At 34.8% G+C, this 144,179-nt stretch overlaps 3 protein-coding genes across 3 annotated transcripts in view; 1 reads left to right on the forward strand and 2 right to left on the reverse strand.

Annotated features, from left to right (window-relative positions):
* LOC124634593 (transmembrane protein 135-like) overlaps positions 1-11,521 on the forward strand; it is a 20,938-nt gene extending 9,417 nt beyond the window's left edge. The window contains exons 2-10 of the mRNA XM_047170218.1: positions 4,745-4,935; positions 5,230-5,363; positions 5,783-5,909; positions 6,861-7,012; positions 8,369-8,459; positions 8,846-8,998; positions 9,443-9,583; positions 9,973-10,139; positions 10,749-11,521. Of these exons, the coding sequence (XP_047026174.1) occupies positions 4,777-4,935; positions 5,230-5,363; positions 5,783-5,909; positions 6,861-7,012; positions 8,369-8,459; positions 8,846-8,998; positions 9,443-9,583; positions 9,973-10,139; positions 10,749-10,800 (1,176 nt within the window). The 5' untranslated portion in view covers positions 4,745-4,776 and the 3' untranslated portion in view covers positions 10,801-11,521. The remainder of the gene's footprint in view (positions 1-4,744; positions 4,936-5,229; positions 5,364-5,782; positions 5,910-6,860; positions 7,013-8,368; positions 8,460-8,845; positions 8,999-9,442; positions 9,584-9,972; positions 10,140-10,748) is intronic.
* A 497-nt stretch (positions 11,522-12,018) lies between these two features.
* On the reverse strand, positions 12,019-13,668 carry LOC124634667 (kunitz-type serine protease inhibitor bitisilin-3-like). The gene is made up of 4 exons (XM_047170329.1): positions 13,626-13,668; positions 13,337-13,519; positions 12,611-12,765; positions 12,019-12,192 (listed from the first exon to the last, which is right to left on the reverse strand). The coding sequence occupies exons 1-4, from the start codon at positions 13,666-13,668 to the stop codon at positions 12,019-12,021; spliced, it is 555 nt and encodes a 184-aa protein (XP_047026285.1).
* A 7,904-nt stretch (positions 13,669-21,572) lies between these two features.
* On the reverse strand, positions 21,573-118,279 carry LOC124634633. Its single transcript, XM_047170287.1, has 6 exons — positions 118,057-118,279; positions 34,693-34,901; positions 32,283-32,418; positions 25,726-25,859; positions 24,131-24,332; positions 21,573-23,480 (listed from the first exon to the last, which is right to left on the reverse strand). Exons 1-6 carry the CDS (start codon positions 118,121-118,123, stop codon positions 23,314-23,316), a joined length of 915 nt encoding a protein of 304 aa, XP_047026243.1. The 5' UTR covers positions 118,124-118,279; the 3' UTR covers positions 21,573-23,313.
* Positions 118,280-144,179: the final 25,900 nt, after the last annotated feature.

Genomic DNA, 144,179 nt, shown 5'->3' on the forward strand with positions numbered 1-144,179 from the left:
AGAGGGGCTCGTGTCTAAGTACCAGCCAAACGGATCAATTGATCATCAAAGTTAAGCAATGGAGTGGATGGATGACTATCAATTCCATAACGAATTCCTCCGTATTTCCATTGTGCTAGCTGATGTTTTGACATTGTTTGGCAGTCGGTACAGACCATCCATGGGTGATCAGAAGTCTAATAACCAGTCTTACCTTACAATCCTTGCTTACTCAGTCACTAGTTCTTCCTTGTAAGTGAAGTCCACTTAGTAACAAAATGATGGTAGCCACTCATGTGACGTAAATTGTAATGAGCATCTTTAGTGACACAATGCAACTGAATGGAAGTGCGTCACTTGCACTAATGTATGATGCAAATGACGTTTTAAACTGTTAAGACAGAATCGTAGAAGGAGGTATAATTTACAAGACATATTATTTTGAGAATATATCTTTACTAGAATAGAAAACAAATCACTGGCTATTAGGCTATAGACTGTCTTTTGTTTGTATTGATGAAGTGTGTTTAGTCTACGCTTATTAAAGGATACATAGGATACCTATTAACATGAACAAAATGCAACAGCATAAAAATTGTTTGTCTACAATTTATCAATACATCATATTAGCTTCATTTACATTGTATAACTTTTTCATAGTCTTTTAAAAGCCTATTTTAAATAAAAAAATGTACTTCGAGTTAAATAAACAAATTCACAATTTGACTCAGGTCATTCACCTTTTATCATCTTTTACGAAATACGTTTCAAGGTAAACCTTTGTTTTGTTATTGGTTTAAGTTAAGAATTTCCTGTTTCTTTATGAAGTTATATTAATTAAGATGGTTGGAACATTTAACGGCTATGTTTTTTCTTTATAATTAAGTTCTTTTATTCCGTTGATTTACCAGATTTATGAGTTGACTTGTGAAAAATACCAAGCCTACACTCAAACGAGAAGTTTGTTGCGCCACTTCTTCTTCCCAGCAAAAACACATAAGAAGTGGTAAAGGGTGGGTGTTTTGGTTGCTGTCTTTTGTAAAGTCCTGACGTTCAAAAAGTGCTGTTTCGCAGCCAAGTGTGAATAAACGATTTTTGATTTTGATATTTTGGAGATGAATGGTAGGGAACAAATTACAGCGATCAAGTATCTGACTGGTATCGGACTACAAAAAGGTTTGACTAGATTCACGATTACCTCCAAAATTACCTGAAATCAAACCACTTTGTTTTTTAACGACGTCAAAAATACACCGCTGCTAACCCACAGCGGGAGGGAGTGTCAGACTCTTACTGACTAAAACCGTCGTGTTCCGTCGTGGGCCTTTTATGTACCAGGCCCGCGGTATCTCTTTCGAACAACCCGCAGCCCCGGCAGGCCTTGGCCCTACTGGGCTCCGCTGAAATCAAACCATTTTTTTTTCCGACGTCAAAAATCATCATATGACCCCTCCCGTTGTGGGTTAGCAGCGGTGAGGGAGTGTCAGACTCTTACTGACTAAAAACCGTCGTGTTCCGTCATAGGCGTTTTATGTACCAGGGCCGCGGTATCTCTTTCGAACAACCCGCAGCCCCGGCAGGCCTTGGCCCTGCTGGGCCCCGCTGGGGTTACTGACATCTCTTTGAGGAGCGCGTGGAACAACGCGCGCCGTCGACACGGGTCTGTCGTCTAAGCAGACAGAGGGACGATGAGCCACCCGAACTCACCGCCCACAGACTCATGCCTACGGTGGCCGGGAATCATCACGCGACACCCGGCGCCCATGGTGTCTACCTGGTCCAGCGCGGCGGCCGGGATGAGAGGTGCGAACTCTCTGGCGTTCCGCCTCCTCCTTCTCGAGCATGACCGCTTCGCAGAAGGAGGCGACGGCATCCCATTCCCTCTCGTCCCGGACCATGGCCTGAACCAGGGCCGGACGTGAGAGGTCGCCGCCGCCCAAAGCCTCGACGAGGACCCGGCGGTGCCCTTCCCATGCGGGGCACACCTGGACTGTGTGGTCCACCGTGTCCTCGGGGCTGTCCGCACAATGGTGATACCCGGGCGCCTCCTCACGACCGATTCGGTGCAGGTACCTCCCGAAACAACTGTGTCCGGTGAGGACCTGCGTCATGTGGTACGTGAGGGCGCCATGACTCCTCCCGAGCCACTCCTCAAAGAGGGGACTTACCGCCACGATGGTGGCGTGCCCTAAATCAAACCATCGTGTCAACTTTCTGTCGACAGTTTAGTCTCCAGTGTGCTCTCAATATAATTTGACGTAAATCGTAGTTCGAATAACATGTTATTTCAGTAAAGCAAAATTGTTTAACAATTCTCAGCGTACAACTGTAATATTACTTAAGTGTATTCTAAGCCACATTATAACCACAAGTTCACGTTCTTGACCGACGGGTGTAGAGGTTAACTTAGAGTACTCGCACACTGCAAACATTTTGTTTATGCTCATAAATCAGTATGAAAATGAATGGCAGTACGCACATTACAAAGATCGGGTATTTAGCCGGTATCAGACCGATTTTCAGAGAGATTTTATATAAAAAAAAGTTTTGTCAACTATCGGGTCAACTGTCGGCCGACTTCAAAGTTTTTAGTCGGTTTGATACCGAATAAAGGCGCGGCTCCACCGCAGTGCACGCTGTGCACGGACACGCGGCGCATTTGAGCTGCGTGTATTCATTTGTTTGACAACGTGGGTCTACGTTTCCACTGAAGTACACGAATATGACCCACGACTATGTATAGCGTGGCACGGCGCACGGGTAGACCCACGCTGACAGCGTTGAGCTACGTAACCGCTTATTCGAGCAAGCTATGCGTGTGTCAATGATCATCAATCTCACTTTCGGATTCATCGTCAGAAGAACTGTCTAGCAAAGTCAGTACCAATGCCATTCTATGAGTATCTCGATACGATATATGTATACGAGAAACACGAAACGCGTCCGTTCCACAACGTGAATGACTGAAAACTGCTCTGCGATAACCGAGCTGTACATAGTCGTGGGTCTTATTCGTGTACTCCAGTGGAAACGTAGACCCACGTTGACAGCGTTGAGCTATGTAACCGCCTATTCGAGCAAGCCACGCGTGTATCAATGACGTCAATTCATGCGTAGCCTCTCCGTGGGTTGCAGTGGACACAACCACATACATTTTCTTACAAAGCGAAGCTTAATACACGTGCCTAGCCTCTCCGTGCACCGCGGTGGAGCCGCGCCTTCAATACCTGATCGTTGTTAAGTGCTTATTACATTTGACTAAATTCAGTCGTCTAATTAGGTTTGTCTAATTAGGTTTCTAAATGATTTAATGAAACCTACCTTCCTAAATGCGATTACATTTGACTGAATTTAGTGACTGAATCATTTAGACGACTGAATTTAGTCAAATATAATAAGCCCTTTACGCGTGTATTTCCATTCATCTTCATACTGATTAATGAGCCCAAACCAACTATCGGCCGACTAAAAGTAATTTGTAGTGTGCGAGTACCTACTGCTACTTGTAATGCAAACAGATCAATAAGACATAAAAACCGACTAATGTTACCTACTTCTAATATGAGCCTACATTCCAATAGTCCGTATGTAATGTCTATAAAAATATATAATAAGCTACCAGAAGCCCTAAAGGAAGAACCCAGAAATATAAAATTTACTAATAAATTAAAACAAATACTCATAAATAAAGCATATTATAATATTAAAGAATATATTAATGATAAAGATTTAAAATAAATACTGTAATTAAAAATTAAATATATGTACGACATATATAATATTAATGATTAAATCACCTATTACAATACACATATATAACGAACAAAATTATTAAAATAAATGTTTAATATATAAATATATAAACCTACATAGAATATATAAGTACATTTATAAACATTTTCATAAATAATACTAATAGCATTACAAAATAAGTTGAATAAAACAACTACTTATAACTAGTAATAAAAAATCTGTGATACATAATCTAAATAAAATTAGCGTCCTCCTCTCTTCTACGTTGCCGTGCCCTACAGGGTCCATACTGTACTATATTATTATGTAACACCTTTAAAACATATGGAGTGCAATAAACGTATTGAGTATTGAGTATATTGAGTATTGAGTAATATGAAACAAAGGTCACAGATTTGAGTCCCAGTTGAGTACTACATGAAATTTTATAGGTCTTGTTATGACTCCGCAGATCATTTAGTTCACGCAGAATATTAAGTTTGTTGGCTTGTAACTTTAATTGGTTAATTAAATCTTACATTGTGACCTCTGTAGTGGTTGTTCATGAAATTCTCAATTTTAGGTATTACCTAAATTTGTACGACCCATAACTGTTATACGACATAACGATATGTATAAATTATAATTATATTGGGTTCCCATGTGCAGAATAATTCTTAATCTGGACTGTGTTTAGTGAGGATTAGTTGCTCATAACATAATGATTTTCTTTTATTGAGGTAGAAAACCATCTGATGACTCCTCCCGATGCATCCACGGCAAATGTGAGACTTCTACTGACTAAACCCAGTTTCGTTCCTTCCTTTCCCCTTTGTATGCCAGGGCCGCGGTAACTCTTTCAAACCGACAGGCTTTAGCCCAAAGTGTGTTTACTGACTGCATTCCTAGCCTAAATTATTTTTCTTGATTTTAATCTGTCTTCATAATTAGTTCAACAGTGAAGGAAACCGTCTAACAGGTTTACAGTATACTTTTTATTTACCTACACATTATTTTTCCTACTCCAGCACCAACATCCATGAAGATTTGAAGAAATAATCTAAAATGGTGGCGGTGAGCAAACAGCTGTTTGACACGGCGTGTCGCGACGTGTCGTGCAATGTCATCATACATCCCTGGAACCAGAGCTGCTTCTGGGCTGCTCCGCATTTGTACAAACATGCACTCATTGGCAGTGCTAAGTTTTACTCCATTATTTATCTTGTAAGTACTCGGGTATTTTGCCAGTTATTAGGGTTAGTCAGAAGGCAGATACTCTGACAAACAGTCTATATAGAATACTGGGAAAGGCCGTTACTTGGGGTAGCCCAGGTAACCGGGCTTAAGACGTCAGTTATGCAGTCAACAGGTAATCAAAATGCATAAAATAGCTGGGTTATCGCGATTTTAATTAAATTTAGCCGATACATAATTCCAACTATGAAAAAATTGGTTCATAATTAAACCAGTTATGTAAAAATTGTTTACATCAATTCTAAAAAAAGTGTATTTTTTCAGGCACAAATCCTGATGCGTGGTAAGAAAATGTTGAGGAAAGACCAGTGGATGAAGATGGGAGAATACTACGTGAGGTCCACTCTGTTGGGACAACTAGTCACAGCCACAGCACCAAACATTAGTTGTTTAATTAGGTAAGGTATGTGCAAGTAGGTTAAATCTTCTATCATTTATTTCAATGTAAATGGAAACAATGAACCAGCTCATCATCAGCTTTTTTATTGGCCCACTGCTGGGCTAGGCCTCCTCTCTCACAGAGTAGGATTAATTACGCTACGTTAAAATTAAGGAACGTTAATTACGCTTGCTCAATGCGGGTTAGTCATTTCAGACATAACAAATTAGTTCAGGTTTCCTTGAGCTTTACTCGATGTTTTCATTAACCTTTAATCAGTCAGATATAATTGGAAAATATGTACAAACTGGCCTGAGCTAAGAGGTTCTTTCCAGGTTCTTCCCGCTTGTCGTGCACACGTGCCACGACAAGCAAGCTCATTTAGTTTTAATTCCATTGTAAACTGCTTCTAACTGTTTTTCTTCATATTATTTGCAGAAAAATGATGGGTGATAAGTTCAATTCTTCCACGTACCTGTTCATACCATTCACGCTGAACGGACTCTTTATTTACTTGGAGCCGCCCAGCAGGAGAGGGTTGGTCATCAACCTGTTTTGTAACTTAGTAAGTTTTTGTGTTATGTTTTTTTGGTAGAAGAAATTAAATAAGGAAAGTGTTAAGAGAAATGATCCATTTTGAAAAAAAAAATACATTTTTGTCATTGAAAGACTCTCAGACGCATAATAAAAGCGTAAATAGTAAATGCGGCTTTGAGCTCCAAATTCATAGAATTTAAATAAAACGAAATGCATCTAAATGTTATAACATAGACCTTTCTGTATCGTTAATGATTTAAATTAATATAATACATATGTATAACTATTGAGTTTAGATAAAAATACACTTACGCAAAAAGTGTCCAAAAATTTACCAGTGTGATCCCAATTTTGGATCAAGTGGCTCTAAATTTAGACATACATAACATTGTCAAAGAGTATCACACAAGTCACACACGAAGGGATCCAAAACTAAATGCCAAGAATACATGAGGAAATATTATGAATGGACACGAAAATTTCTCAAGGATAAAATATTTTATTTTCTCGATCGCTATGCTCTTATTTACGCTTGAACAAACATCAAGTCATGTATGTAAAAGCGTCAGAAGTTCGGAAGATGCCTTACATATACATGTCACATGTCCTTGGCATATAAGGAATACACATGTTTATTATTGAACCTTGCTCTTTGTACTGGTTTTGTTTTCTTGAAGGCATTTTTTAAAACTATCCCATATCTTCATAGGACCTTCACCTTCATAACTAGGACCACTGCAAGTTCAGTGTTATGAAAAAGTTTGTAACCTCGCAGGTTCTTTATCACCTTCCAAACTCAGTCAGACTTCACAAATAAACAGTGACGGAATCCTGGTCTTCAAATTTAGTTTTTTGAGTACCATACTCTTACCTACTGTTGACCTTATCAAGCATGTAGGTAAAAGATGGCCGCGAAAAACGGATATTTTTTACCATAAAATATTTACCCATCTTTTAAATGTTCAACTAAATGTTCCAGGTGATCGAGTACTACCTCAAAGTTCTGCAGAGAGCTGGATATCTGTCAGTGACGAAGGCACAGCAGACGCTGATGTTCATGTTAGGCAGCTCCTTGCTGTTCTACCTCATGAGGCTCGAAGGAGACAAGAAAGAGAGGACGCCTTTGTTCTGGTAAGGAAACTACACGACTTTCTTGGTAGATTTTGTGTCCAAAAAAAATTGCTAGTATCTGGTCTTACATACCCATGGTTTAGATTGAAAGCCATGTTCACTATAACACAATCATGCTCAAATGCCATAATTCAGTTTCCTCAAGAAACTGGTAAAAAAGCGCCATCTATCGAGATGCACTAAGCGTAAAATAATTTTATTTGATAAATTAAAAAAATAATGCATGTTTAACAGTACTTCTATAAACCATTTTTTTACAATTACAACATAACATAAATAATAATTTAACTTCAAATATAAATAAACTTTGACTATAAACAAATTAATGACAATATTGTACAAAAGTAAAATAACAATGAATGCACTGATATTAATTAATGCAGAATGATTTAACTCCACTATCTGTCACAGTTCATTGTAACTGTATTATCGCTCATGCACTCTGTATTGTTGACTACAAATATAAAACCCAACCTTTGTACTGTAAACTAAGTAGATAGACTTCTAGAAGTAGGTAAATATTATTGTGTTTTATTAAGGGTACTAACACACTGCAGACTAAACAGTCGGCTGACAGAAGGCCCGTATTTAAAAAAAAAAAAAAACGTGAATTGATTAAATCAAAGTTTTTATTGGCAAAATAATTCATCGTTGTTATGTGCGTCGTACCATATTTTTACATGCCGATTTATGGGCCCGAACAAAAAGCTGGTTACAGTTATATTACAGCCAGTTTTTTCATCAAAAGTTAAAGCCAAAGTAAAAGTCAAAGTAATGTCTAAAGTAAAAGTAACGGTCAAATTCAATTTTTCTATTAGTTTTGCTGTCACTTTAGCCTTGAAAAAACGTATTTGACCGTTACTTTTCCTTTTGGCATTACTTTAACTTTAACTTTTGATGAAGAAACTGGCCGTTAGTCAAAAATTTCGACAAGTGGAAAAAAAACTTTTAAGAGCACCAAATAAATACGCGTTGCGAGAATAGATTCATCACATAAAAAATGCACGAAGTTTTCTTCACCATTAAATAACTACCTTGAAAAAATAAAATACGGAATATCAACATTTTAATATTCTGGAAATCAATTATTAAGTTTCAGTGTAGCTTAAGTTTTCTTTTGGAAGTCAGCAACAAAAAGGTTCAAAGTAAATTCCAATACTAATTTGTGTACCGATGCTTTAATAAAAAACTTCAAAGTATTTTTCTGCATAACAAATTAAAAAATATCTGTAGCCTTTTTTATTTATTATCGACAAAAATCCAGGAGATGAAGTTTTGCAATAAACTAAAAATATGACTGAAATATGAACGAATCCCAAAATTATAGGCTAACATGCCTGGTATTTAAATTTTCAGGTTTTTCACTCCAGAAAAGGTTAGAAGAAAAACTGAAGATAGCAAGAAAGTTTGTCCACATGAAGGAAGATGTGAAAAATATGTGACAAAGGTAAGCACTCTTAACACAGCCTTCCGAGTCTGAAGGAGAGTTTAGATGAAGACTATTTTCAATCGCCAAAATAGCGCCTAAAACATCGGTGTTTAAATGAGTAATGCTTTTTTCTATGCGCCGTCACAGAAGACCGAAAAGTCTTCATCTATACGTTCATCACTCAACATACGTTCTTACAGTTCTGTCCAGAGATTATGGGAGCCATATTTGATTCATAATAATTTATATATTTTTTAGAACACAGGTATTCCCAGTAGGTACTTTTTTCCCTTTAGGTATACAAGTTAAAAAAAAAACTAGCGAAACCTGAAAATGAAATTTGTTTTCACCTAAATCATCACCATATGAAACAACAAATAATCCTTATTTCGTCACCTTTCCAGGGCTTCGCCACCTACTTCGGCGTAGGTCTCGGCATATCACTAGCGAGGGTCATTTTACCGAAGATCAAGTCTCCAGTCAAGGCCATATCCTCGATCAGAGGCAAACACTTCAAGCTGGCGCTGTTCTTCGGCAGTTATATCGGTATTTACAGAGTACGACTCGTTTGGTTTTGTGTTTTTAGTGCATTTTAATTAATTATTCATTAATTTTATTAAATTCTATCAGACTCTTCCACTTAGAATCTCGTCAAATAGGTATTTGGTAAAGAGCAGAGTTTTGTTCGTAATTCTGGCTATAGTAAACTAAGTCATATTTTACGAGACGTATTATTAAATCTTTACATTATTTATTATCCGGGGGCATGGTAGTGCCCCAGCTAAGTCACGGACAAAGAAGGAATCCTTTTCTCGAAGCTAAACAATTTTAAAGCTTCAGTTTTTTCTGAGATTACTCTTTGTGCCCTGAATTACTATATAAAAAAGATATTATTGCCACTTAGTATAGTCTATTTAACTTCGCCCATGTACACACTATTCTGTTATTTTCATACTTGCACAACATTCTTATTAATACAAACTTTTTGCTTTCCAATGCAGGCTGTGGTATGCTACTTGTGTCGTAAGCAAGGTGTCGACTCGGCATTGTACGCGCTCCCCGCTGGATATGCCGCCGGAATATCGTTCTTATTCAACCCGAGCTTAGGGTTGTCTATCGCATCGCTCACTGCTGCATTTAAGGTAAGAACAAATTAATTTGAAATTAGAATCAAGTTGGAACATCAATAATTTAATAATAATATTAAAAAAATTGTCAATTCGTATTTCGAGATCAGAGATCATTCATAAATATTTCAATAACAGACAGCTTAACAATTTGCTAATTTCTATTTTTAAATTAAAATCGACCAATCCGGTGTTACAAAATAGAAAGTTTTATTGTTCATCAAATGGCATTCTCATTTCAAAAACTGTCTGGTTATTATTTTTATGTTTTAAAAATAGAATGTTTTTTTTTGTCAATAAAAAAATTGTACGTTATGAGCTCAGGAATCGGTAGTAGGTAATAATATATAGCTCTCTTTTTTGTGAAAGAACTCCAATTCCAATAAAACTTGAAATATTTCCAGCTGTATTCAACCATTTTATACGAGAAGAAAGTGCTGCCATCCAACATACCGTTGCCGGAGATATTATACTGTTTCTGCCAAGGCACGCTGTTCAATGCGCGCCTGATGGATCCTGATGTATGCCCCAACTATGTGTTCAATCTCATGAAGTCTTGCAGTAACGGAATGTAAGCTATTTTTTTATTTATTTTTCAATTTTAAAGGAGTTGCTTTGGAGGAAAGTTTTTAGTAGTGCTTGTAATTATTGGAGGATTGATTGTGTTTGCTCTTAATCGATTTACAGACTAGATGGTGAAGTGATCAAAAGTTGAGTTTAGTACCCAATGATATAGGTACTAGTGCATCTTAAGCCAAGTGATATAGGTAAACTTCACTCTAGTTCATTAGTTTTGCCATGAAATCCCGATATACAGGCAGAGTTACTTTGGCATTCATAATTTTTAAATACATATGTAGATATTATTAAAAACATATTCTAGCACAAGCTAGAACCTGTATGTACAGTTTTGTGCCTTAGAAGCTAGGTAAACACACACGATAACCGTCTTAATTTTTGGTCATCAAAGTAAAAACTATCTATAAAAGTTACCAACACTTAAAATAACTACTAAAACACTTACAAGACATAGAAGCTATTTTTATTTTCAAAGAAAACTACTTTACATAGCCATCACTCTATGATTTATGATGACAACATAGAGAAAGCGGTTGGCAGAGAGCGATCACATTTTAATTTACTGATTATTTTCTTACTAATATTATATCTTTTGTTTCAGGTCTGAAGAAGTGTATAAAAGTTTCTCTGGAGTTGTTAGAAATGCTATGTGATAATTAGGTGACTAAGGCTATTACAAATTCTTGATTTTGAAGAGTATTGCCGATAAGTCTTTGAAAGTCGGCGATGACTTTGTAGATAGAAGCCACATTTTTATGACAGCTACAGTAACAATATGATATTGTTAAGGATAAGAGCACACTGCAAACTTTTTGTCAGCCGATAGTTTGATCGGAGTCATAAAATAGGTATGGAGATGAAAGTTAGTGCGCACATTACAATGGTCAGGTATCCGGCCGCATCTGGCCGACTAAAAAGTTTAGTTGCATTGATTACCATTTTTTTAACGTCGTCAAAAATCATCAAATGACCCCTCCCACTAAGGGTTAGCAGCTATGAGGGAGTGTCAGACTCTTTCTGACTAAAAACCGTCGTGTCCGTCGTAGGCCTTTGATGAACCTGGGCCGCAGTCCCGCATTGATTACCTTTAAAATAAACTGTCGACAATAGGTCAAATATAAACCGATAATTTAGTTTGTAGTGTGCTGTGCTCAAAACAAATATTTCAAAAAAAGAAGTCTTTAAAGTTACCTGTTTTTTTTAATTCGATCAATTGCTGACGTAAGCAAGCTGGACAATACATTGTAGGTTCTTATAACGGGTATACCAAATTGTTGGTAGGTGTATTATAATCTATGTTATTTATTCATAAAATTGGTGATTGATTTTGTTATATTTTTATGATTGAGATAAATAAATATGAAGTTATTACAATCTGCTTTATTATTATTTCTTTAAATACTTCTTGCACATACAGTACAATGGCGGACATAACGCCTTAGGCGTTCTCTACCAGTCTACCTTTGGGTGGCGGAGAGAAAGCGTTGGTAGGTGCAAACAAATCAGAAAACTAGTATGAAACATACCTACATACATATTAATTTTTTTTGAAGACTAATTGGCCAAAACTGAGGAGCAAATGGCAACTTAAATCCCATAGCCTGAGAAATCAATAAATTTCATATACAAACCATATCCTATTATTATGTTGTTATAGCGGCAACAGATATATATCATCTGTTATTTTTTTACTGTCTTATTAGCACGTTTAATGGAGATACAGCCTGGTGACAGAAAAACAGCTAGATAGCCGATTAAGTTACTTGAAACTAAACCTAAAAAATCATACACCTTTGATTTTCATTAAAATATTTAATCCACTTAACAATTTCACCTATAAAACCTAACCTTACATAGCTAAAACTGTAAGCTTATGGTGCCCCAGCGGTATCATTCTTCTTCGGCGCTTGGGACTGAGCTGCCCCTGAACGAGGAGTCGTATTGTAAGGGTTAATGATCAGCACCTTCCTGGTACCTCCGGCTTCCCCACCTATTACTGGGGCCCTGGTGAGTGCTGCATTACCGAAGCGGCATATTTGGTCACACTGCAATAGTCGCCAATATTATGTAGGTGAAAGTTTGTGAGTCTGTGTTTGTTTTTGAATTTTACACAGGAAAAAGTATTTATACATAAAAAGGGTGTAAAATATAGGTAGGTGTATTTGGAACTTCAAGATTACATGAGGCATATTTCAAAAACGCCCGCCCTTCACCACTTCCTATATTTTTTGGTTTTTAAAAGTCCTGGGGACTTTGCTGCGCCACTTCTTCATGAAATTTTTTAACTTCTCACAATAAATGTAACTTTTGAAGAAATTTACCTAAAATATAGCTTATTCATTTGAAGTCATAGACATCATAGACAGTCTTCATCGATAAATAGACATTATAACACCGAAATATTTTTTCAGATCTGACCAGAAGTTCCTTACATTAGCGTGTTTATATTTACAGCATACAGACCTGTTCTTTACTGTAGAAGTTATTTTTGTTCCCCCCACAGCCGGAGTAGATGGTACTCTTGCAGACTTTCCACTTAGAGTCGAAGTAATATCTTTCTACTGCCCCGAAACAGAACCCGTAGTCAAAAGTCAGACCGCAGTACCTTGGACGGTACTCTAAAATAAGCGAGGTTGAAATTACTTGAAGTGTTTTAGGGAACATTCATCTTTACCAAGAGTTCTAGTTACAGTATAAAGTGTAACTAGCTGTTCTCTGGGATTCGACTCAAGTTCTTAAGGAACTACTAGCCGCATCCACATAAAAGGAAATCATGTCCATAAATGAGATGAGAAGACAGGTCTAGAGACTAGACTTAGACTTTGTTTGCGTAATTTGTAAGAGGCCTATGCACGGATTAAGGAAAGATGAGATGCCATAATGAAGGTAGGTCAGGCTCTTTCTTGTAGGCCAAATACTTACGGTGGGTATTACCATCAGTTACAAGTGAATTAATGAGGTGTTCGGGTTCTGTGAGACATCTATCAACAGTATTTGGTATTACGAAAAATGGTCAGGTCCAAAAATGCGTATAAGGGCAAGAACAGTAACATTTCCCGGTCCCCGCACACCCAAATTTTGGCGCTCTGCTTTCTTAGGAGATTATTCGCCGTATATGGCGCCTCCACTAGTCATTTTGTTCTCCATGGGCCTATGATAAGCAAAATGGATGTGCTGACGAGTACTTACTTCCAGGCTTACTCATACAAGTGTCCCAGCATTCTTCAAACTCGTTGAACCTATTACCATTCCCCTGGCAGCCCCCCCAATCGAAGGTTGAGCAGTTATTGGATGAAGGATCGTAATACCACATACTGATCTTACTGCGACAAGGTCCCGATTGTGGTATTAGCATACATGTTTTGGATACCACTGTAAAGGAATCATGGATAAGTGTAAGGTACTGGTAATAGTGCTGCTCAATTCATTGAAGGAGTCGACAAAAAAAACTCCAGAAGTTTTAATCAACCAGCCTTACTGAGGGTTATTGGGTAATAAGGTTGAGGAGGGCAATCGCTCATTGCTCATTGCTGTGACATGTCACTGGTACTCATGGCATCCGGTTTGACTAGAAGCCGACCCAAAAATACTTGGGAAAAAGGCTTGGCTGATGATATGATGTAACTATCCTTTGGTCCGACTGCCTCACTAAAGATATGATTTGAACTTTTGAAAGAAAGTAATCAAACTATAAAATCTTACCCACTGGCTGGAATCTTGCAAACGAAATACTTGGCGGTGGTATCAGATTATCAAAAATCCGAACTGGCTCAGTTTTATGCACGAAACAAACAAAAAAGCAAAATCCCCATATTACGGATATCATTTTTTCAACAAACGCAACACATTTGCAATGGCCGACAAGCAATTGTAATAAATATTGAACAAATAAAATATTTACCGTATTTATTTTTATTGAAAACTGTCGTGGACTGTTTTTTTGAATTTATTTTATGTGTGTTTTATAGTTTGATCGCTTGTTTATAACTTTTTTCAGCTATAATTTTATATAGTAAGGTGATTTTCTGAGCTGCAGTCCTGAGACGCGTTTCGATATAACATGGTCCATTGCTGTGTCTTTGCATAAAAAATGTCATTTATAAAAATAATGAGATAATACAATGTACAATGTGGAACAAAATCCAAGGGATAATCCAAAGAAGAGGGTGTATTATTTTAACAGACAATCATGCATATGAAGCTGATGTAGCACCCAAATATATTTCAACCAGTTTGCATTATTTTTATTCTCCCATAACAAAATTTACTGCATCACAATAAACACCAGTTTCTAACGAAGTAAAAACTTTGTACAAATGAGACGCAGGCTTTTCTTGGAGGCTTAACGAGCTTGAGGGACCACGTTTTTCTCATGTTCAAACTGAATTACCATATGTATTCGCGGTATGAAATTCAGAACAGCCTTCACACTTCGTTCATTTGCATTGTTAATTGTAGATTCTGCTTGCTAACTTATATGTGTGTTTGTGTGTGTGTGTAAGTACGGAGGATGGAAATATAGTGGAGATGCGGGCAGGTAGGTCAGGCGCCTTCTTGTAGGTCAAGTAATGTAGGGTACGATCAGATTCTAGAACTAACGAGGCGTTCGTGTTCCTTGTCATATCTTTGACAGATTGGTCTTGATTAATTGGTGATTGGATTTAAAATAAATGGGCGAGTTCTAATGAAGGCATGTAAGTGAGAAGCTAGTAACGTTCCTAGACCTCAAACGATCTCATTTTAGCCCGCTACTTTCTGAAGAGATTTAGCAATATGACATCTCCGCTAGTCATTTTGTTCTCCATGACGCAGACTAGACGAATAACAGTGACTGTTGGTGGTTGGTGCATCTTAAAATTTTCCTTGTTACGCCTACGTTTATCTAAGAGTTGGTTTGTTTTATTTGTATGCAGTTTTGGATGTTCTTGTGTTCTTATGCAGATGAGGTGCACGTTCTAGGTTTGAATGTTAAATTCCGTGTTATTTCTTAGATACCAAAGTACAAATTCTTGAAGAGATATAACGCAATGTTTATTTTTTAGGTTATAAGAATTGAGATTGTTTAGCCATTAGCTATTCAGCCATTTTAGAGCGAAAAAGTAACAAACAAATAGGTTTTTTTCATATTCATAATAAATATATGTAGATCTCAAGAAACCGGCCAACCAATATATTCAATTATCACACTTAGGGCTGGAACGAAAAAAAAACATTCCTCACTTTACGTGAAAGGGGGATGAACAGGTTTTAGGATAATTCCTTCCTCCCAACCTTCTCCTCCCTATACTACTTCATGATACAAAACACCGAACACCAACTGCAAGACTCAATTCTATATTCAAACTGCGCATCTCTAGCGCCACCTATCGACCTAAAGCAAGCAACTTCAGTTCGAATCTAAACAATGGCCGGCCGGCATACGATTGATAGGTACAGGTACAAAGATATACGATTGATATGTACATATTTGTATCAAAATTCAAGCGTTAGCACTAGAGCACTGAAATTATGCGCGGACGAGCTGACGTGGCGAAACTATAAGGATTTCAATTTCAAATTTTTCTTTCGATAGTATTCTCATACATTCCTCATAATGTAGACACCAACCAAGAAATTGACATTAGGTACATAACATCGAAAGATATTGTAACTAAAAACCGATTCATATCTATTGCTCCTTCGTCTTTACGAAGATAAGCATCAGATATTACGCCAACTGCAATACTCCATAGTACGTTAGTTCTAAGCCTTGAGGATTTTGTGGTATTTGTCCGTGTTCAAAGCCTGGTAGCTGTGCCAAGAGTAAATTGATGTTCATAGTGAAAGGCACTCTTTTCATTTGATCGCTATCGAAGAGGATGTGTATTGATGATGAAGGGTTCTGGGAATACGTATATGAATGTAGAGAAGTTGGTATGATTGGATATGACGGCGGAATTATGAAAATTAATATTTTAGACTGGCTACTGGTCAGCGGTTCCGATTGCAAACAGTGGGAACTCATTCCAGATAAATAGTAGCATAGCTTTCCTCGACCAGTGGGGTTTCTAACACCAAAATATTTTTTCAAATAGGACTGATGGTTTGCGAAGTGCGCCCTAATGAACATAGCGGTTTAAATACTAATACAGGTTTAGGTACTTAAAACTAATAAAACCTAAATTCCTATAAAGAGAATTCAACATACAAACTCTCCAGAAAACCAATAGCAGTCCAACAAAATAACAAAGACGACACGCAAAGAGGATAATAATAAACAATTTCAATTCTGTCAATTGTAAATCCTTAGCCCGAGAAATACCGGGAAACTTACAGGTGCACTATGCAGAACGAAAACATTTTCTTGCCGACTTGATTCCCGGGGCAAATCCCGGCTCAATCCCGCCTCAATCCTAGCCTCCTCAATCACGGGAAAAACGGGATTCTTAGGTATACAAGAGAGCGATTTGCACTATAGTGTCGAGTTCGTGGATAAATTTATCTTCGTCCCGCGATTACTTCCTTATGTGGATGTTATGTTATATATATTTGATATATATTTGAGGGGGGAGTAAGTTGTTTTTAGATTGAATTTGATGCTGTTTGTGATAGGCTCAATTTGATGCTGTTTGTGATAGGCTCAATTTGGATAGTTTATTGGAGGTAGGTGGAGATGAAACAAGGATTTTCTGTTTTAGTTCAAAAGCAACATTATATAGGTATAGAGGTATATGTAGGTAGCTGAAATAAGTTAGATTTCTAAGTAACTAATGGCACATTCTAAACACATAGCAAACATATTTATTACAATGAAATACAAAATAAATAATAGGTCATGAATTGTCAAAATAATGAATTGTCCAATTAATATGTTTATTTGGGAACAGATTTCAAGGGAATAAGCAATTTTAATAATTATACGCCTACACAATTTTGAATCCTAATTGTTTCATTGGATTTAGGATATAAATTAAATGTTGTGATACTAACAGATCGTGCCTAATTGAAAACAAACCTGGTAAATAAACTGAAGGATATTATTTGTTTGACCGCGCTAATCTCAGGCTAAATTCAGTGACGCAATTCTAAAAATATGCGTACTAGATAGATGGCGGATCTAGCCAAGGTCCACAGGAAACCCTGGATGAGAATTTCTGAAGACCGAGCAACGTAGCGAATCTTGGAAAACCTCTGTCCAGCAATGGGCTTCTTTCGGTTGAAATGGTAATCTTTAAGCAGAAAAACAAATTGATTATTAATATTTCATAAAATATTATAATTTTACAAATAATACTGCACCTGAATCATTAGCATAACAAACAAAGGGAATCAATGCGCATCGCAGAGTAAATAATTGGCGCGAAGTTAAAGCTGAATAAAATTCTTGCGGCGCTTTGTGACGCTGCGGGCGCCCCTGGCGGAAGCCGCGGAGACTAACTATGTGATGGGGACATTCTGAATAATGCGCAGAGTAGGGAGTTCTAGAGAATTTTTTAAATTATTTTTCATGCACCTTAAAAAACTTGTTGTACACATAGTTCTCCTTTGGAAGGTGTCATCGGACACGTAAGATGCAAAAGATGTTGCGTATCCTAAACTCCTCCAAATAGTGTTCTCTTTAAATACTTTTTGCTGTTCAAAGCTGTCCAACTAAGTAGTATCTTATCTGTTACAATAAAAACGAAACAGAACACTTCTGTATATTCGCAAGGCAATAGCTAAGGCCCATGCTTAACAAAGTGCGTGGAGAAGTTTTTAAACATCGAATACAAATTCTCACTAGGATTATGATTCGTACAAGCTAAGGGGAAAACTACTCCCAATTTGAAAATGGAACTGAGTCTTTGTGTCAGCCAGTAGAATGAGAGTAGAATTTAAAAATCCTATTTAGGTAATATTTAAACTGCTTGCACTCTCTATTTCTGTAACTACTCTATGCTACTAGCCGGCAAGCCTCCCGCTATGTTTGTTCATTAGAGGTTTTAATTTGATTTTTCTAGCGCGTTCTAATTGCACTACGCTTATAATTCTCCACTCATTCATAGAAGACAATTAGAATGCACTGTGTGTGTTTTTAAATTGTTTATTTTTTAACTCTATGTTTCGACTGGTCTTTTGGTGTTCTGAGTGGTATTCAAGCATTGTGTCTTGTTACTAGTCATTACGACTTCCCAAAATCACGCTACACCTTGCATGTTCGCAAGATCCAAGAAACTACTAAAGTCAAGATAATTGTTCTTGTACTATTGAATGAAACTGTTACTAAGCCAATTTTTTTTTTAAGTATGTAGTACTTAAAAATACGTCCGACAGTCTATCCATAGTTAATAGTGACCGAATATAGCTCCTTGCACCAATCGCCGATTTGATCAATTGGCAGCAATTTGACGGCCGATTATGGCTTGGCTATCAATAGCTACACGATGCAACTCTTCCTTGATTCGCAAGAAAAAATAAAGACCAAAAACTACCCATGAACTTTGTATCGATCTTGAAAGACAAAGTAGGTCCCAATGGAAGAATTACGTTAAATCCAACAACGACATATTGGACTGAATCCAGCTTAATTGGATTTTAGATTGCACCTGAGATTGGATTAGATCAGAAGTAACTATTGTACTTTTTTATTCGGTGTCGGGTAAGGTCGATCTTTTTGTAGAGGACGCTGATAAAACTGGTTGTTTAATTACTGGTGTCTTTTTGAATAATGGTTGATTGTAGATTTAGGTGGAAAAAATGCTCTGATTTAGTAAGTTGATTGGTTTGCGCTCCCGCACTCTGTAAGTTGATACAGTTGACAGGCGGATAGTTTGATTGGGCTTATAAATCAGTATGGAGTTGAATGGTACTAAGCACATTATAACGATCAGGTAACCGGCCAAAATCAGACTGCCTTCGTACTGAACTGTTAGTCAACCATCAGACTGACTATTGGCCAACAGTTTAGTCTGCAGTATGTGGGAGCTATTGTAGATAGAAATAATGGTATATCATAGGAATAGGATAGAATCATATAGTACGAACACTACATCTATACTTATTTTATAAAGCTGAAGAGTTTGTTTGTTTGCTTGAACGCGCTAATCTCAGGAACTACTGGTCCGATTTCAAAAATTATTTTAGTGTTAGATAGTCAATTTATCGAGAAAGGCTATAGGTAAGCCGTATATTATCACGCTAAGACCAAAAGGAGCGGAGCACCAATGAAGAATGTTTCAAAATCGGGGGATATTTTCCTAAACGGTTAAAGTTTCGCAAAAAGCATGTATGACAGAATAGTTCCCCTTTAAAAGTTCTAAAAAAAAGTCCGCGACAGCACACGTCTATCTTTTAAGGTTAGCTCACTAAAACCTTTTTTATAGTTAAAGTCAGCGTTAGCCCAAAGTAACTATTCCACGCGGACGAAGTCGAGGGCGGAAGCTAGTATTTCATAACAGACCGCTCTTTAGTTTGACCATTACCGAAGCTTTTTTTAATTATGTAGGTACAGTTTTCACTTCTGTTATTTGTATACTCAAACATTAATAAGGATTCGGTATAATCATCATCTTCCGAGCCTTTCCCCAGAATTCACTTCTTCCCAGAAACTTTTAATCAATTTTTGAAATGATTACTAAGACACGTTAACATAAAAGGTCCCAGCTATCATTTGAGCGTCTTTCGCAGTTGTTATGGGTAGTTATAATTCAGAAAGCCTGAAAACCTAATATTAAGTGGTCTTGTTAACTGGTTGGAGCAGGTCAGACAGGTAGTCGGTCCTTGTAAAACACTGGTACATACCTAGCCGGATCGGCAAGACTGGAAGCTGACCTCAAAGTAGTTAAGAGGCCAGGTACATGCGATTTACCTCTTAAATTGTTTAGAAATAAAACTACATAAAATATTTTCAAAAATGTATCTTTATTTACAAATTTTCATTGATTTAATAATAAAACCTTTTGACAAATTATTATCAACAATTACAAATTAATAAACAATTAGTGCCTTGTGTTACATTATTATATTCAAATTATAATTAGGAATAGGAATTAGTAAAATTAATCAAAATATAGCTCATAATTAAAATTAAGCTTATGTGTGTGAGCATTTTATATGTATATTCTATGTAAAATAATGTGTACAGCAGCTGTGATAGAATTTCATAAAGTTACATTTTGGAAGCGAGCTGCGCACTGCAACTGCCGACCGCACTTGCAGCGACTGCCCGAATCGATGATCGATATCTGAGGGTGACAGCGTAGGCAGAATGCAGCAGAATATAAATAGCAGAATGGTAGAATTGTGATATTGGCCCATAAATACTAAAAGCCTAGCTCCTTTTCAGTCGTACAACACAGTATATTTCCACGATTTGACATGACTAAATTATACCATTAAACAATAGGTTAAACTTTCATTATGCTATTGATGCTGATAAGATTTTTTTCATGGTTTGCTTCACACCGAAATCTGGTGAACACACTAAGAGCTCACTGCACACTGTAAACTGATGGTCCGATAATAATTATTGATATATACCTAATTTATTTTGAAGGTAGGTAATCGTGAACTCGATCAAACCTTTTAGTCGATCTAATAATAACATTCAGCTCCATACTATTTTATGAGCTCGATGAATCTATCAGCCACCTAAAAGTTTACAGTGTGCCAAAGCTGTCATTTTGACTTTAATGTAGATTTTACGTCAGTTGCACAAAGGTTCATTAAAGTTAAAACTTCATTAAATCTATTGCTGTCACTTTTTATCTTGTTGACAAAGAAAGAGTTAGCATAACTTTAATGGAGCTTTGTGCAACTGAACTGACGGTATGTAGATTACATTATGAATTACATCTCGATGTTTGATTAAGCAATCCAGTGATATATCTATTATAAAACGATTTAATACGGCAGGTCAGGATACTTAGTTTTCGCATAAAAATAAATAAATAAAATATTACAAAACACCCAAATAATGACCACACATAGAGTTCTGAATACTATTTACATTATTTCTTTATCTTTTTACAAAAGATTTACTTCGACGTTAAGTTTAGGTATAGGTATTTTTGGATGTAGATAATCTTGTACAAATCAATGCCTTTTTGCTTTAATGGTCTATTTATGATATTTTTACAATATCAAATGATGCAAATGAGTTCCTTCGATCAAAAGTCTGTTTATTTAAAATTAAACTTAAATAAAATTAAAAAAATAATTAAGGTAAGATAATGTCAATGCAGTATTTTACAAATAGGTAATAGGACTATGCGTAAAATATCGGGAAGAGATTTTGCTGTTTTTTAAAATGCTGATGTGTACTTTACATTAGAAAGAATTTAGGTAACAAAATAGGTCGTGTTAACATTATGGGATTATCCAGTGAAAGGTTACAGAAATAGTTTTATAGTGATTAAATCTATTATTTAAACAGCGGACCAACCAAAGCGGAGTGGAGAAGATTTTAAACAACCAATGGGATTTTCAGTTTTATAAATAAAATTATGTGTTTGAATAAAGAAAGTCTTTTCGTTGTTGAAAAACTTCTCTGTTCTTCTCTGATTTGGTGGAGTCAGGACCTTAAGAGTATATTTTTTACAATCGTTATCTATTAAATTAACTGTTAATATTCCAAAATACAGAATTCTGACATCGAGTTTCAATATGTTCATTTAAGATGTTAAAGCCTAAAGCCAAATACATTTGAGTATTTCTTATTATCATTACAACTGTAAAGATTCTTTATACAATGAACATTTCCAATTCTATCTTATATCTTTGATACAATGATTACAGAAGTATAAAGTCGATCTGATTTTCTTTTCGAACACTTTGTCAATAGAAACTGACACTTTATTTAGGTATGTGTCAAGGTCAAAAAAAAAATATCGTGTTGACTAGTTTATTAGTCATGGTTATTTCATAAAGGTACCTCAGCAAGTTCAATGTTGCAAAGATATAAGTTTCTGTCTTTTTGCTAACTGTACATACATTAAGTACTATGAAAATTTAATTTTCATTTTCCATTTAATCTTATACCTATGGGACCGTGTTAATGATACATTGATACATCTTCATTGCATTATAATACGGCCTTGCAGGTTTGGTAAAACCTTTATGAATTATCACAATATTATATTTATAATTATATATTATAATATATTATAGCTGTGTACAATAGATTGACAGATGTATTTACAAGAAGACTTACATAAGTGTTATTTTATAATAGAAAGTGGAATGTACAAAATGGTGTGTTACACGTTAATATTTTTTATTTAAAATAAAAGCGGTATTAATTAGTCAATAAGGTGACAATATGCGCTTAGTAAATTAAAATTAAGAGAATATAAAAAAAATATAATCATAACATAAAGCATGGATAATGGTCACTCTCTTTATAAATCACTATTTTATTTCAGTGGTATATAGTACAGGTAGATACAAGTAAAGGAAATGCAATTTGGTAACATAGTAAATTATCACTTCATAATCTTTGTATTTATTTTGATTTAACACTAAGTTACATGAGAGAAATTCTCATATTTATCGAAAAACTGAAAACATAGTTGTTATTAGTTTAAGTTAATAAGTACCAAGCCTATTTAGATGGATCAGGCAATTCAAATTGGAAAAAATCCCCAGCATCTAGAGGTATAATCATATAATCATCTGCATCGTGTAATTTACATATCGCAAGTTCAGTAATATAAATTAACAAAGGCCTTAAATCAAATAGATTTGTAAATCATCTGTTAAGTTACTTCTACCCGAGGAACAAATATCGCAGTTTGACATATTTTCTGTAAAAAACCTGTCAAAACGTCAAAAATATTCTTGCATCCCAACTTTTGTTTGATTTAAAAATAAAGCTTTCTTTTTCATTCATATTAGTTTGGAGGGCCATGTTGTCATGCCTATAAAAAAACGATGGATTATTCCGTATTTCTATTAATAATTTAATAACTGATTTCTATTGATGATTAAATAAATAAAACTAAGACTTATTGGTTTAACTTAAAGGTTGATTATAAATAAACCTTTGAGTTAAACCAATAAGTCTTCAAATTGAACATACAACATCTAAACAGGCTTCCACAAAAACCAAACCAAAATCAAACTTCCAAAACATGTAGTGCTTAAATATCGTGTTTAAAATTAGGTATTTATCAGACTAAATTCGTATTTTTACACCTTAAATCCTCATTTTAACCGCCAACTAGCGAAGCGAAGGCTGCTGGGCCATACTTTTCCTCATAATCTTCGTAGTCGAGAATTGGCACCAAGTAGTCCTGGCCCATGACTACTGGCAGAAGAAATAGTAGGAGGAGTAGGATCCAGCTTTGGAAGCACTTGGATGCGCTGTTGAGGGTGACTGGAATTTGAAAAAGGAACTGTGTTAGTAAAGATGCAACAATATAATTTGTTATACAAAGCCATATTTGTACAAAAAAATAATTTGTTAAAGGCTACCTACAATTAAATACTATTAATCTGCTTTGATGAAGATATCAAAGCTTCAGAATGCCAACTTACAATATGTTCAGAATCATTCTAACCTATTTCATTGTACTATGTTCGATGGCATCGTAACACATCAGAGTGTGTACGGCTCCTGAACTGCCGATTGTAGCGTTACGCACGTAGCAAGATAGATGGCGTTACCAGGTTCATAAAGCGCTCTATATTATTCACACTTTATTTCCCTTATTTTCAGTAACTAACACAGAAAAGGATTGAGCGTTAATCACTAAGCTTGCTCAATGTTGGTTGGTGATTTCAGATATGGTATATAGTCCTGGTTTCTCTAGATTCTCCTTCACCTTAAATTAGTTACTGGTTTAAACAAACTTAGAAAAGTCGCATTAGAATTTGCTTATCTGGAATCGAACCCACACTCATACTTGAGATGTTGGTTCTTTACCCACTAGAGCACCACGACTTACAAACACTTTAATTAATAATTTTGCGACTATTTCCCTGCTCGTCTCCCATTACCTACAAAACAGATAAACGAATACTCACTCCTCTCAGGTCTCGGATCCGTATCAGGTGTAAAGAAGTCCAGGTTAGCCGAGTTCCTGTACACATCATACACTGTGGCTAGACACGCGACTCTCAGCCGGCCTCCTTGGAACATCTCGGGCGTGACTTTCACGTCTGCCTTTACGCTCGTCCAGAGTAGACCACTCTCTGTAGGATGGAGACTCGTTTCTGATGAGCGGAGCTGGAATCATATGAGAAGAAGTTATTTATTTATTTGAAAGACTATGTACGTAGTTGATGAGACAGGTCAATTACCTACAAAGGCACTACTTAGTTACAACGTAGTAAACCCGCAGTCATGTTAGTGAGAATGGAGATTAATTTTATTGTTTCGTGTTCGTGGTGTCATGAATCCGAAAAACTACATGGTGACGGGAATAAATAAATTAGCTATTTATTTCTATAAAGCACCTAGAGTTATTAATAAGTTTGGATTTAATAATTGGTGTTATTGTGGTTATATTCAAGGGCAACTAAGTTTGCGTTATTGTATTTTAAGATAACTTTCAGGGACTCATTAAGCTAAGCAAACAGTTCCTATTTGCAAATATCAAAATAGCTTTAATTAACCCAGAAAACTCTTCATGCTAAGTTCTCACCCCAAGCCCTTTAAACACCTTTTTATAATCCATTTTCGTATAACCTAGAAACTATGGCTATCTAAGAAGAATAACGACCAATTTATCATGTTAAAGTAGGCACCTGTTTTCACAAGCCCTGTTGAAATAAGTAACAAGTAGGTACCTAAGTTACAGGTCGCCTGTGAACTGATCTAATTACGAAACTTTTTCATTCACAAATTAGTACATTTAAAATATTGCAAGGTGAAACTTTTTCGTTGAAAGAAGATTACTTTATTTTGAATTTGTGAATAGATACTGTGGGAAAAATTACTGTTTTGGATAAGGAGCTTGCCTTTAATAAAATGTCTGTTCGGAACAAAACAGTTGCTATGGAACTATCATCACTGATATTCGTAGGTACTAAAAGATCTCTCTCTCTCTCTCTCTCTCTCTCTCTAAATATTATTTACATTTGAATTAGGCTGATTAAATCTGAGCTTTTCTGACGTCAAAACAAAACACAGCCTCCATAACGCCCACTCTTTACCAATATCTACGTTTCATTTCTTGGAAGAAGAAGTAGCAACGAACTCCCCAGCAACACACCTCCGTCAATTATGTTTGCTTGAAGACATTACCCAAAGCGATATTTATTTTATACAAAAATATAATACCCCGAGCATGGTTATAGACTTCATACGGATAGGTAAGTGAAAGGAGTTTTCAAGACATGGACAAAACATTCGCACATAATGTAGGATTCTTAATGAGAGGACTGAATTTTTATTTCCTAGATAATGTATTATAAAGAGGTAATCTTGTGTGTCGGAACTGCCATGTCAGATTTTCAAAAGTCTTTCACTGATAGCTTCAACAGCGTTCCTGGGTACCATAGGCTAAGTATATTTTATCCCGGTACATGCAGTAGTTCCCTCGATACGCGGGTGGAACCGCGGGAAAACGGCTAGTATTAGATAAATAGTAAAATAGTCTATACAGAAGAATACTTACAGGCTCCTCATTGATATATATAGTGAGGTTAGCACCAGGTCTCGCTGGCGAAGACGTGCAGTTCGCTTGTAACACCTCACCAGGCTGGTATCGATCCTTGTCTGCCTTCAACTGGGGCGGGTGGTGCGGTAATGCTGGAATTTGTTGAAGAAACATGTTAAAAAACAAATAAAGCGTTTAAAGTTCCAGTCTATCTATATGAGACAGGCTTGATTTTGCGTCAGTGTTCCATGTTGTTAATGAAATCTTCTTCTTCTTTCGTGTCGATGACATGTCATATTTTGGGACTACACTATGTCAGCCCAATATGCCGCCACAGCGAGAATGAATAGTAAGCGAGAGAAATATTGGTGGGTCAAAACCCACTGGGGATGCACAATTGTTTGGGACAGTTACCCCGGTACACAATAATGGTTCTAGAAGGAACATAGGTAGGTTTATTGGCGGAGACTTCCAAAAAATGCTAATTATAATGAACAACTTATAACATAGTCTGGAATTGGTTGAAAAATTTTCAAAACAAAATAATATACAAATAAATTATATTAAAATTGACTATCCACAAAATATTCAACTCTCTGATATATCTGAACACCAAAACAACATTAATCATTATTATTCTAAAACCTAGCCTAAAGGGATTTCGAAGAAACGCGTGGGCACTAAATTGAATCCTAACAAAATAAAATACTTATTCAAATGGAGATTGAAACCCTATAATACGTGTTCTCTAGGATTATTGCGGTCCTATGGGAGCCACAATATCAATTTTGTTTGTTTTACATGTAACGATATAAGTATATCATGTAAGTATATCTTGGACACAAATGGCTGATAAAAAGGTGAAGGAAAACATCTTGAGGAAACCTGGACTTTAAAGTCTGAAATCACCAACCCTCATTGAGCAAGCGTGGTGATTAACGCTCGATCCTTCTCCGTGTGAGAGGAGGCCTGTGCCCAGCAGTGGGACGATAAAAAGGCTGTAACAGTGACATGTACCGATGTCAATGATACACTGTCATGATATATGTAAACTAGATGTACATATGTGTCTATTGTGTTTGATACTCTTTCACGGCAAAACGATTGAATTATTCTTAATGAAACTTGACAGTAAAGTTAGCCTATATTACTAGAAGGTGAGATTTTCTCTACAGATAATGTATTTAGGCACTATATTAGTATTGAGTAGATAACTCTCAGTGTTCATGAGATAAAGCTTGGTGATAAAGGACAGACTGACCGACAGACGAACAGTGAAGTCTTAGTAATAGGATCCCGTTGAGTACGGAACACTAAAAATACAAAAAATTACCATCATTTAGTTACTTGGATAAAGTGAAATTAATATTATTATCAGTAAAACAATTAATTTTCCAGGTTCATTAGCGATAGCTAGAAGGTATTATTAGTTATTCAATTGCCTTGTAACTTAATACCTTATTATGTAACAAAATATCTTCAGAAATAGGTCTATTGAGTAACATGATTGCCTATTGTCTGTCGTTACGTCGATTTGTCCAAAATAAGGTAAATTATGTAACATTGTGTTACGTATTTTCTGATGAAGTGTTTTGTCATGACATGATAATCATAATATTCTGATATTCTATTTTTATAATATTATTATTTATTTTATTCGAGAACAAATTATGTTCATCAGAAAGTTATTAAAAGAAGAAGTTATAAGAAGTATGACGGCGGACCCGGTAACGTTCCTCGTCATCCAAACGCATGCATTTACTTTCTTAGGAGATTTTGCGTAAGGCCATCTGCGTTACTCATTTTGTTCTCCATGTGTAAAGTAGGTACTTAAAAATCTATGTTTTTAAAACTAGATGTGACCAGATTTCCAAAAGCTTTTTTACTCTCATTTTTTTCTAAATAATATTTAATTTTGTCTAAAAAGCACGTCACGTAAAATAATAATAATGTTCGAATAAAATTTTTCCTGTTTTATAGATGTAGTAGACCAAAATAAATATTTGTGCCGCACACTGTTCGAATCTTACCTTTATGTAATAAATCCTTCAGCCTATTTCACAAATCACATCACGACAGGCGATAAAATAAGAACAATATGAACACTCAAAATATGCAGAATAAACACAAGTAACTTTGTTTTATTTACTGTTTATATAGCATGATTTTATCTTCTAGTAAAACAAGATACACGATATATTTCCTCGTACTACATAATTTGAAAATAAACATGCTATGTCCTGTCGTAAAGTATAGCGAACACGGAGTCAAAATATTTTTGGTAATATATTGCATAGTCCTTTCTTACATTTTTAGAGAAGGCAGACTTTTTATTGTATCGCATAGAAAGAAAATAGCAGAAAAAAGAAGCTTCCATCCACAATTTCAGTATACTACTTTCTACCACGAAATCCAATAGAACTTCTTCATTTTGCTTCTCAATAATGAGACATCCACGGGTAAGCGCATTCCACCAGGCAAATAAGCATACCAAAACATTATAATATATCATATGTGATACTGTGTGACTTTTTTTTCATTTTTGACTAGAGCGTAAAATCTACACAATCTATCACATATGATATATTATAATGTTTTGGTAGATTTTACGCTCTAGTCAAAAATGAAAAAAAGTACAGATGTCAAAAATCACTATACTTATTTCCTTCCTGTATATTCCTATATTCCTTTTCTGTAGAAACCATTCTATGAGTTATGAAATACACAGTACAAACGGTTATAAATACCAATAAAAAAACTTTACAACAAAATTCACAAACCAAAACAAAATCAATCGCAAAAAAAGCCTTCCCCAACTTCAGAAAACCCCTAAAAACACTAAATTCAAAGATAAGCAGGAACACAACAACTATCAACAACTTTCCTATTACAAACTATAGAATAATCTGGAACTTAGCCTATCCAATCCCTAATAAATATGAGATCGGTCGCCGATTACGATACTGGTATCTGAAACTTTATGTCACATAAAATAACAATAGTGATTCCGTTATGGTCGTTCCAGGGAATGGAATTAGGACCTTCCGAAATTGTGTTGTTGTGGAGGTAATGAATTTTTATTATTTTATTTTGGCATAATTCGATACTATTTTCAAGCTATAAGCTTATAGCTTGAAAATAGCTATAAGCTTATAGCTTGAAAATAGTAAACATTACAAAAATCTTTTTGTTAGAAAAGCGATCCTATTCTCCCCCATTGGGCTGCACTTTTCTTAACCATATTTTCTAAGTGTTTTTTCTAAGTCCACCCTGACTTCTAGAAAGCCGCAGAGGTATAACATCACTGACAATTGGACTGTGGACTACTTTGTGAAGACCAACAACGTGATTTGAGGACCATGTTAAAATGATCCATGAGCTTTCAAAGCAGCATTTTTTACTCTTCGCATATTCAACCCATTATAAAACCTGACTCGAGTGGAAAATCCGATAGTGTAAATGCGCTTGATTTTATCTTACACCCACTAGACCTACGAGGAAATCATTTTTATCTATTACTTACTGTTACTGCCTTTTTATCGTCCCACTGCTGGGATGCGGCCTCCTCTCACACGGAGAAGGATATTACTTGCCCTTCTATTATGAAGTATAAACAGGAAAACTTTCATCATCAAGTCCAAGACTAGTTTTAAAATATACAGTCGAATACAAAATTAGTTATACAAAGTCATAGTCCTCTAAAGCTGCCCTGATTACTCAATTATGAATGAGCCAATAAAATTGTTATGACCCTGTTAAAATGTTACAGAATGATGTTAAATTGAGGACTGAAATATCTTCTACAAATTACGGATATAACTAATAGCTTTCATTTAATTAATAAAATCGTTTGATCACTCTCCTTAAGTGTAATGACAAAGCTATTTCGGAACCGTGTTGGTAATATAAAATTTAATCTGTTTTTCAACGTCTTAGACTCGGAAATGCAATTTGTATAGTTATCAGCACGAATCTTGAGCTCTGACCTACATCTGCGCAGAAGTGATTTATTAGCAATGAACCAATCCCGAGTGACGATTATGACACGATGCACTGCTGACAATCACCGCTTTAGCCCGTCCCCGCGTCTCACTTCATACCACAAAAGGGACCCAATAAATTACTTCTGCGCAGGTGAAGCTCAGAGCTCAAGATTCGTGCCGATAACTATACTTTTTTTTCAATTCGTTGCTGGGTAAAACATCGCAAAGCCCTGACCGTCTGTCATTTTTTCTCATAAAAAAACTCATTTATAAAAAAAAATATAGGTATCTACATTAAATATTGTATAACACTGTTACGTCACTTCTCATAGCTTAAAACCGCTATTCAACATGGCGACAAATAAAGAAAACGTCTGTATTGAAAGCAGGACATCGGAAAATGAAGTGAATGCATTTGTATGCATTCATTCATTCATTCTGAATAGTTTGAGGAAACTGTTTTGAAGCAATAGCGGGTTTCCACGAAAAGAGTTATTTTAAGAAGTATTATGTTTGCAAAACAAGTTATTTTAAGTTTTCATGAATGGTTTAGTTTTAAATAAATAGAAAAAGGTCACTTTTACGTAAGTATTCCAACATAAATATAACCTCATTTACACTAACGTAATTTAAGTGATATTTTTGTGCTGTTGTTAAAATCGGGACGTTTCTGAAACCGCTCGCAACAATATCTTAGCTTTTTCAACAGTATTTATTTTGCAAAAGATCAACAGATTTGATGCCTTTCTCATTATCAGCTAACAATGTACCCGCCATCACAAAGTTGGATCAACCTCCTTCATTGTCTCACGAGGCAGCAAACTGGCCACATAGACACAATTTAGATACTTTTCCCAGTTAATTAAAACTTTTTATTTTATCGTTCGGATATAATATTCAAACTGCGAATAAACTTCGTTCTAAAATTGAGTTAAAGTCGACGCAAGGTTTGTTTAAGACCAGAGACTATAAAATTATAACGGTCATAATTTAAATTTCGAAGGAGTAGATACTTAAGGCTGAATGTACCATTAAACTAATCTAGCTAAACTAAACTCAGTTAATGCAATACCATTATATTTTGAATTCATTTAAGATATACGTATCTTCTAATGGACTAATTAAATGAGGTATATTATGTACATGATGAATGTTCATAATATCCTTTTAATCTTGGTTTCGAAAGGTGAAATCATCCGTTAGTGTCCCGAAACTGCCAAGCTATTTTTTGATGCCAGTCATTTGTTTGAAATTGTTTTAAAAAGTTTGTTGATCTCAATCAATGTTCTTCAATGTTTTTTGAGAGATAATTGTATAATTTTATTATTCTATATTTTTAATAAAGCAAACTCAATTACACTGTATTTTAAAAGTGGATTCTGAAAACGAAATAATATTTTATTAAAAACAGATTCATTGTTATTGAGGCAACTTATGAATATTCATTTGCATAATTATTTTTTTTTATTTCATTAGATAAAAGTTTTTGCATATATTTTTAAAGTTATTTGTCTTTTAGTTTTCACACTGGCACTTACAACGTGTGCCTTAACATTCAACTCAACTTTTTTCTTCGATTCTAAGTCTCTTCTCATCTGCTAACCAAAAAAACGTTACAAAGTCCTGATATTAAAAATAGTACCTGTTACAGCCTTTTTATCGTCTCACTGCTGGGCACAGGCCTCCTCTCACACGGAGAAGGATTGAGCATTAATCACCACGCTTGCTCAATGCGGGTTGGTGATTTCAGTCTATATAGTCCAGGTTTCCTCAAGATGTTTTCCTTCACCTTTTTTATCAGCCATTGGTGTCTAAGATATACTGAGAAAGTACATACAAACTTAGAAAAGTTGCATTGGTACTTGCCTGACCTGGAATCAAACCCACACCCTCATACTCGAGAGGCTGGTTCTTTACCCACTAGGCCACCACGACTTCTTCTTAAAAATAGTAACAAGCAATAAACTACGTCATTTGAAAATAGCTACAAATTACTCCACCTGTTACCACGCCCATAAACTGGCATCCTATCTAACTGGGATAAATTGGGTGAGTACACCGTCAGTACATTTACTGCAAGCCGAGTGTATCTCTCTCGATGTAGTGTATACGAGCAAATTATGCCGAAAGACTAGCTCAGCAGTGCCTGCCTAGTGCGAATTTCATGGCTATGTAAATCTTTGCCCGGCTGTGTTTGAGAGTCATGTGTGTAGCTTGAAATTTGTTTGTAGGTCGCCTTTTAGTGATTTTGTTACAGTAAGAATAAGGTAGTTTTCCCGACACTTAATGGCGGTCTGCAACTTAATTCAAACGCAAGTATATAACAACACAAGTGTAATATGCCAATAATAAATAAAAAATAATTATACAAAAACTACTTGAAGATAGAGAAACAATTCGAAACAGAATATGGCTAGGTAATTACAAAAAAAAACACTTATGATAAAAGAACAGTACAAACTTATAAGAATCGCTTTTCGAAAAATAAAATCTTTTACAAAACAAATACGTAAGTTTCATGACAAAAATGGTGGAAACGTAAGAAAATACTTTTTAGAGAATCAAATGTAGGTAATATTACTTATTACTTACCAATAACATCAATGAATTTGGTAGCAATCTGCGTGGCGAAAGACGGAGAATCAGCCGTTACTTCGCAGCTGAAGTTGCCAGCCAATGACAGATCCAACCTCCGAAGAAGTACTTGTGTGCCGTTTGATCGGTTCATCTGGAATTTTGAGCAAAAATTGCTTCAAGAAACAAGTAAATATATGAGAGGCTTTGTGCCAAAAGTGTACCTAAATTAGTTTTGTCTGATTACCTTTCCAAATCGTTAATTAAACGTTTGTAAGCGCAAAACTATCCAAGTACGGAAATATGATGATGATTAAAGGTATAAGATAGCTAAGATTTCAAATTAAGTACATTACTCTCAATCTACAAGTCTTAATCAAGAAGAAAATTCAAGTGTAAAAATATCCAGCAATATCCAAGATTTCACAAATACTCTTCATCTTTGATGTTAGGTAGTAACATTTCATTTTTATTCATCGGCAAAAGTAGGCACAAAAATTTTCGTCAGGATAATTTGATTCCTTCACTCATTTGAACTCATTATACGAGGTCAGAGTTTGTTGTCAGGCAAAACGTTTAGTTATTATGATAATTTTTATTGTAAATTCTTGGTACTATGAATAATTTCTGACAAATTCTCTGGTCAAATACTTAATAAGCTTATAAAAAAGTAATCTAATATTTTTGGGTCTATCTATAGGTAGGTATGTCAACTAAGTTGCCAATGCAGAGATTTTCTGAAAGATAATGTGGCTGCAAAGACTGTTAATTGTGAGATGACATATAGAAAGGTATGGAAGAAGAGGGCATGCTACCCAACCACAAATATAAATGTGATGATGTAAAATTAACCTAAAAGTACTTCTCTAACACAACATTACGACATCGCCCTTGAAATTCACAAGCCATTGAAACTCATTGACAACCAAATACACAATTACTGCCACTCCATTAAACAAGAAGTACAACTAAAAAACACTGCCGAGATCCCAGACAGCTATTACGAACATCGATTTTGGTTGCCAAAAAAAGAGAAAAAGAAAATACCGAATACAATGCACCTCGTGCAGTAAATATCCAGAATGGATTTCAAAGTATCCACCAACAGATATTCAGACTAAACACGTGCAATAAAAGAGATCTGAAAAACCTCATTCCCGTATAATGAAAGGAAGACAGGACTATACATTCCCGGATCGCACCTCGAAAATCGTTTTCAGTCCCGATCCAGTCTTTATCGATTCAATCTAGCAAAGTGAGAGCATACTGGTGACGCTGCTAGCGAAATTCCGAATGTTTTCAAACAGGTACACAATATGTGTACTAAATTTTTGTCGCCTGACAGCCATTTTGTTTTTACCCTTTTTCGCTGACCGTATTCAAACGTGGAACTGGCAGACTTTGTTTAAATTTTGGAACGTTTGCTCACTAAATCTGGTACATTGCCTATAAAACTTTTTGGAGCTTCGTTTTACTTAATTTCGATTTAGTTTATTCTTATCCTTGTTAGCAAAAAAGTCGAAAGCAATTTAAAAAAGGTAAACCTTTTTCCTTTTTGTGGTGATTATACAAAATTTTTTATTTGATATAGGTCAATTGCCTTTTAAAAAAATACCACAATTACTTTATTTAAATAAACAGGATCATATAGCCAACAGAGCTTAGTCCCAAAAGCCCTTTCATACACAAATGGAGGCAGTAAAAACGTTGTACATATACCACTCTTTGTTTCTATTAACCTGATGACAAAGATCCCTTCTTAATTCATTAGACATCACTAAAGTCTTCAGAGAATACAAAGCACAGAATCACGACCAAAAACAAATACCCTCCCAAATAAACGTGTCGATCTACTGAGCTAATTGCATTAACAGTGCACCATTCTCCCGATCCAACCCAATCAACTGAGCAGGGTTCATTCCTTTGTTTATCGCAGGTGACTCGAAAGAATTAGGTAGCTCCGATCGAATCCTATCCATCCGTGTAATAGCATCTTTAATCTGTCCTGCAGGAACCAACCGATGGGGAAGGAAAAACATTATGCTGAAAGGTAAAGTCCCTAATTATCTTTATGTAGCTCTTGGGTGGGATAGCTGATATTGAGAAGATAAAAGATGGTACGAATCGAGATAAGATCGCATTGACTTAAGCATGGGGTCGGGCGTTTTTATGGAGTCTGGTTTTATATTCCAGATACGATTCTGGGCAAGTTTATGCCTGTTCTTCTTAATGGCTCATTGCACAATAATTGGATGTCGAAACTGCATTAAATAAATTACAATCATTAATTTTATGTTAACGATTGTACAATCTTTATGCACTTTATTCCGAACTAATTAAAATAAAATTACACTTCAAAGGTTCAAAGATAAACGCATAGAAGAATTACCAAAAACTATATGACAGTAACAAGAGAAAATAAACTTACATCTACATAGATCCCAGGCAATCCAAACACTCTCGTATCAGGCTCTTCCATGGGAGTATACCTGTAGAACTCGTGGTTTCCTCTGTACCACTTGACGGAGTACAAGGGAGCGCCCTGCATGTCCCGTGAACAGATGAGTGCGGCTGTACCACCCCTGATCACGTTGGTCGGTTGTACCAGGAGCATAACGTCACGAAGACTTGTTACACCTGAAATCAATAAAAAATATTGTTATAGTTTTTATTAGTTTGTTGTAGGGCAAAAAAAATAATTTAATTTTCTCTGAAGTTTCTGGAATTTAGTAACAATTTTTATAATAACAATGTTTACGCAGAACCGATTAAAAGGTCTTCGCAGAATCAAAGTTCATTAACGAAATCGATTTAAACAGTATTTCAAAAACTGAATTTTCATTTTTATAAACAAAGAAAATTTTCATAATGAAAATCCGAAAACTTTGAACGAAAATCTGTTTTATGGAGCACGTTCAGTGAACCGAATTTATAATCAGAAATTAATGTTACGTTTAGATGGAACGAAAACCAATAAGTGCAGACAATCAGTATTGTGAAAAAACATTATCGAACGTGTTCATGAAGGAATGCTTTCACGTTCACACCACAAAACAAAGCCACTTGAGCCAGCTCAATAAATCGTCAAACACATCCGACATCATAAGATATGGGCTTGCTCTTTCGGCTTGTATTCCAAAAAAGACATGACAAAGTATGATCACATTTCTCGGATATCTAATAGAGGGCCTTTACCAAAACTCAGATCGATTGTCCCATAACTCTTATGAGACATGTCACATATTGTACCACGTCCGAGACAATAAAATATAAAATATCCGACCTCTCCCGAATTTAGAGCTTCGGGAAAAAAATCTAAGCAAATATACTGAATGTTTTTTTCTGTCTGGACTAAAGCAAACTGTGCTGGATTTATATCGTGTTTTTATAGAAATCAGTTCGAAGGAAAAGTGAAGTGTTTGCTCCGAGTAAACTGGGGATAAATCATTTTATATTTATGGTTATATATATATATATATATATATATATTTGTATTATATATATATATATTTGTTATATATATAGATATATAGAGGTATAATAAAGTATCTTTTTTCATCGTTGACAGCAAATTAAATCCAATATTGACGCTCGAGTTGCATTATTTGACCTACTCACTGGTCAGCGCTGCAAATAAATTAAATAATGAAAATAAAGTAAATATTTCCTCCAAAATTCACCAATCGAAATCATGATAAAAGTATTAATTTTACTATGAAAGAATTTAATCTATGTGAACAATTTTTAATTTAGTTGCTGGAAAATGAAGTTTCGATTATATCTTGCACTAGCTTCTGCCAGCGATTTCACCCGCATCCCGTGGAAACCTCTGCACGAACCCGGATAAAAAGTAGCCTATAGCCTTTCTCGGTAAATGGGCTATCTAACACCGAAAGAATTGTTCAAATCGGACCAGTAGTTCCTGAGATTAGCACGTTCAAACAAACTCTTCAGCTTTGTAATATTACTATAGATTTTACAATAATATGTTGATTGTAGACTGAAAAATCAAGGCGGGGATTAACAATAGGTCGAATCATTCTTTTTTTTATAAAAATGTAATTATTGACGTATCAGCCATTATTTCTGTACCCAGTCACATATTTTTTTCCTATATTTCGATTGTATAGTGAAATTGTAAGGCTCACCTTACAATTTATTTTGAAGAGTACGTATCTAACACCATCCTCACCTCCCAATTTTGTACCTCTAGTTCCAAAATACCAGATACCTGATCTCCTAATTCACGCACGAAGTAAATCAAAACGTATCTATCTCCCTCTCAAAGAGCGTTCTATGTATCAAAGTCAAAGTCGAAGTAAAGTTAAGGAAATTAACAGCACCCCGTGGATTTCCACCTACCGCAATTTCAAATACATGGCGTGTTTGTGGCTGAACAATTTTCAGCTTACAAGTATACTCAGGTCAGTATACTAGGTCAGAATTGTTTAAAGAAAATCGTGAATTCAATAAAAGTTTTTAGTCGGTTTGATACCGGTCAAATACCTGGGGCCCGATTCTCCTAATTTTACTTAAGCAACATAAGATTCACGTTCGACTCGATTCGACTGAGATCCGATCCCTACTCGATTACGATTGAAGCGTATGTGGCATTCCGCTATTTTTTCTTTGAAATAAACGTTTTTATCCTTTTCTGTCATTCAATAATGAATCATTTTGTCTGCAAATGATTTACGATTGCAAAATGATTGTACAGCAAACTACCGTATAGACCAAAATTACCAAAATAGCAGACCAATCGCACACCAATCAAATGTCAATCGAATACGATTGGTCTTTTATTAGTAGCAGAATGACCGATATGGTTAAAACTGCTATTGCGATTCGATTTCTATTCGATTTTGACAGTATTAACTTAGGAGAATCGGGCCCCAGATGTACGTACTACCATTCATTAACATAAAGATTTATGAAAACCAACAAACTGTTGGCCGACTAAAAGTTTGCAGTATGCTATTAGAAGTTGCTACTTATTGATACATATCATGTTTCTATGATAGAGGTAAGTACAGGAAAATAATTATTTTCCTAAAATTCAGGTCTGTTTTTTTATGTGGCAACTGACTGCTATCTCGGATGTAATAATCAGGTGGTATGATAATTTATCTGAATTTGCGGTAAATCTTAGAATCTGTACATTTTTTTAAGTTTTTTTTTACATTTTCTGGTCTTTACATTAAAGATATATAATAGTGGAGTAAGTGAAATTTCGTGTATGTAATTTGCATTATTGGGATTGAAGGTTTTGACCTTTCTGAAAACTTTGAATGGTCAACGTGTTATCAAAGACAAAGTCATATTAGTTTCGAATGAATTACAAGTCTTTTTGAAGTTTAAATTATAAAGTACTTGAATTGCAATTTTGTTTTCACAGTCACAGCTGTTGTAAGTCTGTATTTTCTGATTGTAATTGAATTTTAAAGGTATTTTAGTTGACTATTGGTTTTGAATAATAGCTTTGCCAATTACCAGTTTTAAGCCACAGAATAAGAAGATGAGGAACTATCAGATTTATAATATTAGTCGGGGAAAACGGGTGGGAGGCCTAGCTAGGACAACAATGATCGTGTTCCGGGGTGATGTTATACTGTAGGTCCCGTTTGTCATTTTTGGCATTCGTTACGGGTGGTCAAGAAGCCAGTAAGTCTGATTGCCAGTGTCACCAAGGAGTATTGGGTTGCCCGGGTAACTGGGTTGAGAAGGTCAGACAAGCTTCTTGTAAAACTCTGTGCAGATGATGATGATATCCAATAATAGAAACCTTCAAGGCATAAGAAGATGACTGACTTTCACATTTATAATATTAGTCGTGGTAATACATAACTTAGGCAAGTCTAAACATCCATATAGCCTAGCAAAGACGGTATACAAATATCTATCTGAGAGATAAACCAAGGGTCTTGCTAATTCTGTTTGCATACGAAATGTAAACAGAGAACGCATCACTGCTGTGTAATGCCTACAAAATTGCGTCTTATGGTATGAGTTACAGAAAATTCAACCCTATTTGGCTATGCAAACGGTGCAATTTGCCTTTGATACTTTTGACTTATTTCTTGCAGTTATCGTACGTACTGGTATAGGATAGCAGAAAAAGAAATATTTGTGTTTTTGGCCTTACAATGGATGAGCGGTGACAAGCAAGCTTTCTTTGAGCTATTTAGTAGTCATCATCATCATCATCATCAGCCTATCGCAGTCCACTGCTGGACATAGGCCTCTCCAAGTGCACGCCACTGAGATCGATTTTCGGCTTCTCGCATCCAGCTCCTGCCAGCCGCCTTGCGCAAGTCATCACTCCACCGTGCCTGAGGACGTCCTACACTACGTTTGCCGAGGCGTGGTCTCCACTCCAGAACTCGTTTACCCCAACGGTTATCGGTTCTTCGGCTAATATGGCCAGCCCACTGCCACTTCAGCTTGCTGATTCGGTGGGCTATGTCGATGACCTTGGTTCTCTGACGGATTACCTCATTTCTGATGCGATCCCTCAGAGAAATGCCGAGCATAGCCCTTTCCATAGCCCGCTGAGCGACTTTAAACTTGTGAACCAGCCGCACCGACAGTGTCCACGTTTCGGCTCCGTAAGTCATGACAGGTAGGACGCACTGATTGAAGACTTTTGTCTTTAGGCACTGTGGGATCGACGATGTTAGGACTCGACGTAGCTTCCCAAATGCAGCCCAACCCAACTGAATTCTCCTATTCACCTCGTCCTCAAAGTTGTTTCTACCTAACTGCAATGTCTGCCCGAGGTAAACATATTTCCGAACAACTTCGAGAACGGCGCCGTGTATCGCTATCGGTTCCGGTAGAACATGTTCATTGAACATGACCTTGGTTTTGTCCAAGTTCATCCGTAGGCCGATGCGTAGAGAAGATTCAGCCAGGTCGTTCAGCATCTGTTGTAGGTCCTGCAGCGTTTCCGCCATGATGACGATATCGTCGGCAAATCGCAAGTGAGAGATGTGTTCGCCATTGATGTTGATGCCGCGTCCTTTCCAGTTCAGCGTCTTGAACATATCCTCCATTGCATTAGTGAACAGTTTCGGGGAAATAACATCCCCTTGTCTCACTCCTCGATGCAACGGTATGGGCCTTGTTTGCTGATTCTGTACTTGGACGGACATTGTAGCGGCTTCGTAGAGACATCTCATCACTTGGATGTATCGCCAATCTACTTGACAACGCTGCAGGGACTCCAGAACAGACCAGATTTCAACCGAGTCAAAGGCCTTCTCATAGTCCACAAATGCTAGACACAGGGGCTGATTATACTCTTCGGTCTTCTGTATAATCTGCCGCACTGTGTGGATGTGGTCTATGGTGCCGTATCCGCTCCGAAACCCAGCCTGCTCCGGTGGTTGGAATTCGTCGAGTCTTCGCGCAAGTCGGTTCGTGATCACTCTTGAGAACAGCTTATAGACGTGGCTTAGGAGGGAAATGGGTCGATAGTTCTTCAACTGGGTTTGGTCTCCCTTTTTGAAGAACAGGACGACAACACTCCTACTCCACGCCTCTGGAGTTCTCCCTTCAAACAGGACGGCATTAAAAAGCTTCTGGAGCTCCCCCAGTACGGGCTTTCCTCCTGCTTTTAGTAGCTCTGTTGTAATGCCATCCTCGCCAGGGGCTTTTCCATTTTTGAGCTGTCTCAGAGCGATCTCGATTTCGCCACTGCTGACTTCTGGCAGGTCTTCGGTGAAATGGCGTGTTAATGTGGCTCTAGAATCCTCATTTCCGGGATCAGGTCGGGATGCATGCGATGCGTATAACCGGCCATAGAAATTTTCCACTTCCGAAAGGACTGCCGGCACCGAAGAAACGACTTCTCCGCTTGCTGTGGTCAGCTTCGTCAAGTGGCTTCTTCCAAGAGATTGTACGAACACCTTTGACCCCCGATTCAGCTCAATTGCTCTTTCAATGGCAAGAGTATTGGAGCACCGGAGGTCGCGTCGTACGTGCTTGTTGATCTCTTGGTTTAGAGCTCGCTTAGCTGACGAAGTGACAGGCGGGTTTTCACGTCGTTTCTTCATAAGTCCTAATGTCTCTTCCGAAAGCTTTGATTTCTTGCCCTTACGCTGCATGTTACAGAATCTCGAACCTTCCTCCCTGAGGATCCGAACCACATATTCGTGGTTCTGGTTAACGTCTGTTGTGGTTTCCACGGCGGCAAATCGGTTCTCCAAATGTGACTGGAACGTTTCAGATCCTGTCATGGTTTGGAGCAGTGTTGGTCGGAGCCTGGCCTTTATCAGACGGAAACGTTCGGCCTTGAAGTTGATATTCAGAGAGCCTCGAACAAGTCGGTGATCGCTCCCGGTATTAAACCTATTGATCACGGAGACGTCTCTGAATATGTGCTTCTTGTTCGTCATGATGAAGTCAATCTCATTTTTAGTCATAGTGTCGGGGCTTTGCCACGTCCACTTCCTTTGGGGCCGCTTTTTGAAAAAGGAGTTCATCAAAAAGAGCCCCTCGCGTTCGAGGAAGTTGACGAGCATTTGCCCCCTATGATTCCTGCTTCCAAATCCATGGGATCCTACTGCCGATTCGCCGCAAATCTGTACTCCCACTTTAGCGTTAAAGTCCCCCATGACAACGGTGTAATGGGTCTTTGTAGTGAAGTGGAGGGCCCTTGATATATCATCAAACATATTCTCCACTTCATCGTCTGAATGTGTCGAGGTCGGTGCGTACACTTGCACTACCTTGAGGCTATACCTATCGGTGAGCTTTATGATAAGGTACGCTACCCTGTTCGACACACTAGACACCTCCACAACGTTATCAGCTAGGGACTTATTAACCAGAAACCCAACGCCACCTTGGGATTGTTGGTCTCCCTCTCGGAAGTACATTAGGTGACCTGATTCGAGGGTTATGGTGTCCTCCCCCTCTCTTCGAACTTCACATAACCCTAATATGTGCCACCTAATCTTCCCAAGTTCCACTTCGAGTTGCGCCAGATGCGAGTCAAGCCGTAGCGTGCGGCCGTTGTACGTCGCAAGAGTCAGTTTAGTTTGGTGGCCTCCCGTAACCCGGAGATTCTTCGCACCCCCTGTCCCACCGTAACCACGGTCGCCACCGTGACCGGGAATAGCGGGACTGCCGGGAACTAGGGGCCGTGGCTTTTTTGTGCTGCTCATGAAGGTATTTAGCCTACTGCTATCACGCTGGCCAGACGGGTTGATAGAGGGTTTTTTTCCGAGTTTTCCTTCTCTCACACTGGTGTTCGGTGCATTCTTTACTCCATTAGTCGACTTCTACGACACCCACTGGAAGAAGGGGTAGCGACATACGTATTCTAAAGCCGTCGCTACACGGCATGTTTAGTAGTCATATGGGAGTATAACTATTATAATGACAGTTTCTGGACTCAATATTATATAAATCAAAGAGCTTACCTGAAAGGCCTCTTCTTTCTGTTTATATCATAAAATATTATATAAACTATTTTATTGTGTTCAGTAGGAAAACATAAATTACACAAATCAAGCAACTCTCATAATTTTCCTCAATGTCAGTAGTTCAGGATAATGATAATAGATAACGCTAGCAGGCGCATTTCACTCTTGTAGAAAATTTAATAGCGAGATGTTTTCCTGTTGATAAATCTGTTATTTGTCTAAACATTACTTATAATGGGCGTATAATGAGATGTGTTGTTGGGTGCAAGATATTCAATACTGTTTGACCTGTAAAGCGACCAAAATAGTTTATGAAACATGCCCACAGTTTCGCCCGCCTCCCGAGCTTTAGCTGTCATCCGGGCACAGTGGAACCAACAAAATCGGTTCATTAGTTTTGGAGCTACAAAAGTACAAACAAAGAAAATAAGGTTTTCTCTTCATAATATTGGTATAAAAGTAGATATTTATACTGAAATACGATATTTCTGTCTAAATTAGGTATCATGAATTAGGTACTGTTGATATTTCTATCGAAAACAAGATGTTTTGCTATTGAAGTAATAAATAATTGGGTAATCTGAGAATTGCTTTTACGTTAATTAATAATTATTAGATCTTAATAATCCAGCAGGTTTTCCCTGACGGATAAAAATAGTCCAAAAATCCAGGTCATAATATAATGATTTATAGTTTTCTGTTATATAGGATATGATGTTACTAAACCTAGGTATATAAAATATGAGTGGCATAATGTTCGATAGTAAAAACAAACTACTTATACCTACTATGATGTTTCACAATTTGCTTAGAAAACTTATAATGCGCTTTCATATTCTTTGAATCCACTAATTAAAGGATTTTTACTAATTGAAATAACAGAAATAACAATAAATCTGCAAAATAAATGCCTCCCCCAGTAATAACACAAAAGACCTTGTAAAGAATGCGGTACGATCGCCTTTTGATATTTTTTTAGAGTAAAAATACAACTGTCTAAAATGTCTCATTATTCAATAGAAATGAGGTTCTGACTTACATTTATAACTTCTTTAAATACCTATAATAATATTGTTAGAGATAAATCCTCCTTGCAGCAACCTAGACTGACTGGGATGGTTTAAAATCAAAAGTTATGATGAACACTGAACATCAGTGTGTTTTTGATGTGTGTTTTTCGTATTCAAGTACCACTTCTGATCTGATTTTTAAGAATAATATTTACGAATCCTTACCATAAGTGGCAAAATAGTTAAGGCTCTCATAGCGAGCTACAATTCGGTCAAAAGAAAAATACCACAAAATTATTCAGACAAGGATAGCTGAAAAAGATACGGTCGCCTATTGTTGTCTATTTTTTTTTATAAAATAAGTAATGTTTCATGTCACTCAACCGACTAGTGTAAAAAAAATGGTACAAAAGATTAGTTTACATGACTGAATATACTTTTACGTACGTTACGTCTATCAAAATAAAAGGCGTATTTATGTAAATATCGCTTAGGCTGGCATAAAGTTTTACATTTTTATGTAGCGTTGTTCAGTATTCCCATTAGAAAATACTGTATAAGTATCTGATATAAACTTGAACAATTGACGCAGAAGAATCAATCGTTATTGCTAGGGAGTATGTTAACTTTGAAAAGTTATGTTTAAACTCGTAACTGAGCGCCAAAGGCCATAACTATGAGACCAAAATGACCGCCAAAAAACAATTATAAAAAAAAATATCATCATTCTGCATCACACTTCAATATCACTCTAAAATCCCCATACCCCCAATGATACCTCTCAAAAATAATATACAAGGAACGTCATAAAACACAGCATTTTGACATTCACTACAGCCTACCTGTGTCATCGGAATGACAGCAAATAAAACTGGCGAGTTACGTTTACGGCTGAACCTTTAAATGCGTGTGCCGACTATCGTAGTAGGTTTCAGTAAAGAGTCTTGATACTTGTGGAAAGTGGAGTGTTTTCTATGTTTGTTTTTGGAATTTACTGAAGTTGACTGTGTTTTAAACTTTTTCTTCTTCTACCTAACTCGAATATACCACGTTATCCGAGGTCGGCTTCCATTTTCGAAATTCTCTGCAGTTGAATCTTACGCATGGACTCTAATAGGCAGATTGCTTAAGTATCTGACCATCAATAGTCAGTTAATGAGCAAAATCAACGTTATGCTATCTCTCTATACTTTGTCCCCTTTTAAGAATATAAGGATCTGTGTCACGATTGGTGCAGATGATCTATGCGGTACAGTTTGCAATTATACACAGATATAATTGAAAACTAAGCGACGTAAAGGCTCTATCTATTTAAAATTATTTTAGCTAATGTGAATTTTGCGAAAACTTTTTACTTTGCGTATATTGCATTACAGAAGAAAAAAATGGTACATTGTCATTAAATAGATTGATAAAGATGAATTTGCGTGAAAATGACTTGTTAGTTTTTCTCCAAATTCACTAATACACAAATCAAGACCATGTATTCCTGAACTATATAGCCTCCAGTCTGTGCTCAGTTAATAGGTTCGCAGTCATTACGAGGGCACTGTGGGCGTACAATACAATTATATAGAACTACTGCCTAACCCTAAGGGGCAAACAAACGATTGTTACAGTTATGGTACTCAGTTTGTTTAGTTATTTTCTACTGAAAATCTAACTAACAATGTGGATATTTGTTACTCTTTCACGAAAAAAGTTGTAATGTCATTTTGACAGTAATTTGGCTTAATATATTGTAATATAAATTTTTATGTCGATGGTATCACCTCCTCGGTAGCCTCGGTATCACTCACAGCCCGAAGAAGCCCAAAAATTCAGTAACTAAAAAGTAGAATATCATTTGAGCAATTTTTATCCGGATGCGAGAAGTAGTTTCCTCCGAATGTGGGTAAAACCATAAAAATCGGCAAGATACAAAATAAATTGTTGTATTTCTTCGGAACAATAGTAAAGTATGTTCTTCTTGCAGTCGTGAAATAGTTGCGATGTAATAAATGGTCTCTTAGAGTTATGGCGTATGTTTGACGCAGTTTAGGATGTCCTGACCAGGCTGCGAACAATATTAATACTTCTACCACAGCTTGAACTTTTCTCAAGTTTCTGCTAATAAAAAATGCTAGGTTCTTCGGCTATTTTCTTAGATTTTTTTCAAAATATGGTAGCTTTAAAACACTAGGTCTATTTGGAGATAGAAACTTGGGATGCTGTATTTCAAGTTCTAAAACAAGAGTTACTCGTGTAAACCTATTTCAGTAAACAAAGTGTACATAAAATCCACAAGTAACATTCTCGCGGTAAGTCATTTAAGCGGGAAGCCGTCTACCGCGAAATCTCTACTATAGTTCGGCCATTCAGAGAATGCGTTCCTGACACGTCGCGATTGAACTGACGACGTAACTTTGCAATGGCGTTGCAGTTACGATAAAAATATTTTTGCTGGTTGTTTACCGTTTTAACAATTGAGGAGCATTAAAACAACATTATTATATCAATAATCAATGAATGTTATAATTTTGTGCCAAACTGAGTGTCAAATAACTTGGTAAACAATATTTTTCTAAATCTATACTGCGCTATTACAAGGTTATGTCAGCGGTTTATATTTTGTAGTGCTGTGCTAAAAATAACAGGCAAGTATCGTAATCTGTTCTTATACAGTTATAATATAAAATAATACGTTTTGATTTTCTTTTTAAGAATTGGAAAATAATGGACTATAAGACTTAATTATAACGTTTATGAAATATAAAAATAAAACTATGACCAAACCGCATTTTTATACTTAGATTAAAAATGGTAACCCCAAATGGCGTTATGGGCCGCCATTTTGTGACGCTAAAACAGTCGTCCGTTGTCGTTTCGTGCGCATAGACCACGTTTTTCAAGTGTTTTCGATCTGTTTTTATTTGATTACCCGGCTTTTGTTAGACCGAGATATCAGGATTGATTCTGTTATTGATAATAATATAATTATACATGTAGGCGAAGATGATGATGAAGACACCACCTCCTCAAGCAAATCGGAGTCTGATTAATATTCTGTTCGCACATTCAATTCAATGTACTTGTAACAAAGAATAAATAAAACAATTTTATTATATGAATATTACCTTTTTTTGGTTTCCACTTAAATAACTAAAATATAAAACAAATGATTCCGCCAATTTAAAACGAAAATAATCTTAAAATAATGCGGCGGTTCATTTTGAAGGAACGGTAACGAACTCAGTGTTATGTTGTGCCCATCACTAGTCGTGACTAACTGATAGGTGTCAGGAACGCATTCTCTGAACGGCCGAAGTATAATCCTGTTTCATACCTTCTAAAGATTTTAGAACTTAAACCGACACATTAATAGGTCGTTATAGAAAGAAATATACTCCAATCTGCATAATTTTAATGTTACTTTTCCGCTCCTCAAGTAAAATCACGTCGTTATTTAAATTTTCTCTTTGGAAAACAACCCGATCTTTATCTGAAAATGGCGTCCTAATCTATTTTGGCATCAGAAAGTGTTTTTGGGAAATAATAAAGATTTGACATCCATGTTCTTTAGGTTTTCGTAATACGACATTTATAATCCAAGGAGTTGTTAGTCGGCGCTTTTTTATTGCACGAAAGAAGAAAATTTCGTAAAACAGCCAGTAACATTTTGAATTTAGAAGCCTGTACGTTTTTTTTTAAGTGAATTTGGAACGCAGTCGGCGTAGCAAGACCATAAAGTTAACATAAATAAAGGTTTAATTTGAAAGCTTAAGTCCGTAAGAGTTCAATTAAAATAAATTTAAATTAACTGTACGTTCGCAATAAAATGGTTTTTATTTTCGCGTTAAAGATGATGTTATGGAGATAAACGTACGAATATTATTGTCCTATTTTAATAGCCATACTTAATGGAAAGAGCATAATTGAAGCTCTGCCTAAAATTACCAGATGTTTTAAAAAAAGTTAAGCCTAGAAAAGTCCAATTTCATTCATAAAAAAGAAAAATTACAGTGATAATATTCCACCAGAAGAAATGATTGGGAATAGATCACGAAGGCTTCATAACGAGGTTTTCTTTCGATGTCATCTCATTTCTATCTTAGCATTCCGTATTCCCTGACTTAGCTGAAATGTACCCAAGGAATTTTCAGTATCATTTGCCTTACGTAGAAGATTTGTGTAATTTTGATATTAACTTGAAATATACTCGTAAAGTTTGCTGATGGTGAAAAAGTATATTTAACTGCGAAAATACATATGTAAAAAATATTTAAGTATTTCGTAATTTTTTTTATAAGAAAATCGAAATAAAAATAGTTTTGGTATTATTTGAAACACATTAACAGAGTATGCGCATTTTTTTCCTTTTGACAAAGATCAAAGGCAATTTTTCACTTTAGTAGGTATTTTATTTCGAATTATACAAAGTAGAGCAATTATAAAAAAAAATGTTAGGTCCGTAATAGGACCTTGAGTCTTAGAACCCTTGAGCGAATACCAGAATATGTTTTATAAAGTACCTAATTATGTCTTTGAACCCGCGAATACATGTAGTACAGTAAAATATTGTAGTACATTATGTTTACTTTATTTAAGACCTAAACAGGTACTTCTCTCAGGCCTGAAAAATAAATCTCATAATCCACAGTTTAAATAGACAAACTCTCATTATGTGGCAATTTAAATAATATATGATAGTTCATTTAGGCTGCTACTTACCCTATTACCTACCTATAAATAGTCATATTTTCAAAAACACATTTACCCTATGAGTAGGTAAGTCATAATCAGAAAGTGATATGGATTTTTTTGCATTTATTTCAAAGGTTCTAGTTAATTACAAAGGTACATTTAATTTAAGGTATTTTTTCAAACCTTTTGGAACACTCACGCTCAGTTTTAGAAAAATAGTAATTGCAAAGTGACCAATGAAGATAAAAATATAACGTGTCAAAGTATTTTCTCAGTTATGTTTTTTAAGACATAAATAGTGACGTTTTAGCTTGTTTGAAAGACGTATTTTCAGCTAACTTGTCTACTATTTGTTTTATATATTCTTCATAAAATATTACATTTAAACCATTGCCAATATTATAGGATGATGTTCGATCAATCAAATGTTATGTCCGAGGCTGTCATTTGTTTTGTGGCCGCCATTTTATTTTAGTCAATTGCTTGTATTAAGAATACTGCTATATCATCAATCAAACATTTGTTTGGGGTAAATCGATCATTTTTATATTAAAACCACCTTCATCAAAGTTAAACTACCTATGTTTTTTGGTTTTACTTGCGTCCTGAAAGTAGTAATTTCGTCTAAAATTACTGATTAGAGGTCAAATTAGGTTCAGTTAGATGCTTCACCAGTGGAAACTATATCACATATATATAATATAAGAAATATATTTTTTATCAGTTTTGTGGTTTCGTAGATAACTGTGTGCAAGCAAACAAACAAACAAGCTTTTTAGTATTATAATGTAAGTAAAAATTGTGTAACTTTTCATAAGATTTTTTGACAGAGATATAAATCTAGTTAGCGAAATGCTGACTTTCGATTTTAATGTGTTTCAGCTGAAATGATAAACGTCAACTCAACAGATCATTAATTTCTGTTGAATCAACATCTCGTAATGCCATTTATGCTGGCATGAAGCTTATAATAACGATAATAATTTATTGAAAAGAGGTTAGGAGACATTTATACCTAATAGTAGAAATGTAAGTTCTACATATAATATAAAAATAGAGCTGGAGAGTTTGTTTGTCTATACACGCTAATCTTAGGAATATAATATTAGATAGCCCATTTATCGGAAGGCCGTGGGCTACTTTTTATCCGAATACGTGAAGAAGTTATGACAGGACGCGGGTGAAACCTCTGATGGAAGCTAGTGCAAAATACTGGTCATAAAGGTAAGCTGCCCAGTTTACACAAAATAAATCCAGTTGCTTTTGCGTGAAAGAGGAACAAACATTCATACTAATTCATACATACAGACTCTCGCGTTTATAATATTAGTAAGAAATATAGCGATATAAAGCGGAGGTCCCAATGGACCGCTTGAATAGACATCGCGTCAATATTATCCCATTATGACATACATTCTAACTCACAGAAATAATTAATTTGTTATTCTCATTATCTCCAGCAGATATTAATACGTTGTAAGTAAAATAATCTTCCTTTTAATCGTAACGAGAAATGTGTACGAAAATTGTCAGCATAATTATTATTATTTATTGTACTGTGAGTCCTCGGCCTTTTTTAGCTTTTAACAGATCTGGGGAATCGTTTATTTTAAAAAAAGCTTTTTCCTCAGCTTTAGGCATTTATTCTATGTGCCTACAATACGTTTTAGAAAAAATATGTCGGTTACATTGTCATTTAGTACAAAAAGATTAAAAATGGATGGGGTCTTTCTTTATATGGATATTATTCTGAGCCTAAACAACTATCGACTATTAGCGGACTAAAAGTTTGCAGTGTCTTGGTTAGTTTAACTGAGCCTTTCACACAACATTTAACCTTCTAATGAATGAAATAAAAGCCTCCTGTTTATCTAGGTAACCACTGCGTCGGCTCACTAACTCTTCAGGAATCCCGGTTTCGATTTTCCACGTCAGCTGACCTGTGATTGAGTTTTCCTTTTAGATAAAAATCCAACTACGGTTCATTTATAGGGTAAGATGAAGCGGTGAATGCAATTGAGTTGTTTGACTTATTATTTTTCCGTTAATTAATAGTTTTTTGTTATTCACGTTATTGATATGTGTGGTGTTTGTGCCTAATTTTTTTCTTTCTGACAACTAGTTACCACGTGTTTTCGAGTTGGCTGGTTAAATTATTTTGAGGAAGTCACATAAGCAGTCACTTCGTATTAAACACTGTTAAACTGGAAGCCGACCCCAGCATACTTGGGAAAAGAATAGGCAAATTTTTGTGTATTTTTTTTATTTGTCTGTTTTGTTCATGTGTATTGTGTTATTTTCTTAGTTTTTTATTGATGGCATGTATTATTTGTAACAAGTTCAAATAAGTTAATGATAAAACAAAAAATCTATAAAAGTAGGTATCACAAGGTAAACAACCCAATCTTATAAAAGTACCTGTAGGTTACATCAATTTGCAATTAACGTAATTAATTAAATCATAAAGCTATCATACTATACCAACGTACTTTGTGTGTTAGATCAAAGGTCCTGTTCGCTCATATTACCCAATTGACGCCCAAAATACGTATAAGCAAACACTTAAATGTCACGCATAATACCAAATTTGAGTACCCATTATCACAGTCACATGTTTCCCTTTCATCTGAATGTAAATTATAATAACAGTTATGAACATTAAATCAAACGCCGCTAACTAATTGAGTTTGATAAGTACCATAACTATGCGTTGTGGACATACTTAGTGTTGACACAAGCTGTATGATAGTTTCACTTAACTGTTGAACAAAAGTCCGACTTTGCTAAGCTGTTGCATAGCTTGTCGCTCGGTTGGACCAACAAGTGCTTTCATTTTTAACCTGCGGTGAGTTGGCTCTGGATTTTGCGTGTATCTAAAATGCTTTTTTGATAATAATCAAACTTTAAAGTCCAAATGGTCCATATTTGGGTCATCTTGGCACTACTACGCAACCTGACATAATTTTTAAACCAAATTACTTTTCAATCAGTCCAACACATACCTTTCATGCATAATCAAAAGACAACATTACTCTCGCATCAGTAAATACATATAAGCTGAAAATTGCAATTCCTTTTGGGAATTTCCGATCTTAATTTAAGATTAATTACGAAAATGTGTGTACAAAGAAAATTCTGTTTTAATATTAAAGTATGTTGTAGATGGTATCGTGAAATCTCATTATTGCGTAATGAGGAAGCAATCGGGTAACACGTCTCTAGAGTACGAAGACAGTGATATATTGTATTGTGGACCTGATAACGGCATAAATAATTCTATACGATTTTCGGCTTACCTACATCCAATTTAGATATTGGTGGGTTCTTTAATAATGTTCTTTATGTGTACCTAATATTATTTGCTGGGTAGCTTTGCGATCATGGCTAAGTTATATCCGCATGGCTTTTTCTATAAAGCTTTTTGTCCAATCCGATCCCAGGACAAAAAAAAAGGCCGTCAAATATTCGTAATTAATTCATGACTTTTAAGCGGAATTACTTTCTCTCAGCGGATAATCTCAAAGCCTATAAAATTCATTTTTAATAACTTCAAAGAAGTGTGGAAAATGGGAAGCAAAAAGCTCTGTGTTAAGCGGATCAGAAACATTGTGGATGGAACGAGGAAACGCAATATTTTCTGTAATAAAAAGAATTTAATAATACAATACAATATGGTCTGTAATTCAATTCTTTGAGGAATAAAACTGATAATAATTAAATATTCAGTCTTTGCCTTACTGATATTATAAAAGCAAAAGTACCTTTGTGTCTGTTACTGTTTTATCGTAAATTACTGAATTTATTTTAGTAGAATTTTGGTGTGAGGATAATTTATGAGTATATAAGCCACCTAGAAACATAAGCAATTTATTTAAGCCTTGAATAAGATCTGCAAAATACTATGGACAGCAAATTACTATGTATGTATTTTTTATGGCATACCAAAGAAGGTTAGCATATTTATATAAGGTGCTTTAATATTACCTGCCAGGACTTGAATGGAGCGTAGTATTGCGTTTATTGATTACAATAGTGAAGAAATTTCGCTCCCCGGAACAGTCAATTCAATTTGAGACAGTAAACAAGTTAAATTAACATTGGCTCTACTCTGCACAAATTACGCGCGCAGTGTCGCTTCGTCAATGAAAGCAACTGCTATCTCTTTCTATCTCTACTGCAAGAGTGGCAACGCGCAACTCTACTGGATGGTTTTAAACGAATAAATTAAGTCAAATTAATATGTTTTTTTTTTTATGAAAAAAAAAATGCAAATAATCAATAATTTATCTTTACTATTGTAATCTATAAACGCAATACTACCCTCCATTCAAGTCCTGGCAGGTAATTGTAATATAAATGAAAGTCCTTGATCTTGGGTTACTTGAGTTTTATTTCACAACACACATTCACTGTACCACAGTTACATAGTCGACCCATACAAAGGATATGGAAAAAGACAGATGACAGATCATAGCGGAAGTTATTATATTAGTGACGTACTAATTAGTATTACTAATTAGTGATGTTACAACAGTAATAATAAAGCACCTTATATATGTCTATAGTATAGAGGTAATAAATAGGAATGTGAAACGTTCGATCCCTAAAATACCAACTGACATCGTAAATAACAATAATAAACAAAAAAAAAATCCCGTGCAATATGTTTTTTAACAAAATGCGTTTTACACTGTAAACTACAGTTATGAATAAACTATCAACAAATAAAAAACATGGTGATAGGAACGCAATCTATGTCCTGAATAAATGACATCCCCTATGTTGTTTTTTTTTTTTTTAAATAAAACTAGTTTTTTTGTTTCAGTTCAAAACTGCGATCATGTGCTCATGAATCGTAGCATTTTTAGAATGTATGAATTTAAAGTTGTCAATTTCATGTCGTCTAAAAGACAGACTCGTAAATAAAAATATGTATAATACAAAGGTCAGGTATTTAGTTCTAGTATAACCATGACTGTATACATTGAATAGATTCAATATTTTCTTTTAAAAAAATCACAACCACCGGGTCAACTGTTGGCTGACTAGTCAGTAGTAGTCAGTCTACAGAACACGGGTACCTACTCTTATTCATCACATGGCTAATTCAGAAATTAACTCAAACTGTACAATTTACTGCAAAAAAAAAACACAATCCATAAACAAAAGCAAATCGCCAACCAAAAAACTATCAATTATGCATACATTTATGTTCTAAGCAGAGGAATTTCAAGCCACTACTAGATCGATCTACAGTCTACACCCATTGTGTGAGATGAACCAGCATCCAATTATAACTTGCTATATTGAAACATGAACTCCCACATATCACGTTAGTTCGCCATTTTGTGTTTTTGGGTCACAAAACGACTATTGAAGTTCCTCTAAGTTTCAGTAGACTATTACTTATCTCGCGGTTCGCGTGTATCTTTGCCTCTTTAACCGACGTCAAAAAAAGAATGGTCTCTGCTTGACCTGTGGTGTTTGTGTGTAGTTATCTCAAGTTTGGTTGAACCAATTTTGATGCGGTTTTCAGCATAGTATTTTTTCCATGGAAATAGACTCTTCGCGAATAACATAGGCTATATGTTATCACGGACGTGGGATGCGGGTGAAACCACAGGAAAACGGCTAGTATATATGCTTTTAATTCTAATTCCCTATTGACATTCATTAAACACTCAATATATTTACACAACTATTTGCGGTATTCACAATATTAATAAACTAATTTCATATTTGTTCTCACCACGTAAATTAAATTACGATTGTTTCGAACTATTCCAATTAAATATCGTATAGGTAATTTAATTAATCTTGACCTGATTACTGGCTGTTTCTATGAGGTTCTATGTGGATATTGAAAATATAAACTACCTAAATGTACCTTTTATTCCCATACCGAATTAATTTAAATCGTTTCGGCCTTGTAAACTTTATTCCATTTCTATACCAGGCTTTACAAGTATTCAATTGACAGTTGGGTTTGTGTGGTGCCGATAGTTTATTCAGGGGTCATAAATCAGTATGAAGGTGAATAATAGTATGTACATAATAAAGATGGGGTATTTAGTCGGTATCAGAGCGACTGAAAACTTTGATTGAAATTGAGATTATTCAGTCTGCAGTGTGCGGGTAATTTTAGTGTGTGAAGGGCTTTAAATACAAACAATTACAGAATAATAGACATATCCACATGCCCATAAATAATTTGAAATTACAATGTTTACTAATAGTTAGGCATAAATTCAAGATTTCATAGACAAATCTAGTTCAATCTATTTATCTTATATTCTGTCTAGACTATGTAGCCATATAATTTACTAGCTTTTGTATCGAAAATAATGTAGTCTTATAATAATCAAAAAACTGGCTTCAGAGCTTAGAAAATAAAGGCATTTGAAAGTTTTCGGTTATCAAAAGACGTTATAGTTATTTATAATCTGCTTTTTAATTATAAAATGTTTCCAATAATTCATCATCTGCCTAGCCTTTTCTCAACTTTATAGGGTCGACTTCCAGTTTAACCGAATGCAGCCGAGTACCAGTGTTTTACGAGTAGCAATAGCAACTGCCTATCTGACCTCCTCAACCCAGTTACCCGAGCAACCCAATACTCCTAGGTAAGACTGGTTGTCAGGCTTCTGACTACCCGTTACGACTACCAAAGATTTTCAAATAACATCCCGAACACCTACAGTTTATCGATTTTTAATAATTAATTAACAGAAATAAGTCAATGCAACAACCAAACAACTTTTTTATGAAAGTCGCCAAACTTGTCATAACAGTTCTGTTTTCTACGAGAAGCGAGTAAAACCACAGAAAATAGCTAGTTAAAATTAATTTACTCGTGGTGCTAATTATTTTCTGCACGTGGTTTCAGTAACTACATAACTTTGAAACTAGGAACTTAAACTTGGCGTTGTTTATTCCGTATAACTTCCAAGTTTGTTGTCATTTTGTTTCTCTCGACTGTTTTTTCCTTATACTTTATTGGAGGTGTTGCTTGTACAATACACGTTTCAAACATCTTGAGGTAATTTTGGTGTAACCTGTAACCCAAGCGACGTCGAAATAATCGAAAGTTAGAATCGAAATATCGGGATTAAGAAAGACACTTTTCCAGTTATTTAAAAATATTCTTATAATAATAGGTCATTACCAATATGTTACGTCAAAATCGCTATGTACAAATTGTACAAGACAACTAGGCTATGTCATCCTTTATCAAAAAAATATCCGGCTTTCCGACTAGTACATGGAACCATCAATATAGAGTATTCAAATATTTGATTCCCTACGGAAAACAAAACGGAATATAAAAGCCTACGGGAAAAATACTGGAATACCAAAAAATATTCAGACAACTAGCTTTTACTCACGGCGTTTTATGTTTTGTGTTCACATAAAACATGGGATAGAGAGTAGATGTCTTGAATCCTTAGCTGGTTTTAAAAGGAAAGGAGTAAAACATATTAAAATTACGCAGAATACAAAAATGAAATATTGTAGTAAAATCGTATTGTTAAAAAAACCTTTTAAATGACAATTTATGTTTTATTTAGATCCCATTAAACAGAGTATGAAATAAAAAGTACTATAATCTAGCTATAACAAGCTACCCTTTGAACACAGTATTTAACAATCCACACTAAATCCAAAACAAACATAAAAATCCAGCTTAGCACCCATAACCCACTTAATACTCTACAAGATTAACCTTTACTTTGAAATATTTACCAAAGACTTTCAAAAGAATCCATTTACAAAGTCTTTGGAAAAGAAAATTTCTTAACATTCTCGACCAATACCAGAATGGGGTTCAGATTGACCTGTGTAATGTACCAGAAAATGGAATTTGCGTGTGTTATCGATAAAATGGTTAGGAATTACGCACTTTTATTGTAAAATTTATGAGAGCAGAAGTGCCAGTTTGTACAGTGAGCGTTAACTATTATGGGCATAAACACATTAGATATAAAGCCAATGTCGTAATGTAATGTTGTTTATAAAACTAAAGAATCTCAGTTTTCATTGCTACCTTGCTATCATTCATCGCGGTATCTAAGTCTTTGTTCAATAATATTTATGGTTTCCTAAAAACCTATGACTTTTCAAACAAAGTAAATAGAATAAAAATTTGCGAGAATTAGAACACCATATAAGAGTAACTCACTAAACCCATCGTCTATACTGTACTGACAGCTGTCAACTGGTCAAAACATTCGATACTTCTAACTTTAACTCTGTTTCACACATGATGTTGTAAATAATGAAAACGAAAAATGACTCCTATGGCCAAACCACTGAATGGATTATGTTAATTTTTGTAGAATTCGCCATAGAATATCATGAAGTGATCATATGTGTTACGATTTAATGTGATTGTTGAATATATGCAATTTTATAAATATGTATAACTTTTTGTCATTTAATAAAAGCTAACCTTCTTTCTAATCTCTGTAGCTCGCGGCCCTATATTGAATAATGCGGTCCCATTGGCTGGTTTTCAAAGTAATTTTAGAACCTTTTCAGTACGGTTAGAAGGTTTCAATTAGATTTACAGATGTTACCGTGTTGGGTAATCATGTAATTTATTTTATGTGATACCTTATATGACGTCATTTTGGTAATCCCGTCAGTTGAGGAAAAGGAGGAAAGTTTAAGGTTTGATTTGCAAATTACTTAATAAGTATGATTTGTGTACATATAATATATTTAAATATAAGTTGAGATAGTGATGTGCCTATTTCAGTGGGTACAGAAGAATGTTTTAAAACGATTGTCCAGAGTGGTCTTACAAGAAAAATAAGTAACCACTCTAACGTCCACGGATAGTTCGGTATCCAAGAAAAAGAAGCAGGTACTTCAAGAAATGACATTTCATCAGTTTTTTTTTAAATACCCAATAAAAGCATTTCCTAACAAAACCAATCTTTCCAACACAAAATAATTTTACCACTTACACTTATCGGTAATTACCATGGAGACCAAATTTTCTCACATAATTTACCGAGTTGATAAACCCCGCAGGTATTAAGCATAAGCTGAAAATAACTTCGACTTCAATCCACGTAACTTGGCAATTTAAGTTTTCAAAACTATCCTGAAGTTGGTGCTAGTTAAACGCTGGTTGTAAGGCCCTAGAGGTTTCCTATTTAGTGTTGGTCTGAAGTTAGAAGAAACAGCGAGCTGATGTCATCTTTAAATCTTTATTGAATCATAAAAAATATTTGTTTACAATATCATATGACACTGGATCTCACACTAGGCTTCCCTGTGTCGCAAGATCCAGTCTCAGATCAAGATCTAAACTGATATTACCTAATGGCAACAAAAAAAAAATCGTGTTTTATGGTTTGTACCCTAAAGACTCTGAAGGTACTGAACCAAATGTTGGAAAACTACACTGGGTAAAATACAACTGCTCTGCATCAGGGTAACACATGCTATTTTATCCGGTATAGGAAAAGAAGCTTCCCTAAACATGGTTGCAACCAGCACGGTTAGAAACAGATAGTGATAGGTATTTAAATCCCAAGAATTTATAAAATAAAGTATACCGTCGAGTCTGTTTTTGCAGCCGAAAAATACTAAAAGTATGTTGGTGTGCGGTCTGCATCTTTTCATAGATTCATAAGAAAGGTATTATAAATACTAGTGATTGACTCTTATGATATCTATAAAAAAAAACTAATTCTAATTATATTGAAGTAATAATTATGTTCTCGATATTTTAGTCATTCTAACCTAATTCAGTATAATAGCAGGCACACTAATTAATTATCAGTAAATCTAATTTGTTTTCAACTAAAATTCTCTTTATAACTTGACTATCATAACATACTTCTAACAACTTCAAAAAATAATTAACAATAATAATTTAATTCATAAATTGTTAAATTCAGTCAGAAAATCTACATGAGTTATTTTTTAAATTATAATTAAAACAATTGACGATCGTGTTCGAATTTCAAGTGCATGTAACAATACATTATTGAAATGATTCATTTAAAATGTGCAATTTAAATGAATAAGTACATTATTGAAATAATTCATTCCATGTAATTAAAAATGACCTTTTGTTATTGGAGAAGCACTGGTAAACAATATTTTGTTTTAATTAATACAAGATTCGTACATGTGTGAATTTTAAACTACGTAGGCACAAAGGATTTTTGTAACATCAATAATTGTCTGTCCTTTATTTCATTTGCGTAGGCTCTGAGGCTTAAAGGGAGGTCATATTTATAGCAAAAAAGTAACACACCAAAACATAATCGGTAATTACCAAATTAACTTTTGAAAGTAGATAATACTCATAAAAATCAAGCCAAGTCATATGGTATTGGAACGTTGACTTTACAACTTTAAAATCGCTGAGATCGAGTGAACTGGGAAGGAAGCCTCTAAGAATAATGTTGTGGTACAATTTAGAAGATCCTTTGTATAGTCAGAATTGTTTGAGTCGCTGTATATAAAACAGATTTACAATGCCAGATGCCTGTATTGGCAAAGAATTTGATCGCGAAACGCCATTGAACTTTGTAAGAACTGTATCTAGGGGCTACGGCTACATCGGTTACCTTTATTGCCAAGAAAGTAAGCATTGCATATGAAGAACATATGATTACATAAGGTATCACCATCAAAACACAGCAAAAGTAGGCTCACATGTCAAGCACTGATTTTGGAGTAGGTAATTTAAATAACAATATTAGTGTGTGGCTGTGTTTCGGATGGCACGTTAAACTGTAGGTCCCGGCTGTCATTGAACATCCTCGGCAGTCGTTACGGGTAGTCAGAAGCCAGTAAGTCTGACACCAGTCTAACCAAGGGGTATCGGGTTGCCCGGGAAACTGGGTTGAGGAGGTCAGATAGGCAGTTGCTTCTTGTAAAGCACCGGTACTCAGCTGAATCCGGTTAGACTGGAAACCGACCCCAACATGATTGGGAAAAAGGCTCGGAGGATGATGAATTTAAATAACAATATTAGTTAATATTCTTTTTTAATTGACGTAAACGTTTAAATTAAATTTATGAGTTTTATAACTGTATAAGTCATAACGTATAAATAGAAATTAAAGGAAAAAAAAAAACAAACCGTTTTCTCCTTTAACTTGAACCAAACTATTAGTCGGTTGATGATGCTTTTAACAGTAATTTCAGCAATTTCTGTTCCCAGCCTGTTCAGCGTTGCGATGCGTGCACTCAAACTTTCTTCGTTCTTTTGTACATTATTGCGAAATTTACTCCGTACACTAGCTAAATTTAGTTTGGAAGTGTCGGAAAAGTTTCTTATGTGTTCTTAAACAATTTCCTCTATGCTCGTCTATGAAGTATTCGAATTGTAGATGCGATGAAAGCATAGTCTATATCTATTTTGTGTGTGGATATTTTTTGTAGTGAGTTTTATGGGTGCTTATCTGGAGGCACTGCCGTGCCTCGCCACCACGAGCCAAGCAAAGTGCAAGGGCTCTACCTGCCTTTTCTCGTAAATATTGTCTAACAGTGGATTCTCAGTAGTGGATTTTGTCGCGCGTAAACACTCGGTTTTTCTAGGACCCATTCCAGCAATAGACAATCTGACACGCGGTTTCAAGTGTAATCATTGTTTGCAGTCGCAACTTGTCCGGATAAAGAGAGAATTCATTGAATTGAAAGCTAATATGATTTTTGAAGTCGATATCTATGGTCTATGTCTAGAGTTTCTGTGGTGTACATATTTGAGATAGCTAAGCAATTGCCTAATTAATTAATTGTCTAGTAATTACATTGGCATTAAAGCTAAAGTGTTATACTACCATAGTCTTTGCAACAAAGCATTCGTTTGCAAGTTTATCAAAACGGAACCATCATCATTGAATCTATAACTATAATATCAGAGTAAAACTAACCAACAAAAAATATTTTTATCAGCAACAAATCTTTGCAATAAACACAAACAATTAGCAACAAAAACAAGAAAAAGAAGACAGACGGAAAAATTAATCACACATCAGAAAGCTTAAATAAAACCCACGCCGCGTTTTAACAAAATAAGAGGAAAAAAACCATATTCACATATACTTGGGAAAAAAAGTCTAATTTGTCTGTAGTACAACTGCAATGTTTTAAATTGAAATTTATTCGAACAAACGCTCCGGATTTTTTCATATTTTTTTGCAGCGTGCAGAAATAAAGGGCGCATATTATAAGCCTTTTTATTTTAATGAGTAGTTTCTCATGTTATGAATGTTGGGCATGCTTGCTATTTAAATTTTAATGAGCAGTGTGAGCAGGATTCACAGTAAAAAATAAACATTTGTATGGAAAGACATCGCTATTTATAATAATATGAGAAAATAACGGGAAAGAAAAAGTCTTGGGGTAACCAAATAACGTTGAACCGGCACTCCGATTTGATACGAAACTCGATGACATCATTTCATTGAAATTATGATACACGACATACTTCTCGACTTTTTCATGACACGAATTATGTTCAATATTTATCACCAGAAGCCTTTTATTTTTAATGTCTGGGCACATACCTCTTTACTTAAACAGGGAAGGATTGAGCGTTAATCACAATACCTTCTTACAGCAAATCAAATTAGTGATTTCGGATTTTGAATAAAGGTTTAAATTTTTTCTTCACAATACTAGTGTATGAGGTCTCAGATACACTTAGAACTTACGAGAAACTTAAAAAAAAATCTTCACTTGGAATTGAACCTGACCGCGATTATTCCCACCATCAATCAAATATTAAGATAATGAAATGATAATCTTGCAATAGGACAAGAAAAAGTAAATTTGTTTCTGAATAATACTACCTAGCTATAGTGCATCTTATACTACATAGGTTTATTCCCGAAGTCGATACAGAGAATTGGGTCAAATAGTCTGTAGGTGACGGAATGACAAGGTGGGGTGTCGTTGCAATGCCATCTACTAATGTAGGGGTGCCTGCATGAAGTACGTTAGCTACATGGGTGAGGGATTTTATAAGGGGTTAAAATTACTGAGATTATTGATTAAGAATTGATTTAAAGCTACATGTATTAGCAAACTATACTATTGCTGAACATATAATATATATGCGTATATAACGGTTTTTATTTTAAACCTCCATTCATGGAATTCGTTTGAACACGCTAATCTCTAGATTAACAGAACCAATTTTTATTTTATATTATTTTCCGTAGTTGTATTTTGTTAGATAGTCCATTTACCGAGGAAGACTTTTCCGGATGCGTGAAGAAGGGCGGGCATGCATGTGAAACCACTAGCGTAAGTAACCACCAGTCTTTAGAATAAATCTATGCTAATTAATCTACATAATTATTCTTTCATCACTCAAATCCAATTATCTAAGCCTTCAATATTCAGTTAGTTTGACATATACAATATACAGAGTCCCTAACAAATATATTGGTCTGCATCTCCGCAAATTGTATTAGGTGTATCTACGCCGGACTTGCAACTGACAATTTGATAGAAACCCGACGTATGTACCTTATGGCTTAGATTAGTTATCTGAATACAAAATCTATGGTGTAATGAAATATATTGAATCTGGATGGTACTGCGATTGTCTTTGCTTAAGCTTGATAAGGCAAAATATCCTAGAGTGAGTTTTTCTTTGTTTGGTTGTACCCTGAAGGCTCTAAAACTACAGGACTTTCACTGTTGAAAAGCTACGCTATTAACATAGGATGTATTTTATACCGGAATGGACAGTAGTACCCACGGGACGAGTGTGAAACCGCGGAAAATAGTTATCTACAAAATTTATTAAGAACCTGCTATTTATCCATCAACCGTATTAAAATATTGAATTTTACTGGACCATTCAAAAATTGTATTGAAATGTCTAGTCACCAATACCCCACACTGTCCAAACCCATCAACACTTTTGGACCGGTCCATTTATTTAGTTACAAATACTAATTACATACAAAACAATGGAAGTTCATTCTAGAAATATAGAAAGGGAAATTAGAACCTAAAGTTATAATAGGTTTGTTTCGGGAACAATAAGAATCTCTATCACAATTTATAATTCGCTATTGTACTAGTGAAAGCCGATTCGTGTTTTAATCCAGATCAAAACAAGTACAAAAGACTTATTTTTGTGCAAAATCATGTAGGGGTCACTCACTTTTTGGGAATCCTTACTAGTATCGTAAATATGTAGGTACCTATTAAATTTTTGTTACGTGCATAGTTACAGCAAAACTAATGTAGGTGAAACGGAATATCGTCGTCTCAGAGAGAGAATCCCGAAAATGCATTTTATTTTATTGCGTGTAAATAAGAACGACGAACTGATAACGCTGCAATGCGCATCCTATATGTCCCTCATTTATTTCACAGTCTAAAGCGTCTTTATGGAGATAGATATTACTCATAAGATGGTTTTAAGCTAATTTTGTCATATTAATATCAGCATATCAGCAGACCGAGCACTACTTAACATAGACTGCTCCTCTAATAAAAGCCAACCATCGCGTCTTGGATAGCCCATGATTCGGATGCATTATGATTTTGGTAAATAGCTACCAGTACCCAAAATTTTATATACTTCTGTATTGGCAATGTTCGGTAAATACAATAGGAATAATTACTACACACTACCGCAACTAAATTATTGCGGTTGTAAATTATCGGAATAGTTTTAGCAGTGACCACTAACTGTTAGGTCAAGGGTTTTAATAGATAGTTAGTGGTCCAAATAAAATGAGGTAAGTACGCAGGCAAATACATAGCATCGACACATGAGCTCTAAATAACATCCTCACCCAACTCACATCAGAGACCAGCAGAAATTGAATGTTTTTAATAGATACAGGGTAATTGCAAAGTACGTAGGGGAACACTAGATTATGTACATCGTGACAGTAACATGAGCTGTTTCAAAATGTTATTGGTACTCAATTTACATCCAATAGTGCATTCAGTCAATCTTTGTCAGTCGTTACGGGTAGTCAGAAGCCAGAAAGTCCGTCATCCAGTCTTTCCAAGGGGTATCAGGTAACCCGGGTAACTCAATTGAGGCGGTCCCTCCATGTAAAGCCTTGGTACGCTGATGCATACGGTTAGACTGAAAACCTACCCCAACATAGTCAGAAAAGGCTAGACAGATAATGATAAGTTTTTGCATGAAAGAGAAAACATCCGTACATCCATTGATCCATCCAGCCAAACTGTAGCGTGTGTAAGTGTACAACTACATTTTTTGAGCAAAAAAACTCAGAAATCCAGTCGAAAATAGCATCTATTGTACGCAAGATGTCACATAACAACAGAAGTTGAGAGCCCAGATCAAAACAGAATAATACACGTACAGGTTGCAAAAATATTGAAAAAGCTCTTTACTCAAAGGCGTGTTGGTTTGTGAACGAATAAAGTTCGCTGTAGGCGCTGCATGCCTAACGAAATCTGTCGCTTTGCAACTCAACGCGAATCTGAATAAGCGAAACAACTTCTGAACTGACTCCCGGACTATATGCTAGGGTTGTCACCGTAAAAATAATTGATAAGCCCCTTTTAATTATCGCGTTATTCTGTTCTTGTCAGTTGTTACTGTTACTGTTGCTTTTTATCGTCCCACTGCTGGGCACAGGCCTCCTCTCACACGGAGAAGGATATGTAATTCAAGATTACATGATTTAAGGGTCGCAAAAATAAGGGGGCATGGCAGTTGTCTAGCCAAGTCTTGAGTAAATGTTTATTTTAACATTAATTAACCTTCATAATTGTCTCTGAAAATTGCCAACAACACTTTATGACATTTTTATGGCTTCCACGTATTTAAAATATCTCACAATGAAAACGATTAAATTTTATAGCCTTTACTGTCTAGACACCCACTAGCGTCAGCTTAGTCAATCTTCTAAAGTTTACTTTTAGATTAAACTTTATGGTATTCAAAATAGAGTTAAAAATACCAAATCAGGTTTAGTGTGTCTCGTATTCCCCGATAAATGATTTGATACATCTTAAGGAAAGCTTGCAGTTGACACGCCACGCCTTCTGGCCTCGAGCTGTGCTTTATCCGAATAATATACTAGCTTATGCCTTCGGCGTTGTCTAATAGTTCATGTCAATGTATAGTGTGTAACGTTACTTCTTAATAGGAAAAAATATAATCAAATCAATCTACAAACAAGTGGACAAGATAAAAAGTCATACATTAAAAGGCTGAAATATTTTTTTGAAGGTCAAGGTCATAAAAAAAAACCCCAAAACGCCCACCCTTCAACACTTTCTATATGTTTTTGCTGGGGAGAAGAAGTGGTGGTAGAACTAACTCCCCAGCAACACATAGATTATTACTACAAAACCTTAATAAATAAAAAGTTCTAATTAATTCAGGTATATATTTGCATAAGTTACGTAAAATTGGATAGACAGACAAATGACAGATAAAACTAAAGTATTATTTAGAAAAGGACAAAATTAAATGTAAGAATCTATTACATCTAAAACTCACGTGAATCCTCAAACTACGCCTAGATTCGACAACAAAGTACAATCTAACAGCCTAGGTATTGCTTTAATCCAAACACAATTGTCACAATTATCAAAATTAGTTTATTACCCGCCCCGCAATTACAGACGCAATAAAAAGCTATTTCCCTCACTTTTATTGCTTCTCGGCTTGATAAGCTAGAAATTCATTATGTAGAAGAAAATATTATAATTCGTTTTCATTATAAAATGACCTTGAGTGTTATAGTAAAATTAAGTGTTATATAAGGGTGGAAACACACTTCCCCGGCTTAATAATTTTTGAGTAGGTACGTAGGGAATCACTAGATGACTCCTTTCTGCTGTGGCTGCAGCGTGAGGGGGTGTGAGACTCTTACTGACTAAAACCCGTCATGTTCCTTCTGTGCCTATTGTGTACCAGGACCGTGATTACTTTATCACAACAACCTCGCAGAATGGGGTCTTGGATATAATATAGCAATTGCGTATTCTTCATTTCGATGTCGAAAGGGTTAAGTTTTTATTTAAAGTGTCTATAGCGACTAAGTGCATACAGGTTGACTGAAATGTTTTTACATTCTTTAAACAGTGTGTCATAATCAAATATACATAGATGTTTTTACTGATCAATTAGATAGTACACACTCCGCTTATTAAACTGATACCGATCGCCCAATTGACCTAAAACACAAAATATCAACAGCAGTATTAATTTTCGTTCAATAATTCAGTTCTAGCACTTAATACTGTTGATGGACGGTACGGAAGCAAAGCCTATTTCAGTCTATTCAATTAAAAGCGCCCAGTATTTCAAGTGAAATTATTCTCCAAAAGGTAGGTGTAATTCAATAAGATGTCAATTTATGTGACAACCCTTAAACTAGAGGTCTGGATGGTTTTCGGAGTAAGGAAAGACGAGCGAAGATGCCGTAATGCAGATAGGTCAGGCGCCTTCTTCTAGGTCAAATTCGTACGAGCAAATCGATGAGTTACGAGTGAACTAACGAGGCGTTCGGGTTCTTTAAGACATCTTTCACCGATTTTTGGTATTACAAAAAAAGTGGTCGGGTCCAAAGAAGGGGAATAGGGGCAAAAACAATAACGTTCCTCGTCCCTCGCACACCCGCATTTTGGCGCGCTACTTTCTTAGGCCATTTTCCGTTATGGCACCTCCGCTAGTCATTTTGTTCTTCGTGGAATGGTGGAACAGTACGTTTGGTACGAGCTCTTTAATTGGGACTTGTCGAATGGCCAGGCCGTATGGATGTTCAGGTGTTAGGATACATGAATGAGGTGGTAGCCTAATTTCAATGTGTAGATACCAACGTGAGTAGCTTTTTTTCACGTAGAAAGAGTTTTCTTGTGAAGTTTTGAGTGTCCACTTAGGTTAAGATGCTTTAGATCTACCTTACATTTTAATGCAAAGAGTGTTATATAGATAACGTGTTGGAGTTCTTTGCTTTTGCAATTAGAGCACTAAAAAAAATATCGCTAGTAAACGCTATTTACTTTTTTTATTTAAGTAACCACAAAACGCATCTTTCTATACACATATAATTGGCAACTGATGTATTTTGCAAAAAATAAAAATATAAAATTGCTGTATAACATTATCATGTCTAATTTATCTTAAAACAATAGATAGACACACACACACACAAGCATGACTTCTCCAATAAATCGATAAGCCCACTAATTAAATAAATGACTTGCCAACCCTGAAACTTAGGTCGTGTTTGTACAGTCTGGGTAGTGCTACAAGTTCTAATTGGTACCAAGAGGACTTTCTTATTCGCAACTTCAAGTTAAAGTTGGGTTTCAGATCACTGTTAATGTTATGCTGATGTATGTTAAGTATTTAAGTAGTAAGTGATGGTGATCAAGTATGATAATAATAATAATGAAAATTAACGTTTTCAACCGACTTCCCGAAAAGGATAAGGTTATAATTCCAAGATGTTTTTAGAATTCGTTTTTTCTCAATTTTCGAATCCTATTATTGTTATACACTGGTCAAGTATCATAATAAAAATAGGAAAATTATGAAAATTAAAGTTTTCAACCGACTTCTTAAAAAGGAAAATGTCATCAATTCGGATTGTTTTTAGTATTATTTTTTTCTCAATTCGCGAACCCTATTTATTTTTCCATTTTTTTATTGACTTGATAAAATAGGTTCAAGTATATAATTAAGTTAATCATGTAATCACGCCTTTAAAAGCAGTAGTTTCATTTTATGAACCGTTAACAATAATTTCTGAACAAAAACAATATTTTCCCTTTTATTACTTTAGCGATAAGAACGCTATTTCCTGTCCATAACTAGGTAATAGATACTACATCAACGAACACTGCTTTTTCTTTATATTTTCTTTTATTTCTTAAGACCCCAAACAAACACATAAAAATAAAGGGTACCTAATATTTTGTGTTTTTTTTTTTAACAATATACCGTATATATCGAAGCCACTTTAAGCTGAAAAAATTACACAATGATTCAAAGTCAAAATCTTTTTATTTCACATAGGCCTTTGCAGGCACCTATGAAAAGTCACACTATTACTATGTTAACTCAATCATTGGTATTCAAGATATAGGCAGGAACTGAGAAAGTACAATATGACTTGGAAGAGTTCTTAATGAAATTAAAAAAATGAATTCTGCGTAAGTACAAATAAAGAAAATCTCCAATAATTTTGAGTAACAAAATAATCCAAAAATATAAAGCAAAGTTTTGAAATTTACATTCGTATATACTGATACTTTATTGACCATTCATCTGCTAATGCATGGATACAAGTATTATTTGTTTACAAACATAACATGCTCTGGAAAAATGTTTCAAATCATGAACATTTCGAACATTGTAGCAAACAGGTTTATGATTCAATTTTGCAATTTTATTTTTGTTGAATAACATAGGTTGGTATTTTGTGAGTATTAAATAAATGAAAAAAAAAAAATGTTTTTGCACATATTTCACGTAACATTTTGTACCTACTCACATTTTGTACACGAAGTATTTTATATTAAATCTGGGATTGCGATATAAGTGTAATAAGTATATAAGTTATTGACATATTAAATCGATGATAAGTTTTTTTTAACCTACACGAAACATTAAAAAAATACCTACTTAAAAAAGCACTGAAACGGAAAAAATCTACTTTAGAAGTCAGTGGCAAAATAAACAGAAGGTACCTTCTGTGCATTGGATGCATTAAGACTTTTATTTAAGGGACATCCTGTATTATACCTTCACACATACCTAAACTTAAAAATCCTAATCCCGGACTTCATGAGAAACAGTTAAATTATCCTACGAAAATGAACTGTGCTGTTTTGGAGCACCCGACATGCCAAAACTAAACACTTAATTTAAGCACTCTCAAGTCCAAATACACTCTAATGGCTAAAACTAAAACTAACTAAATTCCACTAAACGGAACATGAATGCATAATCTCCTGTCTAAAGTAACTCAAGCATAGTTAACTAGAAAGTACAGCAAAATCCGCCATTTCCGAACAAAGACAAATAAGCTCTTAAAAATACTTTTTTTCCTTTTCAATTCTATATAGTCTGTGGCCGCGATGCTTCATCTGAAGGCTCTTAATTAAAAACCAGAAACAATAGAGTTGCCAACGTAAAAATGGCTGCTTGGTGCATCGTATGAATATTATGCAGTCTGTGGTTAGCTTCCGGGATGTTTTTGTTCAAAAAATTTTACTTTGTTTATGGTTACTGAAAAGTATACTTTATCATCATCATATATTATCTTTATAAATGAAGAGTGATATGAATACATTTATATATTTTTAATTAAATAGATTAAATAAATGTAAAGTGAAAGTCTCAAACCTGAATCGTAAAAATGTCCTAAAACTTATCTGAACTCGAATTTTAAGAAACATTTTTTAAATCTCATTTCGGATTGCAATAAGCTCAACATAAAAATTCTAAAAGGTAGCTCCAAAATATGATAACTAACGATATTTTTTCTCTAAAACACGTTTAGGTATTTTAAAAATCTAAAAAAATGTCTTGGAATTTAAATAGCGAAATCCAATTAAATATTTTACGTTATATTATTTTTGAAGAGTGTTTAAACTTGAAGTATAATTAAATAAAAGTAGTTGAGCCGTTCTAGAATCAAAAAGCCAGTCTCCAGGTATTATTTTTTTCGTTGTAATATAAACTTACTAAGAATCACGGAAAATCGATTAACCCAACCCGATTCTTCCTATTAACCCAACGTACACGAATAAAGACCCTTCCAAAAAGGGCATTTATTAATGCTGTCATGACCGCCTATTAAATTTTTCACGACATTTTCAGCAGGCTTTATTTAATTTAATATTGGCCACAAACGTATGAGAATAATGTACTGTGCAGTTGCAATTTCAGGAACATACAAGTTGGCTTATTGCATGCCAAAAGCCATTTAAGAAAACACAGACTTTTAGGCTCATTGTTACTTTTAAGCACTATTGTCCAGTCTAGACGGTTGAGCTAATATTTTTTTATTGTTTCTGCTCTGTTTAATTCGGTCTAGATTTTGGACTGGGATCAAAAAGTCTGCTTAGGTCATTCCGTCTTGAAATTAGATGGAAAATGTGAGTTAATTGGTTTGGCTTGCCATCAGAGACGATTTTCTAAAGCAAGAAAAAATATTTAAAGTAGTAAAGAAAATATGCCACAAAGACCTACTTTTTCGGAGGTGATGCAAATTGTCACTATTTGTTGGATAAATTATCAACATGTAACATGTAGATACATATATGTAAATATACGAACACCTGCGTCTATCAACATCTTATTATATTATGTTTTTAATATCATACTCGAAGGCTTGTTAGTCCGATTCAATAAGCTTTGCCATTAAATTCTCAGATGTCGTGTATCCTTAGAAACGATATCAATGTACATATGAATTCAAAAAGTATCGCGTTCAAGTCCCGATATGATACGTAGGTACAAATCGCGAAAGTTTAAAAACCTTTATTTAAAAGACTTTTGCATGTGTCCTATACCTATACTATGTACCGTGAAGGACATAAACGAAGAATGAAGAAAGAGAAAGAGAATTTTCTATTATTGGTAACCGAAAAAAGAAATTTTTCTTTATAATCCTTTTAATTAATTTAAGTTAACCTTATAATAATATTTTGGCAAGAAATTGATTTATAGCTATAATTTTTCTTGTTATTTGTTAGCCATATTTCCTGAAGAAAATTAATTAGTTTCCGTGTACCACAATGTTCCTGATTGTTTACCATTAATTTGGGTGTTCTCTCTTCCTTGCTTCCTCAATACGTCAGAGGTTACTTACCGTTGGTAGATTAGTAGATATTTATGTAGTAAGTGTTTTAGGAAACCTACGCAAAAACCAATGAATCTGTGAAATACATTTATCATTATCAGCCTATAAAGTACCTAGTGCTTATCCAATAAATTATAGTATATACTTTTTAAAATTACATGCAATAATTTTTTTTTCAATAATCTGTGTATTGGCTATTTTAACGACTCACTCGACTGCTAGATGAGCTAAATTGTAATAGGTACTTACATTTTCAAAAAGCATTAACACTTTTACAATATTAATACTTAAAGAAATTTTTACAACGAATTTTCACAGACAAAATTGTAGTCAATGTAAGACATCGGATTGATAACATAGCTAACAAACTCAGTTTCTTGAATCGTATAATCTATTTAATACCTTCTTCGAAATATCTAGGTAAGAACAAAACCAATATTATCATTAATTCCATCTGTTTGACTTCAATAAGTCTAGACATCGAGATTTCTATTAATTACGTTATGAAATTATCAGGTGGTGTGCTAATTATAATTTTATTTTAGTTTGATATGAGAACGTTTTCAATAGCTTATATTTTGTTGTTAAAAAGTACAATAAATATTAAAATCTTTTGAAGTTTGAACGATCTTGTAAGATTCATTTTAATTATGTAATTAGTGCTAAATTAAGAAATAATTAAGAGCTCATAGCTAAGACTAAGTCAAAGCCGCGCGGATCGTTGAAAGCTAAAGTTAAGCAATGCTTGGAGCGGTCAGTCCGTGGATGGGTGACTATCTGTAGATCCCGGTTGACATTTATGCATCTCTGGCAGTCGTTACGGGTAGTCAGAAACCAGAAAGTCTGACAACCAGTATTAGCAAGGTGTATAGGATTAGGGATTAGGGCCCAGGTAACTGGGTTGTACATAGTTAATAAAAAGTACATAATGTAGTAAACACATTCAAACATAAACATATAAGTAAGTAATGCAGGTTAAAAGGACAACCTCCTTTTCTGAAGTCGGTTAAAAAACACTTATATTTACTTTAACATGGCCGTGACAGAAGCAATCCCGATATTGCGACGCGAATCCACTTTCTGAAAGTATAAGGTTCCCAATAACATAATGATACCTTTGAAAGGCCCGACATTATGCCGAAAACGTTCGAATATCTAGTGTATGCCTTATCCTTGCTATCTTTTTTATAACTCTGTATATTTACCTTTTTTCTGTGTGCGTAGTAATATGGCACCTTTAACAGGTAAAGTGATATGGTTATGCCAGATCTTGAATACTATATAAAAATACTTATTTCGATATTTTCTTAAAGTATCTGGTTTGTTTTTTTTTTCTTTATTTCAATGCAATAATAGATATTAAAATTAATAAAATCGCAGTACATCAAAATAAATGACTTGATAATAATCTAGGTACTAACTAAAAAATTGCTATTATTAGGACACACAAGCTACTTTTTATGCAGGTGTGGGAAGTGGTACTCCCGTGGATTTAACAGCGTAGAACAGCTAGTAAGACCCTAAAACAAAGTTAAGAATATCTCACCCACCTATAAGAAAAACGAACCAAAGGAGATGGCCAAATTTTCATAGAAAAAAAACCCAGAATCGACAGCAATGAAATGGTTACCAATAGATTCTTTATGATAGACCTTTGATGGTGCCAAAAAATCCAGACTGAAATCCATGGGGTATAGGAGCTATTTCATATTATCGCAAAAATAGATTATGTTGAATATATCTTGATTTTAAAGATTATTAACATCAAGGGACATAAAAAAGCAAAGTAAACTAACATTATACAAGCCACTAGTAATAACCCCATAGTTTCAGAGTTGGCCTGGTGATTAAAAGGTCTTGTATTTAACCACTCCAGATACGATTAAGCACCGACCTTACCTACTTGGAGAGGTTTCGCAGTTCCATGCAACCTTCACAACTGGCTATGAAATGTTTTTGGAGAAATTGTCTTTGAAAATCGCGCCATGTGACATTGTCAAATATAACAAATGACTTAGCAATGTAAAACGGTCCAATCACGAGTCTGCATTCAACTTCTAACGAACATCAAACAGTAAAAGTAAACTTTTTTGTGAACTAAAATCTTGATCGAAAAAACGTTATAAAAAGAGAACCCCATGGTTTTTAGATGATTTGAAATACTTTTTAAAATCCACAAATTATACTGAATCCAATCATACATATGAAGTTCCTGTCGACTCTGGGTGTTTTTTTGGCCATCTCCTTTTCAAATAGCCCAAAATACCTAGATGTACCTACATAGGTATTGGTAATTTTCCACAACAATTTCTTCAGTAGTACCAAAATAACACTAATAGGTTACACACTTAGAATACCCGCAAACTGCAGATTAAACAGTAAACAGTCGGCCGATAGTAGACCCGATAAAAGTCAATTTAAAAAAAAAATCCTGAATCTAATAAAAAAATTCAATCGGTCTGATATTGGTTAAATACCTGATCATTGTATAGTATTGAACTACCATAAGATAGATTTGCCCAAACGAACTATCGGCCGACTAAAAGTTTGCAGCGTCCGGGTACTCTTATGCCTTTATTTTCACGGCATTCCGTGTTTCCATTACCTTAGAATATTTCTCAGAAATACTTCCAAGGAGTAAGCTCTTTATCGGCCTGTCCTTTGATATAGAACACGACATTTTTATCATTTTATGTTGCTTCTGATCTAAGGTATGTTTAAGTTATTTTTTTACTGATACATTGCTTAGTAAGTGTTTCCTGTGGTTTTTCCTCCGTTCTGAAAGCACTTATTTTCGAATAAAAACTAGCCTATAGGATCTTCAGGGTTCCAATTATACCTAGCTAGGTCAAATGTCACACTAATCGGAAGGCCTGCAATGATCCACCACAAACGGCTAACCCGATTTCAATGTAGAGTAGGTATGAATTACTCCTGGTAAATGATACATGATTTTGTCCACGTCAATACTTATCGTTTGCTTACATGAAACCGCGGTAAACAGATTGTATGGTAGGTATGATTCATGTCACTTAGCTAAACACATAAGAAAGAAATAAAATTGCTACATATCAAGACCCAATTATAGTTAACCTAACATTCCAAGAAGTCATAATTACTTCAGTTACCTACATGACTTTGATGGAAATTTCCCATCGCAGGTACTTTATTAATATGGCAAACTTGCTAGCTCTCATGTCAATAAATTTGTAAGAGACCGAATTCCAGGAAATAATTATTAATTGCTTGAATAGTTCTCTATGATAAAGTGGTAATATCTTCACTAAAAGTCTAGGTACTACTTGTAACTTTAAGTTGTGGTTGAATACTGAAATTACTATCTATTTTAAAGACTGCTCAAATATTATTCTGTCTCTACAAATACTTTTAACAAGAACAAGTAACATTTGAGTATTTCGATTTGAAGATATTATCTTGTATCTGATCATTTAAGAAGTTTCATGTAGAAAATAATAGTATATAAAATATAAAATATAATAGTATATATAATAGGTACTTACTTAAAAGAGTTCGTTGTGGTCATATGGTTATAAGTAAATATTTAGAATACTTCGCAACTCATTTGTTTTAAAAATTGCATCCAGTCATTCCAGATTCAACTTTCTAAAGTAAGATTTGTTCACAAACACAAACTTGAAAATAAATATCACACCGGACAAGTTTCAAAGAAAGAGTCCAAAGGAACAAAATGTATAAATCTAATAACTACGAATAAATAAATTCAATTGGAAAAGTATTCAAGAGATGGAGGTGAACTAAAACAAATCTAGCCTCTATTGAATTCAAGATGGCCGACTTACATTGCGATGTATTGCAAGTCTTAAGGTTTATTGAAAACATGCTTTTAGTCTGACTTTTTGGGTAAAAATTGCTGCTTTTACTGGTTTTACTTGTATCTTGATGTAAAGTCTCCTTTCTCTAAGGATTAAGATTATTTCCATACTACAAAAGCTAGCGGTTAAGCCATATCAGATATTGACTCCTATCTATAGTTTCGCATGCGTCCCATGGGAATTACTTCTAAGGTACGCATCGGGATTAATGGGCTATCTAACGCTGCAAGAATTTTTCAAATCGCTGCTGGTTCGATTTCTGATATTTTCGCGTTCAAACAAATTCTTCAGCTTTAAACTATCAGTATACATTATTATTTATTTTCCTTAAGAATTACTCAATAACCACAATAACCCATTTATTCGCAATACAGACAAAAAAACAAACTAAACAATGCAAATAAATACAACGACGTCCGAAGCGAAGCGAGCGAAGTTAAAGGACCGTCGGAGCGAGCGAGCAAATGAAACGTGAAATAATCTGGATAGGGACTACTGTTTACTGCACGCTGCCATTTCAAGGAGCATTCTTTAGTTTCGCTTTGATATAGTAAGACAGGCAGTAACATAGTAGAAAAATAGTATAGGCCTGCCTGTGTACCTACTCAATAATGTAAAAGCTGAAAAGTTGTATGTGGGCGTTAATCTATGAAATTACTGGTCTGATTTAAAAAAAAAACTGTCATTGTTAGTTATCAGTGAGCAAGATTATATGTTAGTTTTTATCCGGCGTCGTCCTAATTGGCAGCGATCGCGCGATGGCGCGATGCGTTTTTCATCTCACGATCACACTTGCGAGGTTCCGAGGTTCAAATAGGACACTCTGATGAAATATGTGTGTTTAAACTCATCGAACGACGAGAACGCATCGTGTCATAGCACAATCGCTGTCAATTAGGACGACGTCTTAGATGAAAAACGCATCGCGCCATCGCGCGATCGCTGCCAATTAGGACGACGCCTCCGAGTGCACGAGAAGTTCCGACAGAACGCGGTGAAATGGCTGAAAACTGGTTTCATTATATGAGTACAAAATAAAATACATATCTCTACCACCACCTAATACGTAATTTCCATCTTTTAAGTACAAGAAATTCCAAAATGTCCCAAGATATACTTACTTCTGGTACAAATATTATTAAAATCAACATTACTTTGAGAATATTTTGGTACGGAATCGAAAGTAACAAGTATGGACAGTTTGTTTGCTAAAACAAAACCAATAATGTATTATTGGATTACTTACTCTAAAAAGGTTTTAGAGCAACGAACTTGAGGTCACTGAACTTAAGATATTGGTGTTACCAAGTATTTGGGTAGCAATCGAAATGTAGTCAATTTTGTAAATGAAATACTGATTTGGCTCAAATGAGGTCAGCAACCTCTTGAAAATCTACAGAGTAATAACTTCCCAAAATTGGTTAAAATGAGGTAAACCTCATAATTTGACTTTTTTCTCCCACATATTGAATAAATTAACTTTTTTTATAATTCTACTAGCTTTTTCCAGCGGTTTCACCGCCGTCCCGTGGACAACAACTCCGCGCTTCCGGGTAAAAAACAGCCTTCCTTGATAAAGCGGCTTTCTTACAGAGAAATATCTTAAAAATTGGTCCAGTAGATTCTGTTATTAACACGTACAAACAAAGAAATACAAACTTCAGCTTTATAATATTAGTAAGTATAGGTATTTATAATACACGGCTTAGGTTCCATTTAGTTTCTATAAGACGATATTGCTAACAGTACGACACACACGTGATTAATCCTACCTTTGTGCTATGCTGAATAGGAATTATCCACCGAAATAGATTTACATAATACTGATCATATTCCTAATTAATACTTAGCCTAATGACTTAGTATACTAAAGCTTAGGTACGTAATTAAATAAGGTCTACCTAAAAAGGAAATTTTCAAGATGGACCCCTGCCCGTCTTCAAAATCTAATTTTATTTGAAAGCTGTTAGAGGCTTCTTTTTATCCAGTGTTTAATTTGTGTCTAATAGCTAACATGTTTTGGTATAGTAAACACAAGTTAAAAACGTAGAGTAACAGGTAAGTAGACCATACAACATGATATAATGGGACCCGTAAAGCCGAAAGGAGGTTAAATGGTCCTTTATAAAGATTCAATTAACCTTATTTTTTTAATCATCATTATCATACAGAAGTAAACATCATAAACATGTCAAACATGAGGATCAAAGTGCAAACAGCAATAAATAAAATCGTCACACTCCCAATTCGCTCACTACCAATACTACTTAACTAAAAAGATTGCCAATCGAAAAACAACTGAGCCCTCACAATACAACTCAAAACAAAAGACGAACAGCAAATAAAATAAAACAAATGACCAATGGAATAACGACGTCATTCCAGGCGTTTATTTACAGGACCCTGTGAGTATCAGTAGACTGCCGACTAAAGAGTCGGCCGACAGTTTTCCCGATGGTTAGAAAAGAATCATCACCCGAGCCTGTTTCCCAACTGTTGGGGTCGGCTTTCAGTCTCACCAAATGTAGCTGAGTACTAGTGTTTAACAATGAGTGACTGACTATCTAAAATCCAATCCCAAAACAAATCAACCCAGTTAACCGGTCAACTCAATACCCCTTCCTAAGACTGGTTGTCAGACTTACTGCCTTCTGACTACTCGTAAAGACTTTCATGTTCAATGACAGCCGATGTATTTAGTTTTTAGCCCATCTTACACCAGCAAAATACCTGATAGATTTAATTTGTGCACCGCCATTCATCTCCATATTCTCCATACTGATTATGAGTCCAAACAAACTATCGGCCGACTAAAAATCAGCAGTGTACTCTAAAAAGGGACGAACAATGAACCTTGGATCCCGGTCAGTCATACCGAAGATGTCTGAAAATGACATGTAGAGGAATTCCCTATTTTACTGCCGAAGATCGAAGCATATTGGCGTAATAAATATGATGTAATATAGGTCGTTCTGGACAACGATGTGTTATGTAAGCACAAAAAATAAAAATAAGGATAAAAATAAAAGCCGGTAAGTTAATTAATTGAAATTAGTTACAAATACCAAGATTTCACACATTCAAAGTATTGTAGGTAAGAGAATTGCAAAAAATCACAAAATTTTAATATTATTTTACACTAATAATAAGATACCAATGAACTTAGAAAAATAGCTTGAATATTCTCCATTAATTTCTCAAAAAAATCATAATAATACAACACAGAGGCAATGCCGCGAGCTATGTCTGTCACCAAAATTTTTAAATCAACCTGTACCTTATATCTTTCATTAATTTTAACGTTAATCATTCATCATCAGGGTTGGCTTCCCGTCTAATTGGATGTAGCTGAGTACCAGTGCTTTACAAGGAGCGACTGCCATATTGACCCCCTTAACGTGAATCATTCAAGATCACATACATATACAAGGTATATAAAATCACATGTACACATTTTCGCAACTCTTGAGTGTCTTCGCAAAAATATGTCAAAAGGAGCACGGTAATGTGTAGTGCATGCAATAAATATGCAATGTACTTGTCTAGCATATGCCTCGGGAAAGCTTTTCTCGTAATGAAAGTACTATATAGTACTACTTAAAAATATAGTATTTATACAAGTGCTGCATATGTTTTCCGCAGGTTTACCTGTGACCGCAAATTTTTTAATCTCATTTCATTAGTGAAACAAGTTTTTGGGCAAATACATTAGGTGAATCTTTTTGCCCAAAAACATTCAAGTTCTCTTCAAGTGTAAAATATAATTGTTGCATGAAATTATACCAAAGGAAATTATTAAATTACATACACGCGTAAGAGTCTTACTTTTGAAGCCTTTTGTACATACATCAAAAGATGGTGAATTATCCTCGGGCTGTGACAAATTAATTTCAACCTTATTGCATTAAGTTAAGACTTAATTTTGTGTGATTGTTAATTGTAGAGTATTTGGTATATTTTATTATGGAAAATGAAGTAATTGGTGCAGTGAACGAGCAATAGGTTTCCACACTGTTTGATACGGTTTCATTACCAAATGTTTTTACTAAATCAAATAAAATTATGTATGTGTGTTGATAATATTATTGGGTTTTCCAGTTTTGAAACCCATATCCTTACTAACCGCAATTTATAGTTGGTTTCGGGGTCATAAGTATTAAAAAAATAAGAAGGACAAAAGAGAGAAGTCGAGTTGCACGACTTAGTTAAAAGTAGGTATTAAAAAATATGTATCTAGAATTTTACATAAGAGCTAGCTCTGGGCAGTCAGCTACACTATCCAATTTACTGGCTGGCTGATCTCTTCAACACTGTACATGCTACAATGTGATAGTTAACGTGTAACTATAGTGGTTTAGTTCAAGCTATTGCAATTCACACAAGATAGCAGGAAAAAGTTGAGGTTTTGAGGGAGTTGCAGCACGTCACTATACCCAATAATATGTACCTATATGTATACCCAATGATAAAAAAATAACATAAACAAACAGCCCTGAAATGCGATTTGAGCAATTGGTGACATTTCAAAGGCTGGTTATGGTTTGGTTATCATTACAGCGACATCGTGCCACCACTCATCAGCTTGAATAGGCATGATGACAAATTTTTAAATTCTTTTGTATGATGTAGGTATACGTCTATTTTATATGAAAAATTATTAATTTTAAGAAAATGCGAAGTTTTTTTTATCAAATAATTGCATTTTTCTCTGTCCACTTTGAATCCGGCGCGAAAACGCTTGTCAGTGTCATGTCGTCACTTGTGACGTCACGACTGAAATTACAAGACTCAAGTAAACAACGCTCGTGCAATAATTAAGTTTTTTATGTTATTAAATATGAATTCGAAAGTGCATAGGTGTTGTGGGGTCCCCCAGTGTAAGAACACATCCAAAACAACTCCTGATAAGTTATTGTGTACGTTCCTCACAATAAAAAAATACAAAACAAGTGGCTTATGTAAACTTGCAAGGCGAGATTCAAAAGCAATATTGCCCAGGGTACAACTTTATTTTTGTGAAGATCACTTTGATGTAAGTTATTACATAGTTCTCTAGATTCTAGCATAGAAGTTTTTTAAATTAAACTAATACACTTACATGGAAGTTTTAACATTTCTAAATTCAGCTGAACAAAAATCTTTATTTGATGCCAAAAACTCTCCCAGCATTATGATATCAATTCTAGGCAAATTAGCGCTGTTTGCCTTGATAAATCCGGGCTCCATAACTCGTGTTATAAACAATTAATTAATTAAAAACAAAGATCGCAGTGGAAGTTCACAATAACGAAATGTGACGTTCGCGCGCTTTCGCGGGAGTTGTTTTGAGAGATGACGTCACGAGCTCTGATTGGTGTTCAAGATATCATGGCGGATTGCCTTATTTCGTAATTTTATTTTATAAAAATACATATTAATCACATTATTAATAAAGAAAACAATGCGTGTTTTATATTCCAAGCTTCAAGTTTAATTTAATAAATATATTATTTTAATGATTTTTGATTACTGTCATCATGCCTATTATGCTCCCGTGATGCAAAGACTGTTTTGTGGGATGTTCGATATAATATTATTAACTTTGGAAGTAAGCTACAGTAAAACTCTCTATTATCTTTAAGCTGTGCACTACCGGGTCTATATTGTGTCCACCTTATAAAATGTACAACCTGTAAAATATATGAAATGCTAATAAAGAACTAAGTATTGAGATGTTTTGTCGAAGCTGCGAGCACGGGTATAGGTAACAATAATTTTAATCCGTTGTATATCGGAGCGCAGATACACGCGAAACACAATTGATTTTCAATTGTTTCATAATTAGCGACATACTTGAAGCGGATAAACAAAGGACGAACACACACAAAATTATATCATGAGGATGGCAGGTTATAGCAAAGCCGATTTTCTGGGAAAAATTGAGGAAGATGAAATCTTTAATTAATAGTCGTAATTAAAGCTGAGCCTGATGAAGGAAATCATAAGGAAAATACAAAAAAATCCGTTTACCGATTTCCAAATTCCAAAAAATCGATATTCCAAACCCGAAATCTTATCTTTTACAGTCAAGCTATATTGTCGAACGAGTGTCGTAATATTAACAATAGCAGACGATAGGCGAAGAGCTGGTAAGATTTTTGGGTAGGCACTTGAGTCAAGCTAAAACAAAATGTCTAATAACCAATATCACACAACTACAGACATGGTTAACGAAAAGTGAGTTTTTAAACCATTTTTCACCAAGGAAAAAAAGTTTTTTTTCAAAGTATACTGAAAGTCAGCACTTTTAGATGATACAGCAATTTTATAAAGGATGAAAATTTAATAAATTTCAAAGATTCTGAAAATTGTGTTGTAAGAAGTACAAGACAAGCTTTCAACTTGCTTCCAATACCTACACAAAAAAGCCAACCAGCTCCCCAACAACTATAAAAGCTCCATTTTCAAACATCCCATCTCAATAAATGAACATTGAAAAAAATAAACACGAAATAAAAATAAAATGATGTCGCCGTTAAGACCTCAGAAACAATTCGATGTTATTTGCTGTTGTGTCGGATAAAGTGGCTGTTAGCGTCGGCCATGTTGGATTTGTCATGACGTCACGTTCTCTATGACACTCCGGAACACTGGGAATGTAACACGGAGTAAGGAAAGTTGAGCAGAGGTGCCATAACGGAAAATCTCTTAAGCCGGCAATACACGGACCGCTTGAAGCAGTTGCAACTGCTCGAGCGGTTCGTGTATGCGCATTTGCAGTTCACTGTGCTGTCGACAGCTTGAAGCTGTCAAGCCGGACTACCTCAAGCGGTCCGTGTACAGCCCGCTTTAAGATAGTAGCACGCCACAATGCGAATGTGCGGGGGACGAGGAACGTCAAAACGAAAGTCGAACTGTCTTCGCCTCTATACGCCGGTTTTGTAATACCAAAAATTGTTGACAGATGTCTCAAAGAACCCATCAGTTATAAAGAAACAAGCGCCTCGTTAGTTCACTTGTAACTAATCGTTTTGGTCATGCCCACCGTACGTATTTGACCTAGAAGAAGGCGCCTGACCTGATTGCAATATGGCATCTCCGCCTTCTTTCTCCGTGCAATGTAACGACACCTCGTTCGTTGTCGAAATAAGTTTAGATCGCAATTGATGGCCGTATTATTGGGTACGAAAACGTATTGTTGCTCTCGCTGTGAAGAATAAAATGCTGCCTTTTTACAGTCTTAAATAAAAGGTCAAGTCTTAAATATAAGAACGTGACGAGTTTTTTAAGGTTCAAGCAATAATCCTTCTTGATGCTTCAAGCAGTAACATGTACATAATAATATATATAGTATACTCATTTTATGACTTATCTAACATATTCAAGCCCAAGTGTATGACTTTTATATCATTGACTTAATTTCACCTTCATATCAGTTTTCAAACGAAATGTCAATAGAAAATCTTTGAAACCGAAAAAGGAATTAAGAACACAAAAAACTAATTGGTCTCCCGATTGGAAAGACACCTAACTAAGCACTTATGCACAAGTTGAACAAGATATAGCAGATTTAACCAACCACTGCTATAACCCTAAAGTAAACAGAACAAATCAGAAAATTCCCCCAAAAAAATAAAGCCTAACATTTTTACCCAAAAATGTTTCATATTACTAAATACCAACGAAAGAATGTTTTAATACAGCATATACAAGTTGTGACGTCACTATGTGATATTCTAGTTCAAAACAGTTTCGGGCCACCTATAGCAAGAACAGTTTAATTAGTAGCAATTATTCGCTGCAATAATTTATGTAATTGCCTTGCAGTCTTGTCTCGTGCAGTTTGTTGGGTTCCCAGTAAATATATGGGTGTAGATACCGTTTTAAGTATAATGATAGTGTTTTTGTGAGTTTATTTCAGAAGAGGATGTTGATGTTAGAACAAAGACTTGGAGTAAGAGTAGGAGTTAATTGAAGATTGAATGATTCAACAGCAAAGATCAGAGAATAATTGTTGAAGAAGAAAAATAGTGAAACTATAAGGGCAGGCCTTGTTCTAGCAGTGGATAGCATGGGCTGTATAAGATAATCTAAGAGTTACGAAGCTGTTGGAAAAATTCTGCACTACACTATCCCCTGGAAGCATAGGTTATATGGTAGCATATTTTACACGGATACGGTAAGAAGTTCTTGCAAGACGTAGGTGGATGGTGGAATAACTACTGATACATTAAATCGCGATATTAAAATACTCATGTACGTGCTCAACAAATAATTGCTCTTCTGCAATACTGCTCGGTTCCCCAGCAATTTTGAACCACATAAGTACTTAATATTCAGAAACATGCCATCACTTTACAGGGAGGCACAACATAAGTAGCACCTCAAATTTTCAATTTTGATGTATAACTAGGTACAATCTAAAACGTTCTTCACGCAAAATAAATAGACGGTGACTAATTTCACACAAAACCTTTTAACAAAATTGTATCCACAATTAAGTTCTGAGCAAGGAGGCTTGACGGCAAATTTAATCTTGCATCTGGCTACATAAAGATACACGCCGCAATTTTTAATTAGGTCACAAGCTTTCAAACCGTGAAAACCCCATCAAAGTTCCTTCAGTGGTTTTGTGTGGCGCCTACGTTAACAAACAGTGAAAGAAAAAGAAAGTACTGAAAATAGGTTTGAAATTAGAGTTCTTTATCAGGAAAACTGTTGAGGTTGGTACGGGTTAAACGGTCTGGTTTTAAAACAAGATGGCGGTTTTATAATCAATTATTAAGAATTTTATTATTTGTTTTAATTAACGGCAAATAATGTCGCAAATAAGCGTGACAATTATATCGCATGAAGGTGCAATTAAGAGAAGTGGTTATTGGATATGAGATAAACTCTCTTCCTCTAAGACTTCTGTATATTATAAAAGCTAAAGCAAAATTCATGTCTCAGATAAAATGCAATACAAAGTTGCATATAAAAATACCATTAAATAACATTCAAGTACTCTAAAAGCGAATAAACGGCAGAAATAAATAATATACGTTTACGACTTTTACGGGAGTTTATTTGGTTAAAATGAGTTTACAAAGTATGAAAATGTACTTTGTATTAAATTTTGGGCGCTGCCCGTAGGTTGGAAATAAAGCCTGAACTTTACAGGCTATAGAAAGCTGAGCTTGGCTTTTCTATTGTAAAGTAAGGAATGAAGGAACTTTGGGAACGAATTTTTGTTGTGTTTGTATCATAACGAAACATGGCATGACAAAATAATTTAATTTTAATTAATGAGCATTTGTGTTGCAAAAGTCATAATACTTATGTACTTGCGTGCTATGGATAATAATATTACTCTATAACAACTTAAAGATAATCCACCTTCTGGCATAGTCGAGTAAAAACACGCATTAGCACAAATCTTAGCAGAATTTTAGTAGGTACTCATTTAGTATCATGAAGTCAGAATGAAACTAAAATGACACAGCTTTAAAAATTGATGACAACACCCACAGACCCACACCAAACTATAGCAAGACACAGCAAAATCCAAAATCATTATGAAAACTGCTCAAAGGACCAACAATTTAAATACCAAAACATAAACAATCTAAAAATACTTCATATTAACCTGTAGTAAAAGCAATTCTCATTGTCCCAACTTAAAGTCCACTTAGTACCACATAAAGGGTGTAATCTTGTACAATGTGTGAACAGGTGTACCAAATATTTAACAATAGTCCGTTTAGCGTTACGAACACATTGTACCACTGACCAGTATGAATAAAACAATGCCAGGTAACTGAGAAGTGTGCTCTTAATTGTTTTCTGGCTTTCTAAAATTCTTTTTAAAAGTTTACGGAGTGGAAAGTTGTGGTCAGCAATTGCAGTCTGGCTTCAGGTACCTAGATTTTTATGAAGCTGGTAACTTTTTTAAGACTTTGTTTTGATTATTATCCCTACACAATTGGTCGTTCTTAAGTCAAAGTATTCTATTTAGGAATAGGCCTATATACAGCAGTAGACGTCCTATGGCTGAGATGATGACGATGATGATTCTATATTTACCGATCATCATCGCCTGCCTGGCTTTTTTTCTATAATGTTGGGGTGGGCTTCCAGTATAACCAGATACAGCCGAGTACCAGTGTTTTACATGTATCGTCTGACTATCGGACCTCCACTTACATTGAAAACGATCGAAGGACCAACATCCTGATCTTTCGAGCAGAATATCACTTTGTAACAATTTGCAAGTAAACCAAGTTAAACAATAATTTATGAGGTACCGCGTGATTCATTGTTGTTTACTCTTCTGTGTGAGATGAATATTAAGTTGCAATTTATTTTTAAATAAATAATATTTGTATTGTAGTAGTGTAGTATTTGTAGTGTAGTGATTTGTATCTAATAGAAATCACATGACGAGCATCCTATCTAGTAAATTACTAGCTGTTATAGCTGACGGTACCACTTCCTGCACGGGGATAAAAATTGCCAAAGTAGGTATATCCTTTTACTAGCTATTGACTGTCTGTATCAATAAATTGGTTCAGCAGTTGACAGGGTTGCTTTTGCATTTATGATATTGGTAAAGATTAACTACCACCTGAGATATTTGACAATTTAGATCGTCATACCATCAATCTATCTTCAATTGTATTCCAAACTCAGCTCACTTTGTTCCAACATCCAACGCGTCAATAAAAAAATTGCCTAAGGTTATATTTTTCTTGAAGAAAATACAGCTCACTAGGGGCTCATCGATGTTCGTTCGCTGGCGTTAAAATACAAGCTGAATAATACTTGTGTATATTTACTGAAGAACACCCTTGAGGGTTCGGCAAACTATCTGTTGTTACTTATGCTCGCCTGGTAAGAGGTTGGTTGGAGATCAATCGTGGGTAAATAGTGAAATGGAATGAATACTTCAATGAAATAAAGTTCGGTGTGAGTTTTTGTTGTGGTAATTTTAAAACAGATTCGTGAGCTTGTAAGTAAATGAATAAAGACTATATTAAACACACACTTGTCTTAATAGAGGTCAAAAAATGAATGTCCATGGAGTGTCTTGCCGGTTCTTCTCCATGAGACCAACTTTTTGAAACCGTGCAACTAGTTTCACGTTTCGAATGAGCTTACATACGCCTATTTGCAATAAAAAAAATGACTTTGACTTTAGTCAAAGTTGAGAAGTTTAGATATTTATTTTTATGAAGTATAGGTACTATTATTTTATGAAGTGGATATTTGTTACTTTTTTTCCAATAAATCTACAGAATTTATTTTGTGCAGTAATCATTTTATCCTGGTGTGCCAGGAGCTTGGTATAGAAATAGAGCAAAACAGCTAATCCACGCCCCAAAATTGACACAACAGCAAGATCTATTACTGACCCGTTTATATTGCAAGCCCCAGTAAATAATGCTAGTGTAATCTCTGCAGTTAAGTACACAGTCGGGTGTTGAACCTTGTGTATCAAGTTACTCCTTTGTTGAACACTGATCTAAGCTTTGTTGAGTCCACACAATACTGGTACGTAGTGTTTTGTTTCCCAGTTATTTGAGATGGTAAAAATACGCGGTTGGATGTTCTTTTGTTATTTTTGTGTCAGTTTGTGGTTAAAAATAAAAGGTAGCTGTTACTATTTTTTGGAATATCTGTCTATAAGTAGGTAATTAAAAAGCTGAAGAGTTCGTATGTTTTGGTAAACGTGTTCATCTCAAGAACGAAATCTTATATGAAAAATTATATTAGTGTTAGCTAGTCTATTTATTGAAGGAGGATATGGGCTACTTTTAATCTATGTACGCGGAGTAGTTTCTACGTTACGCGGGTAAAAACCCTGGCGGAAGCTAATATAATATATTTACATGTACAATCTATAAATACCTACATAAATTCCAAGGTTTTAGTATCGAACTTCCGCAGCGTAACTTTCAAAATCCTCGAAGAAATTTCTCAAATAAATTCTAAAGGTTCCTAACTCTATTTGCCGTTGAATGTTTAATGCTCATTGTAGAAAATCGACTAATAATAGGTACTTAGCTCGGTGCAACCATTAGTTCTGTCTGGTTTTCTTCCTAGCTTTTATTTGTGTATAATTTATCTTCGTGTTCTGTCGCGCAAATTACTCCTAAATGAATTACTGTTGGTCTTTTTTCATTAGGCAAATGGTCTTTTTGGATGACGTGGCAGATTTGGATGGAGGATGAAAACAAGCGGGGATTTAGCTTTGCTACTATTTAAATGTTAAGCTCTAGATTTGTATGTTTTTTTAGGTACCCTTATTTTTTAAAACAGCAGTGTCTTTTATCAAATAACCTTCTAGCTATTACCTACACAATTCTTTATGTATAATTAAGAGCCTTTAGAGTACATAAAGCAATATTCTAGTCAGTCAATAGTTTTTTGGGGCTCATTAATCAGTATGAAGTAGAATGGTGGTAGTGGGATAAACATTTTAAAGATCAGACATTTAACCATTATCAAAACGACTTAAAAACTTTGATTGGAATCAAGATTTTTGTATTTAAATAAATTGCCAACTATCGAACCGATTGTTCAGTTCAGTGTGCTAGGTAGAATTCCGTGAGTCTCGGCTTTCGCAGCCGCGCGCGGCCTGCGACAGTCGTCGGCCGCGCGCGACAATAGTCAACATATGAAAATGTATGGCACCGCTGCCGAGGCCCGCGACAGTCGCGCGCGGCCGACGAATTTCGTAAACCGCGCGCGGCATTGTCTTGAAATTAGTAGATTTTGTTCGTCCGTTCCCTCTAGTCGAAGTGCTAATTGATATCCTTGAAGAAGAGGAGGATGACGTGCTGCTGTGGCTGTATAATGAAAATAGATTACCAATCGACACTATCTTTAAAAAGTAGAAATGAAGAAGGATTCTACCAAATACTGATTCAAAAAAAAGCATTTGTATTGTAATGAAAACAAAAGGAAGTTTTGCCGACTAAATAAAAAACAATTCAATTCTGGTTTTACTAAGATTCTATTGATGGTATTAAGCGCTAGACCAAGTTGAGATGCGTACGGCCGCGAGCGGCTCACGAAATTCGTCGGCCGCGCGTGTTAGATTTTGATACATAATAGAGCAATTTAATGTATTATTTAATTATTGAAATCCCAAGAATAAGTGTAGAAAGCAAGGAATAAAACATAAAGGTATAAAAAATAAATAAAACATTTTCTATGATCAAAATCAAATCGAAATGAAAAATCATTTATTCAAACTTGGCTGCAAAACAGCACTTTTAGAACGTCAAGAATTTACAATAGACAGCTCCCAAAACGCCCACCCTTCACCACTTCCTATGTGTTTTTGCTGGGAAGAAGAAGTGGTGGAACAAACTCCCCAGCAACACAATTCTGTCTGTATGGTTATAACCCATTAGAACATAAATCATATATATCATAAAGAAATAATTCCATATGGTACCCAATGTAATACACAGTACAGCATAAATATATCTTAAAGACATGTATAAAGCGATAGATCACTATACATTTTAAACATCAGCACAATAATACATAAAACAACAATTACAATAATCACATCACAGTAAGAAAATATAAATCAGGAAGAATACTTAACTTTCGTGTGTTGTCTACACCTCAACGTCCACCAGAAAAGTGCCATGACTATTTTAAAACATTATTTCGAACAGTCATACTATCCCGCTACAATTGACCAATCACAGACAAGTAAGCTTTATACACAAATAACTAAATTCACAATTGAAATAAAGTAATTTAAACACACCAAATCTTATTTAAAACTTATAACGATAATTTTAATATTTATTTTATCATTAAACATGTAAGATTTTAGATATAAAATTTAATGAACATAAAACAATTACATAAAGGTACCCTCGTTTTCATGTGCGTTTACAGAGACAGTAAAAATATTCAATCATTTGTCATTTAAAGTTCGTTTACAGAGTTAGTTTAAATCAAGAAATATACAATAATCTAACACGCGCGACTGTCGCGGACCTCGGCAGCGGCGCCATATATTTTCATACGTTGACTATTGTTGCGCGCGGCCGACGACTGTCGTAGGCCGCGCGCGGCTGCGTCAGCCGCGACCCACGGAATTCTACCTTTAGGCTATGTACGAGTACCTATAGCATACAACTATTGTAACAAAATCGTACAAAACACTGCATCTATCAAACCTGAAAACCTCAAATTAACATCCAACAATGCCCTATTTAGATTCCATTCAAATTAAGTACCCGCTTTCAGCAAAATTTGCTCTAAAAACTGTTTCGACTCAGTAAAGAATTTGGCAAAACTTAGTCTACTTTGAGAGTGGAGCCTGAAACACTAATGACTAGAACAGACTATCTGTCTTAAGTAAGAGAAAATTTAGAACAAACGTGTTTGCTTTAGAACATGTTTTAATATATTTTAGGAGGTGAAGTTAGGAGAAAAAGTCGGTGAAAGTGAAAGAAAACTTTTGGAGTTAATTAAAGTAGGTAAGTATTCTTAGAAGTTATTGAATTCTATTTTTGAATGGTATTTAGTTTTTGACACAGACATATCGTGTCAGAAACTAAATACCGTATTTCATTTAGATTTAAATAAAGTTGATATTTTATCTCTGCCTTGACTTTACAGTTTGAGTGCTTCAATTAAGATGATCAAGTACCTACATATTTCATTTTTACCGTCGTTATTTTGAAGAACAGAAACTTCTTTTCAGCCTCAAATATTTTTAAAAACATTGGGAAAGCCGAACAGTTTATTCCCATTCTATCTGGATATATTTATTTTAAAAGCTCGATGCGTCTTACATGTGACGTAAGAGCCTACGCTCCTCATGCATGCAGGTGTTACTGCAAATAAGACCGACTTCGAAGTCTGCAAAACTTGCTTATCGCGACAACTCCGCATAACAACTAAAAGGATATTTCACTACGAGTTTCGAAGATTTCACAACTTCGTTTATATAATATTTCGATAAGAAATAGGATGTGTAAAGTTGTGCTGAAGTTAAGCGAGTTTGTAGGCTTGTGTATTAATTTTAGTTCACTTATCTATTAAAATAGATGTTTGGAAATTTAATTTTAGTGTCGTATTTATCTAGCGGAGTTATAACAAAGATAATATATGGATAAACAATTTCATATCAAAAATAATTAAAAAGCATTTTATACTAAAGTCAAAGCAAACAATCAACTAAAGCATAATAAGATCAAAAACTCATAATGCAGAAACTTATTTTTTTTTTTACAAAAACCAAACAGATTCGTTCAACATTTTTCATAAAAAAATCATTAAACTTAAAGAAAAAAAAAATAACAAAGTGGAAAGTCCGACGATGGCAACAAAATTTGGAACACCCAATTTTCTTTTCTTGACTTATGCAAAATGGCCGTTGCCTCAGTAATCCTTGGTCCAAATGCTTCGAGATTATGTATATTGGAATATAATTGAATGTAAGGCGAGAAGGTCAATGAATAAGAGATTTCCTTGACATTTCAACTTAAAAAACGTAATACATTTTTGGTGGACGCGGATTTAAGAGGGAAAAACTTCTTTTGTCGTCTTAAAATATTTCCTTGCAATCACGAAACCATTTTTTGAGATTGTAATTTAATGGTAAAAGTCAAGCCGCTTCAGTTTAACAGTTATGAAGTTACGAAATTGAAATCCTACATATCCTTTAAATTATCATTTTCATATATAATGAAACAAACTCTTCAAAAGCCAGTCAGTCAAACAGACAAGTATGGAAGAAGACATGCTGCGCCGACCCCAAACAAAATTGATATAAAAATAAGAAATAGCAAAAAAACTGACAAATTATCACTAACACAGATAAACACGAAGATAATATTTCAGAAACACAGGCAAGGGCTTTACAACAATGATCAACGTTCAATCACGAAAGGCTATCCCGTAGCATAAACTACGTGATTATGACCGGTCGTAATTAGCCACTTAATCGGGACCAGGGTATTACGGATAATACCCGTGTTGATGATAAAATCAACCGTTAGTGTACGTGATATTGTAGCAATCATCCATAGTAATATAGTATGTAGAATGGAAACATTTTTCGTTCGTTTTTTACCCTAGGGGCTCCGAAACTACAAACCAATAAAAAAAAACCATTGTTGTTAAGATACACTATCCCTAGATAACATAGGCTATATTTAAACCAAGTAAGGAAAGTAGTTCCTTCAGGACGCAGGTGAAACCATGGGAAATAGCTAGCTCGTAATATTGGACTAGAAATGCGCGATATTGTATATTTTTACCCGACTGTTAAGAAGAGTTCTGTTTTTAAAGATAAACGAGAAACATTTATCAATAGATTAGACCCGTGTATTTATATTTATATGCATATATCGGTACTTTACGATACCACGAAGTTTAAATGGGTGACCACAATTTAAACATATTCCGTCTTACCACAAAAACTTTTAAACGTCAGTTTATGCCTTGTCTAAAAAAATGTCAAATTATGACGTTGACATATGGTTCATTTTGCAGCCAAAATTTTATTAGACAAGTGTAAAACAGGGTTTAAAGTTTTTGTAGTAAGGCCATTACCGTCTTACCACAAAAACTTTTTAACGTCAGTTTAAGACTCGTCTAAAAAAATGTCAAATTATGACGTTGACATACGGTTCATTTTGGAGCCACATTTTTTTTAGACAAGTGTAAAACAGTGGTTAAAGTTTTTGTAGTAAGGCCACAAGTATTTAGACAGATTTTCCGTTTCTATCTGTAAACAGAAATGCAAATTCGGCAAAACAATGATAATAATTATCAAAAACAATTCCGTAAACAATCATCAATCAAATACCTTGGAATATTTTCGTTAAAAAAAATAATATAATTGGAACATATTTCAGTGTTCGTTCTCATTATTTAGCCATTTTCGTCAATGAGTGTCAATTATATCGAAATTCCAATTAAAGACGAGTATTTCGAGAACATTTCGTCGATGTTCGGAAACAAATTAGAACGAAAAAATAAACATAAGATGTGTTATTTGTAGCACCAAGTTCCTTAAAATACCAGGAATAAGAGTTCCCGCACGCTGTAAACTTTAAGTCGGCCGATGGTTTGTTATGGCTCATAAATCAATATGAAGATATTTATTATTACAATAATGTTAAATACATGCTTTATATGTACATTTTAAATATTAAAAAGATGAACTTTAGCACACACATTACATAGATCAGGTATTTACTTAGCGTATATCAGAACATTGAAAACTTTGATTAGATGATTTTTTCAACTGTATGCCAACTATTTAGTCTGCACTGTACTCACAAGCTAATAGAAATTCGTCATGTAAGGAAAAAGCATTATTCTCAATTCACTCTTTTCATACACAACCTATTTTCGTCTCTTTTGTGTTTTCGTGAAAGTATCAATATTTATTCAGAGGACTATTGTATTTTGCGGTTATACAACCTTGGTAAAGGAGTTTCTTATGGTGGTCCCCTAACTCACACGCTTTTATTACATTTATTATGGGGCTTGCGAAACCGGTACAGTATGTTGACAATCCCAGATTTTGGCTTCCCTTTGTAATACCGCTAGGTACAGCAATAGTTCTACTTAAAAAAAATATGACTAGTATTGAGATTTTAACGTATATAGCATTCTAGATAAGTAGGATTTGTACAACCACCAAAATATGTACCTTGATTTTTAGCTGATCTAAACACAAAGATTTGATCCTTTAGACAACATAATTGTGAAAAAATTGGGCAGATGATGATGACCCTATTTACAATCGCCTATTTAAATATTGATTCCTGATATAAACACTGTATAGGTAGATGTTACATTTCATAGCTATACTTGTGTACTGTAATGTGCATGTTGATTTTCACCCGCTTTCATGTACAAAAATTTATACTTAAGCTACTTCTACTCATGAAAACATAAATATCATAACAACTAGAACCACTTAGAACGATGAAAGGGTTCCTAAACTAGTTGGTTTGCAGAGGTTGTGGCAAACAGCTTCTAGAGAAATGTTGATACTTACCCGTCTTTAGATGGAATGGAAATGGACCAAAATTCAAGTATTAAAACCATAATGATTCTGTAAAAAAGTTTTAGGAATTCATATGAAAGGAAACCGAAGAAAATATTATGTGTGTGAATGAAGAAATAATAATGTTATTGCGACTGATCGCTTGTGTTACTTAAATTCACACTTGGGTGACCAAATGATCTAACTAATTTATAAATTTGTTATGGAAAAATGAAAATTTTAAACAAAAATTACTGTAAGACAATTCGGAAACAGGTGTGGAAACTTCTTGGAAACAGTTAAAACGAACATTTTACTACAATTTTGCAGACATGAGCAAATGAGATGTAAATATTTACCTGACCTACGAAACAAGAATCATCTATCATGAAAACCTTTCCAAATACCTCATATTTGCGACACGCCACATATTTTCGCCCTTCAAGATAAAATAGTTACAGAAACTGCAGCATAATGTGAACATAAATTTTCCGTGTAAGCGTTATTAGCACTAAATATTTTAAGACTCCTTTTGTTCTAGTCCAAAAGTTCATTAATAGTGTGGAGCAATTTGTATGCCAAGCCTTGCCAAGTCTCTTCTGTAGTATAGTACACTCTACGTATGGTATACATAGTATGTTCCATAGTATTACGGTAGGGGACGGGACACTATTTTCTACTCAATCAAAAATCTTCTTTAATTTTTACTTGATGTTTATTCTTTGGGATGGATGGTAGAACTGATATAGGTATCAATATAAAAACTATTCTACTTTTATTCAAAAGAATAATATTTAAATTGCTGTATAAAGCTTGCTAAAAACTCTATACTTAATATATTCCATCCTCCAAGCCTTTTTCCCACTATGTTGGGGTCGGCTTCCAGTCTAACTATAGTAAATTCTCTTCCTAGAATTTTATTTTAGGCCTCTAAAGTTTTTGTGTTTCAATCTCGGTGTCAGCTTTCTAGGAAGTTTGAAACCAACTTAATTTGATCTTTTATTTCTTTATTCTGTTTGTAGTCCTTGAATTTTTTTTTCAGCATTAATAATTTAGTCATTATTTGTCAGTTCAGGGTAGGTTTATAGCAGTTTTATTAAAAGAAACCAAAAATCAAAAATAGAATGAGTGGATCAATCACCCTTTGCAACCTTGCCCCAATTTTTTTTTGCATTTTAGCGTTTTTGGCGAAGTTTTATCAGTTCAAAATTCCTATACAAAAGAAGGAAATCTTTAGTTTTCCTCGGAACTTTTCACTTCTGTTCTAAAGAAACAGAATAAATTATGACCACGTAGAAAGTTTATTAGGCTCTTCACTTTGTTGAAGGGAAGGATAATGTGTATAAAATTTTACAACCCCTATAAAATGCTTTGGTAATATATTATAATAACCTTTTTATCCAGAAAGATTATTAAACCTCAAGTTTTAAGTAAAAGTAGACTCTAGACGCGGTACTGTATTTATGTAGATAAAGCCTATATAGGTACACTAATATTACATATATAACTAATATTACACAGCCACGTAGCTGAAGAGTTTGTATATAAGTTTGCTTGACACACTAATCTCAATAACTACTTACTAGAGTGATTTAAAAACTTCTTCCAGTGTTAGATAGCTGATTTATCAATAACCGCTTCTATTCAGATGGACGCAATAGTTAATACGGAACGCAGGTAAAACATAAAAAAATAATTTCATCACCGATTTTCATATGTTAAGTCAATCTGGTTATATTTGAAAAATGCGCGAAGTTTTTTGGAAACTTCTTATCATTATTTCGAGCAGTTTTCAACGTTTCATCAAGTTCCGTTGTGACATCGCTCAACGAACTGTGAAATGAAACTTGAAAGTTGGTCTTTTGAACTTTTTTTCACTTTTGCAAAGCGTTTTTCTAAGTTTACTTATTCAAATAACTTGTGTGAGTGTTAAACTATAGGCTTATATTTTTTGTCTATTTTAATCTAGCTTATTTAATTAGGTAAAAACAAACATACGAGGACATAAAAGCTATATGTATGCTGCTATGTCTGTAAGAACAGAAAGCAAATAACAATGTTACAAATAAATTATTAACTTACAATGACTACTAGTAGTGAAGCTATTAATAATAATTTAAAAAAAAATGTCGAATGATTAAGGAAATAAAATAATTTTATCAACGTACAAAGGTGCTCATTTCAGCATTCAAAGTCAAACTAATGAAAATTTATAAAAAATACAAAATGAAACATTAAGGCAGCTCATCTCCTTAACACAAAAAAGGCTCATTTTATAATCCCATAATTCCTAAAACCCTACAATTTAATTACCCGTATCTCAATCAATCGGCCTTCTACACGAATATCCGAACAAATTAACATTTAATCAAAATGGTCTGAATCAATTCATTTAAGATTCAATCGCCGTTAAACTTAGGTAACCTATAATTCTAGATTGGAGTTTGGTACCTAAGCTCCGAACCTATATAAGGTATATTAGCTAAAGGTGTCTCACTTTGTAGACTTTAGTTACAGTACAGGCATACGGCAAACTAAATAGTCGGCCCATAGTTGACCGATGGTTAACAATTTTTGCAAAAGAAAATCTCGATTCCAATCAAAGTTTTCAGTCGGTCTGATACCGCCCAAATACCGTATTTTATGGAAATCATAAAATGACCCCCCTCTCGCTGTGGGTTAGCAGGGTCGTGAGAGTGTCAAACTCTTACTGACTAAAACCCATGTTCCTTATGAAGTCCTTTATGTATCAGGGCCGCGGTGACTCGAATAATCCCGCAGGTCCGGACCGGCTAAATACCTGATCTTTGTATTGTGAATACTGCCATTCACCTTGATACTGATTTATGAGCCCAAAAAAACTATGGGCCGACTAAAAGTTTGCGGTGTGTACCCACTCTAAAGCTTCGGTAGCCACAACCTTTGTGCTTATAGTATCCACTTTGAACAGAATTGGCTCTAACAAAATATACTGGTGTTTAGGATAAGCTAGCTACTTTTGAAAGTGTAGCGAACAAATATTAATATAGTGAAACTTCTTCTTTGATAAAAGCGTTGATCGAAAAACCCATGATCAGGCATAATATAGCAAAAACTTCTTTAAGAAGACCGTAACTTAACGTAGTAACAGCGTCATTCAACATATCCTAGACATAGCAACAAAATTAAAACTCAGAACATTTTTTTTAAGTTGTTATCACTAGCGGAACCAAACATACAGGATTATCATTAAAACACACCGAAAGAGATATTATTAAATCAGTATTTAGTACATTCATGGTCAAACTGATAAAGCCTCCCACTCACGAGTTGGTCTGTGCTCATATATTATTCAAATTTTAATTCCTTTGATATGAATATCCGAAAATTCGAATTAATTTTGTCATTCTCATTTTTTAAATTCCAGAATGGAAAAATAGTAGTAGTGATTGTTTTTTACTATTTAAAACTGAAGCTTTGTAACTCTAAGGTAAGCTAAGGTCTTGAAAGAAAAAATCTAATTTTTACAAATTACACACCTACTAACTATTTTGAAAGTAGATTTGTAAAATATCTTAGACCCCTAAGAATATGTCCCGCCAAAGTACACAAAAATCATTTATCATTTCACTTCCATACCTTTAAACACAAGTAGTATGACAGGTATTACATATTCACATCACTATATAAACAAAAAAATAAATAAAAAGTGTCCCACTAAAAAACTAAAAATGTCTCCTACAATACAATGAAAGTGGGAAAAACCTAGTCATTGCGCTGACAATTAATAACAATGTCAGTGAAACTGTTGATGACAGCCGTTGAAATGTTTTAGCGTCGCTCTTAAAACACTTGTGAATGTTAGGCTGCGTTTCCACTATAGAACGATAAAAAATCGTGTCGGTGAAGAACGCCTCTGTTATGTACCTATTTATGGAATCTTTTAAGAAGACTTGCATGGTCTGCGACTGATTGTCGTAGTAACGTTAAATAGTGTTTGTTAGGTATACATTAAACATAGTATACCTATTGTCAAAATAGTTTACTAATGGCTAATGCTGACTTGCGCTGGCCAAAAGAAGCTGCAAGTACAACCTACATGGCGATAGCGAGTCAATCTCCCCCCATGATCACTTTTATAATTTTTCTTTTCGCTAAAAATAAACATGTCACTAACAGTGAAACTGTAAAAAACGAAAAGTTCTCCAAAATTGTTGGACGACACGACAAAATGTAGTCCCAACCCAGTGGGAACACAGTCTAAGCGTAACACAATAGCGTAACCTCAAAACGTTGATTTTGACGTGGCAACTAAAATAGAATAATACGCTTTTTACCGACGTAATTGTAGCACGTTGACACACGGGTTTTCAACCGCCACTCTTTGTTCCCGGATTAAGGGTAAAAAGGATTTCTGTTGTGCCAATTTTATGTTAAGTTGAGTGAACTTGGATATGAAAGGAATTTCGTATTTGTATGGACGTCATAGAGTGCCGTCAATCGGTTTGTTTTTTCCGGGTAACGGACGAAATTATTTTTATATTTAGTTACACAGGATTCAAAGACTTTTCTTATAATAGACTTAACACATAATATAAAAATCGTACAAAACTCGTACAAAAAATTTAAATGTATAATCTGACACAGTCTCTTCAAGTATTCAGATCATACATTCTTCATATAAAAAATACATTATGCCCCCAATAATACTTCAGACCACCTTCAAAATAATCCAATATCATCCCAAAACTTGAATAGAGAGCCAAACATTACCAAATCAAGGTCCCATCAGTATGATTGACAGAAAAACTATTACGTCTCTTGTTCAACCATGAATTATTCAGCAGCCTTCAAGAATAGACCCCTGAACTTGCACAAAGGGAAAAACTTGCTACCGAACATGCAAAAAAGTTGAGGCTTTATTCCTTTGGCCGATTTCTGAGAAATTGTATTGGTAAAGTTACGCAGTTTCGTTGTATGCGAGTATTTTTGAAGGGAATCGCAATTCTGAGGATGTATTTCTATAGTGATGTTGACTGTTATTGTGTAGTATTTTATGTGTGAAAGTATTTTATATTTCTTACAGTTAAACTACTTCGTTTTTCTCTTACAGTTAAACTACTTATTGAAGGCTTTAAGTAACTTGTAAGTAAGACTTTCTAATGTCTGACTTAAATCTTTACAAAAATTGGTTAAAAAAGCAGTATATCTAATCGTTTAGCTTTAGCACTCTGTATTTGCGAAACTATATCCTATTTTTCGAACAGATTACTCACACGAAATTATCTAACTTTTGACATACTAAACTAAACATTATAATATATTTAAGTAAATAAAGGTCATATTTTGACCTCTGGGTCGCTACACCTACACAGCAAATTTCTCATGTCTGCTCAAATCTCAAGGGGTGCCTCCGGGCGTTTGTTGAGATCTCTTTAGTGTAACTCCCTGTACTAATCAAAAGCGTTACATATACAGGTCAGAGACGGAAAACCAATGGCATACGTGCTTTTGGCAAAAAGAGAATAAATATTTAAAAAATTGCAACTTAAATGCATAAAATGGTAGCATATTCCACTATACGAGAGATAAAAATCCACTAGTTTCAAACCGCTGTTAATAAAAAAATTACATAAAGTTCATCTAAAACTACCTAATAAAGTTAAAAAAATTCTACAAAGCCACGCTTCGGTGTCATTGTATTTTTTTGTAGCTGATCCAATAAAGGTTTGCTATCTCTGACTTAGGTACAAAAACATAATGAGCAAGACTTTGTTTTATAAGGTAATTGCGAAGTAACACAGCTGAGCCCTGAAACTTTTTCAAACGTAGGTCGCCTAAAAGACAGTTGTCTTCTAAATTAAAAAAATTAGAATGGCCCGTAATCTGCAGTTTTTTTTTGTATTAGTATTTATAAAAGAAAATAATTTTGTGCGATTTTTACAAAGACCTGAGGGCTTAGTTAGTATAATTATTCGTAAAAAAATATATAGGTAAGTACACTACACGTGAAATAAAAATTAAAAAACTACTACTATTAACATTTAACATGATTTTCACAAAACCAATTTAAAATGAATGACATTTCCAGTACATTCGAATTGCAAAAAAATACTTTATTAAACAACGTTAAAAATTAACACAGTTGCGAGAATTTGAATTACCAATTCGGGTGTTTCTGGATTAGGTATAAAAATTGTTTTTTTTGTTTATTGGAAATAGCGCATTTTAATTATAAAATGTTGCTAGAAAGAAAACAACGGGCTTCCTAGCAATGTAACAATAAAAATATTTGAAAAAATCTTTGCATTTAATAATAGAACACAGAAATTAAAAGTTAATAAAAATAAAATTAGCACCTTCTTCAAGAAAAGGACAATGCTCATGAAGTATGTGAAAAAAACCCAGGCCCGGCGCAAAAGAAATGTAACTCAAAATATAGGTAAAAATAAGAAATTAAATATTACATAGGGGGCATTATCGAAATCAGTGGCTATATGTGTGAAATTGCTATTCGAATTTTAACATCTGCGGTACATTGCTACTCAAGATTTTAGAGGTAACATAATGTATTAGTAAAAGGAACAGCAAACAGATACAGTTGTGGTTTAAGAGTGTACATAATGACATGTTTATAGCAACTTCTCCACTATTCTACCTACTTTTACAAGATAATAGGATGATAGAACTAAAACAGGATATGAATGTACTTTTCATTTTAATAATAACGCTTAAAAGTCATCGATTCTTTATTTCTAACACGACGAGATCCAAAAATGTTGCGGGATGCGCGAACTGTTCCTCATGTCTAGCCCACCCTAAGTAATGTAAAACGCTCATGACGCGATGACGTGGGCGCTGCGGCCTGTACTTCGGTATTGATTTATCTTTTTGGAGAAGCTTATTACTTGCCATATTACTTGTTTGTTGTTTCAGATAGCACTTTAATTAAACTATTAGCCCCAGCTGCTCATGTTACCCCTTAAAAAAATCAAATAGCAATTTCATACATTTAGCCATTGATTTCGATGATGCCTCCTATGCAGTATTTCATTACTTATTATTACCTATAATTTGAGTTACTTTTCGTTTGCGCCGGGCTTGGGTTTTTTTTGAGCATTGTCCTTTCTCAATAATGAAATCCAGTTTCCAGAGGGGTTTAAAATTCAGTATTTTCTACTGAGTATCGGGTTTTGTTTTAGTCTTGGATTTTCCCGACCCAGTTTCAAGTTGGTTGTACTTTTTAATTATAATTCCTAACTTCCCCACAATGTTGTTCTTGTTGAATTTTTCACTATAAATTGTAGATTTTCAACAAACAATCTGTTAGTGAACTGTGATTTTTCTTTGTGTTAGCGATACTGATGCTAATGTTTATTAAATACTTTTTGCAAAGTATTTAAATAGGAACACTGTGAAGGAGCGAGGGGTAAGACTGGTTGTCAGGTTTTCCGGCTTCTGACTACCCGTAACGAATGCTAAAGATGTTCAAATGAAAGCCGGAACCCACCAATTTAACGTATCTTCCGAAATGGCAAGACAGTCACCGATCTAGAGACAAACCACCCCGAGTCGATCGAGATCGACCAATCGATCGAGTCGTGCAGCTGCTAATTAGCTATCTTATTACTTAAAAGTCAAAATGCAATGCAAAGGAAGAATCTCAGCGTAAAATATAATAATTGTCTCAGTCACTTTGAAATTGCAACATTCTAAGAAGGTTCCACTAACGGTAAGAATCTCCATAGACACTCGCACGTACACTGTACGGCAAAATAAAATGCCAATCCTGCATCCAATTTGTTGAAAACAACAATGAAACGTTATACGCCATTTACAATTCGAGGCAGAAAAATTTACCACCCACTGACGTAAAGAAATAATACATTTCTTATCGTATATCGTAGTGAAATGTACTTTTTGAATGATTGATACTGACATAAAAAGGACTAGGTAATCACATAAAATATTCCGGTAAAGTTTGCAAGTCTTCTAGATATCACGAAAGTAGGTTACATTTGCAAATAGCTAGCTTTTGAAAATGGAAAATTTTGATCCTACTTGATGTTGTGAACGTAGGAGTTGGGATGGATTATTGTAATTTATTTTTGGATGGAATTAAAAGCTGACAGATATTCCAGAACTTACGTTGACACATGAGGTATATTCTCAGTATTTATCAAGCCTTCATACCAAATTAATTTAAAATTATTTTTGACCTGACTTCGAAGAAGTATATTTGCAAATTGCTATAGATTTCTTTTAGTTAACATTATAAAGAAAATGTACATAAAGACGAATTGAGAACCTCCCAGTAGTTCAGAAGTCGGTTAACATTATAATAGAGCAAAAGTAGGTATTATTTGCCTCGACTGCCACAATTTCCTATTCATTTGACAGTTGTAGACTTAGAAATAATATCGAACTAACATTACTTTGAATGGTCTTGCAGGTACGTTTTCTAATAACTGCTGCTTCTGTATTCTGTTGTTCTATGGCTGAAACAATAGACTAAACATTCTGGAACTATTTTTGCAGTTATAAAAGGACTAGTTTACGAAAGACAGCAAACATAAGCTGAGCCCATAAGGGCCAAGGCCTGCCCGGGCTGCCGGATTTTTTGAAAGAGTTACCGCAGCTCAGGTACATAAGGGGCTTAAGAAGGAACACGATGGGTTTTAGTCGGTAAGAGTCCGATACTCCCTCACGCTGCTAACCCACAGCGGGAGGGGTCATTTGATGATTAAACACAAAAAAAAAGACTTTATTTACCTCTCATTCACCAATCACCTCTAAACTTCAATCTGAGGAATAAACAAAAATTATTTGACATATTTTCAATACAACAGCTGTCAAAACGTCAAACATATTCTTCAAATAAAAATTATCTGGCGATTGAAAATCGGCCTTAATTTATCATGTTGGCTAACGATAGCTTCGAAATTTTCAAAAGATACAGATAGGTTTAGCGTCTTTGATACATTGAACGATATTTGAGCAGTCCCAAAAATTTAGTGGCGTTTCAGTAGTCAGGCGCTAGTCTTTTAAACTAATTGTAGCTATATTAAAGATTGAACTACATATGATTGGGCAAATATTACAAGCTCGAGGGATATGACAAAAATACCCAATGCGAGTTTATTTTTCAAATTTTCATTGACAAGAATTTAGTCTAGTTTATTATCAAAAACAACGTCAGGATGGAAATAGAAATCTAAGAAAGGACACATGATATTTTTTATTTCCAAGGGACATCTAACAAACAATAAACCAGGCTAACAAAAGCCAAATATACCTATCAAAGACAGCCCAAAATACGAAACAAAATTTCTAACCAAACAGATAAAAAAAAACAATTGAAAACCTACAATATTTCACAGATACTAAAAAATAGAAAGGAATCACAACAATAGGTCGGCTTCTAGAGCCAAGTGACGTCACAATCCATATACAATGTAGATACAGATACGCCTAACATCTTTTGGGCGAGATTCGAGTACGTGACTAAAATTCGCCTGGACCTAACATAGCCTCGCGAGAGCTTTTAAGCACCCCTAAGCGAGTATCGTATGTAGGCATAAACATACGTGCCATAGAGGAAGGAAAGATAGCGAAGATGGCGAAGGTAGGTTAGCCGCCTTCTTGTAGGTCAAGAGACGTGTAGGCGTGATCAGTTACCTCAAGCACTAATGAGGCGTTCGGGTTCCTTGTCAAATGAAAATAAATCTGTCAACGTTTGGTCTTGATTGATTGGTGACTATGTTTTGACAATAATAATGTGCTTAATCTAAAGAAGGTGTGTAGGACGGAGCCAGTAACGTTCCTCGTCCCTCGAACACCCGCATTATGTCGCGTTACTTTCTTAGGAGATTTTGCGTTATGACATCTCCGCTAGTCATTTTGTTCTCCGTAATACGTACTTATTCCGTGCAGTACAAATAAAAATAGACATTTCCACACTGATGCTGATATAAAATAAAATGGACATGTTCTGTTTCATTTCAAATAATGCCTTCTGAATAAAAAACTCTTTTTCAATATTTCCGCGAATAATATTGTAGTACAGAATTCTTTTTTTGTTTTGTATGCAGCATATTATCAATTGTCCGTCAGGGATTTTACTAAGTTTTTTATTTATTAAAATTGGTACATCCACATTGTCGATCTACTTTCTATACTAATAATGTTGCATTGCTTACTGAAGTTATGAAATTGACAGAACTTGTAAAGGCTCGAGCAGACCGGATGCGTATGCGTAACCACGCGCGTAGTCACGCGCGTAGTTACGGCGTAACCATGAGTTGTAATGTATGGAAATGTATGAGACAGGCCACACCGCTTGCGTAACGTAGACACGCGCGTGGTTACGCATACGCATCCGGTCTGCTCGAGCCTTTAAGGTTTGTGTCAAAATTGTATCTGTAGTAAGAAAAACGACAGATATTGGGAACAGACATTATAAAACAGACTGCAATATTTTTTCTTGCAAAATATTAGTTTGTCGCAAGCCGGTTTTATGTTACAAGATGTTCGAGATAAAGTGGGATGAAGAGTGTCTGTATTGTGAAGTAGACTGGCTCCACTACAGATCCATGTTTCTAAGCTTATAGTGAAGAGAATTCTGTAGCCACAATGTGTAAGAAACACAGTGGACATATATGTAGAAAAATGTTAAAGGACGAATGTAAATATACACATGAATTTATGTGGACATCTGGATCCGTCAAAAACGTCTGGTTATTGAACGGAATTCTAGGAATATATTTGGACTTAAAGCCCATACCGCTAGGAAAATTTTAGGACTTCATTTGGATCTGCCAAAAACGTCTGGACATTGAACGGGATTTTCGGAATATTTGGACTTAAAGGCCATACCATAGTAACTCCTTAGCCCATAAATTCTATGCATGGAGACTGCAAATTCCTCAGTGTGTAAATATTTAAAATATGTGAAGTTAGAACTACACTCTGACAACGATAACTGAAATGTCAATCTTCCAACTTTAACCCGGTTCCTGCTAAAATGAGATCTACGTCTAAAGGGTTATAAAACTACACCTGTGAGTTGCATATTTGTGAAACTTTACACCAGTTCAATTACATGAGTAATTTCTGGAAACAACGGCTGTCTATTGTTCAAGAAGTCCAATCCATCTGACAATAAACCCAGAGAAATCAGTCGAGAATCTCAAGTATTTTCGGAAAACTAAGAGCACCTGCACACTACAGACTAAACAGTCGGCTGATAGTTGCCCGAAAGTCAGAAAAAAATTTGGGGATTCAATCAAAGTTTTTATTCGGACTGTTTCCGGCCTTTCTGATCGGTATTATGTAAGTGACATTTCCATACTGATTTATGAGCCAGAAAAAACTGTCGGCCCACTAAAAGTTTGCAGTGTGGGCACTCTAAATCATAATAAAACAAACAGCTCATCTTGCAAGTCGTAAAATTGGACCGCAGAAGATTACATATAACTCACTGTTAATTGCCAAAAGTCGTAACTCCACATTTGTTTGCCGAATGTCGGTCAAGTGCGTGTAGGCTTGCAATGTTACGTCAAATTACTTTCGACGAAATGTTACCAGTTATATAATGTGTGGAGTTTGACGAAATCTGGGAAATGGATTCTGAAATGTATGGGGTGTATTTCATTTCGGTTTAGAAAATAAGTCAAGAAAAGGATTTATAGAGCTGTGAAATTGTTCTGCGAAGTTACTGTGATTGTCAAAAGCATAGGATGCTTAATAATAATTGAAGAAATACCGACGTATTTCCAGATAAGCCCTTAACAGTCTTCTAGCAGAAATGGCTGTATTTAATTTAAACAGTACTTTGCATACAACGGTATCAAGTTGCTTTACAACAACTATCATCGATGCTTAAAACTCCTCAAAGAGTAAAACCCGATCTGATCAGGTAATACCTTAACTTCATTTCTTAAGATCAGTTTCAAACAACAGAAACTGCATTTAGTTCAAAGAAGAACAATTTAATTTGAAATTTTCAGAACACATCTAGAGCGGAGAGAATACGAATAACAAAAGATGAGCGGAGATGCCATAATGCAGGTAGGTCAGGCGTCTTCTTCTAGGTCAAATACGTACGGTGGGCATGACCAAAACGAACAGTTATGAGTGAACTAATGAGGCGTTTGGTTTCTTTGAGACATCTGACGACGATTATTTGCATTACAGAAAATGGTCGAGTGCAAAGAAGACGTACTAGTATCAGGGCGGAGACAGTAACGTTCCCCTTCCCCCGCACACCCCCCATTTTGGCGCGCTACTTTCTTAGGCGATTTTCCGTTATGGCACCTCCGCTAGTCATTTTGTTCTCCGTGGAAGGGAACCAGTATTCTTGTTAGTTTCTGGTGTTTATCATCGAGCTCAGTTATTAAAGTTGAGTGAAGTTATTGTTTTATTAGTGTACAAGGAGTAATGGTAGCAATATCTTTTACGTGGCGAGTTGAATTTATTTCTGGTTAATGGATTTATAACTATTTTCACTTTATTTATATTTCTGACTGGTTGTTGCAAATTGATTTAGTTGCGTCGCGTAAGACCTATGTGGTTGAATCGGATAAAAAGTACCCTATGGTCTTGCTCGATAAATAAGCCAACTAATACTAAAATATTTTTTACATGTTAGAGTTTAGCGTGTTCAATCAAACAAAGAATTTAAGCTATCTTATTCCCTGAAACCTTACTAATATTAGGTAAGAAACAACACTTTTAGTCCTAAACTACGTAACAATCCACAATTAAACTGAAACAACGATACCAATTAAGAAATACAACAAATGTAAATCAATCAACGACTAACTTTATTACCGAAAACCTAAATTCCTAAACCTAAACAAAACTAATATATTCAGGGAACAAACAAAAATAGACTGACCATGATAATACGTAAAATGAGACGTTCCATGACAGGCAAGAATGATGTCCGTTGGTCTTAAGGCTTAACCGAAACAGGCTTACAGGACAGCCTTGGACGTAGTCCATTTATTTCAAACAAAATCGTGGTCACCCATGGAGTAAGGAAATATGAGCAGAGATGCTATAATGCAGATAGGTCAGGCGCTCTTCTTCTAGGTCAAATTCGTACAGTGCGCTTGACCAAAACAATCAGTTACTAGTGAACTAACCAAGCGTTAGGGTTCTTTGAGATATATGTCAACGATTTTTGGTATTACAAAAAATGGTCGGGTCCAAAGGGCGAAAACAGTAACGTTCCTCGTCCCTCGCTCACCCGCATTTGGAGCGGTACTTTCTTAGGCGATTTTCCGTTATGGCACCTCCGCTAATCATTTTGTTCTCCATGTATTTCTACTCGTCTGTCATGTAGCATATGAATAATATGGTTTCAAGTTAAAAAGGTAAACATTTGTTACTAGACTATACCTAGTTTGTTAATCTTAAGTTATTGTGTACACAGTATGAGTTTCACGGATTTAATATCTTAAAGGTCAATGACCTTGTTATTAGAATTTTGGTTCATGAAAAGGGTCAGCTTATGCTTCAGGTTTAATAGAGGACGAAATATTATTGCTATGTGATTAAAATACTGAAAAGTTATTTACATATTGATAGTAAAATAATAGTATGAGATTTTGTTTGGTTGGATAAAGGTATCTATGTATATATCTATACTTACATATTTTGAATGCATTGACATGATTATCTGCCCAGCTTTTTCAAAACTATGTTGAGGTCGGCTTTCAGTCTTAACTAGGTGACAGTGTTCTATATGAAATGACTGCCTCTATGACCTCTTCAAATCAACTCCTTGACAACCCGATACTACTTGGTAAGGATAGGATAGTTGCTTAACCTTATGATCAATCGATCCTTTACATCAGCAAAGCAAGCATCAGCTTAGCCATATTGTTTTCAAGTATCATTAGGATCCCTGTCACTGCTCACCTATCCCCTCGTAATACATATAGAGAGTTGGTACCTATTCATAACTAGAAGAGTAGCAATTTGTAGCAACTGATGGTAGCTGGTAGCAATTAAGTAGCAACTCTCTATATCTATTTTGAGGAGATCGGTAAGGAGTGACAGCGATTCTGACGGTCACCAAGTATCCCAGAATAATGTTAGCTCTATACTAATTAATTTTATACGACCTTATTATCAAGAGAGTCCTCAACGAATACGAAATAATTATTAAAATAATATAGATGTTAAAATGTAGACGTAATTACAAAAGTTATTTCGGGAAAATTTTCACATGAAAGTTATTTAGGTCTCGTTAAGCGTGTGTTTATTTTTTTCGGTGAATAAGACGTATAAGTGATATGTACTGTGAGTAGAGAGAGAAAGAAAATCTACAAATGCCAGCAGGTAAACCTACCCGAATATGTCAATTTTTACCCTACTGTGATATGTCTGAAAATCGATTGAAGCTGTAAGTAATAATGTATTATTAATACTCGCATCTAGCAAAAAAATACCCGAATAAAGTTACTGTGTCATGTTAATGAGGTCAACTAGCTACTACGAAAGCACAACCAAGAACAAAATTTTGATAATTATCATGATTAATTATAATGCTTCTAGCACAAAATTAAATTAAACAAATGAATGTAATTTCTGACTCGAATATAATATTTTGTATTTTCGCAGCACAAATTGCTTCTACTATAACAAAACATTTTTACTATCCTACTCATCAAATACACTTCTTGTTTGCTCTATAAATAAATGATGATCAAAAATACCTATAAAATAATACAATCTTATTTGCAACAAAACGTATATTCAGCAAAATACGACTGTTCCCTCACATTTATTAAAATATCATTCGGAATTTTATGAAACCCATATCAGGGCCGTATATAATAATGAGAATAAAAAATATTCCTTGTTCGAGCAGCGATGCTCAACTGTTTTTTGTTCGCGGCCCACTGCCTTTCATCTGCGTGCCGTGTAATGCTATAAAAATTCTACGCTAGGAAAGTGCCGATAAGCCCCTTAACTTGTGTAGCGTGTAGTCGGGGCAAAGTAGCTTGCATGTAGTGTTACAGTATTGCTGGAGCTCTGTAGCCACCTGCGCTCGAACTACATAATATGTAGGATACACCCAACCTTTGTATCGAAAAAGGTCACACAAATTAGGTTTTCTACAGTGATCGGGTTGTCATTGAACAATTTTGGCAGTCATTACTGGTAGCCAGTGAGTCTAGCAACCAGTCCTATCAAGGGATATTGGCTTGCCCAGGTAACTGGGTTGAGCCCAACATAGTTGGGAAAAGGCTCGAAAAATGAAGAAAGTCATCAGGTATTCGTGTCCATCGAACACTTGTAAACACAACTGCCAATTAGATATTCTCAGTCATAATTTACTTACGGTGTTAAAATAATCTTACATTCATAAAGCAATTCCCTGGACTCATTTCTGTATGATTTGAGAACCGCTGTCCTAAGGGATACATGTGTACGTAAAATTAATGAATAGCAACATCAAAAGTCCCGTTAATACTTAAAACCCTCTGTAACCTAAGCAAATTGAATTGGACCAAGTACTTAGCGAAACGTTCCCATTTTGTTACATTTCCATTTCCTTGCTTAGAGCATTTAAACTACTGGAGACGCCATGACCACATATATATCATATCTCAGATCTCAATACAGGCGAGAAAGCGAGCCAATTAAGGCACCCCGAGCACAGTCTAAGTACAATGCAACAAATAGTGATAGCTCACTCGTGCATTTTTGATAACATCGGTACTCACACGACAAAATTGACAAATACAAGCATAAATTTCACGCACACATGCTTTAGAGTAGGTACGACCGGGAGCTCATACTTTTGGCAGATGATAAGGTATGGCGTTTCCAGTTGTTTCAATGCTCAAAATTTCGTTACCAAAATGCTGATACGGGCTTTCTCGATAGATTTATCTTGTGGAATATTTTATGTTATTGATCATGTGTTTTTGTGTACGTTGTCATGGCTGTTTCTTGGTATGTTTCCAAGAATTGAAAGTAGCTATTATGGTGCCAATTACGAGTGTACAAACTGATCTTTAAAAGTAGGTAAGTAAACGTATGTAATACATGTATGTAGAAAAATTGAAATGTATTAACCTTGTTACTCGAGACCTTTGATCTTAGGTATTTTGTCGAAACAGCGATTAGGATTAGGTAAACGCAAAAAATACTACTTACTTGAAATTGCCTTTGGTATGTGGAAAACGTACTTATACATTAACTGTCTAATATTTCCAGATTCTTCAGGTTATAGAGTTTTTCTAGGAATACAAATAAGAGATTTGTTTAGTGATTATTTTCAGGTTATGTAAAATGTTCTACTGTTTAAACAATTTGATGTTCACATAGCTTCTGCTAGTGATTTCACCCACGTCTTCTGGGAACTACTTAACACAACTGGATAAAAACTACCTAGCCTGTAGCCTTCCTCAGTAATTGTGCTACCTAACGTAAAAATCTATGCAACCACGGGAAATCGGCTTGTAAGAAATATACGGAAAAACGTCATCAAGATTTATGTGTATCCTACATGATATATAGAGAGTTATATTTCATACTTATTGGTTTACATTATGGTCTTTTAGTACGCCTTGTCACACAGTTTAATTTTCTTTGTACAACTAAAGCTTGGTACAGTTGAGCGACATTGATGCGGGTAAGTTTGTACTTTTGCACAATATAAAGTATTTTTGTACAAATACATTACAACTTTTGAACAATTGTTATGTAACCGTTATATTTTTGGAACCAATTTTTTCTGTTGACAGTTGATTATGTAAAGAAACCAAATCCACTTTTAACTGCACAGCGGAATTTTTTGTAAAACGGTCGATTTAGGAACAAAAATGTCATAATGTCATCGACATCGACTGGCTGTAATTTTTGATAAACAGCCGTTTTCCATTGTAGATGATATTTGTATTAGTTTTTCGAGTTTTGCTGTAAATATTCAAACATATAAATGGAATAACGAATGAATCTTATTTTTTCATCTATTTGTCATGGATAATATTAGCAGTTCAATGTACTGAAATACTTTATTCCGAGAATTTATATGACATTTTGGAAGACGTGAAATTATAAGCTCCTCTTTGAAATAACTTCTCGGAATATGTTAAAACACAATGTTTATGTCTACAGAGGTTAAACAGTGTTTTCGAGAAATATTATTAATTAAGAGTTCATTTTGTATGAGATAATATTAGGTACCTACGTAGGTGTAACATAATTTAAGTATTTAAACATAATGTAGCATCATGTAATTTTGTATCTTTTGATAGACATAAAAGAGTTGATTTCACTAATTTATATAATTAGTTTCTTTGCCAATTTTAATTGCAAATAATACTTAATTTTGTTACGAAATTTGCCAATAGATTATGAACACCTATAATACCTTCAAGTCCAAGCAATCCCTGCTATAGAAACCTAATCTAGCATACTCTAGAATCTAGGTCTTAGCTTTCTGCTCATGCTATAAAGGAAAACGAGCGCATAGATAATTCTGAAGCCGCGAGCTGAAATCGTGCTTTCAGGTCTTAATTAGGTTAGCTGCAAGCGTTTGCAGGAATATTAGTTAGGCAGAGCCTAGCATCTAACATGGCTAGGTTTTATTTTTTATCTTTTAGAAATATTTCAATTTTAGAAATTAATTAGAGCTGCGAGCTTTCAAAAATTTTTTACTAAAATCTTTCATGCTTGACCGGTTTCGAAAATACATAAATAAAGTACTGAGTGTCATATTCTATCGTAAGTAGATTCTTGATTAAACGCTTCAAGTCCATTAAATATTTTCGGAGCAGAATTTTATATCGAAACATATTTTATGATTTAGTAAAATCCATTGAAGCGCAAATGTGTCGATAGTCGACCCACTTTCTGTATCAAATTAGATAAAACCTCTAACGCTAACGCACTTATAGGGTTAATTGAACTTTACTATAATAGGCGTAGGTACTCTTGTCTTTCGTGCGAAATAGGGTACCAGCGACCTTCCTTAAATCCCAGAGATATTAAAGAGTTTAAGTTCACAACACAGGTTGTTAAAATCATCATCATCTCCCGAGCTTTTACAAAACTATTTTGGAGTCGGTTTCCAGTGTAAACGGATGCAGTTGAGTGAGTTTTACAAGGAACAACTGCCTATTTGACCTCCTCAAAACAGTAACCCAGGCAACCCAATATCCTTAGGTAAGACTGGTTGTCAGACTTACTGGCTTCTAACACGTAACGACTGCCAAAGATGTTTGACGACAGCCGGGACCTACAATTTATTGTGCCCTTCGAAACATGGTCAAAGGTATCCAAAATATAGTTAGAAAGTACATACAAACTTAGAAAATATACTTGCCTGACCTGGAATTGAACCCACACTCTTACTTGAGAGTTTGGTTCTTTACCCACTAGGCCACCACGACTTCCAGCGACCTTTTTTAAATCCCAGAGAATGAAGTTTGAGGATGCGTTCGTCACAACACAGTATTGTTAAATAAATCTTTTAAAAGGGCAAAAAGGAACCTTTAATAATTAGAAAGGTACCCACTTTCGTGTATCACTTAACTCGTTTTAGGAAAGATGGCAATCTGTTCAGGCCTGCAAGAACCTTTGAGGATTATGCAGGGTAAATCTTTTATTTACAATTTTGGGGCGTATGGGAATATTTTGGACGCTTTTATATTTTCGCATTGCGGTGTTCGGAGTTTGTTCAATGTTTAATGGTTTAGCCTTAATTTGTTGCTGGCCAGTGCTGTATCTTTTTCAAATAGAGAGTAGGTAAATGCTTGTTTGTAAGTGTAATGAAAATTGACGTTTGTTGTACAATCTAGATCATGTAGTGACGACACTCAGCGTGCTCATCAATCATCATCAATTTCAGAATAAGATTATAGAGAAGCAATCGATACACCAATAATTGTCTTACAAGATTAACTGGGATTAAAGAAATCTGAAGATATAAGCGTGTGTGTGTATTAAAATTTAATCATGTACTAATTATAATTATACCTATAAACCAACTTTATCAAACGTAATTATAAAGATACGATTTAAGAGGTACACCCAAAATAGGCATGCGAATGAAATAAAATATTTCATATGCTTGTCGCTAATTAAACCAGCTCTCATAACGAAAAGGTAGAAAATGTAATAAGGCCACTTAGTATAGAATACTGTGTACTTTAACGGTCTAGTACCTTTACAAGGAGCTACTTACTTAGAAACCTGCGTTGGAATATTCTGGAATATACAAATTCAAAGTAGTGCGGTTTGATACTCAACAGAGAAAGAGGTTTGGTAGATCATGTAGATAAATAATAAGAGCCTATAACAGTAAAATGCTGTATATGTTTTGAAAATTGTTGTAGTACCAACACTTAGACAAACTACTTAGTTGGCACAATGGTCGCCATGCCAATACAACAGCGGGTCCCAGGTTCGATTCCCAGCGCAGTCATTTTTTTTTTACTGTGATATGGGCGTTACACTTCGTATTTATAAATCTAGTGGCATGTCGTTTATCAGTGGAGTGCTAACACATGAAATAAACTTTAATTAACTCTTTAAAACCTAGACAGCCACATAAAAATAAAGGCTTCCCTACATAATTCCCATAAATATTCATTTCGAAACATTTACCTGTACTAAAATCTTTTTAAAGCGCTTAAAATAACCTTAATGCGGATAGAGTTCCGGGTCAGGTTGCCGATAAATAAAATAAACAAATTGAATTATTTAAGGCGTTCAATAATAATGGATAAGCTATAACCCTTTCTGTTAAGGTTTATCGCACCTTGACCTTCAAGATTCTGAAAAACGTTTATGGTTATTTATAGATTTTGTTATAGTTCGGCCATTCAGAGAATGCGTTCCTGACACGTCGCGATTGAACTGACGACGTAACTTTGCAATGGCGTTGCAGTTACGATAAAAATATTTTTGCTGGTTGTTTACCGTTTTAACAATTGAGGAGCATTAAAACAACATTATTATATCAATAATCAATGAATGTTATAATTTTGTGCCAAACTGAGTGTCAAATAACTTGGTAAACAATATTTTTCTAAATCTATACTGCGCTATTACAAGGTTATGTCAGCGGTTTATATTTTGTAGTGCTGTGCTAAAAATAACAGGCAAGTATCGTAATCTGTTCTTATACAGTTATAATATAAAATAATACGTTTTGATTTTCTTTTTAAGAATTGGAAAATAATGGACTATAAGACTTAATTATAACTTTTATGAAATATAAAAATAAAACTATGACCAAACCGCATTTTTATACTTAGATTAAAAATGGTAACCCCAAATGGCGTTATGGGCCGCCATTTTGTGACGCTAAAACAGTCGTCCGTTGTCGTTTCGTGCGCATAGACCACGTTTTTCAAGTGTTTTCGATCTGTTTTTATTTGATTACCCGGCTTTTGTTAGACCGAGATATCAGGATTGATTCTGTTATTGATAATAATATAATTATACATGTAGGCGAAGATGATGATGAAGACACCACCTCCTCAAGCAAATCGGAGTCTGATTAATATTCTGTTCGCACATTCAATTCAATGTACTTGTAACAAAGAATAAATAAAACAATTTTATTATATGAATATTACCTTTTTTTGGTTTCCACTTAAATAACTAAAATATAAAACAAATGATTCCGCCAATTTAAAACGAAAATAATCTTAAAATAATGCGGCGGTTCATTTTGAAGGAACGGTAACGAACTCAGTGTTATGTTGTGCCCATCACTAGTCGTGACTAACTGATAGGTGTCAGGAACGCATTCTCTGAACGGCCGAAGTATAGTTAAATTATAGATATCTTTTGTATGTATTTATTTCTTTTGTGGCCTTTCTATGAGGATATCACTGTTTTGTAAATGGAAAAGCAGGAGGAAAAGTATTGGAAAAATCAAAATATTCAAAATCATAGTATGTAAAATCACAATCTAATCAGCAACCTCAGTACAGCAGATAATAATTTTTTGGACATCACTTTTGACGTCTGTCAAACCACGCATCTCTTTTGACACCTGTCAAAAACTATTCTAAACATTTGACAGCAGCTGTCAAAGTTTTAAATCTGAGCTTATTGCACTGAAATTTTATATTAATGTTAAGAGTATTTAAGCATTTTACTCGGTAAAACTGTGATATTTTCACGGTATAGTTAATTTTATGCATTTTTATTTGCGAAAGTGAAGTATTTGTATGAGCGAGTTCACACGAGTTTGTATCGGGATATAAAAATAATATGAGTTGATATTTATTTTCGCGTTCATTGGATTATTTGTTACTTTATTGGCGGTTTATTTCAGCTGTGTTTTCAACCTGCAGTGAACATGATTAATCTCATAAGTTTAAACGAGCACGAGTTATGTTCATCCTGAAAACAGCTTTAACGAATAATATTTAATTTGGTTTTACTTTCATGAAGTTTAATTTCATCTATTATTTTTATACTTGTCATAAAATTGAAAGAAGTGCTCTTCAAGGGCTTTTTCATATGCCATAGGTTTCCTAACTATTAAATAAAGTAAAAAAAGTGGGTCTAGAGTAAAGCATACTCCTTTCTTCTCAATATAATTACCCAAAACTAAAAGTGTTCGTTTATTAAAACTTGTCTGAAACAGCTGCTAGCTACCATCAGCAAATCAAAATTTAAAGCCAGGTATAATATTCGATTTCATTAACTTTAAATATTAGAATACAACTTTTCTTTGAACACATGCCTGTTAAATTCGTCTATTGTCTAGACATAGCTTTTATCCAGTAATTGGACAACTTACCCTACAACTTTGAAATCGTAAATAGCATCATTAAACAAGCAAAAGAAGTCTTAAAGCCTCTTCAAATAAAGTTCAAAATTCATCTTGTGAAAACAATAGGCTTAAAGGTATCGTTAAATGAAGTTTTCTAATTTAAGAGTGCAGTGTAATATGATAGTTGATCGAGCCACCCTTTTATTCACTCATGAGTGTTAAAAAGACAGCTGACCTTTTTATGGACACGTCATCATCTCCACAGCCTTTTCGTTTCCTTTTTGCGTAATGTGGACACATGTCATTATTGTAATAAATAAAAATGGTGTCTAAATTAAAAAGTAACCTATAAATTGACATATACGCAATCAAATCTATATAAAAATAATGTTTTAAAATAGTACAATTAGTTTTCTTTTAAACAAGAATTTGGTTTCAGGTTTTCCAGCTAAAGCAAGTGTTTGTTAGTCTGCCTTTACAGTTATAAGTTTTGTTCACGTAAGAAGCTTACGTAATTAACTTACGATAAGTTTACAAATGTAAAACCCTTCCTAAGTCGGCTATAGTAATTTCTTCGAACTTACGAAGGTTAGTTACATAATTTTTACGGAATCAACTAACAAGTTATTTAATGCTTTATCTAATAAGTAAATAATGTATAATATTAGTAGGTAATAATGTATAATGTGTAATGGAAAGTAAATAATCACCCTGAAAAAAATGAAAATCAAAAAACGCGTTCCCCGAAAAGTGGTTACGCTATATCGCAAATGGTTACCCATACACCGAAAATTCGCGATAAACCAAAACCGATGAGGCTAAAGTGAGGAAACCCCTTATCACCAGAAAACTATAATCTGAAGGTCAATAAATAGGACTTTGGGAACCTTTGTAGAACATTAACAGTAAATCAGACCGTCGAGGTGAAAAGGTCTGACGAAATAATCCGTTTTTCAGACGTAGGTACGACAGAATGACAAGAACTGCTTTAGGGATGAAAATGGACGATGGTATCTATATTGTTAGGTCGAATGACATCTGTAACCTAGAATCTAGGTACTGTATAATGGAACCCAAAAATTTTGGATATTGGGTTGTTCCTAATGGAGTTTTCTAGACTGGAACATAAGAATTTTGTACGTTCACATACATACATAAGTTTAACATCAGACAGATAATGACAAAAGTTAACATCAGGACAATATGAAAAGAAATCCCATGTTATATAACAATCACTCTTGATAACTCTTTACCAAATAATGTTAACAGAGATACAGATCTATAATTTTAAAAGTAACAACCTGCCTACATACAAACGGTTTAAATTGTACTTGATGCGGGTAAGATCGACACATGTACATATTGTACATTATACAATGAAAACCGACGACAGTCTGTTTAACGACCTCTCCAAAGCAAAACCTTCCCATTTTATTAAGTGTGATCACCCATCTTTTATTTGCTGCCTAAGAAGCCTGCATTGCCATATCTGTTACTATAATCAGTTCACCAGGATCTATCATATGTTAATTTTATTCCGTGATGCCAGGAAACCGGATTAACCCAGTTCTTAACGTCCCCTATGCATATGGCCTTAATCCTTCGTATCCTGATAAAGAACTAGAAATGGCAAATGTGTTTTACTTTAACTGCGTAATTTTTTAGACTGAATAAGCTATTAAATCCAGTAGGTACAGCTAAATATTATTGGGTCTTATCAAACTTTTGTATTTCGACTCTTTATGATGTAAATTGGACTACTAACTGTTCCCCTGCTCGACACGTGTCCTAAGGGAACTACTCCTTGCACTCGCATAGGGAAATGCGTATGTCCTTTCTCAAGCTCTAAACTATCTATGTAGGTGTCTGACAAGATTGACAGACAGACGTATACTTAGTTACTTTAGCATTTATTACATTACAGATTCTGCAGGATTATATATAAAATTCCCTAACTTCAAAAGCATCCTGCAGCAACTTTTTAAAAATCTTCTCACAGTCTAAATAAGTTAATATGAAGTTTGAGTACCCAAATAATTAGAGCAGATTTTCCGACGATTGCAAAGAACTGACGCCATCTTCTCCAACTAGAAACTTTACTTAGCGCTACTATGAATAAATTATCCAACCGTTCGTTTTTTAATGGGTACTGAAATGTAGGGAAAAAGCTTCAGTTACCTACATAAATTATTTATTTAGGTACTAAAGACTAGCGCTTCCATTTCCATCTGTTCTCGTATGAAAAGTACGAGAACATAATTTTTTGAGAGATAAAAAGTGGGTTGGTATTCATTCTGTGTTAATTAAGAATATACTGCATCAAGTAATACACAGATTCGGTGGTTTTTATTTGCGTAAATAATGATAATAAATTACTTTTTCCAGTCACAAATTTTCGTGTTTATAATTGAAGTTTATGTGTGCAAATTATTATTATTATTTTAATCATTGTATCGAACCACGATCAAAAATGCACGCGACAATGCCTAGCTTGAAAATCTGACTTTTTTTTTCACTTAAATCTGGATGTAAAGTATTTTGGACAAAAAACTGCCTGCCATTAATACTCATAGATACTGATTTGTAAGCCCAAACTAACTATCGGCCGATTAAAAGTTTGCAGTGAGCTCTTTAAAGGGCTAAGTTACGTTACTCTTTGGGTGCGTCCACATCTGGCGAATGTGCCGCGAATGTGCAGCACGCGAGCCGATTGCGAGCTGTCTGCGAGCTGCGCGCGTGCAGTCACTGCAATAGTTTGGTGCGCCTCTTTAGCGCAACTCATGCAAGGCTCGTATAGAGCGCGCGATCTGCGCGCAATCAGTTCTCGCCCTTACAGTTCCGTATATTGGCTCAGTACTATCGAAGATGTTAGACGTCGCGCGCCGCCTGCGCGCTGCTCGCGTGCTCTTAGGTCGCGCGCGAGCTGCGCGCGGGCGGCGCAGAAGCGGCCCACGAACAAAAAATGCACGCGCACAGCTCGCGGGCAGGTCGCAAACGGCTCGCGAGCTGCACATTCGCGGCACATTCGCCAGATGTGGACGCACCCTTTTACGCACGAACTATTGCGAATGAAAATACAAAGAATTGCGACAATTTTCATTCCAACGCAATACACCCTATTCGGAAGTCAACGCAGCCAAAATTAGAGGCAGAAGCAATACCATCTAATAAATAATGGTTTTACGACAGCCTTTGATGTCAAGAGGTGATAATATTGGAAGCGTGGCAATCTAAAGCACGTGATTATCGGTAATATTGTAATCTAGTTGCAGACTTATGGCTTTATGTTCAATTTCAGCTGTTTATAAATCTGAAACTGAGAAAATTGTTGCTGGATACAAAAGGAAAATAAAACATATTATAATTTGTGTGTAGGTGGTTATTACTAGTGAGTCATTAAATAATAATCTATTTAGTCCAACTTTTACAGCATTGCTACAAAAACTTAAACATCTGTTGAACCCTTGTCTAAAAAAAGTGTGGCTGCAAAACGGACCTTATTTCAACGTCATAATCTGTCATTTTTTTACACAAGTGTTCAACAGACGTTTAAAAGTTTTTGTGGTACGACGATTTTTGAATGTATTCTTAGCAGTCAGATAAAACATAAAAACTCAATAATGGGATGTAGAAACAATATTAATTATTTATTGTTCCGGATCGAAAAACAAAATTCGTTTAACATATTTTCAAAATATTCAAAATCAAAAACTTTTTGAGACTGCAAAAATAACATTAGCACGGACAAAGGCTGCATTTTTAATTAATTCTGAGACACGGCTTGTAACCGCAATGGTACGGGTTACCAGCTGATAAAATTGCATTATTCAGTCTTAGTATTCAGCCTCTATAGCCTAGATTCGTATTTGAAGTAATATTAAACTGGCAACTTCTGTGATGGTTATATTTTTTTACGTAGAAGCAATCTTGACAGTGCAGTTATTGCATTTTTATAAGAAAATTAAACAATTAAAAAATCTAAAAATCCTTGATCCAATTAAGGTTGATAATTTCAAAAGTCAAAATCTAAGATATAATTCTATAGGTAACACTAGAATTATAAAACGAAGTCTTCCTTATAGTCAGCAGGGATTTTCGTGTGGTTTTCACCAATAGATAGAGTGATTCACGAACAACGTTAATATATAGGTACTATGTATTGCCACTAGGTCAAAATATAAAACTTTTCAAAATACTTAAGCTCAGTCTAAGCACAGAGTAGACCGCCTACCATCTTTTCCGTAATCAATAGCGTTATGTTTTCTTATGGAATAAGATTGACGCAAACGAATTTGCATATAAAACACATGTTTTCTTAACAGAACCTCTTCACATCATCCTACACGTATTTATGTTCAGTTAGCTACAAAATATTCTAAGATAAACTTAGGTATGATTTTTAAATCTTATTATTAATAATCTTCTTTATTGGCTCAAACTGCAATTTCAGGATTATTGTTTTTACACAAATAATAATGTAGGTAATCCAAATATGTAGTGTAAGGTAGCTACACTATACAACATAGCATACTCGCTGAAACACTATAAAAATACCTATATGTATCCATTTATAATGCTAATAAAACTGCATACCAACTACGTAATAAGTACAATATCACAGATGAAAAAAAAAATCGAGAAATACACCAGTGATACCTACATAAATTTAGACAGTAAGTTTCACGAACCGAGTTCGTCATATTCATAATGCAATAGGTGAGTTTGCGAGTTCGTGAGTTCGTCATATATGAACCTAAGTTCGTCACACATACACCTACGTGTCCATATCACCGGAGAGCGAGAGCATTCCAATAACCGGCCGCCTTCCGCTCAATCTCGTCACTAGTTACGAGAAATATTCAGATTTTTACATTTCTATAGCAGACATATCTATTTATACTGTCATGAACACGAATGCTATGCACTCGAAAAAGAGATTTAATATTATATGTTGTGTTGGTATTATTCTGTTTCATTGTTTTCATTTGCGATAAAAATTCAGATATTAATTCTTATATAGTTCAAAAAACATTCCATACACACTTATTAATGTTAAAATGTTCACAGATAAAAAATAATACAATAAAAAAGCTCCATCTCCAACTATATTAGCGGGCACAAAATGGATCGTCAATTCATTAGCTTCAGGAAAATTCATTTATAAAAGAACGGCAACGTAATTCGATTTCCCGTTTTTTACAACAAAATTAATGACATCAAATTGACAGTTCAAATGGAGACTCCTTTCTTAAAATCACAGTCAAATTGGAAACTCACCCCCAAAAAATGTCATTAATAAACAAACAAACTTGACAACTCCTTGGCCAAACATTTTAGCACTCATTTGGAATATCACTCACACTCAATAATCAAACAAAATCCAAACTTTTTTAAACTGAAAAAATGTTATATCAACATTATAAAGACGTTATCGTCAAACGGTCCGAATTCGAATTTGGAATTAGGCGGCAAAAGCGCGGGAGCGACGTCTACTCTCCCCCGAGGCTAGTGTGGTACTGAAAGTTGGGATCGCTACCTGACTGGGACGTCAGATTTCAGGGTGCCACAGTCTATCAAATTTTGAAGCAATTTTCTTGTTACACCGTTTTCATTATAGTAGTTTTGTAAGAGGGTTTCTGTGACTGTGGTTTTATGATACCCCCGTAGAGAATAGTACCCAAAACGATTCATTTGGGTGGATTTAAATGACAATTGTCTATCCAAACGCCAGTTATGCCTTACGTATCACGAATCCTCATTTTCCGTTGTTTGTACGTGTATTGCCAGTTTGGGTTCGATTTAACGATTTGCAAGTCAATTGTTTTGAAGTTACGACAATTTCTGTTGCTGTTTTAGTATTTTCTGTTCAAATAATTTCGTGGATCGTGCCTAATTTTGCGTGAAAAGGTTTTTTATTGGGTCAGAGTAGGTCATAAACATAGGACATTCGATACATACAAATTAAACTTGGACCTATTTTTCAGTTTTATTAGACTTGAGCTTTATGGTAAGGGGAGAATAAAAAATGGGCATTATTATACAGAGTTCAAATCCCTCCTACAGACAGATTAATGGATTCATTGACTTTTCAGTTCTTCCAAGTAATATTACACTATTATTGATCCAGCATTAATGTGGAATCAAAATGACAATATTCGTGGAACTTGCGTAATTAATGAGAGGGTACAGTTTAACCCTTAACTAGACGTATTAAGAAAATCTCGCAAGTTAACGCATTTGGTCTCTCCTGACCCCAAATAAAAAATATATTGATGAAATAAATAAAACGAAGTAATCATAATGCATATTTCTGGAGAAAATATAATTAATTTGAGCAAAATAACACACAACACAACTAAAAAGACATAACTTCTGTTCTGTTCGTTCTCAAATCTCAACATTTTAAGTCTAGTTTTTTCTTTCCTTTCAGTTTTAGACCCCACTCGCTTATTTAAGTGTTAAACACCTTATTGGAATTTTGAGTTCACATACTCCATTCATTGTGCTGAGAATTTGTAAACGAATACCGAACGCATTGAAAACCAGCAAACATTTGATTTGGTTAGAGTTACTAACTATTTCCCGTGGTTTTGCTGCATTTTGTAACAATGGGTATTATTCTAAATACCCCAGCATGGAACGTATCTGCGGTATTTAATGTTGTTATAGTTCGGCCATTCAGAGAATGCGTTCCTGACACGTCGCGATTGAACTGACGACGTAACTTTGCAATGGCGTTGCAGTTACGATAAAAATATTTTTGCTGGTTGTTTACCGTTTTAACAATTGAGGAGCATTAAAACAACATTATTATATCAATAATCAATGAATGTTATTACGTCGTCAGTTCAATCGCGACGTGTCAGGAACGCATTCTCTGAATGGCCGAACTATAGAAGAGTATTTTAGCTTACAAGTAATAGGTACGACTTAAGCAAAAATAACGCTAAAAGCGTCACTATTTCTATAGGTACAAACATTTTGAAGTTGAAGAGTTTGTTTTGTTAGAACGCACTAAGTTCAGAAACTACGGGTCTGATTTGAAAAATACTCTACCAATGTTCCATTCCTCCAGATATTTTTTCCCGGTAGACTAACGAGTTCCTACGGGAATCCAGAGAATAGGATGGCGGAGGTAGACTTCAATTCTAGATTCAGCTTTGAATCTCTCAAATTCTCTACATTCGACCAATTTAAGGATAAACTGCATTCATACATTCTAACTGACCACAACCAATGAGATCTTACAGGAAGAAATTAACTTACCGTATGCCGTTTGACGCAGTATTTAAAGGAGCCAAAAGCTAGCAAACTGCTAATTATGCCGAATTGATATTACCGAGGCTAAAAGTTTTGGAAATTTAGTGTAAGTACGCTTAGTAGTATCTTCAAACCAGGGAAATCTATACTGATATTATAGATGGGCGAAGTAAGTGTTTTTGTCTTTCTAATTTTCACTCCAAAACTGAATTGAGTCTAGAGCCTCAGAAAGACATGTGCTACATTTACCACATTATTTCTTTCCCCTATCCTATTCTATGAGCTATCATTCCTTAGAAAACAGGTGTGATGCCACTGACACTCGTCTAAGCATATAGCTCTAAGTGGACCTGACATACGACTGTAAAACCGCATTTTCTTGTTTATTGAAACCGGTATGACAAACACAATGTACAAGGTTTTACGGAACTTGAAAACTAGGTATGTAGTTGAAAATTAAAACATATTGTCTGTTTTGTTCATTTAGGGGTCTTGAAACTCTGCCGTAGCTGGCAAAAGTATTCGAAAGAATGTTCCGGAAGCATCATCATAATTTCATTGGAAGATAAACTGTGATAATTGTTCAAATCGTACCGTTAGTTCCTGAGATTAGCAAGTTGAACCAAATCACCAAACTCTTCCTCGTCTTTTATAATTAGAAAGCTCATTTAGGTACCGGGGAAGAATAAGCAGTCTATATTTATCCGAGTAAACGGAGTACCTAGGTACATAGTTCTGTCAGGACTCGAGTGAAACCGCTTGAAAAGCTAGTGTAAAAGATAATAATCAAATACCCTCATAATAATAAGCCAGGCAAACCGCTTCAGCACTTGACCGTCCACGCAAATCCTTAAAAACTTTCACAATGGATCCTTAAAGTTATTACTGACAGGAGAATCCGACATAACTAATGTTAATACTAGCTTGCCTAACACTAAGAGAAAAACTCCATAAAATAAGTTAAAAGTGTCTTCAGCATTACGAGAGTCACAAATGCTAGAATAAAATTAGGTGATTCAGTTATCATCATCATCAGTAATATAAAATTATATCAAACTTAAATGATGCAAGTAAGAGTAGAAATGCTAACGAATATGTAGTTGCTGGCTGTTTCCCGTGGACTTCCATCCCACACCCAAATTGAAAAAGCTTCTTTTCTCTTATAAATCGGTTCAGTGGCTAGTTATGATGTGAAAGCGCGATAGACAGACAGAACTACTTCTGCATTTATTACCGATTGATCGCTGTATTAGTTAAGTAGGGAATAAGTTACTGATGAGAAATAACAAAAAATATCATCAAAACAACATTTTCCAAACAAAACATTACAATTCCTGAAAAACGCCAAAACCTTCCTCTCTTCATACAAAGCTTAAGCCTTGAATTTCAACAATAGTTACTATTACAGAGTAGTGAAAAGAAAACCCCAAAATTTCGGAAACCTGATTTACTCAAATCCCGATTTATGTGGCTAAGAGAGTGAAGTGGCTGTTGTGTGAAATACTGATATTCATTCGACGCCAACCCCTACGTAATTGAGGAAGGGGGCGGAATAAAATATGGGTCGACGTGGGTAGTGCGAATTTTTGCGAAATAATTGTTTTGTACGTCATTAGTGTTACTTGTTTGATCAAATCTGTTAAAGATCTAAATATCAACTAATACCTTATTTATTTAGATTTTTTTTTTAACTTACCATTAACTTTTTCTATTTATGAATTATTTATTATTCATCATTATCCGACTATCGTTTTCCCAACTATGTTAGGGTCAGATTCCAGTCTAACCGGATGCAACTGAGTACCAGTATTTAGAAATAGCGATTTCCTATGTAACATTCTCAACCCAGTTTCCCGGGCAACTCAATACTCCTAGGTAAGACTGGTTGTCAGACTTACTGGCTGACGATTGCCAAAGATGTTCAATGACAACCGAGACCTACAGTTTTTCGTGCCCTCCGCTCCGAAGTACGGTTATTAAAAATTAAATAGATCTTGTAAGTTATTTTTTTATGCGTTTAGATTATTGTTTCAAGTACACAAACATAATTTACCTACCAGTACAAAATTGAGACATAGAATAAAGCGCTTTTTCATATTTCTAACGTATGACATTATAGCTACATAAGTATAACCTCTTTGATGCATTACATCCAACGCTTCTTACAAGTAAATGAAAGTAGTATTTCGAAGAATCTTTCTCATGAGTTCCTAGACTACTTGTACGAGTATATTATAAGGCACCTTCACTATCTTGCACTTTAGTCATAAGTATGGCATATACAACCTAGGTAATTCTTACCTACTCAATTTTTTACCTATTTAATGAGAAAAAAATTACTAAGAGTAACTTACCTACTGTACGGTTTGTAATAAGAACCTAAACATTGTCAAAAACACGCTAATATTACATTTCAGGTTTGTTGTGTGGGTTCATGGATTGCTGGATATTTGTTACTCTTTTACGCAAAACTGCTTAACGGATTTTAACGAAATTTCCCAGTAATATAGTTTATACATCAGAACCATGTTAGTAGCACTTTCATCAAGATGCGGCAGAAATTCCCTCGGAACACGGGCAAAACTAAGGGCAACAGCCAGTACAAGTACCTAACTAGTATATGAGAAGCAGGTGTCAGGTACATAAGCGAGTAAATTCCCATTACATAAATAAATACTTCTTCGTCCTAGGCCCTCAAACGTTACAACAACCGTCTTAGGGTCCCAAAAACACTAGACGTATTTCGTTGTGTAACGGACCCTTCATTTCAGTGACAAAACAATACCTCCCAGGCTTAGATAATTTAACTAACTGGAGACGCCTTTGCAGTACTTATGTTCCTTTCTACTAAGGCCCAAGTTCACCAACAACATTAGCGGAAGTTTTTCTTACAAAAATAGTTTACTTTTGAAATTGAACCTGAAAATTCATAGTAACCACCTGTTTTAAAAAAGTGAACGTTTATGTTGTCGGTTTACCTGGGCCGTTAAATATAAAAATTGAACGTCAAAATTCGTACTGGTGACAAGGTGAACTTGGGCCTTTATGTATGAGCGCACAGCACATATTCATATTTAAGTGCCAAGTTTATACTAGTGTTGGACAATTTTGTTGTGTGCGTGTGAAAGGACATTAAATTATCAAAAATGCGTTACTGAACCATTATTATTGGTTACGATGTGTAAATATATGTTTATATACCTACTGATTTGTGCTCATGGTGACTCCTGTTAATTCAATGCTCTAAGTTTCACTGACAAAACAATACCTCCCAGTCTTGTAAACAGTGCGTGAAATGTACTCGAAACATTCCCTTTGTCTTTGGAACTTTGTGGAAATCTAGATTAATTACATTTATTTTTTAGACCAAGAAAAGTTTGGAACCTACGTATCTATTGTAAGGTGCTTTTTGTTAAAGTGCCCAGAAGTCATTATTTAGCTGTACTAATAATAAAAGCTAAAAAGTTTGGATGTTTCCTTGCCTGGACGCACTTATCTTGGGATCAACTGGTCCAATTAAAAAAAATATTTCAGTAGTCGATAGCCCATTTATCAAGTAAGGCTATAGAGAAGATAGTAAAGATGAGAAGTAGAAGATTGTCGTGGTATGGGCATGTAATGAGGAGGGATGATACGCATGCAACAAAGTGTGTGCTAGGTATGAATGTAGATGGATGGAGAGGAAGAGGAAGACCTAAGAAAAGATGGATGGATTGCCTGAAAGATGATATGAATAGGAAGGGAGTGAGTGTCAGTATGACGAGTGACAGGGGAAAATGGAAGAAAATGACATATTGCGCCGACCCCAAGTAAAATTTGGGAACAGGGCAGGAGAAAGAAGAAGCTATAGAGAAGATAGTTTTCATCTAGATGACTGCTAACAGAAGCGAGATACCGTCTAATGTATCGATGACGCCTGAAACCCCGCGACAGGTATTGTGCCATGAAGAATGAGTCATGCTTAGAAAAACTGGTTGTGAAAGTGCAGTATACTGTACTAAGTAAACTTAACAATTGCACATTTTTTTTTTGAGGAATAATTCTATAGAATTCGATTGTTTTTTATGTAATCAAAATAAACAAATGCCGTTACTAAAAATAGCACCTTGTTGATAAGCTCAAGGCGATCAGGACTTGTCAAAACAAAGATATCAAATATTATTCTTCAATAATAATTAGGCTGTTATTATAGAAATCAATTGAAATCGTTTCTAATTGGTACACGTTGCTATGGCATTGTACTCAAGATAGTATTATCTAGACATAAAATAAAATATATTATACATACAGACATCGTTTAACTTCGATATCATATGCAAATCTGAGGCACAAGTTCCTATATACAGGGATTTCACACATCTAGTCGGGAATTCTTTTACTGTTGGATACACTATCCCTGAGTAACAACCAAAGGCTATATTTTGTCCGACTATAAGTTACCCCAGCACGCGAGTGAAACCGCGGGAAAGAAACGGCAGCTAGTTAACGATAAAATGAATTTTCCCGTAATGCACCTCTGCCCACATCAGGGAAAATAGGCTTAATTACGAATCCATTTCCAATGATGTGTGCCAAACTATTCCCAAAAGTCATGACGGAATTACTCGTTGTTTCAGTATATACGTACCTACAATATAATTACACTCTCAGTGTCCCAATTTCAGTGTAACAAAAACCTCTCACGCTTTTAGCGTACCAGCACACTGCAAAACTTTAGTCGGCCGATAGTTCGTTTGGGCTCATAAATCAGTATGAAGATGAATGATAGTACGCAACAATTAATTTTTGGTGACCATATATAAAATATACATGTAAAGATCAGGTACAGCCGCTACAGCCGGTATCAGACCGAGTGAAAACTGTGATTGGCCGACTGTTTTGTCTGCAGTGAGCTGGTACTTTTAGTGGAAGTATTAACAATCCCGTTTCGTCCCGGTTTGAATTGGGACGGCAAATAACATGACAAGCTCAAAGAGTTCTTACTCTATAATATATTCGTGGAGTTATGCAATTTTATGCGGTCTGGATTTGCATATTTGCATCTGTCACATAAGACAGATGCAAATCAAAAGATTTTTCAAAGATTTGCATCTGTCTTATGTGAAAGTGCGTATCTTCGAAAGTGGAAAACCTTGATGATAGAGGACCGATCAGATAGATCCATCTGTCTAGCAGCCAAAATAGTCCAAAGCTGAAAATAGGCCTGTTTTTATAAAACTTCATCTTAATGTTCTCCTACAATCTATGCCTATTTTGTACATAGAAACACCATTCCACATCAGGGCTCTATAAAATATAATTATTTATTAATTATCAACAAAGAAGAAGAATTGAATTTTTTTCAAGGAATATATCCCTTCATGTAAGCTAAGTATTGCTTTTGCGTCTGATCTGGGCTAGGCAAATATTTTTTGGCAATACAAACTTGAAGACCATGGGATCCAAATTCTCTTTACTACACTCTGTAAATTTTAAAATGCATACGTTGAAGATTACATAAAATCTTACTTCTAAACGCCATATCACCATAGCATAATTGAACTTACTTTTCCAATAAAAAACCTACACACAGGGCAATTTTCTCAGGAGACTGAGCTCTACTTCATACAAGGAGACAGAAGTCATGATAAGCATTGGGCTCAAGTATTGCGCATCGCCTCTGGGATCACACGTCGCTCGCTTGAAGTTCTGACTTGATAATAACCTGATATAACTTGCTAGATACATATGTTTTATATTAAATGGAAGGAAGCAATTCTCTTGTGAAAAAAGGCAATTGACCAAAGTTGTAGATGCCTACTTTTTTGTTGATACACCCTTCATGCCTCAATAGGTAATCAAAATGTTAAATCATTCGTTAGGCATGTTAATCTGTCCGTAATGTAATTTAGTTTTTTTCTATACTAATATTAAAAAGAGGAAAACTTTGTTTGTTTGTTTGTAATGGATAAACTCAAAAACTACTGGACCGATTTCTAATATTCTTACACCATTGTACTATATTATCTGCGAGTAACATAGGCTATATTTTATCCCGGTGCGGGCAGTAGCTCCCACGGGACGCGGGTGAAATCGCGGGAAAACGGCTAGTATGTTATAGTTATGAAGTCAGATGAGTAGGAAATTCAAGCAAAACATACAGAGTTGCTTTTGGCTGGATACGAAAATACCCTAGTTTACACTTTAAACTGGGGGGAGACCAGATAGATGGTGATACAAAAATTTAATTGCTAATGTTCTATTGAAAACAAATAGTCATATACCTGATTCTTGTATAACTTTAATTGATAGGAAGCACCAATTTGCACTCCGCACTAAATTCGATCCAAGCTATTACAGCCAAAACCACTACAGTCTAATTAATGATCACAACACAAGCAAGACGAGGCAATTTGATGCCGAAACATGTGCTATTGCCTTTATTGTGGTCCTTCCATCACCCCATAACCGCAGGGGGTCTATAACCTCAAACCTCGAATAGTAGGCCACCCATAAAACTGATATACGACACATTAAAAGTAAAATATTTATGTCATTTACACTCGCCCTTATGAGAAACAAAGTCTGCTATGATGTATGATTTTTTTCGCACGTAACACCTTCGAAATGAAAGTAGATAAATATCTTTTGTACTTCATTTATCTTTTGACTGAGTAAAAGTGAGGTCAAGAGATGACCATTAATTAAGACCTTCAAAATAATAAAAGGTTTGAAATGACTTACATAGTATAATGAATTTTTGACTTTGTATGTTTAGTTGTGACTTGACTTTGTATCTTTTTGTGTCTCCAGAGATGAGATTGAGCGACTTTTTGACACAATGTTTAGAATGTTAGTCTAACGATCAGCTTTACAAAAGGATATCGGAAAGCCTAGGTAACTGGGCTGAGGAGATCAGATAATCAGTTGCTGCATCCACTGGAAGCCGATCCCAACATACATGAAAAAAGGCTAGGCTGGTATGTAGGATTTAAAATTTTGTTATTTTCTACTAAAAAGTCCTGTCCGAAATACATAGTAGGACCCAAGTACCCAATAGAAAACAGACTTACATACAGAAAAATCTGTCTGTTTAAAACGACACAAAGAAAATGAGCCCCTGTTTAGATGTCCTTTAAATCTCACAAGCAAAGAACCTTCAACTATTATTATTGTTAGAAGGATATTCAAATAGATTCAAATGAATCAAGTTTAAGTTATTGCAGCAAGAAAACTAGAAGTTTAACTTATCTCAGTCAAGTTATAAGTTGCAGGGTACAGCTGGTGCATCTATCTATATTTTTCTTCATCATGTTTCTAAGTTACATTGTACTCGTATGTTATAAAAATATTCTGGTTTACCTTTGGATTAACTAAATATACCTAGCATAAATATATTAGTGAAATTATTTGCAAATCGAAATAGAGGCATGATTTTTTTCAATTATAAAAATAGTTAAATAATTATGCAAATAATATGCCTTTTAATGTACAACAAGGAATTACTAATTATGCAATTTCAATATTTAGTTTAATATAATTACCGAATGTGAAATTCTCTAAATAACTATTATAATTTTAAAAAACTCATGTTTAAATTATATGTTCCCTATATTTCATGGTATACGTATCTGACGCAAAGTTAAATTATTATCAAAATTACCCTTACATTTTCTCATTTAATATCTTATTTTTTGCTAACATAGATTACAACTATGAACTATTTTAACGTATATGCGTGCGGAGAAAGACCAAATTAGCTAGTTAAAAATTATACCCTTGTATAACTCCAAAAAATCTCTACTTTTTTACTTTTAATAACAAATATTTATGCTTCCTAATTACGCATAACAATACAAAACAGCGAAAGAAAAGAATTACTTATTATCCTGTTTCCAGTTAGAATGAAAATCTCTTTACAAAGAAGCATCTCGGCAATTATTTAGATTTGTAAAGGGAAACACGTAGATGTGTTTACAGAGTTAGTTGCCTGAATAAAGAGTAAACAGTTTTTCAACAAAATCATTTGTTTTTGGCCTAAAAATACCTGGATTAATTTTTAACATGGCAAACCAATTTTAATCTTAAGCCATATAGGAAACCATCATTTTACATTATTTACTATGGACAATATGGAGTAAAGTTATTCCATGTTAAAACCTATTAAAATGTATTGTTATTATTCCTTGTTACCTATGGGTGTGGAGAGTTGTTACCCAGTTACTACCAGCTGTTGTTGGCTGCTGCGTGTTGAGATTTTCGTGGTGTTCACAGTTTGAATTCTGACATCAGATGGCCGGTCACTTAATTAAGTGAAATGCAACTGCCCAAATATATCGAGATTTTTTTATACCAAAAGTTACTACCTTTCGTCATCTCTTCCAATTATCATAACGTCACAATTTCCAACAGAGCAAAATCTCGTTTAAATTAAATTTATTTCGTCGATTCAGCAACATCGGTGAGAAATTTTCAGAAAACAAAAGGGGCCAAAATTCGTCCAAACCACTTGCGTTTGTTGAACATCCTAAATCAACATTGTTATTTTCTTAGTTTACTCTGTCAACTTTTACTTAACCTTGATTGAATTATAACTCTCCGGAATGATATTTTTTTTTTTGCTAAAGAGCTTATTATATTTATTTTTGAGAATTATTTTGTCAGTTTCTTTTCAGCCTTTAAAGAGTTGCTTGGTAAGAATTTTTCACATATTTATCTGAACTTAGTCGCTGTGGCGTTTCGAAAAAATAAATATATAAGTACATTCTTGTTTTTGTAAAGCGATTTAAAATATTCGGTAACCGCAAATTATGCCAGCTTACTTTCTTCTATAATTGTTAAAGTTTAGACATGTTACTCCAAAAAGCAAAAAAAAAATCGGAATGAGTAGCATACTTAGTGACATAGTTATTGACACGACATGATATGAAGATCACCCATCTTTGAAAAAACCGTGGCAAGCATCACACTTCAGCAAAAAACCAGCTGTTATTTATCCCCCCACGTCCCACAAACTGCAAGTAATTCTTTAGAATTAATTTCCAAGTTGAACGCTACCTACTTTTCTTCAAAGAAAATTACTTTGTTATAGTTCGTTACGGTTGGCTGGGCAATTATATGAGCTGGGCTATGAAATCCTTAGAGCTTGACGCTAAATCACAAATACGTGAGTCGTCTTTTTTTTAGGCAATTAACATGAGACCTAACTTTTGGCATGAAATATTGTAAACATATCTTGTAGTACATAATATAGTTCGGCCATTCAGAGAATGCGTTCCTGACACGTCGCGATTGAACTGACGACGTAACTTTGCAATGGCGTTGCAGTTACGATAAAAATATTTTTGCTGGTTGTTTACCGTTTTAACAATTGAGGAGCATTAAAACAACATTATTATATCAATAATCAATGAATGTTATTACGTCGTCAGTTCAATCGCGACGTGTCAGGAACGCATTCTCTGAATGGCCGAACTATAGTTCTCGCCGAACTTTACGACTACTCTGAACATCGCATGAGATGCAAGACTTGGTTCAGATGCGCGTCTTTGTGGTAGGAAATTCGTTGCAGGTCGCCATAAAGCTTGGTGACAACTATGCTAGAGTTAAATATAAGCGTGTTAATAATTAAAAGATACCAGCCTACTTAAAAAAGACAAAAGTTCCGGGCAACAAGTAATTGGTAGTAGAGTTGCGAACAAAAACATTAAGCAATGTACATGCATAAACAAAATATGCTGTCGTAACAATTTATACAAAAAAAATCTTTACATAAACATTGGTAATGGTAGCTTTCACCACCTCCTTAGAAGTATTGTATACGAAGATAGTTTTATGAATAAAAATATACGTTCCAATTTATGACTTTATATGGGGCGTAGTTCCTGATTGAGATTATCTAAAATGGGCAACACAGTGTATATTGGGCAAGAAAATAAAATGAACCCCAGACAGGAAAATAATGTTTGTCATATATTTTGTATGTAATGGCGGCAAGTTGAACTTGTCACAAAATCAAATTACTGGTTATCGCCAATGGTTTCAGCCGCGTCCCATAGGAACTATATGCACTTACACCGCGCTCCCAAGCAAAAAGTAGCTTAACTTATAGCCATCTATAATTGGTTCTTCAAGACTCATAATCATCAATCATTCCAGCAGTTCCTGAGATTTTAAGACTGCGTTCAAGAAAACCAACGAACAAACTCTACCCTTAAATTTAGGAAAGTATAATCCAACTAAATTTAATTCACCATCAAATCCAGCAAAACCTGCAGTAATTCAAAATCAATAATTTCATGACAATCTCGAATTTGAAGAAGGATTATTCCTTCAGAACTTCAGTGATCCTCTAAAGTATAATGAATATAACAATTAATTGCAAGTTAACAAGAGGCGGCTAAGCTCAGAAATAATTAAGGCTTTGGTACAGTTCCCGGCACGTAACTTAGCAAGAATCGTTAGATGAAAACGGGTCCTACTTTGTCCAAGCTGACATACATAATTACAAATAAATGATGGCAATAACCATATAATGCCTCATGATGCACGAGCAATAAAAGGGGCCACTTTTTTGGTAATACCTACGTCCAAGGCAGATTTCGACCGCGGCAGCTGTTCTTATATAAGGAGATCAGCCAACAAGCATTTGCGCAGACAAAAGTGCACTCACTATTCCTTCACTCTCATAACCCAAGACCTCAATCATAGCAGGCACTAGACTAACGAGGCTGTATCGTTTAGTACATTATGTGCAAGATCACACTTATCAAAGAACTCAAATCCTTGCCAAGTTATATGCCGGCGACTGTACCTCAGTGTCCTCGTGGCTGGACTCAATTAATGTAGGGAATTGCTCCGTGTTAGACTAAGGAACTCTGTATGACAAAGTTGCGGGGAACTAATATTTTGAGCTCGAGAGCTTTTGGAAACTAAGCATGTAGTTTGTTGTAGTTTTCGTTTTGGGAAGATAAAAATTAAGGCGTAAATATTGATCAAGTTACGCTTTTAGTCAGCATAATTGTAGTGAAATAGGTCTTTGTGTGAGAGGAGGCCTGTGCCCAGCAGTGGGACGATAAAAAGGCTGGAACAGAACAGAACAGGTCTTTGTGTTAAACTCAGCTATTTCGTGGTGTCTTATTAAGTTCTTTTCGATCACGCATTAAAATAACCACAAGTGTCTCTTTTACACTACTTCTAGAAAATATGTAACCTTTAAATCAGTTTAGCCATTTTTTGCGCGGAATCTTGAGAAAACGCACCTTCATGTAAATTATATTATTAGTAACTAGCCGTTTTCCCGCGGTTTCACCCGCGTCCCGTGGGAGCTACGCACCGGGATAAAATATAGCCTATGTTACTCGCAGATAGCTTTCTAATGGTGAAAGAATATTTAAAATCGGTCCAGTAGTTTTTGAGTTTATCCATTACAACCAAACAAACAAAGTTTTCCTCTTTATAATATTAGTATAGAAGTATAGATAGATAAGATAGGATAAGAATATATGTAGAAATGCGAGTTCACTGAACTTTGCAGACAGACCTTAGTTCATTGACATTTCATATGAACTGTAAACAGAATACCATATGAACTCAAACTATTTTCCTGGTTACTACTGTGGTTTCCCCATTTCATTACTACAAAGATGTTATATTTGATTTGAGTAAGGGAACATTGGTTCGCCCTGATTTGAGTACGATAGTCGATCATTGATCTCAATAGAGTAAGAATTTTACAAGGTTTCTTAATCGAATCTAATTTAAGATCAAGTAGTGCTGAATGAATGAAAGACGATTTCCTTATTTGGTTGGCAATATGCTTGTTTCGTTTTATGAAATTCTGTAATATAACTTCCATGCACTAATTTTCTACTGTTAGAAGCTACACTATCCCCGAATGGCATAGGCTATATTTTATTCGTGTGTAAGAAGATTCCCCAGGGACGCAGGTGAAGCTGCATGAGAATTTCGTTCTTCATGGCATTTTAGAATAGGTAGATAACGCAAGAATAACCTAAATATTCTATTACACTTTAGTGCATAAAAATGCTCTATAAAACTAAATCCTTTAAACTCCGCAAAATAAAATCGAGATCAAAATATTTCGGTCGCATATTTAAAATATTCCACATAATGATGAATCCTCCATCATTCGTGAAGTTTTGCGAAACAAAGAGGGTAGAAATTAAAAGAATCGTACCGTGCTCTCACTAATGACTGCAAAGCATTTGTGATAAAATCTAAGCGACACATCATTGTCATGGCGCAAACACAATCGTTGGGCATCCATTTCGAGCCATCAAAATAAAAGAATTCAAACTTTATGTTCGAAGAGTCATGGTTGATATTTGCTTGGTGGTTTAATACAATTTGTTAAATTCTTTTTTTCTCCTTTTGGGGATGAAATCTAGTATTCTCGGGACGAGCGAGGCTGCGTTGTTCCATGTCGTTTGTTCTGTGTATCGCTACCAAAATATAACATTTGTATGAACCGGCCTGAATACAAATTGTATCGGATATTCATAGCGAGCAATTATGTGGGATGTCCTGTTTTTTATTTCTGTTAACTGTTCACTTTTTTCTGTTGTTATGTGTACCGGAGTGTAGAAATTGGTGCAGTTTGAAAGTAATAATGAGTTTTTGAGGAATATCGACTCTTGCTACAGATTATAAAACCAAAGTCTTTCGTCGCGACTGTATGTGTGTGTGTCTGCAATGAACTAAAAAAAATACTGAATGTTTTTTTTTGCAATTTGACCAACACATACAACAGAATAGAGACAGATAGAAAGATGAGGAATGAGTAAGTTTTGATCTGTAACTAATAAAATGCAATGCTGGGATACGCGCAACACTATACGTGAGAACCAAGCTTTATTGCTCGGAAAAAGAGAACGGAAAATCCGTTAGTACGAAGCACTCGAAAACAAAGTATTGCTGAAAATAATTCACTTATATACTTATACAAATTCAGCAGTTTTAAGTCAAGGATTAAGAACAACTTCAAAGGATTTATAAACAACTTTAAAGATAAGAATGAAGATCTAAATACCTATAGCCAAGTCCTCCCATCTAAATACCTTAATAGTCTTAAATTCTCAACTTCTGATAGGTCATGGAAAGTTAAACCAATATTATTGCTTAGATTATTCTAAAACAGTCCTTAGAATGTTTCTTGAAAAGATAAATTTAGTCAAACATTTAGAAACTAAGATACAATTTTAATTACAAGAATTTGACGACAAATTAAGCAGTTTCAATTGGGTTGAAGGATTCTTCGAATTCACCGCGGCCCTGGAACGGAAAAGGTACCTGAAAATATGCGGGTAAAGTATACGCCAGCAACAGTTTTAGGTACACTCCTTCCTTTTACTGCCACTATGCTTCGGAGAATTTAAAGGTTCTTCATCACCATCTATAGCTCAAACGTTTTCACATAACTTTCCTAAAAGATAAACGATACATCAAAGCACTCAGAGCCAATTATTGTTAGATACCATTGACTTTGTTAATGTTAACTACCAATATTATTAGCACTTACCTCCTACCCCGCTTAATCTCAGATATTCTAGCATAATCAACAACTGATAATGCACATTTAATCAGGATTATTTTATTTTATTTATTTATTTACTTAACCATTTATGTAACTTTTCTAAGTTTGTATGTACTTTCTAAGTATATCTTAGATACCAATGACTGTGTTTCGGATGGCACGTTAAACTGTAGGTCCCGGCTGTCATTGAATATCCTTGGCAGTCGTTACGGGTAGTCAGAAGCCAGTAAGTCTGACACCAGTCCAACCAATGGGTATCGGGTTGCCCGGGTAACTGGGTTGAGGAGGTCAGATAGGCAGTCGCTTCTTGTAAAGCACTGGTACTCAGCTGAATCCGGTTAGACTGGAAGCCGACCCCAACATAGTTGGGAAAAGGTTCGGAGGATGATGAACCATTTATGTACACACAGTAAATACACACGAAAGAAGAAGAAGTAACAAAAATAGTACAAAGTTGAAAAACATTTTTTACTCTAACATCCACTTGCAATCAGCTTTTACACATATAAATACCACTAGCCCACATGAACATACCTTCTATCCATTCGTATAGGGGTACCGAAAATGTTTGGTGCAGTTGACAGCTGTCAGTTTTCAAGGGATAGGGATAATACCGTTGCGTTGTTTATAATGACTGACAGCAACTGTCAACTGTTTTAAAAACAGTGAGACGTTCGTATGAACCACTTCATACATTTAAGCAGATTCTTTTTTCAAAATGCAGAATGACCAACTTCGAGAGTTGGACCAAGTTGGAGCCAACACTAATTTCCTGATCACTTTGAATAAACTGTACCTATTTGGACCAACATTGGAACTAATATTTGGTGTTGGCATAACCGTTACCTGTTTATAAGTGATCAATCATTTTAGTAGTGTGTGAGATACCAGATATCGAGTGCACACAATATGAAGATTTATGTCTGTGGTACATTTCTCACGCACACATGCAAAGGTTTAATGTAAGCTTCTAGTGAGAATTGAGATATGGGCATGCATTTGAAGTTGTTACGTATTTTCCGTGGGTAAAGTGCTGTTGTCGAAAGTATTTCATATATTATATCAGATTTTGAGAAATTGTGATGGATGGTTCTCTCAAGCTTCAATATCATCAGATTGCAATTTAATCATTTTATGTATCCGAATGAAAGGTACGTGATTGCTTAAGGATATGTCTTCTTGATTCTTGCCCAATAGTATCTATACTAATATTATAAAGCTGAAGAGTTTGTTTGTTTGTTTGTTTGCTTGAACGCTAATCTCAGGAACTACTAGTCCGATTTGAAAAATTCTTTCAGTGTTAAGCCTTTTTATCGAGGAAGGCTATAGGCTACTTTTTATCCCAGTACGGGAAGTAGTTCCCACGGGTTACGGGTGGAACCGCTGGCAGAAGCTAGTTCTATATAACCAAGAAGTAACTATAGCGTTTTCATTCCCTTTGCAAATGTATCTGAAATGTGAAATACCTAAAAGGCTATTTATGTAGATTCCGTAGATTTTCACACATCTAGCAATTCAGAACACAGTTGGGAAAAGGCTAGGCAGATGATTTACTGACCAATCTCTAAAATTACTGTCAGTGACATTAATCCTCATAGCAAAATAATTATAAATCGGTAAACCACAATTCATGCAATAACTATTTATGATTATTTGCCTACGTGATTTCACAAAACTTTTATCAGCTAATTAAATTAACATAACCAAATTGTATAACCCGTTGCTTTTAAACTAATTATCTACTTTAGAATTCACGATAAACTAGTTAACTATGTTATATAATCTGTTAATAAATAACCTAAAACTTGTTGAAACTTTAACTGATAGTAATCATATTTACTGACAGGCCTTTTTAGTAAATACAGCAATTAATTCATTAATATTAAAGTTCATTTTTGATTTCGCGGGATTTCATGGTTATATTTAAACCATATTTCTTCTTGGAAATCAGGTTATATAATACTGAGTTAAACCTTGTTTATAAAGCTCTTAAAAGTGTATTGTTTTCGTAATTAATGTGTGCAATCAAGTAATACAAACCACCCAAAACAAAAATGTGAAAGGCTGCCAAGTTCGATAATATGGAAATCCTTCGCCTATAAAAGAAGTGAGATCTGAATAAGTACCAAGTTCCATACACATACCTCAGTTAAAAATAGTTACTTTTCAATGATGTTACTTGGCAAGTTTTCACACACCTTCTTATAAACCTACTAAACGCAATGAATCAAGTATTTAATTTTCTATTAAAACTTGCCAAGTAACATTATTAAAAAGTAACTATTTTTAACTGAGGTATGTGTATGGAACTTGGTACTTATTCAGATCTCACTTCTTTTATAGGCGAAGGATTTCCATATTATCGAACTTGGCAGCCTTTCACATTTTTGTTTTGGGTGGGATTTCATTTATTTTTGTAAGGTTGTTTATTTTATTTTTTTCTTATGGTTAAGTTAGTTAAGGAAATGTCTCATTTATACTATCTTTCAGATTTTTGAATATGCACTATGCTTCTTACAAAGAAATGAACTAGATTAACTAAATGGACTAGATTTACCAACTGACTGACATGACATGTTATCATATATTATGTTCGTGGATCAAAGTTACACATTCGTTATTTTCGAAAGTAACTTACACTTGGCCGTTTTCAGATTTTTACTTTGACTAAATACAAACCTTTGTAACGAATTTCAGATCGGTACGACCATTCGAAGATATATTATATAAATATAGATAAATTTAGTTCGTTTTAGTTCCTTAGGGGTATAAATTTACACTGGGTATTTTACACCTTCATTATTTTGAAACCGACTCACACTTGGCCATTTTCAGATTTTTTCCTTTACCTTGACATAAAGACCTACCTCCATGCCAAATTTCAAGTCAATACGACCATTGGAAGTGGTCTAAGTTTTTGATGAGTGAGTCAGTGAATCAGTGAGTCAGTCAGTGAGTGTATAGTAAAAATAGCGATTTTCTGACGTCAATATCTCAAGACCTACAATAGGTATATTAATGAAATTTTGTATTTTAGATAAGTGAGGGGGTCTTAACAGATACTAGAAATTTGAAATGTGTAAATAAAATAGATTTTGAGTTATAGGGGGGTCGAATTTGGCCCGAAATGGTTCGTGTAATATAACCCACGGCCGGTGTGTCGCTTTTTTTGCTCGAACTTGTTAATGTGTGCAATCAAGTAATACAAATAATAATTCTTTTTTTAATATGGGTTGGTTACTATAATGTATTTTTAAAGAATACGAAGATCAATAATAGGTACAATGATTCTTACTCATATTATATAAAAGCGAAAATAGGAGCTGCTTTCTCTCTAATTGTCTGTCTGTCTGTTTATCCGTCGGTCTTACGCGACATAACCAGGATTTAGGTTTATAGATAGCCTCAAGCCTGACAAAGATCATAGAATTTTACGCGATTTCGGAAAGTGGTTCTACCAGGGCGCAGGTGAAACAGCAGGGAACAGCTATTTAAATATACATGCACAATTGCAAACATAGCATTACTTATAAGTACCTACATACTCAATTCCCTACCTAACCAAGACTACTCAACGTTACACTGCAATTTCAATCCAATCGTCTTACAATAAGGTTCAATTCAGGATGACAGCTACAGCTAAAGCCTTTGCTTTGACGTACAAAGTACGGAAAACTAATCACGCGAGATACGAATTGCACTTGTCCGGGTTTTTTTCTGTAAATAGAAGTTCTCTACATAAATATATACAAGACTACCTCTTTTATAAAAACATACACAATGAAGTTTAATATACAGAATATACTGGCTTACATAGGTACGTCAATTTATTAAACCAAAGAAAAAGATAAAAAAAATGCATTTTTCGAACAAAGTTGTATAAAAATTTGAGCGAACTAGAACACCATTGATGAGCCAATCAGAACGAACAAACATATTTTCCCTTGAAAACTGACAGCTGTCAACTCAAAACATTCGATACTCCTAACTTTATCTCTGCTTTACACATGATGTTGTAAATTATGAAAACGAGAAATGATTCCTGTGGCTAAACCACTGAATCGATTAAGTTAATATTTTTACAAATCGTTATAGAATACCTTAAAGTATATGAGATAAAGTTTAATATGATTAGGGTTGACTAATAAATATTTAAAAAATAAAAACTCACCAACACAGGACTGGTAACAGTGACAACTAAAACAGTAATGTCAATAAGCTGGTTAACGAATAAATTAACAGGTGCGGTTAATTGAATATTACGTATTCCCTGTGTCCCAATAGGTGCTCTTTATTTAATTGAAATATATGATGGGATCAAAATACGGCAAAATTATGATAATATATGAGCAAATTTACACCATTTTGGTGCAACATTGTACAGTTGAAATTATATTATGACAACTTATGATGTGACAACATATTTTATCAATCACCATTATATGACTCACCTTTTTCAACTGAAAAAAATCTATAAAAAATGCATTCTAAACTTCCCGTTAGTAATAAATTAAAGCTTCTAATACGAATACTCAATCCAATAGTCCACAGTGTGTGCTACATTCTAATCTATTGAGGTGTTACTCGACTTCTAATCTATGATCTTCAATTCCAACCAGCATGCAAGCTTTGCCGTTTACTTACTTAGAAATAACATAAGTTTGTCTAGCAAAAATAAAAATACATAGCATACGTGACAATACATAAATAGCCACATAATATTATATCAAATTCACAAAAGAAAATACATTTTTCGATAGGATTAACAAGGATTTAGTTTTGTTTGTGAAATAGATATTACAATATGGCGCTAGTTTAAAAATAGATGGTATGGTACTAACTACAATGAACTCATTTGTTTTTAAAAGCAAGTCGCTGTTCATTCCTATTTGGAACGTAATCGAATTTGGAATGTAGTAAAATTATAAAAGTGTGCTTCTAACATAATTTTTAGCTAGATTATAGGTACCATTTTTTTTACTGACTTAGCCAATATTATGGCTACTGTCCTGAGGAGCATAATAGTGGTGATCTAAATATAATTTGATAAGCATATTTGCAATGAACGTTCAAATTATTTTTATAGAGCATTTCATTATAATTATATTTACTAAGAATATGAGTTTACCTACTCAAATTGTTTATATGTATTATTTTTGTACCCTTGTTGTTGCTATCAATTATGATGATATGCGCTTGACACGCGATAAACATCCCAGAATTAAAATACTCTCAAATGATCTAAGTAACCCATACAATTGGAAAAACAGCCCTCGGATTTGACCGAGTCCTGTGAAAACTTGTTTACCTCTAGTCGCTCACCTAAAGTATTTTTTTGATAATTGAGCCAGCAGTCCTTGAGATAAGCTCTTTCAACTGAACAAAGTCTTCAGCTTTATAATATTAGTAAAAACAAGCATAAGATTAAACCCGCTTCCTTTTATCACTTAAATCTATATATTTACGAGCACGCGAATTGGGTGTGGACTCTGTGGACAATACAGTTATTAATTTTTCTGAAAAATTTTCCATTAGCTAAATTCATTTCACGAGTATAACGTGTCGAATACTCTAGAATGATTCGACAGTTTATTTATTAAGCTTTTCATAGAATTCGACACATGCATCGTTTTTTTTTTTTATCGGATTGGTCGGATTCTGATAGTCTTCCTAGAACTTTTTTATTAAGAGTATTACAACAGTTTTGATGTTTTGATAATGGTTTTATAAACTTTTTAACTGTATTAAAATATGTAGGTATCGCTAATACTGAATTCTCTATTGTCTATATTGAAGTATATATGTAGATACAACACCTTCCTCGATAACTGGTCTATCTTACACTAGAATGAGAATTTTTCTAATAGATCTAGTGGTTCCTGTAGATTCGCGATAAAACAAACAATTTTTCAACTTAAATTAGTAATCATCCTCCGAGCCTTTTTCCCAATCATGTTGGGGTCGGCTTCCAGTCTAACCGGATTCAGCTGAGTACCAGTGCTTTACAAGAAGCGACTGCCTATCTGACCTCCTCAACCCATTTACCCGGGCAACCCGATACCCCTTGGTTAGACTGGTGTCAGACTTACTGGCTTCTGACTACCCGTAACGACTGCCAAGGATGTTCAATGACAGCCGGGACCTACAGTTTAACGTGCCATCCGAAACACAGTCAGTGGTGTCTAAGATATACTTAGAAAGTACATACAAACTTAGAAAAGTTGCATTGGTACTTGCCTGACCTGGGATCGAACCCGCGCCCTCATACTTGAGAGGTTGGTCCTTTACCCACTAGGCCACCACGACTTTTTTTAAGTTAAGTTTAATTTAAGTTTTTCAACTTAAATTAGTAATATAGATACAGATTGAATTTGCAATACCAACTTATAGTTAAATTAAACATACCTATGTAACCAATACCATAAAATACAGTATACATGACAACGCAAGCACAACATTAAAATTATTTGCCCACAAATACAAGCTAATAGTAGTCGTAATCTGTCTGAAACAAGATGACACAAACGTGTTGAATGCAAGCCAATATATCAAGACACAATAAAAGATATTCATAAAAAGACGTAAACCACTTGCTCTTGTAATATTCCAGTAAGGGTGCGGATTTGTTGCATAAGATATAGAGAATTTTGGAATAACTAGGAAAAGATTTAAGGGCTCTTCGAAGTCCAATAAGTGAAGTTCCTGAAAACAGTTTACTCAAATTAGAGGTATATCAAAGTGAGATGAAAGTAATCGTCAATTTAGTTCCTATAGCATATCGTGCACATAAACTGTTGTTTACGGAGACAGATAGTTTCTTCCTTAGTTCATAATGCAAAAGCGGGGTTTGTTTGTTTCGCTTACGCAGAAAAACGGCTGAACCGATTTGGATAAGTTTAGAGACAGGGAATTTTTATAAAGTCCTCAGGACGTAAACAAAACTGTCGCCTTTTCAAGGCCAAAAGTACTGTTCCAATTTAATGAATTTTGGTACCCTGGTAGTCTGGCCTGAATATGGACATAGACTATTTTTAATACACGAACGGGAAGTAGTTCTACTCTGGGAAGCGGGCAAAACTTGAACTCGATAACATTTTCTCTACATATTCAAATCGCTATCGTCAATCACTAAGCTCTCACCCGATCACGGACCGCAGACTGTTCCCGTTGTACTCACGACATTTCACTCGATCCCCAAAATAATACGATTCTAAACCGAAAGCGCATGCTTCACGCCAATCCTACGATACGAATTCTACCGTATGTGGCGAATTTCCTATTCTAGGAAGAATTGCTTGCGGTTCAGCTATGTGTTATTTGCACTCAAATTGTTTCGGTGGTATGCTGTTAATGTTGTTTTTTTTTGTTTTGTTTGGTTGCCAGGGAGATTAGCGTGGCGATTAGGCCATGACCAAAGTAGAGGAAGGCGAAGAAGTTGTTATACAAACTAGTTCACGCATATGGATAAAAAGTATCTAATTTATGTTCGTTCTGAGGCTCTAGACTATCTGTGTACTATCTACCTTTTTTCCCACTATGTTGGGATCGGCTTCCAATCTAACCGAAATTGCCAGTGTTTTACAAGGTGGACCTGTAGATCTCTCTGACTATTTAGTTCACAGATAGTCTGATCTAGACTATCTGTGTACTAAATATTTAAATTGGTCCAGTAGTGTTGGCAACAACAGATAGACAGACTTACTTTCGCGTTTATAATATTCCGTAGATTTCAGTAATTTTTACTCAAACTCTTGTTTCATAACGATATCTTATACGAAGATATCGTTATGAAACAAGAAGTAGAACAATTTATCTTTCATCTCCATTTAAATTATCTCAAGGAATACAGATCCGTCGGTGGATCTGTATTTTGTATAAACTTTTGATTATTATGTAAATACTGGCAAAGCTGAGACCTGTCATAATTTCTTGTAGCCTGGTATTTCAATTGCTAAAGTTCGTTTAGCTTCCAGAACTTATTGCGAGTATTATTCTCCGTATTTTTTTTTTTTTTTTTTGTAATTTATTTATTGTCCTAATCCTTTCGTACGTCTCTAGTCCAGTTCGAATATGACTGCTGATAAAAAATTATATTGGCTGTGTTGTATTAGTAGTTTTTTGCAGGTGTTTTGATAGAAATATCATCATCGTCCTGTCCTAATTTGATTTGTGATTGGTGCAGCGTGTTTTTCTCATACTCTCATAATCTTTTATTTAATTTCAACTCACAAGTTACATTCTTGGTAACCAGATTATCCTTTTTCACAAAACTCATCCGTTCTTCCCATGTATCAATCAACCTTCTTAAAAAAATATACGTAAAGTCAGGTAAATACTCAGTATTTTTCTCATCTTTTATGTAGGGACGGAAACTGCTGATTAGCAATTATTAAAGTAGATAGTCTAGGTCTGCTACTACTACTACTGCTACTACTACTGCTACGTCAGGGAAAATACTAGTTATTATATTTTATTATCTTCCTGCTACACGTGTAGATCTCATCAGGGCTTAAAATTACGAATGAAATTAGTTTATTTATTTGTTATCTTGTTAGAATTATTTGGTGCCCTACAAATTGTTACTATATCATAACTTATTTATTTTCAAAGTATTTTTTTATCTTCTTTAAATACGTTGACATATGGAAATGCGATAAAGAATAGCGTATTGATACCCCTTCCCCCCCCCCTCTTCCTCTGAACCTTTTCCCGATTGATATCAACAAAATAATAATTCAATGGTGTCCCTCAATATTAGGTGTACTATGTATTAAGACGCATTGAAATATACACAAACTAATAAACGAGCATCTAAGTAATTGTCCAGCATTTCTGTAATGCATCAAAATCATTGCCAATCCCACGCCATTGCTGGTCTAATGCAATGTCTCTATAAATTCTTCGGAATTTCTCAAGCAATTCACTGCACTTCGTAAATTCTGCACCTTGAAAACTATTTTCATTGGATATCATTGTTTCGAAGTAGCAGATACGTGATAGAACTTTTGTCATGGACTAGCGACCTTACGGGGTACCTACGCTTTTATTGCTTCAGAATGACATTAGGTACAGTAAAATAGTTTTAAGACTAAAAGTACCTAGTAGACTGCAAACTTTTAGTCGGCTGATAGTTTGTTTGGGCTTATAAAGCAGTATGAAGGTGAATGGTAGTACGCGCATTACCTACAAAGATCAGGAATTTATTTCATTGGGATGGATGGATAAAGATTGTCTTAAAAAAAAAAATAGTTAAAACACGCTTCTATCTATCATCTAAAGATCACAAAATAATTCGGACATTTAGTTTGATGAAAGAAAGCGTTTAGCGTTTATGCAATCTTTACTCTTTCTTACTTAACGCTCCACGCTTTTTTCCTAAAGAAAGACCGGGAAATGGGTCAAATTAAAATTCTTACATACTTACATAATTACATGTGAAGCTAATATAAGCTTGATAAAAAAATTGCCTAACATCGAGTCAGCTGTCGGCCAACTTTTAGTCTATAGTGTAGGTAGCAGTGTAAGCGTGAATAATCTTTAAATCCAGAATAATGCGATCACAAAGGAGTAGAAGGTTATCTTGCATGAAATGCTGTCACATTTTGAAATGAATTACTGCTAATTAACAGGCTTTGAAGATCATTTTTTAAAGTTTTGAGTGGTTGTAAAAAAAATCTTTTAATATAAAGTTCTAAAATTACTTTTTCTAGTAGATAGATGTTGTAATATAACACGAATAGCTTATGTTAGGTTAAAAAATACACTAGGAATTCGAAGAACTGTATTACGATTTAGAAAAAATCTTGTGATGAAGTAAATCGAAATACATGTGAAATTATATAAAATATAAAATAAAATACATCTGCTAGTACGGAGTAAGGAAAGACGAGCGGAGATGCCATTATGCAGGTAGGTCAGGCGCCTTCTTCTACGTCAAAAGCGTACAGTGGGCATGACCATAACGATCAGTTACGAGTGAACTAACTAGGTGTTCGGGTCTTTGAGTCGTGTGTCAAAGATTTTAGGTATTACCAATAATAGGCGGGTTCCAACAAAGGAGTATAAGGGCGAAGACAGTAATATTCCCCGTCCCTCGCACCTACGAATTTTGGCACGCTATTTTCTTAGGAGATTTTTCGTTATGGCATCTCCACTAATCATTTTGTTCTCCATGGATAAAAGGCAAACTTTATGAGGTCTACAGCCAAACAGTACATTATATAACATTGAAACAAATATTTATTTCGTAAGCTAATGTCATTTATCTGACCTAACCCTTCGCCCGCTGAGCGAATGGGCGTTTGCCCATTATTTGGCGGTCATTCCACGATATATTGTGCCATATGTTTCTATGATCATTTTGCTCATCCAGGCGTGTGTGGTTTACTGTTGGCTGAAATACCTAATGTTATAAGGTCGAAGTGTTTTTTGTACAAGGCCAAAAAACATGACAAAAAATTGAGAAAAATAGTCTTCATTTTTTTTTTAATTAATTAGGCATAAATGCAAAATTAATTAGGCATAAAGTGGTACTTACAAGTAGTATAATACAGTGGTATAATACAATATACTATGAAATATACATTATATAAAGGTTATGTATTGA

Source organism: Helicoverpa zea, chromosome 11 (assembly GCF_022581195.2).
Source record: "Helicoverpa zea isolate HzStark_Cry1AcR chromosome 11, ilHelZeax1.1, whole genome shotgun sequence".
NCBI classification, from domain to species: Eukaryota; Metazoa; Arthropoda; class Insecta; order Lepidoptera; family Noctuidae; genus Helicoverpa; species Helicoverpa zea.

What these genes read in the sequence shown, in the direction of transcription:
- LOC124634667 (XM_047170329.1), bottom strand. Translation starts at nt 13,668, where the DNA reads ATGAGCGATTGCCCTCCTCAACCTTATTACCCAATAACCCTCA. An exon ending in TTGTATGAGTAAGCCTGGAA is followed by an intron (nt 12,766 to 13,336) that starts GTAAGTACTCGT and finishes CGCTTATTTTAG; the next exon opens with AGTACCGTCCAAGGTACTGC. An exon ending in ACTTCTACAGTAAAGAACAG is followed by an intron (nt 12,193 to 12,610) that starts GTCTGTATGCTG and finishes CGACTATTGCAG; the next exon opens with TGTGACCAAATATGCCGCTT.
- LOC124634633 (XM_047170287.1), bottom strand. Translation starts at nt 118,123, where the DNA reads ATGAGTGCTAAAATGTTTGGCCAAGGAGTTGTCAAGTTTGTTTGTTTA. An exon ending in TATATATCAATGAGGAGCCT is followed by an intron (nt 24,333 to 25,725) that starts GTAAGTATTCTT and finishes ATATGATTCCAG; the next exon opens with CTCCGCTCATCAGAAACGAG. An exon ending in GGATCCGAGACCTGAGAGGA is followed by an intron (nt 23,481 to 24,130) that starts GTGAGTATTCGT and finishes TTCAAATTCCAG; the next exon opens with TCACCCTCAACAGCGCATCC.